Source organism: Peromyscus leucopus, chromosome 4, assembly GCF_004664715.2.
Source record: "Peromyscus leucopus breed LL Stock chromosome 4, UCI_PerLeu_2.1, whole genome shotgun sequence".
NCBI classification, from domain to species: Eukaryota; Metazoa; Chordata; class Mammalia; order Rodentia; family Cricetidae; genus Peromyscus; species Peromyscus leucopus.
Genome location: NC_051066.1, coordinates 88891847 through 89036025, shown reverse-complemented (window position 1 = coordinate 89036025; position 144179 = coordinate 88891847). Strand labels below are relative to the sequence as shown.

General features: G+C 38.9%; 2 protein-coding genes and 1 long non-coding RNA gene across 4 annotated transcripts; 2 read left to right on the top strand and 1 right to left on the bottom strand.

The window, feature by feature from the left end:
* The first annotated feature begins 13647 nt into the window (after positions 1-13647).
* Znf770 (zinc finger protein 770) lies at positions 13648-21787 on the top strand. 2 transcript variants are annotated; one of them, XM_028875767.2, is made up of 3 exons: positions 13648-13753; positions 17120-17237; positions 17622-21787. In XM_028875767.2, the coding sequence occupies exon 3, from the start codon at positions 17663-17665 to the stop codon at positions 19781-19783; it is 2121 nt and encodes a 706-aa protein (XP_028731600.1). In that variant the 5' UTR covers positions 13648-13753; positions 17120-17237; positions 17622-17662; the 3' UTR covers positions 19784-21787. The 2 variants fall into 2 exon arrangements, with proteins under 2 accessions (XP_028731600.1, XP_028731599.1); XM_028875766.2 differs by lacking the exon at positions 17120-17237.
* A 9387-nt stretch (positions 21788-31174) lies between these two features.
* Positions 31175-109828, top strand: Aqr (aquarius intron-binding spliceosomal factor). The gene is made up of 35 exons (XM_028875761.2): positions 31175-31439; positions 35734-35790; positions 37745-37785; positions 41188-41223; positions 45503-45623; positions 48443-48583; positions 50870-50938; positions 52396-52496; positions 53739-53815; positions 59058-59122; positions 60018-60134; positions 61521-61634; positions 64472-64575; positions 65797-65899; positions 68698-68818; positions 71217-71358; positions 75411-75589; positions 78904-79071; positions 79690-79859; positions 82740-82981; positions 86069-86215; positions 86705-86774; positions 87455-87565; positions 89465-89574; positions 91697-91832; positions 92856-93065; positions 95032-95169; positions 95969-96040; positions 97215-97402; positions 97989-98160; positions 100637-100807; positions 102592-102677; positions 104775-104949; positions 106945-107058; positions 109256-109828. The coding sequence occupies exons 1-35, from the start codon at positions 31365-31367 to the stop codon at positions 109565-109567; spliced, it is 4455 nt and encodes a 1484-aa protein (XP_028731594.1). The 5' UTR covers positions 31175-31364; the 3' UTR covers positions 109568-109828.
* Positions 109829-128101: 18273 nt separating this feature from the next.
* On the bottom strand, positions 128102-142110 carry LOC119086169. The gene is made up of 3 exons (XR_005091374.1): positions 142006-142110; positions 141225-141282; positions 128102-128936 (listed from the first exon to the last, which is right to left on the bottom strand). It is a non-coding gene; the product is annotated as an uncharacterized LOC119086169 (long non-coding RNA).
* Between the last annotated feature and the right edge of the window lie 2069 nt (positions 142111-144179).

Here is a 144179-nt window from a genome sequence, read left to right as displayed (position 1 = left end):
CCACTCTAAACCCCAAACTCATCCATCCACCTGAGACTTCAGCAGCTTCCCGAGACAGAGAATCCGCCAGCTCCAATTAGACCAAGAGCTATGATTGGACCAAGAGTGGCCCACTGAGACACAGACACAGCAAGCACATACTGGACCAAGAGCAGGTCCCTCAGACACAGACACCTCTTGCACCTATTGGAGGAACAGATGGGTAGACACCAGTGCAAAAGTACATACAACAACATAAAGAGCAATATAGCACCATCAGAACCTAGCAGTTCTACAACAGTGAGACCTGAACTTCACAATGTAGAAGCAGCAGAAGAAAGTGACCTTAAAAATAACTTTATAAAGATGAAAAAGGCCTTTAAAGAGGAATTGAAAATTTCCCTTAAAGAAATTGAAGAAAAGACAAACAAAAATTGGAAGAAATCAATAAATCCCTTAAAGAAAGCCAAGAAAAAGCAATTAGACAGGTGAAGGAAACAGTTCAAGACCTAGAAATTGAAATAGAAACAATGAAGAAGACACAAAATGAGGGAATGCTGGAAATAGAAAATCTGAGTAAGTGAACAGGAACTACAGATGCAAATCAGTGAAACAAAGAGTTGGTTCTTTGAGAAAATCAATAAGATAGACAAGCCCTTATCCAAAATAACCAAAAGGCAAAAAGAGAATATCCAAAATAACAAAGTAAGAAATGAAAAAGAAAACATAACAACAAACAATGAGCAAATACAGAGAATTATCAGGTCACACTTCAAAAACCTGTACTCCACAAAATTGGAAAATCTAAAAGAAATGGACAATTTTCTGGATAGTTACTACATACCAAAATTAAGTCAAGGTCAGATTAAACAATTTAAATAGACCTATAACCCCTAAGGAAATAGAAACAGTCATTAAAAGTCTCACAACCAAAAAAAAAAAAAAACAGAAGCAGATGGTTTCAGTGCAGAATTGAAATTCAGTCCAGAATTTCAAAGGAGAGCTAACACCAATACTCTTCAAATTGTTCCACACAATAGAAACAGAAGGAACATTACCAACTCTTTTTATGAGGCTACAGTTACTCTGATACCCAAACCACACAAAGATGCAACAAGAAAGAGAATTACAGACCAATCTCCCTCATGAACATTGATGCAAAAACTCTCAATAAAATATTGGCAAACTGAATCCAAGAACACATCAAAAAAATTATTCACCATGACCAAGTAGGCTTCATCCCAGAGATGCAAGGATGGTTCAATGTATGAAAATCTGCCAATGTAATACACCATATAAACAAACTCAAAGAAAATACCATATGATCATCTCATTAGATGCTGAAAGAGCCTTTGACAAAATCCAACACCACTTAATGATAAAGGTCTTGGAGAGATCAGGAATACAAGGAACATACCCAAACATAATAAAGGCAATTTACAGCAAGCCAACAGCCAACATCAAATTAAATAGAGAGAAACTCAAAGCAATTCTACTAAAATCAGGAACAAGACGAAGGTGTCCATTGTCCCCATATCTATTCAATATAGTACTTTCATTTCTAGCTAGAGCAATAAGACAACAAAAGGAGATCAAGGGGATACCATTGGAAAGGAAGAAGTCAAACTTTTGCTATTTGCAGATGATATAATAGTATACATAAGTGACCCAAAAAATTCTACCAGGGAACTCCTAGAGCTGATAAACACCTTCAGTAATGTGGCAGGATACAAGATTAACTGAAAAATATCAGTAGCTCTCCTATATACAAATGATATACAAAGAAAGAAATAAAAGAAACATCGCCCTTTACAATAGCCACTAATAATATAAAATACCTTGGGGTATGTTAGGATCCTGCCCTCACTCTGACACATGTGCAGCTAGGGGACTTGCATTTTACATCATCAATGGGTGCTGACGGCTATGTACACACCTTGAAAATCAGGACACGGACCCCCACCCTCTCTCTTTGCTCTTCCCTCCCCCACCAGGCCTGGCTCTCCTCTTTCCCTTTCCCCCCACCCTTTCCTCCTAATAAAGCTCTAAAAAGTACCACTGGGTTCTGTCATGACTGACTTTTCCATGAGGTAACCAGTGCAGCAAACAGTGCTGTTTAGCAGAACCATCATTTGGTGCCACAACTCAGATAGGAAATTCCACACGCTCTCCATCCAGGGTTGAGCATTCCGAAGCCTATACCAAGGACCTGCAACTGCCCGCAACCACTGCCACCACCGTGTTTGGGACCCTGCTCCACTGCATCTCCCCCCTCCACACATGCTGCCAAGATTGTTGAGTTCCCCTGGTGTTTCCCACGGCTGCAGCCTGAACTATATTCCTCCCGCTGGACCCTGGGCGGGGATGGGGGGGGGTGTCCTCAGGCTGCACTGGCACCAACCCATTCTCTCTCAATGAGGAGGTCAATGCTGTTGGACCCCCAGGGGGTCCACGTGCTACATATGCTCCCAGCTTTTACTCCTCTCTTGACAAAGGTGGGAGTAACTTATGCTGATTCCTAGATCCTTCTCCTACCTCAGGGACGCCTGTGACTAGAGTCTGATCCTGGTTCGGTATTTTAATTTTTTATTTTTCTCTCTCAGCACTGCAGCCATGGGACAAAGGGGCAGATACCAGTAAATTTGGCTGTTTCAACCCCAATATTTCATGGGAACTTCTGCCAGCAAATGGGCAAAAGAAAAGAGTTACAACCCCCAACCTTTCTATCGAAGCTCTGAACCTCGGCCCCACCCCCTTCTCCACTTCTGATTCTTTCTCTGGCACATGCAACCACTTCTGTCTATCTGACTTCTGCTTTCTGCTCTCCAGCATTAGGCGGGCTTTAACTCACCTTAACTCCTCCCACTCATTCTCGAGCTGCCCCGAGAGGCACAGATGGGTTTGAAAGTGGGCTAGGATACATGCAAATAGGTTTACGATCAGTTCACACTCTGCCCCTTGGCAGGTCTTCCTAAAGCTGTCATCAAGGCAACAGACACCAAAAAATTCAAGACATGGAGTAAAATCCATCTCGTCCCCCAGACCTCCCCAACATAGGACTAAAACTTAAGCATCTGGAGAGCAAGGCTCCTGACCCCAAAGGCAGAAATTTCAGCTGTGGCATTTAAGGTGTACCGGGGAGAGATTAAAAAAAAAAAAAAAAAAAAAAAAAAAAACAGGCCTGAAAACCAAATTGCCAAGTGTTGGCACGCATTGTCCGACTGGCTCCTGAAAGCCGTTGGGTCCCTGTTTTAAGTCTAGGGAGAGGGGGAAGGGGAAGGCCACATGGGCTAGTGTGTGCCCTTCCAGGCCATCAACTGAGCCTTTTTCAAAGTGCCACCTAGAAAGACAACTGGTCAGATGACTGGACCCAGGCACCAAGGGGCAGGGAGACAGACAAAGACCTCCAGCAGACCTAGGCTTGGCTACAGGCTCATTCGCAGGGAACCCAGAATGCAGCAGAGTCAATAACCCAGTCCTGGGAGTTTGAGGAACTCACCTCTCCTCTGTTTCCTTATTGTCAGGGTAGGGAGGACCGCCTTACCCTCCCCTCCCAGATTTAATTGTACTTTCAGGGTTACTTAATGGGAAAAGATTTTCCAGCTAAGGTAGGAGCTTTCATTTCATTGCTCCCTCCATGTGCCTCACTCCAGACCTGTCAGCAGTGATTCTCCTCCTCATGCACACAGACAGGGCCCTGATCTCTGCCTTATCCCTAATTCCAAAAGAGTGAGTTCTCACCCCACAAGCTTTTCCCTTCCTGGTTCCCCTTCTAATTAACTGGTCAGCTAATGGTTACAGGATCACCAGAGAACTGAAGTCCCGAGATCATCAAGTAAGAAACTGTAACAGCTAAAAGGTATTTACACCCCCACACCCAAAAGTGTCTGGGCTCTGCAAAAACAGACTTTAATATAACCAACTATTACTGCTAAATGTTCTCTACAATTGATCACCTGTTTCCTAGATGCTAAGCTAGTAAAGGAAACAGGTGCCTTAAATGATCTGTCTCTGATAAAGCTTATCTCAGGTTATGAAAATTAAAAACATGTTCCAATCTCTCTGTCTCTCCCATTAACACTAACCAATATAAGAAGAGTATTAAACACTACAAATGGTCACTAATTTTCTCATGGCTGCTTCTTAACATGTTCAAAAATTTCCCAAGGTCCAGAAACCAGCTTAAATTCATCTGGACAGGTCGGATCTACTTTCTGTCTCACCAGCATCCTGTCAGACACAAAAGTGGCCAGAGTGCCACGCCAAGAGGGATGGACGGCCTCAGGGCAGCAGAACAGCCACCATCCCAGTCTACCTTGGAAGGCCCCCTTCCCTAGCCCCCAAGAGCCAACTGATGCCCACCAAGTGAGCTGGAAGCAGTTTTTCTGGGAAAAACGATGCCCCTATTCGTATTCACTCTTTTTTATAATAAGCAAAAAGTTTGAGTGTTAGGATCCTGCCCTCACTCCAGCACATGAGCAGCTTGGGGTCTTGCATCTTACACCATCAGGGGGTGCTGGCAGCTATGTACACACCTTAAAAAGCCTGATGCGGACCCCCACCCTCTCTTTGTGCTCTCTCTCTCTCTCTCTCTCTCTCTCTCTCTCTCTCTCTCTCTCTCTCTCTCTCTCTCTCTCTGCTCCCTGCTTCCCTCCACCACCAGCCCTGGCTCTCCTCCTCACTTTCCCCTCCTTCCCCTCCTAATAAAGCTCTAAAAAGTACCACCAGGTTCTGTCATTTCCACGCGGTAACCAATGCCACAACCAGTGCCATTTATCAGAGCCATCAGGGTAACTCTAACTAAGTAAGTGAAATACCTGCATGACAAGAGCTTTAAGTCTCTGAAGAAAGAAACTGAAGAAGATATCAGAAAATGGAAAGATCCCACATGCTCTTGGATAGGTAGGATCAACATAGTAAAAATGGCAATCTTATGAAAAGCAATCTACAGATTCAATGCAACCCCCATTAAAATCTCAACACAATTCTTCACAGACCTGGAAAGAACAATACTCAAGTTCATATGAAAAAAAAAAAAAACACCCCAGGATAGCTAAAACAATCCTGTACAATAAAGCAACTTCTGGAGGCATCACCATCCCTGACCTCAAGCTCTACTATAATGCTATAGTCATAAAAGTAGATTGGTATTGGCATAAAAACTGACATGTGGACAAATGGAATTGAACTGAGGACCCTGACATTAATCCACATACCTATGAACACCTGATTTTTGACAAAGAAGCTAAAACTGTACAATGAAAAAAAAAGCATCTTCAACAAATGGTGCTGGCATAACTGGATGTAAACTTGTAGAAGACTGCAAATACATCCATATCCAGCAGCATGCACAAAATTCAAATCCAAGTGGATCAAAGACCTCAACATAGATCCAATTACACTGAGCCTGATAGATGAGAAAGTAGGAAGTAGCTTTGAACACATTGGCACAGGACACCACTTCCTAAATATAATACCAGTAGCACAGACACTGAGAGCAACAATTAATAAATGGGACCTCCTGAAATTGAGAAGCTTTTGTAGAGCAAAGGACACAGTCAATAAGACAAAACGACAGCCTACCAAATGGAAAAAGATCTTCAATAACCCTACATCTGACAGAGGGCTGATCTCTAAAATATATAAAGAATTCAAGAAACTAGACATCAACATACCAAATATTCCAATTACAAATGGGCTACAGTGCTATACAGAGAATTCTCAAAAGAAGAATCTCAAATGGCCAAAAGACATTAAGGAATTGTTTCAACATCCTTAGACATCAGAGAAATGCAAATCAAAATGACTCTGAGATATTATCTTACACCTGCCAGAATGGCTAAGATGAAAAACAATGATAAGAGCTTATGTTAGAGAGCATGTGGAGCAAGGGGAACTCTCCTACACTGCTGGCGGGAGTGCAAACTTGTACAGCCACCTTGGAAATCAGTATGGCGATTTCTCAGAAAATTGGGAATCAATCTATCTCAAAATCCAGCTATACCACTCTTGGGTATATACCAAAGGAATGCTCAATCATACCACAAGGACACATGCTCAACTATGTTTATAGCAGCATTATTCAAATAGCCAGAACATGGAAACAACTTAGATGCCTCTCAACCAAAGAATGGATTAAGAAAATGTGGTACATATATACAATGGAGTACTACTCAGCAGTGAAGAACAATGACACCATGAAATTTGCAGGCAAATGAATGGAACTAGAAAACATCATCCTGAGTGAGGTAACCCAGACTCAGAAAGACAAACATGATATGTGCTCACTCATAAGTGGATACTAGATGTAAAGCAAAGGATAACCAGACTACAACCCACAGCTCCAGAGAAGCTAACTAACAAGGAGGACCCTAAGAGTAACATATGGATCACCCTGGGAAGAGGAAATAGGTAAGATCTCCATGAGTAAACTGTAGGTAGAGGGGGCAATAGAGGGTAGGGGATGGGGTTGAGAACATAAGGGCATGGGATGGTAGAGCTGGAACAGAAATGGAGTGGGAGAGCACTGAAAGAGATATGATGATAGTGGGAGACATCATGGGGATAGGGAGAAACCGGGTGCTAAGGGAGTTCCCAGGAATCCCCAAGGATGACCCCAGCTTAGACTACTAGCAATAGTGGACAGGGTGCCTGAACTGGCTTTCCCCAGTAATCAGATTGGTGAATACCCTAACTGTCATCATAGAGCCTTCATCCAGTAACTGATGGAAGCAGATGCAGAGATCCACAGCCAAATACCAGGCTGAGCTCCAGGAGTCCAGTCGAAGAGAGAGAAGAGGGATTCTATGAGCAATAGGCATCAAGATCATGATGAAGAAACCTACAGAGACAACCAAACCAAACTAGTGGGAACTCATGAACTTTAAACCAACAGATATGGAGCCTCCATGGAACTGGACTAGGCCTTCTGCATAATTGAGATAGTTGTGTAGCTTGATCTGCTTAAGGGCCCCACTGGCAGTAGGATCAGGACCCATCCCTGGTGTGTGACCTGGCTTTTTGGATCCCACTACCTATGAGGGGACACCTTGCATAGCTTTGATGCAGGGAGAGGGGCTTGGACCTGCCTCAGCTGAATGTACCAGGCTCTGCTGACTCCCCGTGGGAGGCCTTACCTCTTCTGAGGAGGGAATGGGGTGGATTGGGGGGAAAGGCTGGGGGTGGGAGGAGAGAAGAGAGGGGCATCTGTGGTTGGTATGTAAAATGAATAAAAAAATTTCTTAAGAATTCACTACTTCACAATAAAAATCCTGAACAAGTTAGGTATTGAAGAAAAATATTTCCACATAATAAACACCACAATTAACATCATGCCAAATGAAGAAAAGCTAGATTCTTTGTCTCTAAGCTCAGAAACAAGATAAAACAAACCACCCTCACCATTTATCCAACCTAGTATTGAAAGTCCTTAACCAGCAGAGTAAGGCAATAGAAATAAGCAAAGAACATCTCGGTGGTGATGGAATCCACCAAATTGTCACTGCTTGAAAATGACATGGACTTTACATACAACAAACTATAAGGACTCCACCAAAAAACCAGTTTGAACAAGTATATCTGGGAAAGTTTCAACATACAGACATCAGTAATGGTTTTACATGCCAATACAAATATCTGAAAAAAGAAATCAGTATTTGCAATAGCTTAAAAAATACTCAGAACTAAATTTAACCATTAGTATTCATCATCTGATGAATTTATGTGATGTATGTACACAAAGACATATTATTCAGCCATTAAAATTTTGGACTAGCATAGTGGGATTTAAGAGCCATTATATTTAATGAAATAAGCCAGAACGAATAGTACTGCATGATCTTACTCATAAGTGGGAATTTTTAAAGCTGATCTCATAGAAATTGAGTATTAAATGCTGGCTATCAGATGCTGAGAAATGTCGGAGGTAGGGAGGGATAAGGACTGTTGATCAACGAGTACTAACTCACAGCTAGATAGGAGAAATAAGGTCACAGTAGGGTGACTTTAGATAATGTACTGTATAATTCAAAACAACTGGAAGAACTTTGAATGCTTTCTTCACAAAGAAATGATAACTGTTTGAAGCAATTAGCATGCTAACCTTGATTTGGACATTATAAGATGGAACACCATAGGGTACCTCATAAATACGTACAAGTAAAAATAGCAAATTAATAAATACCAAATCCAAAATACTAATTGCCAGGGACTGAGGGAAAATGTCTACATTTTTTCTGAATCTTACAGAGACAGTTTTTTTTTTTGTATAATATAATGGTTAGAAGAATTCTGTCACCATAATTCAGAAATTAGGATCCAGAAACAGGCCAGCTCCCACCTTTTACAGGGTTTCTATGAGGAGGAGAGAAGAATAAGTAATTTTTAGATAGAAAGATAGTGGAGATGAGACAGACAGAAACACAGGATAGCATCAGGAGAGCCTGGATCAAAATCCTTTGGCCCCTTCTGTTTCTTCAAAAAGGCTTTTTATAACAATGCCAAGGGGTTCGGTAAAAGACCTCCCTCTTGCTAGATCAAAGCAAGTCAAATGCAGACCCTTCCAAACACCTGATAACCACACCCATGGTCAAGCCCTCCCTTTAGGTAGCCCTGCTGGGTAAAGCAAGCTCAGATCTCACTAGGAAACCTCTGTGGGCTCCCACACTAATCTCTCCTGGTCCCATGAGAAAAAAGCTCAGCAAACACCACAGTTCTTCCTTCCCTCTTTGGTGGCCCTATACCTTGAACTTGTAATTGTTAGTTAGAGAGCCATCCAATGAGGGTTAAAATATTAGCCTTGATCATAAATATTAACAAGTATGGCTAACACCTACAGTTTGGGGCTAGAGGGATGGAGCTACAGGCAAAGAACTTGCTATACCAGTGTGGGGACTGATTGGAGTTCAGATGCCCAGGACCCACACATAAGATCAGTGGGTGTAGTAATCTCAGCACATGGAGGCTGAAACAGGAATCCCTGGAGCAGGGACAGACACAGGGGATCCCAGGAACAAGATGTCTAACTGGCCCAGCTGAAACAGAGAGTTCTAGCTTCAGCAAGAGACCCAACCTCAATATATAAGGTGTAGAGAAATGCAACTTCAGACCTCCACATGCACCACTCACTGCACATGCATGCATCCACATACAAATAAACGTGCACACACACATGCACATTCACAAAAGAAAGCTCAAATTAATGAGCCTACCTTATTTCTATATAACTCTGGATCCTCAGCACTCCTAGATGTGAATCAACATATGGAAGACTGAACAGTGTGGATGGAATGATGCAACTGATTAACTAGATTCAGAAATCCACAATGGAGCTTTAGAGATATCTTGTAACCTATTAGGAGATCGGGGCTAGATGTGAGTTACAAGTGGTCCAATGGCCCTCAGTAAATCACAACTATAATATTCTGTATTTTCTGATTTCAATTATTTCTCTTCTCTCCTCCCTTATTCTTCATCTCATCCCCCAAGCCCAAAGGGCCTCAAAAAATTTATGACAAAACATACAAGAGTTTGCAAAATTTTTCCAAGGACTTGTATGATGGAGAGATTTTACTCACAAAACCCCTCTTAGAAAGGGAGCTGGGCTGGGCAGTGGTGGCTCTTGTCTTTAATTCCAGCACTCAGGAGGCAGAGGCAGATGGGTGTCTGTGAGTGTGAGGCCAGCCTGGTCTACAGAGGAAGTTCTAGGACAGGCTCCAAAGCTACACAGAGAAACCCTGTCTCAAAAACTGAAAAAGAAGAAAGAAAGAAAGAAAGAAAGAAAGAAAGAAAGAAAGAAGAAGGAAGGAAGGAAGGAAGGAAGGAAGGAAGGAAGGAAGGAAGGAAGGAAGGAAGGAAGGAAGGAAAGAAAGAAAGAAAGAAAGAAAGAAAGAAAGAAAGAAAGAAAGAAAGAAAGAAAGAAAGAAAGAAAGAAAATAAAGGGAGCTGCGTTTGTTGGAAATTTTCTTTGATAATTGTTTAAGGATAGAAGCTTCTATTTGAGGAATCCAGGTTTTATCTGGCTTGTCCATGAAGGAGGCAAGCAGATGGTTTTGTTGGTTGCTCCAGAGGGAACAGGAAAAAAAATGAAAGAAGCAAAATGAGGAAAAGAGAAGTGACTTCCTGGCGGCCTGTCACTTTAGCAGCATTGACACTCAAGTTTCCAATTGTGCCTCTGGAAATCTTCAAACCATATGTAAATAATGACAAACAAGAAAGTGTTAGTATTTAAGATCTTTTTGAGCTTTTTACAAACAACCTGAGGAGCAATACTTGTTCTAAATGATTAGCTGAATCAGCCATACTGCTGCTATTCCCCTGTCCTTCCTGGACTTGATACTCAATCAGTTCTGATCTGCTCAGTTTCCCATTTGTCACTCTTTGTTGCACTGATGTCTATGCTTGGCATATTCTCTACCTAACTGCCTGTGGAGGAAGTTCTTAGTCTGTTATATTATAGTACTACCTCCATGTATACCTCTCATTTCTATTGAGTTTTACTAAAAAAAAAAAAAAAAAAAAAAAAAAAAAAAAAAAGTCAAGAAACTTCTTAGTAATGTCATCTTTGAGAACCCATTCAGACGTTGTCAAGTCCTTCCTGTTCTAGTTTTATTTGTATTGTTAATACAAACACTCTGACAAAAAGCAACATAAGGGGGGAGGGATTATTTGAATTACAATTTTAATTTCCAGTCCATCATTTCCAGGAAGTCAAGGCCAGAACTCAAGCAGCTAGTGACACCCATCCACAGTCAAAAGCACAGAGAGAATAAATGCAATCTTGTTTATTTTAAGCTAGTGTTCTCTCTTATACTGCTCAGGGAATGGTCCCACCCACAATGGGCTGGGTCTTCTTACATCAACTCCCTCCCCAAAGACATGTCTGCAAGGCGACCTGATCCAGATAATTCATTAAGACTCCAGTGGGATTATTAGCTGTATCATTTGACAGTTGAAACCCATCAGTGCATTGCCCACAAAACTTCATAGCTTACTTCTGTGCTTGACTTCTGCTCTACTCTTATCAATGTTCAACATTATAGTTACTGTGTATTTTACTCTTTACTTTCTACCTCCACTAGTAGTACATAAAATTAACTCTGACAGATTTCATTTTTACTTATCTGCATATTTCCCCCAATTCCTGAAATAGGCTTGGTATGCAGGAAAAACTTGATAAAATATACATTACATGAATGAATGGCTGACTGGAGTCTCAGCTCAGAATCCATCTCCACCTGAAGCCTTGAGATGTTGTATCTTCCAAATACACTCCACATATGATCTATTATCACATGATACCTGCCTGTCTACTGTTGAAGGCCTGATTGATATGTATATATTCAAAAGTGAATCCTTGATGGTTTTCATGTGATATGTCATTGGATAAAAGATTATGGCCTAATTTTATAAATGAAGAATAATGTTGGGTTTTGTGTGTATGTACATGCTAGTTTCTGTGTGCACACATATGTGGGGGTTAGCTTCAAAAATAGTTTTCTTCAATTGCATCCAGCTTACTATTTTTTTTTTCTTGAGACAGGGTGTCTCTCTGAACCTGAAGCTTACCAATTTGATAAGAGTCGCTATTTAGCAAACCCCCAGGGATACTCCCGTCTCTGCCTCCCTAATGCTGGGATTACAGGTATGCATTGCTGTGCTTGGCTTTTTATTAGGGTCCTGGAGATTCAAATTTGGATTCTCATATACACACTCTACAGACTAAGTCATCCCTCCAGCTCCAGGAAGCTGAAGATAAGGAAGATTAAATAACTTCTAATAACACTAGGAAGCTGCAGAGAAAAGTTACTAAAACTAAAACAAGGTGCATTCCCATTTTTATCTCATGACCTGTATTCATCCTTACTTACCTTCCGTGTTCATTCCTGTCCCAGTTTCTATTTACCCATCTTCTACTCAATACTAAATGCAAATTGAATCTTATTCCATGAACTTTTCCTTGGTGGCTATTATTTATATTAATTTCCTCCCATTCTACATAAATTTCCCAAGATAGTTCTCAGAGTAAATAGAGAAGGCATCACAAAGGGTATATGGCCTTGGAGAATGGTTTATCTAGTTCCTAACCGCCCTTCATACCATATAGTCAGGCTTTCAGTTAACAAATAAGGAGCAGATCCTTCCGTCCATTAACCTACAATTTCAGGTAACATTCTCTCAGGACTTTGCTATTTCTTCTAAAGATTTGTGTGATTAGTGATGGATACACTAGTTTGCATGATTTGAATGGGCTACACTTTCTGAGAACCTGAAAAATGAAGCAAATCTCCAAGAATTGTCTGAACTCACAGCATCCCCACCTTTGGATTAGCATTCAAGACATCTAAAGCTTTTCCCTTTCCTTCTCCATGTATCCTTCTGTTGAAAGGGGCAGCTGTGACCCTTTAAGGTTCCCAGATAAGAAGCAACAGCTTATTTCCTGTAGACATTTTCCCATAATTCCACATCCAGAGCAGCCTTGATTTTTCAAAAATCAGTCCAACTGCTTTTTCCCCCCTCTCTCTCTGGAAAATTTATTCATATTAGAAACTGACACCCCCCACCTCCACCTCCCCAACACACACACACACACACACACACACACACACACACACACACACACACACACGTCCTTGGGAAGTAACCCAAAAGTTCTTTATGGTCAGAAAAGTTTGTAATTTTTCATTTTCTCCTCTCTTAAGGTGAGACAATTATAATTCAAACCTGCAAAAACTGCAATAATCCTTCTTTAATGTCTTTGTTCTTGAAGTCTTTGACACTTTATCATCTTATTCAGTGACAATATGCCACTGCAGTGTGTAATTGTACCCTAACAGTTGGCCCTTATTTGTGTACACAAAATATGCTGAAATATCTATGATTTGGGACAAAACAGTGAACTGAAAGTGCAGGTCTGGTATTAGGCTACTTGAATTCAAATCCCACCTCTGTCATTTATTAGTTATCTGCCACTAAGCTCCTAACGTCTCCAAGTCCCTCTTTCCTCATCTTAAAACAAGATCCTATCATTTCATAAAGCTTTTGTATTTAGTATAAAAATAATAATGGATGTTGAGTACCTTGCATGCATTTTGTAGAAGTGCATCTTATCTAAATTGTCAAATAAGAGTCAAAATGCTGGGCAAAGAGTTTTGTACACTGTAAACGTCCAAAATACATAAAACCAGTGAGATCTGTAAAACTAGCCAATGGCTGACCAATGGGGATCGCCCCCCGCCCCAACCTCCACCCCTTCCACAAAGAATCTGGTTCTGTGTGACACTGTGGCCAGGACCTTTCACCTCATCGTTGTATTGACATAAATACGAATTTCTGAAAACAGTCCTAACCCAGTATGTACCTAATACAGGAAATTTTATCCACAGCCTCGACCTTAAACATTAGTGGGCTTTGAACTCTGACCCTCGATTCCAGTAAGAGCCGAGCCTTGCAGTCAGTCCTGTCTGGGATTTCCCATAACGAAGGGTTGATAACAGTACGATGGGAACTGCAGCCTTTGTGCGTCTTGTTTTCTCTTATAGGCAATAGCAAGACTGGCTGGACAACGCGCTAGGACCCGCGCTCCTCTAAGAAGCTAGCGCCGGCCCAGACATCGCGAGAGACTGTTTCCGGCAGGACCGCTTTCGGAGCACTCCGGAGCGCCGCGCCTGCGCACTCAGCCAGCCGCCGCGCCGACCCCGCGGACGTGCGCGCTCGGCTTCGTCTTCGGAACCTCTGGCTTAGAGATGCGCCGCTGCCGGGCCCTTACCTGCTCCAGGTGCGTGTGGAGGACCTCGGGAGCCTGCGTGCCAGGTGGAATGAACCCCGGGGAGGGTCAGGCCTGCTCAACCCCGCCGAGGTTCCCGGGGAACCGATCAGGGTGCCACGACCTCAGCTCCTTGCTTGTGCTTCGTGGGAGCGGTAAACTCAAAAGAGTGAGCCCTGTGCCCATCCTCCTGGGGTCGAATCACTTATTTCCCATCTTTCACTCTGCTCTTCCCCAGCTCCCCATCTTCTGGCTTCAGTCAGTGGAGCTTTCACCCTTGCCCATGCCAGATGTGGGATATTTACAGCCCCTGAACTCAGTTGGACCTCCCAAATGCTCTTTGCTTGCGGGAGATTAGGCTGAAAACAGTTCAAGTTTAGGGAAAGGTGATGGTCCCAGGCCAAGGGAGTGGGCCATGAGCAGAACAAGGTAGAAGGAGGCTAAGCTTGTTGTAAATGTCAAAGAATTCTCGAGCTGGAAGTTGCATTTTTCTCAGGTGTTTTGTTTCTTACTCATTTACTTTTGTGATACATTGGAGATGTCTTTTAAGTGGTTTTTGCTAAGACCATGGTGCTTTCAACCCTGAGACAACATTGGATTTTATTGACGTCCGTTTTTATAGTTACCTGGCTTAATGTTGTTTGAGCTCCTGTCTTGATATCTGGATCGAGTCATTGAGCACATCCATTAGTTTGTAACATAAAAAATAGCCTTTGTGTATTTTTTTTAATCATGACAAATTCAGTGGAGAGAAAAGAAAAATCAGTTGAAATGGGACTAAACCTCTAAGTGCACAGGGGGATTGTGCTTGGAGTGTGGAAATCCCTGACCTTTTACTTATAAATAGGAAGTGAGATCACCACTTGCCACAAATGATTCTGACAAGGTAGAGTTCTCATGAAGTGCTTTCCCAAAGCAAGTGACAGGAGTATCCAGTCTTAATACTAGTGATGGCTGCTCAGCCACAAACCCTTTTGGGGCACAGGAGCTATAGGTGGCCAGTTCCTGTTCTTTATAATCAGATCGTTGCCTGGTGTAGTTTCAGTGTGGGACTTTTTGTTTTGAGAGGGGTGGTATCGTACAGAAACAGTCACCCAGTGGAAGGAGAAGTATATAAAAAGAATGGAGAAGTCCCTACTCCAGGCCCAAACCCTGTAGCTTGACTGTGGCAATTAATGAGGTTTTGCCTACCTGCTTCATGGAGAGAAGCTGTCTTCCCATACCAGACTTAGCACTTAGTACATACAGTACAGTTCATTTCTTTCCCAGCCATTCACCAGCCCTCCCCCTGGCACATCAGCCCGTGGGCGTCAGGAGCCCTTAGTTAGAAGCTTTCCTCTTGTGCACTGTGTCCATTGAACACTCACTTGCTGTCTTTCTGTTAAGAGTCCACTGGGGGACTGACTCCTTTTGTCCCACTTACCCTGCTGTAGCAAGTGAATAAAGGTTTAATGATTTAAGCTTGGCTCATTGTCCTGATTGACCATCTTGACATTGATTGCTCAACAGGAATTAAATTAATTGCCTGTCAGGAATTAAATAAATAGCTGAGTTCTTTGTGGTTTGCTGGGTTTATGGCAGTTTTAGTTCTCATAGCTGTTAACTTTTTGTTAACATGTTTAGGAATTTTTTTTCAAGTTGTTTACTCTTAGCTTTATTTTTTTCCTTTTTTAGCTGAGTGAAGTAAAAACATCCATAACCCCAACAGCTGTCTGTTGCTAGGTTATATGATGTATTTTATAAATTAGTAGAGTGGCTTATGGTCCAATTGTTTGACTTTCTTATTTAAATGACATTTTCCACTTGACCACTAATATAATAATTTTGCATGCATATTTTAAAATAATACGGCCCGTGGGAAGAAAACAGGACTCTGTTGTTTCTTTAGGACTCCTGCCTGTGGCCCCTGATCTTTGTCACCCTAATAGATTACCTCTCATTGAACATAGTGATTGATGGATTGCAGGTTCCCCTGTCTGGTATTGTGTGAATAGGTGTGTAAGGAACAGCTTTCACATACTTTTTAACTTCTTCCAGCTGAAGTTTCAGAGAACAATTTTTATACTTGCTACACAGTATATGCTATGGGACTTTATGCTCTATTAAACAAATTGAACTGATCATCATCCACCGAGTTGACTTCAGTCCAATGATGAGTATGGACCTGTAGTTTGAAAAGCACTATGGTAAACAACTAGTACAAAATAGTCTCTCAGCTTGTGTTTCTTATTCAGATTGTACAGTGAGTGTGTTTGATTTTGTATTTAAGTTGTCTTCTGAGATGATGAGCAACATATAGGTTGACTGTTTGCCAAGTCAGCAGCCGAAAGAATTCTGCGATTCTTGTTGAGTTGTAAATTCTTATGTATTCGAATGAAAGAACTGATGGATTTTGTTTTGTTTAGTTTTTGTCTTAATTGCTGGCTTAATTACGGCTAATGGAATAGTAATAAAAGGAGAGGAAATTTGTCTTTTCTGGACAGTGATATGTGAGAATTGTGAAATGTTTGTTAAGTTTTAGAATGTCTCTAAGACATCTGTAAAGAGTACATCTTCGACCAGAATGACCTATTTTGAAAATTGTCTGATGAAAGAACGATATTTAACATTCTGTTCTTTATTCATAAATACACATGTAAATATGCAATTTGTCAACTTCATCTTTTGTACTTGTTTTTGTTAGGAAGCCTTCAATAAAGGAGAAGGGAGAAGAGAACTAAATTTAGTATGTTTATCTTAGAAACCGACAGTAGTAAGGAGATAAGAGTCACAACATAGAATCTGGTTAATCTTGAGCTCAGTAATAGCTCATATTTCTATGTTGCATCACAGTTTTCTGACACATGCACATACATTATTGCCGTTCTTGTACAGCAACTTGGTATGGCAGAAGACATTGCTCCCAGTTTAAAGAATCTCGAATTCCCTTTTTCCTGACACACAACTTATATAGTAACAAATTTAGGATTAAAATTCAAGTCTTCTGTGAATATTAATCTTTTTGATCCTGAGAAATAATTGAGAGTAAATATTTATTTATTTTTGATTTATTTTCTTCTGAGACAGGGTCTCATTTTATAGTGCCAGCTATCCTAGAACTCATTATAGAAATCAGAGTGGCCTTAATTATCCTGGAATTCACTATGTAAATCGGGGTAGCTTTAACTTACAGTGCTGGGATTAAAGGTATGTGCCGTCAAGCCCATTGAGAAGAGACAGTTTTAACATTGTGGTTCAACCATCTAAATATAAATAAATGAAACGTTCTATGCTCAGAATATGGCTACAGTATGTGTTATACTACAATGCCAATATGTCTTATTTTTAATATTTTAAATCTACCTTTTAATTAATTTAAAAATATTTATTTATTATTAGGACAGGGCCTCACTAGCTGAGGCTTGCCTGAAATTGCTGGGTATTGGCCTCAAACTCATGATCCTTCCTGTGTCTAACTTGGGATTGCTGGCCTTACAGAAATGTACCACAATACCAGGTACTACTACTACTGATGCTCCTCCTCCTCCTCCTCCTTTTCGTCTTCTTTTTTATGAAAAACCAACTCATTGACACATCTAATAATGAAGGAAGAAAGTTGGAACTAAAAGGGCTATTTAATCTTAAAAATCAAGTCTGGTCCTTTTAAAATATAGCTTATCAAGTAGAAAAGTAGAACTTTAGATAAACTCGAGAATTATATCTGTTTAAAATTAGTCCTGTGATTCTAAAGAATTCATCTAAGATGGTTGTTAAGTTACTTGGAAACACAAGAAAGTCTAATTTCTCCCTTCCTTTTAATCTTCTGCCTATGGACAACTAAATTATTTGCCTTTATACAAATCTTAAAATTAATGCTTTGTTTTTTTCTTTTAATTCGTAGATGTCTGTGGAGCTTAAGAACACCATGGAGCTCGTCAAAGTATGACACTGAAGAATATGATGGCTGAAAACAACTTAAAAATGCTGAAGATTCAGCAACGTGTAGCCAACAAACTACCTAGGAACAGACCATACATTTGTAACATTTGCTTCAAGCACTTTGAAACACCATCAAAATTAGCTAGGCATTATCTCATTCATACCGGTCAAAAGCCATTTGAATGTGACATATGTCATAAAAACTTTAGACAATTAGTTCATCTGGAGAGGCACCAGTTAACTCACAATTTGCCTTTTAGTTGTAATATTTGCCAACGCCACTTTAAAAATCTGAAGACATTTGTGAAGCACCAGCAGCTTCACAATGAATCCTATCACAATGATGTTAAAGTCAGAAGATTGCTTGAGACCAAGCAAGAGAAGCCTGTGTATGGAGTATATAATACTTTCACTGCAGAGGAAAGACGGGCACTACACCCATGCTCTAAGTCTGATCCCACGTACAGCACTACAAAGAGAAGAAAGCATATTCATGCATGTACAATCTGTGGCAAAATGTTTCCATCACAATCAAAACTTGATAGGCATGCACTTATTCATACTGGGCAGAGGCCTTTTAAATGTGTCCTGTGCAGTAAATCTTTCCGACAGTCAACTCACTTAAAAATCCACCAACTCACACATTCAGAAGAAAGACCTTTTCAATGTTGTTTTTGTCAAAAAGGATTTAAGATTCAAAGCAAACTTCTGAAGCATAAACAAATCCACACTAGGAATAAGACTTTTCAGAATCTTTCTTTAAAAGTAAAGAGTCCCGAATCATGTCCCCTACCTAATAAATTAAATGCAAAGCAGGATGCTTTTGAAAATGGTGATATGGGTGAATCTGAGGAGAATAATCCTCTTGATGTCCACTCTATTTATATCGTCCCTTTTCAGTGTTCAGAGTGTGAAGAATGCTTTGAGTCAGAGCAGATTCTCAAAGGACACAAGTGTCTTCCTGCCAGAGGTGGCAGAATTCCAAGCAGGCTCAAAAGAAGCTGTAACTATAAGACCATTGTTAAAAAGCTCTTGGCTAAACTTAAACGTGCTGGGGGTAAAAAATCAGATAACCTTCAATCAGAGAAAAGAACATTTAAAAGCAACTGCTTGAAAAATTGCGAACGTACTCCTGGTGAGCAGAACGTGGAACAAACTCAGAGAACTTTTGTGGGTTCCCTTGGCAGACATGGATCATGTAAGGCAGTTAGCAAAAAGAAGAAGAAAGCACTAACTTTGCCATTTTCTTGGCAAAAGCAATTTCAGAGCCAAAATATGGGTAAAAGTTTGCAAGGTATCTTTACAACAGGAAGCCTATTAACTATGGATGGTTCTGTGAATAATAAAGACTTGTCAATCTATGGTTCATCAGGTGAGGAATACTTTAATAACTGTGACATGCTTCAGTGTGGGTTTTCAGATTCAAGTGAAAATATACATACTGGACATAAAATGTGTCCCTGTGATAAATGTGAGAAAGTGTTTCCTTCTATCTCTAAACTACAAAGACACTATTTAATTCATACTGGACAGAGGCCTTTTGGCTGTAATGTTTGTGGGAAATCTTTCAGACAGTCGGCTCACTTAAAAAGACATAAACTAACTCATATTGAAAAGATTCCCTATAGTTCCTTTTGGCAAGTGGACTTTGGAAATGTGAACAAACTTTTTGTTCATCCAAGTGATGATGTTAGCTATAATGCCTCCCAACAGTGTGAGGGGCTTAGTTTTCACAAGTATGAGGGCTCAGAGTCCAATCAGGTCTCGGGGACTGAAGTCAAGGCGGAATCAGAGGATTTCATTCTCGGTCCCCACTGTAGGAACAGGCAGTCTTACCTCACTAACACACTTTTGGAGTCAGAGCAGAGCCATCACTGTTACAGTTATTTAGACCGTCCTGAAAGAAGTGATGGGCTCCTTTACCAGTGCAGTGTGTGCTGTAAAAATTTCCGGTCTCCATCCAAACTAGAAAGACACTATTTAATCCATGCAGGGCAGAAACCATTCGAGTGCTCAGTCTGTGGCAAAACATTCAGACAAGCACCTCACTGGAAGAGACATCAGCTCACTCACTTTAAAGAACGTCCACAGGAGGAAGTGGGTGTTCTAGCTTCAGTTATGTAACACAAAACAACTGATGCATCTGTGGTCTCTGGTGAGATAATATCCTCTGAGACATTTTGCTGAAGGCCTACATTAGAGAATGGCTTCATAGGCAATTGCTTGTCTTGCATAATAAGGAGTAAGTTAAATAAAATTAGTGTTTTAAAAACAGCCGAATGACTTGAGAAGGCATATGCCATAACTAGGTATCTAACGTCAGTGTATAACTTTAGTTGTATTAAAAGGTATGAATCCATCATCAATTTGGCCTGATTTGTTGAATTACTCCTTAAGACATTGTGTCTTTATATATTTTCCCAAATGAGGCCAGAATTGCCATTCAGCTATAGTAAATCACCCTGCCATAGTTTATTTTACATGGACACTTCCTTGAGTTCTATTGCAAAACATTTTTCTTATAAGTTAAAAGATAAAAGGACAACAGGTAGGGGGAATCACAGCTTTTTCATAGTGATTTTTTTGAGACTGGCAATTTTACCTTCTTAGAAGTGTCCCCTCCCCATCTAGGCTGCTGTTATTTTTCCCTAAGGAATTGAAACATAGGAAGAAGGTAGGTTACACCCGTGAATATTTACCATCCAATACTGTTTACATTTACACGGGTATTTCCCAAGTGCCATGAGCTTTTCTGATATGTCTGCAGTTGTATCTTTTTAGACACTTAAATGCAGTGCACCTGTTTGCTCATTAGTGGTTGGGAGCAGTATCCAGGAACAAAGCTTTGCTTTAACGGCTCTTAACTAAGTCTATTCTGCCAAATTTGATCAAATGGTGATAGCTATGTAGTTTCGGTTTTCGCACCTCTGTGAAAGACACTAATGCTATAGTATTGTTTTAATCTTTGTTGTTACTTCAGTTAGTAAGGATATTGTCCCTGTATAGGAATAAGAGCTGCTAGAGTTCAGGGCATCATTTTTTTTCTAAACAGTATTGTCATGATTTGACAAAACATTTCATTTACTCTTAATCTTTGAGAGAAGTATCTCAGTCACAGATTGTCCTTCACATTTGTGGCAGTTTGTAAAATCATTGACTAACATCTTCTAGCAGTAAAAAGAGTAACTGTTCTGAGGTGAAAAGAAATGGGTGGGTATTTAGCACACTTAAATATAGTGAAAAGCCTGCTGCTGGAAGTGTGGGCAGTTAAGTAAGTGTAAACATTGATCATGGTGTAAGAGCTGTACTTTGTGAGGGGAGGAAAAAGGAAAAACTTTCAACCCACATGAATCTTATGAACTTGGGTTTAATTTACAGAGATAAAATGTGATGGCATGAGTAAAATAGCTGAATGATATACAGATGTGCCTATTTTTAAGTAGAGATGTTCATCTAAAGAGGAGAGCCACATGCTTGAAGGAATAACTTCTCTTCTGTTTCTTTGAGATTTGAGGTGTGTTTTTCCAGCACAAGCAAGATATGGTTTACAGAATTGTCTTTGCACAGAACTCTTGCAGGACATTGTTGCATAAAAGCAACGCATAAATAGTTCATGTTTTCCAAGAGTAAAAGTTCAAGAATTATTTAATGTGTAAAATTATGGATTTGAGCATTTCCCAAATTATTTATATAATTTTATTTGAAGGGAAATGCCTGACATATTTCTTTCCCACCTAAATAGGGAGAGTTGAATGTTGTGCTTATATAACTATGAATCTTTGCCTGAGTAATAATAAGATGCTTTGTTTGTTTTGGTTTGTTTTTGGGTGGGTTTTTTTTTTTTTTGGCTCATGCCTTTTAAAGCTGTTTCATATTGAAAGTTGGAATACTGTAAAAATTTTGTCAAAAGATGTACTGTAGTGCTATTTGAAGTACCTGTAACAAAATATTTACCTTATTATCATTGCAAGCTTCTTATGGGAACTGTAGAAGTGAAAATAAAGTACGAATTCATGTTAAGATAAACATGTTAAATGATGGTTTGCTGCATGCAAGAGCTGTACTTATTGTTGAGTCAATTATTTTGGTTTTCTGGAAAAAATAAAACTTTATAAATATCTTTTAAGAGAACTAGAATTTTTTGTTTGGGTGGTTGGAGGTTTTAGCATGATTATTTACTAAAGGAGTTTAATTAGCTGAGCTAGAGCAATTACTGCTTCATGTTTCATACTGCAACAGTGTCTGTGATTTTATTAATATATGTTATATGTTGATGGGAAGTAGATAATGGTTAATGATCTTGAAAAACTCAAATTTCAGAATAATTTAAAAATAAAGTTTCAAGTTACACAGTTTGCACTTTTTTAAAAGGAAAAAAAAGTCACATAATATTGGAACAAGCTACCAGTGCCACTTCCTACAATGAGCTTACATGCTTGTCTGATCATGTACTTCATTTCCTGAAAAAAAGATTTCTTTTAATCGTGTACATTTGTATGTAGTTACATGCCTGTGAGTACTTGTAAAGATGGAGGCCAGACGAGGGCATCAAATCCCTTGGAACTGGATTTCCAGGTGTTTGTGAGCTGCTCTGTGTGGGTGCAGTGAACTGAACTTGGGTCCTCTACAAAAGCAGTATATGGTCTTAACTGCTCAGCCTTCTCTCTGGCCTCATGTGCATCATTTATCTGTGATACCTCCTTATCACTTCTGAAAGAATATGTTAATTCCATTGCTTGTCATATGACCTACTTACTTAATCTGCTTATCTACCTTTCTCTTTGACTTTTCTCTACAGATTTGTCCTAATAGAATTGCCTTCTCCAGTACTGTACCATAACTCTTTCTGCATCTGTCTGTATTGTCTATCTAGTATTTAGAAACATTCACACTATTCAAAGAAATAGTTGAGTCAAGCTTTATTCCCTTCTATTTCCTTAACAGTTGTAGGAGAAAAGCCCCTAAAATTGATGTAGGAAGATATAGATTCCAATTATGCATTATATAAAACAACCTATTAGAATGAAAGATCTTTTAGGGCAGATCAACAGCAGGCTTTAGGCTTGGAAGTCAAGGGACTTTACAAGAATCCTTTGTTAGAAATAATACTTGGAAGATCTGTTTTATGATGTTGAGTGGTGTTTGCCCTTTAGAAGCTTCAGGAAGAGAGAACAGTTAATCCCTATCTTGTGATTTCTTGTCAATTAGAAGAGCTTAGAATTTCAGTACTAGGTGGAATTCTGTTAACACTAGAGAAAACAAGGAAACAATTGGAAAGAACAGTGGAGCAATGGTATTAAGTGGGATACAGAGCACAGCATGTCATATCTTGCAGCTAAACTGACAAGTTTCTGTTGGTTCTCAAAGTTCAGCTAAGTTCCTCTGGTAGCCTTTTTGATTTACTCAACCATCCCATTCTCTGGGCTGCCACTGCTTTTTGCTTATAACTCATATTAACTCTGTTACAGCTTAATAAATGCCTGAAATCATCACCTTCCAAAGTGGAAAGGTTCATTGTGGCCCTGAGTCTTGGAGGTTTTATTCATGCAGTTCACATGGTTGGATGGCTATCTTTAGGCCTGTGACAAGATGATACATCATGGCAGGAAGTATGTGGTTGAGTAAGCTTCTCACCCTATGGCAGTTGCAAAGTAAAGAGAGCGAGCACAAGAGACGGTGTTCTACAATCCTTTTCAAAGGCCCAACTAAAACCGTAAATGTCCCTGAAATATGCTTTCTCATAGGGATCACCAGCCTGCAAATAATGACACAGAGACTTATTAATTATGAAAGATTGGCCTTAGCTTAGGCTTGTCCCACTAGCTCTTATATCTTAAATTAACTCATTTATTTTAATCTGCATTCTGTTGTGTGGCTCATTACCTCATCTCTCCATACTGCCCATTCTGCTTCCTCCATGCCTGGCTAGTAAGTCCTCCCTTCTTTCCAGAGTCTTCTCTGTCCCAAGAAGTTCTGCCTAACCTCTTCCCACTTAGCTATTTGCCATTCAGCTCTTCATCAAACCAATCACAAGGTGCCTTGGCAAAGACACATCTTCACAGTGTAAACAAATATTCTGCAATATGTCACACTAGACCTTACCTCTTGAAGGTTCCCATCACCTAATAGCATCAAGCTGAGGACATGCTGTTAACACTTAAGCCTTATGGGCATGTTCCAGGTCTAGACTATTGTCACTGTTAGTAGTCACCACAGTCATCAAGCTTCATGTGATTTGGTTTTGTTAGAAGTATTGCTGGCTGAACTGTACAACAGGATTTCTAATTCATTATATTTGAACCCACAATACATTTACACAGGTTAGCTGTTGCTGTTTTGAGACAACTTTTTTTTTTAAATACAGAGGTGAGTTGCTTGCTTCTGGAAGGAAAAATGGAATGCATCTCTTTAATGCTTAATATAGTATCCAAAAAAAAAAAACAACAAAATAAAAAACCCCACATTCTCAAGTACAACTTGAGTGCAGAAGAAAGAAGTTAGTGAAGAGTTTAGTACAAGCATTTAATATTCTCCAGATATTTTGATTTTTCTTTTTACTGAAAAGACATCTGTAATATACAATGCAAGCAGCACAGAGATTTTGGAACCAATTCAATTTCAAAAGAAAAAGAAAAATGTCTGCATATATTGTATTTTTATATGATCATGCAAAATGTCAAGGAGTATGTTTATGGGGGGAGGAGTTGACTTGTGGAGTTCATTTTGGGAAGCCAGGGGTGGAGATTGAAGAAAAGGGGCCTGGGAGGACACTGGCTCCCTTGTGGTCTCAACTCCCTTTCCTGGGGTTAATAAATGGTTTGGCAGTCTTTGGACACAGATGAGGGGGAGATTGTTCATTAACTGGCAGGAACAGGGAAGGCAAAGTGACAGAATGGAGGCAGTTGCCCACCTACGTCTATACTGCTGCCACAGCCCTTGGGACATACTCTGACTTGGCATGTGGTGAGGCTGTGTATGTATTGCTTCAACCAGCTCTAAAGGAAACAGTGTTTGATCTGGTCAAACAATCTAGAGATACTTTTTTTTTTTAAAGTCTGTAACCTCATTTAGATCCTTTCATAGGATGTATTTGCCTTAGATTATGTTGAGATCAAAGCCAAATCAAATGCATTCTAAACTCCACTCACAAATGTCTCTATCCTTATTCCTCTTTCTCATCATCTTCCTCAGAATGCTCCTCCACCTTCTTCCTTACCCCCATCTAGAAACTTCAGTTGTCCCTTTTTTCATAATGTGTAGTTTTTTACTTCTCCACTGATTCTTTTATCTCTAAATAACAGATTTTTTTTAAACCCATATTTTCCCATGGTAAGATGGTTTTTGCCGAAATTAACAGGTTACCTGCTTCAAACAACTTTAACAATAAGACTTCCTGGCTTCCATGACTTGAAAAGACAACTGTTGAACTGTCCAATCACGTTCTTGGATCTATTCTGCTTCCTTCTTCTACCTGCTCTGCCTTTCATAGTAACATGCTACTTTCCTTATGGTTTTTGGATGCTTTGTAAAGTACCCCAGCTTCTGTCATGGTAGGGAGAGTAGAGTAGGATATGAGCGAGAGATCCTACTCACAAGAGCAGAGTACAACTTACTCAGAATCTCAGTAAACCTCACTTCTGCCATCTCCCTCCCAGGAATGTTCATGAACCAACAGTAGACACAGACAGACAGGGGAGGTAGGACTGACTCCATCTGTACTAATATTACATCTATGAAGATGGTATGGAAACTGGTGGAATTTGAGGGTGTAGTTGAAGAAAAAAATGAAAGGACAACGCTGTGGAATAATAATACTCTTGTACACTGTAAAAATTTGTCACTCAAATTGGTTTAATAAAACACTGATTGGCCGGCAGCCAGGCAGGAAGTATAGTTGGGGCAACCAAACTAGGATAATGATGGGAAGAGGAAGGGCAGAGTCAGAGGAGATGCCAGCCAGCCAGCCAGCCACCGAGGAAGCAGGACATGTAGGAAATATGACAACAAGTCATGAGCCATATGGCAAAGCATAGATAAGAAATATGAGCTAATTTAATGTAAGACTTAGGTTGTAGTGGGTAGCCATTCCAGCTTTGATCTGGAAGTTCCAACCCCCATTGAGGCTTTGGTAACTGTCACGCCTACAAGGCAGCCAAGAGAGGACCCCCTGAAGACCCGATCCGGAGGAGGGAGCTCTCTTGGTTCCTGGACCCTGGACGCTGGAGGTAGACCAAGCAGAGTTCTCCAGAGAACACCACCAGATTGCGCTACACCTTTCCCAGACCCTATAACCAACCAATCCCTTCACTTGTAAGTTACCCCACAAAATAAACCCCCCTTTTAACTACATGGAGTGGCCTTAATAATTTCACCAATATTAGGTAATAACAAGCCTGAGCTATCAACTGAGCATTTATTATTTATATTAAGTCTCCAAGTCGGTTATTTGGGATGCAGCTGCCAGTTATTTGGGAGCAAGCAGTCGGGACAGGAAACTCTGCCTACAAGACAACACCTTGGACCTAGCTTAAAAACAGGATTGGGGGTAGGGAGGTAGTTCATTGGCTAAAAGGATTTACTGAGCAAGCACAAGGATCTGAGTTTGGATCCCCAGAACCCACAAAAGCCAGACATACACCTGCACTGAGGGTGAGTGTGGAGAGAGGTAGATCCTGGGGGCTAACTCACTGTCCAGCCAATGTAGCTCTAATGGCAAACTCCAGGTTCAGTGAGAGACACTGTTTCTAAAAGTAAGGTAGAACACAATAGTAAAAAGCACCTGCTATTAACCACTGTACTTCAGATGCACCTGTATGGGCACAGCACACACCCTCACATGCACAGGACACATACCACACATGCGAACATGTAAGAGCAAAAGACAGGTTATATAAAGACTTTGTTCTTTTGGCTACTGTCATACTTCACCATTCTTACTTTATGGTTAGAATTGGTGTAATATACTGCATCCCTACTGCCTCCTTTGCCTCTTCACTCATTCACTTCTTAGTCTTATATTGTCTGGTATCTCTGCTTCCCACTAAATCCTTGGGGTCTGCCTTCGCAATAGCTCTTGAATGGGTGTTGTTGGTTACAGTGACATCTCTCCTGCACCAATTCTGGGGCAGGCTGAATCTAGTTGCAGCTCATCAGTCGGGCTTGATCTTTCCAAACCTGTTAGCATATTCCATCTCTCATTTGAGTCGCCCAAGTTGGCTCTAGTGTAAGCACTGAACTCAGGAGGTGGTCAGAATGGATTCTTGTACTTAATTCAGATTTCAGGAGGAAACAGAACACAGCGCTTCTCTGCTTTGGTGCCATAAACTGGTTATCAAGTCAAAACAGAATTGGAAGAGTCAAAGCTGAAAAGTCATATGGAACCAGAGCCCTCACAAATGCCCATCTGATGCCTACGTTGTCACTAGTCCTTTTATTCATTCATAGAGACATTCTTGACTTTAAAGCCAGATTTCATTTTTCTACAACAATAAAATATCCCAACTAATGTTAATCACTAAGTCTTTTAATTGCCCAATTCCTGGTCTTTGTGGAATTCTTGTCCTGTTGCTTGTCTTAATCACTTAACACCAATGACACCCTTGCCTTTGCAGACCTTCTTTTTTGGCTCCAGGGTTTCTTTGCTTTTTTATTTAAGAACACATTATAGGAACTGTGTAAAACAAAGGAAAAACATTTATGACACATATTTTATACTATCCTAGTCTTTCTGTCACAGTTTAGACAAGTGAAGTTTGTTGTATTTATCTAATTTGTTCTATTACCAATAAAGACTCAGGAGTCAAATATCAGGTTAAAAAACTGATAGATCAAAGAAGCTGCATTGGAGTGACCAGCTGACCTTCTCTCCACACTTCCCAGATTGAAGAGGGGCTTCAATCAAAAAAATCAAACAAAAAGCCTGCAAATCTCCAAGTCACTTCCTACTCCTTCCTGTGCCTTTCTATTCATATCCTGGCTACTCTGTAGTCTTTATGACTAATTCTTGTTAACTAGTCACTGGCTCCACCCCCTGATTCAAGTTAACTTTATTAACACAGTGTCAGGGGGTCACAGTGCAATCAAATATCCCACAGCAGAGATTAGTCCAGGAGAGCTATAAAGATGTCTCTGTAGTTAAAAGCATTTTCTGCTCTTCTAGAAGACTTGAGTTTGAGTCCTAGTACCATGTCAGATATTTCTCAACCACCTGTAACTCCAACTCTAGGGGATCTGGCCCCTTCCAGCTTTGACAGGCACTTGCACACACATTCCTATATTCATACACATATAATTGTATTTTTAAAAGAGGGAGGCAGGAAGGGAGATTATGTTACTACATTTTGTTACAGATTGGTTGGGCATTAAAATTACAGCCATTCACACAGATCTCTAGAAAGCGACATAGGACCAGGGCTCATTGGTTTAGTATCCTTCTGGCCACCTGATCATGAGATAAACTGTGAATTTAACAAGTAGCTAAATTGGATAATGTCACCTGCTTTTTTCCCTGCTACCTTGTTGTTCGAATTTCTAAAGGTCTTTTAATAATAATAATAAAAAAGACAAAACACCAGAGCCTGGGGTTGGGGAGAATGCTGAAAGATCAGAAAGACAAAGGAACAAGCCACTTCCACATTTTACCTCTAGGACTTCTCAGCCTGAAAGCCTCTAGTTTCTGTCTCCTCACACCTAATATGCCTTCCTCTGCCTAGCCATCACTTGCTGGGATTAAAGGCCTGTATGCTTCCCAAGCAAAGGCATGAGATCTCAAGTGCTGGGATTAAAGGTGTGTGCCACCACTGTCTAGCCTCTATGTTTAATCTAGTGGCTTGTTCTGTCCTCTGATCTTCAGGCAAAGATTGTTTTTCTATATAATGAAGTCATTTTTCCCTTTAAAACTCACTCTACCTCTGTATTCCCTATGTGATTTGTGGTTCTACACGTCTTTCAGCTACTTTGAATAGATTTATGCTTATACTGTCTCTGCACTGTCTTCCTCACTTGTTATTTTCATAACACTGTTCCTGATAGAGCTCATTCTTGACCCTTTTCAACCTTAGGTTTTCGGTACTTACTTCTACCAGACATTCCCACCTCCATGTTACCTACTCCGATCTCTCTAAAACATCACTCAAAAGGCTTCTTGCCAAAATAATGTCCAACCTGTGGTTCCACACTGTCTTTACAACAGTCTTCTCCCTAGATTTTAATACATTCAATAACTCAAGTCTCATTCCTTATTCCTAATATCCTTCCATCATGATCTACTTCCAGGGATTTATGTGGTAACTACAGTGAAGGATAGAAATAACAGTTTCAGGTTATCAAGATTCATCATCAAAGCCATTAGAAAACCCAACCTACTGTTTTATAGATGCTACATTTGGAAATAAGATATCAGTGGTTATTATATATTCAGAATACTTTGCATTTAAAATTGTAATCCTGCCAATTTTCAGTTACACCTCTATAAATAAACAGTAAAAGATGGAGGGATAAATCTACATATATGTACTTAATCTCCAGACCTACAGCAACTTTTTAAACTATTCATTTTGGGCAGGGCACTATATATCTAAATTAAAAGAGAGAGAGAATGAATTACTAGCCTCCAGACTATATTTCTCCAGAGAGAACTTGATAGAGATAACAGTTTAAACTGTGTATGACTTTTTAAATAGTAGGTGTGTGCAAACCTGAGAATTATAAAATTAATGATTAAATAAAAAGTAGGTAAAAGTTTAGAACAGGTATTTCCCTAGTGAGTATATGTGCATGAAGCACACAGAAAGATGTTCAACGTCATTAGTTGTTGGAGAAACATGAATTATAACCATAATGTGTGTGATATACCACATATCTACTAAAATCACCAAAAAACTTTAAAACTATCCATGTTAAATGTTGGTGGGGAAAAGAAGAGAACAAGTCTCAAATGTTAGTGAGGTACAGCTACTTTGGAAAGGTGAACAAACACACACTTATCATATGACCTAGCCATTTAGTGTGTTACTTCAGAGGGGATATATTTCCCCATAATGGCTTAGAAACACTTTTAGAGGATTTGTTTATAGTAATCAAAAACTAGCAACAATGTCAATGCCTATCAACAGATAACTAAATTAATGAACTGTGATATGTCTGAAAGAAGTTGACTATTATTTAGCAATAAAATTGAATCAGTGACTGATATGAGCAACAACACAGATGCATCTCAAAATAATTTTGAGTGAACAAAGAAAAGGACATCTTCTAAAATTTACGTAAAATAGTCTCCTTTAATAGCATTTTCTAATGAACAGTGACTCAGAGGATCAATGGTGATAGAAGGCTGAGTGAGAAGAAGTGATGTAAGGTTGAATGCACAGAACACATAGTAACTTCTAAGGGCATTGGATAATTTCATTGTCATGACTTTGGTGATACTTTAATAGATATACAACCATTTTAAAATGTATCAAGTTTTACACTCTGTATTTATTGTATGACAATCAATACTTCTAGACAGCTTTTAAAAATCACAGATGCCTAGAATCTCAAGAGTATGTTTTTTATACTACATCTTTCTTTAGCATTCAAAGAAATGCTAAGTCCTATTCTTTTTTTAATTTTTATTTTACAATACTATTCAGTTCTACATAATAGCCACTGATTCCCTTGTTCTCTCCCTTCCTGCCCCCCTCCCCTTCCCCCCAGCCCACCCCCATTCCCATCCTCCTCCAGATCAATATCTCCCCCGAGGACTGAGATCGACATGATAGACTCAGTCCAGGCAGGTCCAGTCCCCTCTTCCCAGATTGAGCCAAGCGTCCCTGCATAGGTCCCAGGTTTCAAACAGCTAACTCATGCAATGAGCACAGGACCTGGTACCACTACCTAGATGCCTCCCAAACAGATCAAGCCAATCAACTATCTCACCTATTCAGAGGGCCTGATCCAGTTGGGGCCCCTCAGCCTTTGGATCATAGTTCATGTGTTTCCATTCGTTTGGTTATTTGTCCCTGTGCTTTATCCAACCTTGGTTTCAACAATTCTTGCTCATATAAACCCTCCTCTTTCTCGCTAATTAGACTCCCGGCGCTCCACCCGGGGCCTAGCCGTGGATGTCTGCATCCAGATTCCTCAGTCCTTGGATGGGGTTTCTGGCACAACTATTAGGGTGTTTGGCCATCCCATCACCAGAGTAGGTCAGTCCCGGCTGTCTCTCGACCATTGCCAGCAGTCTTTTGTGGGGGTATCTTTGTGGATTTCTGTGGGCCTCTTTAGCACTTTGTTTCTTCCTTTTCTCATGTGGTCTTCATTTACCAGAGAACAAGGCTAATTCCTACTCTTACAACTCGCACCTTTACTAATTACATCCAACACCATTTGCCAACCCCATCCCTATGACCTCAATCCTGCACGCTAGATGTTATCTCTCCTCCTTCCACTAGGCGGCGATAAAGCGCCAGGTAAAAGCTTGTAGGCTTTCTAGCTCAGGCTGAACGCTTGCCCTAACTTCCGGGCCCACTAGTTCTGCTTCCGGGGGAACGCCGGCATCCCTTTACCGGTTCCCAGAGGAACTGTGGGAGGCAAGTCTCTTCGGGCCGGGTGCTTCTTGCACCTCGGGGCTAGACAGCGCAGCGGCTACTTGAAAGCTTCCAGCAGTCGCCGCTGCGAGCGCGGGCCTCAGATCTGCACCGGAGCCCGGGAGGCAACTGCTGCGATGGCGGCCCCTGCGCAGCCCAAGAAAATCGTGGCCCCCACGGTGTCCCAGATCAACGCCGAGTTCGTCACCCAGGTGAGCCCCGGCGTGTCCGCCGTGCAAGGCGGGGAGGAAAGATGCCCCGTTAGGATTGTCTTTGGTATCTTGTGTACGTGCAAATTACTAGTTAAACATTGGAAATGCCGCCGAGAGAGAGAGAGAGAGAGAGAGAGAGAGAGAGAGAGAGAGAGAGAGAGAGAGAGAGAGACCGAGAGACCGAGAGAGACCGCTCCGCGTTGACAGAAAAGAGACCACAAAACCTGTCTTTTGAATAGAATTTTGTTGATCTGACACGACTCTCCGTCTCCAGGTAGATCCGTCTATGAGCGTTAGTTCTCTGTCATTGTGGAGTTCTCATTTGGGAGACAGCAAAGCCAATCCTGGGCCTTCAACTCGTTTTTCACACTCACGTTAGTTCTTTAGAAATTATTAGGAGCGTAAGTGCGGAAAATTTTAAGCCCACCCGCGTCTCTCCCGTCTGAGCACATTTGTCAAGACAGAAGCTATTTGCATTCACTTAGCCCTTGCATGTCGACTTGCTAATTTGTCTGTATTAATGAGCCTCTCTCACCCTAAGTTGCCTGGTCCTTCACTTTAAGGCTTTCCGATCTGTCTTATTTCCTCCTGTTCTGCAGTCCGACCTCCAGGTTGCTTCAGAGTGCACAGTGTGGGTGTAAAGCTTTACACATCACTCCCTAAAAATCCTCATAAACAGTTCTGATTGTTCCTGGGATAATGACTGACATCTTTGAAAGTGCTGCGTGATCTGGCCTGTGCTTTTACCTAAAGTGTCCTCGCTCTCTCCTCTCCGGTTGGATCTTTGGTGCTTTCACCTCTATCAGCTTGAGTTACTTAAATGCGCCATGGTAACTTTCATCTGACTTTTTGGACATTGTTCCCACTATTGGGAATCCCAACTTTACCCGTTTTCCTTTGTTCATTCTCATCCCTTTACATCGCATTAGAAGTCGGGCTCTCCCCGACTTCCTCAACTGCATTCAAGTTAAATGCAGATAAGGAGACAGCTTGAGAAAGAATGAAAACAGTCCAGGCCGTATCAAGTGCTGACGCCTTAAAGTTTGAATGTAAGGAGAGGTAGAGTGGCTGGAATATATGAACTGAGAGGGAAAGGGACCAGGATCGATAGTACATTACTTTAATTCCCTGCACGTAGGTGATGAAGACAAGGAATAGGAGTTCAAAACCAGCCTAAACTACACGGTAAGTTGAGGCCAGCACAGGGTACATGTGATGCTGGGACTATGTCCCAAACATCAACAACCAGAACAAAATAAATAAAAAGGAAAATTACCGGTATGAGATGATTATAAAGCAATATGTAGGGACGAGATCATATGCAATTTGAGAGGACAAATAAGTTTGGATTTTATTCTAAATACAGTGGCTTTGCATTTGCAACCTGGTGAATGATATTGTTAGACTATCACCTAACTAAAATATGGAAGTTAGGTGGGAATAAGGGAGCAAAAGTGGTAGTAGGGATAGTGATAGTGTTAATATACAGTGAGAGATCGGAGAGCCTCAGCTATTAAAGATAAAAGTAGACCGGTTATGTTCTCAAGTTGAGACTATGACTTGGTGATAAATTGTGGAGGAAAGATACTAATTAAGAATACTGTGAATGGCTGGGTGGATGTTTTGTCATATACTAAGATGGAAAAGGCTGGTTGCTCTGGCATATCAAAAGTGCAATTTTGACTATGTTAATTATGATATGCCTAATAGACAGGTGAATATATTGATGGAAAAGGCTGGTTGCTCTGGCATATCAAAAGTGCAATTTTGACTATGTTAATTATGATATGCCTAATAGACAGGTGAATATATTGAAAAGGCCCTTGAATGTGAAGATAAAGCATATTGGTATTAACCCAAAACGATATTTGAAACTGTAGGTTGGAATGGGGTGTCTGGAGAAAATCATTTATATGCATATTTAGTCTATCATGTGTTATATTGTGAAAGTTGAGCTAGAAACCAGTTCGTATTATTTTCTGTGCACTCCTGAACACCGGCATTGTATTAAACACATATAGGATGTCTAGTATGTATTTGTTGAATGAGTAGACAAGTGAATCCATGAACAAATGAACTATGTCATTAAGATGTAGCAAGGAGAATAGAGATTCTCATCAGTATTGGGTGGTAATGATAGCAAGAATTAATGCGTGGGGCTTGCCGTATGCTATTTTTCTAAGGTGCAAAGAGAGGTTGTCCTTGTATTCACTGAGTCCATGGTCTTTGGAAGGAGACTTTAAGAAACTTCAAGTTTAATATGTGAAGTGCAAGAGTAGAATGTGAAGGAAGTGATTTGAAGACGTAATTTAAATTGCTTGAATTTGTCTAAGGAATTTGCCAAAGGAATGAGCTCAAAGTTTGGAAATCAGTCGTGGGTAAGTGGTGTGTTGGGGTTAGATGCATCACCTCTTCTTCGAGTTAATTTCTGAGCATCTGCCACCTGCCCAGACAAGGGTCATGTCTTACGTATTGAACAAATGATGAAGACGGTAAAGTATAGCAGCGTTCAGACTCTGGGACCACACTTTTTTATGCTACTCTCCTTACTTTCCCCTTTGTCTTCCAATGAAGTTCATTCTGAGCAGTGTGTGCTGTCCTAGGTGTACTAAGTGGAGATGGAGAGTTTGCATTTTACATCAGGCAGGACAGTAAGGGGTGGGCAGGCTATGCTTGAAGGTGGTGGAGCTGAGACTGTCACTCAACTTCTGAGGAAAAGGTGAGACTCAAAGAAAAGAGACATGATGAATTCGTAGTAAGTGTTGCTAGATCTTCACTCAAGTTCTTACTCACAGGAAGCAGTTCAAGTCAGAAGACAGAACTGCAGAACTTTTTTTTTTTTATCTGTAAGATCTGAGTCTATCCAAAAGATTATATTCAGTTCTCTTATATAGGATTTGAGAAGATGTGTAGTTGATTCCCTTAAGTGGGAAGAGGAAATAAGGACATCATGGGGTAACATGGGGAGAAGTGAGAGGTTTGCTGTTGGGTTAAAGTGTGTTTGATAATTTGGAAAAAGTGCTTAGTTAAAGTAAGCAGGAAATGTAGTGTTTTTACATATTAGAGGTCTCTTAAAGTGTGTTGATTGTTAGGATTGAGTTGTAAATGCCAAGAACACATAGGTATCATCTTCTGTTTTAATTCAATGAGGATACTACAGAAAGGTAAGAGTATACTGAAGTTACTTACAAACTGAAAAGGAGGACAAGGTAGTTGTCAAGTAGTGTTGAAAATCTTCATGGAAGAGTAGCATTTCAGCCTTGATTTCATTTGTCCATTTATCTTTTCATCTGTATATTTGTCTGTCTATATACTAAACATTTAAGTACCACCAGTATGCCAGACAATGCAGTTACCTACTCATAAATCTATTGAATCTTTGTGCTTGCTAGAGTTTCCAGGTTTTTTTTCTTTTTTAAGAGATTTTATTTTGGTTTAAAAAAATCAGTAAGAACTGTTCAGTTTTTTAATTTTTATTTTTAATTATGTGCTGGGGGGAGTGGTGTGAGTGTGTGTGTGTGTGTGTGTGTGTGTGTGTTGTGTATGTGTAGTTCCCTGTGGAGAACAGAAGAGGCCCCAGAACGGGAGTTAAAGGGAGTTGTAAGCCACTTAGCATGGTGTTGGGAATAGAACCCAGGTCTTCTGGAAGACCAAGTGCTCTTAATTGCTGAACCATTTCTCCACCCCTAGTCCACAATTCTTGACAGGTATATAATCCACTTCCATTTCTGGAAAGATTATGTATGTGTATTCAAATTTCTATGTGAAGTGGTAACCTGCTAAAATATACACCAAGTCCTATATCCTCTGTAATAACTAGCCTTTATACTACAGTTTTTTAAAGATCTTGTCTACTTATGTCTGGGTGTATAGTAATCATTTAAAGGTTTATTTCTTTAATACCAACATTCCTAAAGATTCTGAAACTCGTTTATAATACTTAACCAGCTGTTGACTTAGGTAGCTCACTAAATCTCTTGAGTTCTGGATTTCCTTATGAATGAACCAAAAACATTTTTACTTTAATTATAAACAAACCTTTTGTCAGGGGTTTCAGAAATGGGATGTTTTGGTATTCTGAATATCTAGTTACCATGTAAAGCATCACTAGTATTTATTGGATTGGGGCCAAGGATGATAGCTAAATTGCACACCTATATGGTACCTTTAAAATTGCCCAGCTCTCTAATCCTAGATCTGTTTTGTTAAGAAACAGCTTTGCATTGAGTGACCTGTCTAAGTGGTACAGTAGTGTGAACCTGGAATTTAATGTTTATTCTGTTTTTTTCTACAGTTAGCATGTAAATACTGGGCTCCTCACATCAAGAAGAAATCACCTTTTGATATAAAAGTAAGTAGTTTTGCTTTACAACATACTTACAAACAGTTGTACTCTTGGTATCTCTTTTTAGGGATTAGTTCAACAAAAGCTTTCAATACATTTTTTAAACTTGAAAATACTGTTTTTCATCATCAAACTTATAATTGCTTATGTTAGAAGTTTTGGAATCTTTAAAAGTTACACTTAAGAACATAAAAATCATTACCTAGAGATGACCAGTGTTATCGTTTTATTTCCTTTAATGCTTTCTAAAAATGTGTGTGTATAATGATTTCCCCACTGTGGATTCTTCGATTACTTTAAATATTTTATTATTACAGATGACCATGCAACAAATATTTTTGTAAATATATGGAAAATTTATACAAAAGTTTTGGCTCTTCATTAAAAATAGAATCTTTTGTCTTCTGATTGATTTTAGGTTGCTAGACTGAGGTGAAAGATTCATAAGGGTGGAAAGAATGGAAACTTTTGTCTAGAATAGGTGACTAAAGACAGGACTATTCAGTGGACTTACGGTTTCATCAAAGCAATTGTCAAAAAAAATGAATAACAGACTTTCTAAATGGAGGCTCTTCTTGGAAGTGTCTTAAAATGCTAAGCCTCGATGTGGATATATGTTGACATTTTAGAGCACTAAATATGAAGACTCAGACCTTAATCTCTGACAGTGTGAATTAGTTGTAGTGCTTTAGGTGCCTTTGTTAAAGCCACACTTAAAATACTTATTGAATTATTTGAACTTCAATATTTTATATGTAAATGTATTTTTGTTTTGCTAGTAGTCATGTTTTATTCATCAGGAGGATATTCATGGAAACAGTACATGTGATTTAATTTCAATCATCAGCAGAGTAGCCTGATCTCACTACATGGTGTATGTATATTTTTACTTTTGTGTGTTAGGGTCAGGAGTCCTTAGAGTAGTTTTCCATTAATAACAAATACCATGCTGTTACTACCAGATTGATTGACTTGGACCTAGTTATAAAGCTTTTCTTGAGAGCCAAATTAATATTTCAATCATTTTACCTTATGTTAGATAGTTTTAGATGAAATTATATATACCCATTCAGAATAATTTTACAATTTGTTTGTATTTAAAACTAATAATTTAATTTGAATTTCTGTCTAGATCAAACTCATTACCTCTTCTCCTCTGCCCATAATCACTTGACATACATGCTTTGAGCATTTAAGAAGCATTAACAGTATACACAGTAGACAGTAATACCACTACTCTTAACATCTGTACTATGTTTCTATAGTAACTGTTACTAAAAGTGCACCATACTTCAGGGTTGCAGTAGACATTTACATGCCCTGTCTTATTCATGGCAACCTTGTGTAGCAGTCTGTATTTGGGGTCCATTTCTTAGATGAAGAAACTGATGTTAGACAGGTCAGACACTTGTTGTAGAGTCACAGCCTCCAGCAGTGATGGTTTGAGGCAGTCTTCCAACTCCAGAGCCTGACTTCTATGTACCCTGGCTCAAATGAATAGAAATCGTGATGTTATCATATTCATCTGGATAGTAGGATGTAGCAGTTAACCATTTATTTCTGTAATACCCTTACACTTTTAACTTTTAATTTCCAGCTGGCTTTTGGGAAGCTGTTATGACTTTTAGAGTCTAGTAGCATTTAAAATCATTTTAATTAAGTTTTGAAAATATGGCTTTATGAGGTTTGTTTGTCTAGAAATGTTATAAACACATCCTGTTTAAAGAATATTGTGAAGCTGTATATTTATATGGATGGATTTTATTATTTCTACTACTTTACTTTCTGTTATTTTATATTTGAAACATATAATGTCATTGCTAAAAAGTCTTGTTATTTAAATATTTGATCTTTCTTAAATCAAATTATTTTATAATAAATAATTGACGCAGTAATTAAAAATTGTCAGTTTAGATTGAAAAGCAAGGTGATTGACACATTTTTATACTTTTGACAACAGGTAATTGAAGAAATATATGAAAAAGAGATCGTCAAATCAAGGTAGGAGCAAGAAATTGTGGTAACTTGGGATTATGTAGACCACGTGGGACATGTCTGAGTGTCCGGTTCTGCTCTTAGGTTGCAAAGAATCTTTTATTTTCTGTAGTGCTCACTGGGGTGTTGATGGCAAGACTGTTTCTGTGCTGATATTGATGAGTTGTGTATTATCGCTATGTTTTCTAGTTTCAGGGTCAGATCAGAGGGTTTAAACCCCATACAGTTTATTTGGTTCTTGAAGGACCAAGATAGAGATAAATAGATGATAGATAGATAGATAGATAGATAGATAGATAGATAGATAGATAGATAGATGATAGATTTATTTCAAGTTCACTAATAATTTTTTTACTATTTCTGATAAATCTTCTAAAACACTCTTAAAAATTATAAACTAAGATATAAATTCAAAATAATTATTATATCTATATACAGTGCATAAAACCAAGGCATAATTAGTCATTTTTGGATTATATACATAAAGAGGTTTCTTTACGAAAACCTTCTTTCCTCTTCCTATTCACCAGTGTCTTCAACTTTGTATAGAGTTTTTATCTTCCCTTCCTCACCTCACACAGAAGGGTTTAGACCCTTTATTCTCTCATGGGATGCTTTAAAAGAATTATCCATGTAGATTGGTCGTCTTTCCACATATTTACTTGTACATATATATGCCCAGTCAATATTTTTAAAAGATACTTGTCTGAATGTTGTAATTTTATAATTATTTTTTAGATAAAGTCTTGTAGAGCTCAAGGCTGGCCTTGAACTTGTGATCCTGCTGTCTTAGCCTCCTGAGTACTGGGATTACACTTCTGTGCCACCATGCAAGCTCAAATTTTATAGAATCTTTTGTTTGTATTTTTTATGTGTGTAAGTCTTTTTTTTTTTTTTTTTTTTTTTGGTTTTTCGAGACAGGGTTTCTCTGTGTAGCTTTGCGCCTTTCCTGGAACTCACTTGGTAGCCCAGGCTGGCCTCGAACTCACAAAGATCCGCCTGCCTCTGCCTCCCGAGTGCTGGGATTAAAGGCGTGCGCCACCAACGCCCGGCGTGTGTAAGTCTTAAAGAAGTAAATTTCACTAAATAATTTGAAGGCAAAAATAAGGCAGTGTCAAAATAGGGCAGTTTAATGGTTTTGTAATGGTTCGTTTGTGAGCCCGCTAACAAGTTTTTATAACATAAATTGCAAAACACATTAATATCTTTAAATGAATAGGGTTTTAGACTAGTGCCTGAGGAAATTATTTTGCTGAGCAATGTGTCATCTTCAGTATCTATGGAATGGCTTGATGTAATATAGTTATTAATTGGTTATAAAACACTACCAAAATAGAATGTTTATAATCATAAGATACTTTTAGTATCATGGTACTCATAAGTTATTCATATCTTAATATTCTTATGTAATAAAAATAGATACTATTAGGATCTCAAAATTAAATCTTAAAAGCCTTTTTGCCTAGTCACATGGTTAGTATGACTTATTACATAATTCATTCTTTTTTTTTTTTTTTGCTATTTCTTGTAGTGTCAGTTTTGGAAAGCTTCTCTTACTATATTTTTATTCAACTTTCTTTTAAAACAGGAGTCATTCCTGTTTAAGTAGTTGCTGTGTGCTGGCTTTACTCTAAGCACTTTATATACAGTAGTACATTTACTCCCACCCCAAAGGTCTTTGTGATACTGTTACTGCATATGGTTGAGGAACTTGCTTAGGCATTTCCTAGTAGTTGAGGCACTGGCTTATTTCCTTGGCTCTTATCCAATACTTTGTTCTTTAATAGGAATAGCATCCATTTTCTTCTAGGGTCTATTATCCTTTGGCATTGTTCCTAATTCTGTTATGAATCCACCAGGTAGATTTTATGGTGGATAAATAAAAGTGACATATCAAATACTTTATTTTGCCACTTTTTGTTTATCTTTATTTGAAATGTAGAAACTATTTTATGAAACGTGACACTGAAAGGATATAGTATACCCTTATAGATTATAATACTTCCACAAAGAAAACTTGAATTTTGTCAGCACTCCAGAAGCCATTGTTTATTTCTTCCTCCAACATCTTAATTCATAAGTGAAAAATAAATGAAATGAAAAAATAAATACTATTTTTTGAACTTTAAATAAACAGACTTGGGCCAGCCTGATGTCTCACTAGGTAAAAACACTTGCCACACAGATCTGGAGGCCTAAGCTAAGTTGTCTCTGACCTCCACATACATGTTATATGTGCCCACACATACATATCACATTTTCATAATGACAGAGCTCTTTTTAGCATTTGGAAATATATTTTTCTCTTTATATAGTTTTCAATGTGGTTGTGAGGGTGCTGTACAACTCCAAACCCCGTATTTTCATACAACTAAATCCTGGAAGGATGTATGGTAATAAAGCAATTTCCATGTCCGCCTAATGTTTCTTTATCAGCTGCTTGTGATTGCTGAAAGCATCAATTGGCCTAGTTTGTTATACACAAATTGTCCAACTTTGGATGGATTTATGAAATATATGTCTTGTTTTGAGCACAGTGTCATACTTAATGCATGTTGTCAGTCAATATTGGTAACTTAGAAAAATATACAAACTATCTCCAGGTGTTTATGTTTGTGATTATGATTTGTAGCTTTTCATATCTCCAAAACTCTTCCGATCTGGGGTCTGTTGCCTGGGGTGGTTTTTCTGTCTTGTGCATACACCTTTAGTTAAGCTGCCACTCCAGAGTATGTCACTCAAGGTGCCACATCCGCCCTGTAGCCTTGCTGAACTGTAGGAGCTAATGTTTGTCGCTGTTCCTCCAGCTTTTTGCTGTTGCACAATAAAGCCATTCATTTCAACCTTGCTAAAGTTCTGTGACAGTGTGTACTTGGTGAAACTGTTTAAGAGATCAGAAGGCCGTGGAATAGAGTTTTGACAGGGTAAGGGTCTCCTAGGGAGTTATAAATTAAATTTTCAAATCTGGAAACTGCCACCTAGTGGCAGTGTTATGGTCTGGCTACTTTATTTCCAATATCAGAAAATAATTAAAACAAAATTAACCATTTGAACTGCCTTTAGAGCAATACTTTGTTAGTAAAGCTTCATTTATTTATGTAAGGCCATATACTTCTGTTATGAAAAAAGAGTATAATAAAGAGAGATGTCTAGTATTCCCCACAGTCAAGACTCAAGAGTGTGAGATACCTGATTTCTGCATTTGGTACTTTGGTAGGTGTATCTGTGAGATGAGAGCATTAGAGCTTTTGAAGTTAACCCAGGCAGTCTTTCAGACATTGTGATCTGATGATATAAAATCTGATATGTCATTTAACTTGATTACAAAAGATTCCAAGTCAATTGAGAATTAGGATCTCTGAAATGTGTATTTTCTATTTCAAAGTTAGTGTTTTTTTATGTTTTTAGGTTTGCCATCCGAAAAATAATGCTGCTGGAATTTAGGTGAGTGAAAAGGCAATTACATGGATGGGTGATGACGATGGCCAAGTGAGTCAAGTGTCACATTTGCAGTAAAGAAAATATTTGTATAGGCCTTGGGAATAGCTCCTGGATACAGATTGCATTTAGCATGTACAAGGCCATGGTTTAATTCCCAATAGCAAATAAAATCTAGATTCATGACTATATTTTTGTGATGGTCTTATTTGATATTTCCTTTGTTTTGAAAGATAACCCTATTATTATACAGGATAACTTTTATTTTGAGATGTTTTTCACTAGTTATAAGTGGTCTGCCGGAATAAATCAGGATGTACTCTATAACCATTTTTCTTCCTTTCTAGCTGAGATTTTGTGACTAAAATGCCATTGTTCCAACCTAGCTAATGATACGTAAATGTCTCAAACACTAGAAAATGTAGTATTTTTCCAGATTGCTAAACATTACACATGTTCAGCATGTGCCACACCTCTGATCTATATCCTAGCCCAAGAACAGGTTTGTTTTTTTATTTGGTTTGTTTGTTTTGTTGAGAAAAGCTCTCTCTGGGTGGTGGTGTCAAATTCCTTTAATCCCTGCCCTCTGGAGACAGAGGCTGCTGCATCTCTGTGAGTCAAGGACAGCCTGGTCTACAGAGTGAGTTCCAAAACAGTCAAAGCTACAGAGAGAACCCCTGTCTTGGGGAGGGGGAGGGGAGAGATCAAGATCTTTATGCAGCTTTGGCTGGCCTGGAACTCACTATATAGACCAAGCTTACCTGGAACTCAGATTCACCTGCCTCTGTTCCTGAGTGCTGGGATTAAAAGCTTATACCACCATGCCCTGCTTATATACAACTTACAATTATGAAGGTATAAGAGAGTATGTTACATCTAGGTTTGGCTAGCACGTAAAAATAAAAACAGAAGTACTATTCAGCATAGACTAAGCATGTCTTAAGCTAAACAGTGCCAAATGTTTTGTATACACATCACTCATAGTCACCGTGAAATAGAGGCATTATCCTCTTAATTACTGGAACAAACAGAAGTCACAGGTGCTTTCAAGATGGTACAATTAAGTTATTGGTAGAGTTGAGATAGCTGTGTCTGATGCCAAGCTCAAAGCTTTTTTACTTTCCTATACTTCCTTGAATTCTGGTCTTTATCAGAGGTAAGAGCCTCTGTATTTATACCTTATTCTCTATTATTCTGGCCTCTCACAGTGCCAAGCCTCAGCTGCTCTCCATGATCACTTTATACCTTCAAAACTAGTACCACCTGGGTGACTTTTACACTACCAAGTTGGCTTGCCAGCCCAGGGTACAACTTGGCTACCTCTGGACTACAGCTTCTGTATGCTGAACCTGAGCAAACACTTCCGAGATTTCATCTCAGTGATACTAATCTTTTCTTAGTCATAGCTGATTGTTTGGCTCCAGCTAACCAGCATCGATCATCCCAATAAAGCAAACCGTTTATTTCAGCGGTACTGGTCTTTTGTTAATCACAGCTGATTGTTCAGCCCAGCTGACCAGAACCACAGTTTTTTAATTCAAAATATCAAATGCCCCCAATAGAGTCTTTGCTGCTCTCTGAAACTTCACAAGCCAGTCCATGAACTTAATAGCCTTCAGCATTATCCTTTATTCTTCCAAATTTTCACAACAGCTCAGCAAGCTTTGAATACTCAATAACTTTCCTAGCCAAAGTTCCAGTGTCCTACAATCCTCTCCAAAACATGGTCAGGTCTGTCATAAAAAAAATCCACTCCTGGTATCAGTTTATGTATTAGTTAGGATTAATATTGCTGTGATGAAAAACCATGGCCAAAAGCAACTTGGGTTGGAAATGGCTTATTTTGCTTACACTTCCATATCACTATTCATCATTGAAGTCAGGGCAGGTAATTAGAAGGGGCAAGAACCTGGAGGCAAGCACTGAAGCAGAAGTCATGGAGGAGTGCTGCTTACTGGCTTGCTCCTCAGTGATTGCTCAGCCTGCTTTCTTACAGCACCCAGGGCCACCAACCAACTCAGGGATGACACCACCCACAGTGAGCTGAGCCCTCCCACACCAGTCATCAGTCAAGAAAATGTACCACAGTCTTGTCTATAGGCCAGTTTAGTGGGGCATTTTCTCAGTTGAGATTCCCTCTTCCCAAATGACTGTTATTTATGTGAGGTTGTCACAGAACTACATAGGACACCTATGTGCACTAATGTAATTATGTAAGTGGTCTTTTGTAACAGGGAAACTGGAGTTTATGGTTAGTTAGCTAGTATATCCTAAGAACTCTAACACAATTCAGTTTTATTCTCACAGTAATCTTAGAAAGATGTTTCTGGATTGTCTAGGAGAAAACTGAATCAGGAAATGAGTCTTTTCCAGCCTTCAAATAAGTACATACTTTCTACCACACCATGTCACTTTTTATGAAAACTGTTAGCTTTTCATTACCATGACAAAATACCTGAAGTAGTTAGAAAAGCTTTGTTTTGGCAGGTGGTTTTGGAGTGATCAGTCAATGGTAATTTGAGCCTGTTGCTTTAGGCCTGTGACATCACCATGCATCACGGTAGGAACGGTGTTCACCTCATGGCAGCCAGAAGCAAAGAAAAAGACAGGAAGGGCCCGGACCCAAGAATTCCTTTCAGGTGCATATACCCAGTGACTTACATTCTACTAGTCTCCATTTCCTGAAGGTTCTCCTACTTTCCAGTAGCACAGCAAGCTAGCGATCAAGCTTAGTTAGCATCATCCTTTGGGTGACACTCAGAACCAAATTATAGCAAAGACAGATAAAAAGTAAGAAGATATTGCTATGCAATTAAGATGAATAGTCTTCTCGTGTTCAGAAACGAAAAGGTTTTCATGAATGCATTAAGGATAGTGAACCATGTTTAATTACTGAAAAGTGGTTTGATGATGTTGTCATTGTGATAGAATCTAGTATCATGTGGGAGATAAGCTGCTGGGATTCCTGTAAGGGGCCGTCCTGACTAGGATTAGCCTCTGGAATGTCTTGAGCAGGTGTTGGCTGGTGTGGTTAGACCCATCTTAACTATGGACAGGACCACTGCCTGGGCAGGGCAAGGTGGGTATGATGGAGAAAGCAAGCCAAACAGTAGCATCCATTACTCTGCTTCCTGATTGGTGACAATGGATTTCAGATATTTTATCTGTAGAAATTTATTGGAAAATAGTAAACATGGAAAATAAGAAAGTAAGAAATATGGGGTCTAGAATGAATGAAGATTTTTAAATCTGTCAGACCAAAAGTTCAAGTTCTTCTTAGCAAGAAAGAAGACAAATCAACTGTTGAGTTTTCAGTTGTAGTAATAGAGAAGGTATGAAATGAGACACTCCATTATCACACATAGAAAAAAAAAATGCCAACATAACCTAGAATTCTACATCCAGCTAAACTTCGATTAAATGAATGTCAGTTAAAGAGTGATTGGCACCAATATAGCTGACAGAAATTCTAAGACAAGATTTAAGAAAAAGACTTTTCACATAAGGGATGAAATGAGTCCTTCCCCACGTACTGGATAGCACACTTGGATTCTGTTGCCCAGCACTTATGTAGAATCTCATCTAGCTTCCTGGTTTAGAGTTAATACTCATGAAGTGATTTCATTTTTACTTGTGTGAGGCTTTGGGTTAGGGGATATTCAGAATTGATTGATTTTGTGTGTCAGTGGATTAGTGCCTTCTCTTGTTGCCATGACAAAGTACTTGCCATGCCATTTAAGGAAGGAAAGGCTTGGTTTGACTCACAGTTGAAGGTATAGTTGTCCATCATGGTAGAGGAGGAACCCAAGGTGACTGGTCACACCACTGCCTCTGCTGTCAGAAAAGAGAAATGAGGCTGGTGTTGAGCTCACTTTGTACTTTTTCCTTTTTCGTTCAGTACAAGATGTCTACATTCAGGGTTGCTCTTCCTTCCTCATTTAAATATCTCTGTGAACTTTTCACAGACACACCCAGAGGTATGTCTCCTAGGTGATTCTAAATCCAGTCAGGTTACCAATGAAGATTTAACTGTAACCATCCTTTGATATCGTCTTGTTGGAAGTGCAGCTCTGTCATTCTCTGGAGCCACAGTTTCTACATGTAAGGTTACAGCAGGAAGCAGCGACGCAAAGTACAGGGACATTTGTGAAAGATAGGCAAGTTGTAAATAATGGTTTTTAGTATTTTTCACAAAACTAGAAATGCTGTTTTTCAGGTACTTTATGCAATACAATGCCTGCTGATAACTAATGAAATATTCTGTGCATCTTTTAACTCTTTGCAGCCAATATCTTGAAAATTATCTCTGGATGAATTATTCTCCAGAAGTTTCCAGCAAGGCCTATTTAATGTCCATCTGCTGTATGGTGAATGAGAAGTTCAGAGAAAATGTCCCAGCCTGGGAGGTAAAAAAAAAAAAACCAATAACTAAATTTCTTCACAGCTCTCCCTCTGGCCACACTTAAGCCATTACAGAGCAGCAGAATCTTTTACTGATAGAGGTGTCCCTTTGGGATGGGAGCTTACCCAGTAGGAAAGTACTGTAAGACGAAGAATGGATGTGGGAATGTTATGTTAGTTTTCTTCTAGCTGATTTTCTAGGACTTAAATAATATGAAGGTAGAGTTATTTTTCTATGTTGGGATTGAAACAGGGAATGGCATGAATTATAATGACTTAGACTTGGAGTTGGCAAAGTGCCAGTGTTGGTAACTCTAGGAGATAATGTGAAAGTTGACAGGTGTTTATACTCCACTTCCAGTTTAATATACCCACCCCCTTCTAATTTGGGACTTCTTTTGTCATTTGGAAATTACTAAGGAACTAAAGGGTTTTTTTATGGCTCAACATGATCTTACTCAGAATGTAGATTTTCTTTTTTAATGAAGAAAAAGCATGGTAGTTGTCATCTATTTTGATAAAGTGGTTTCCAAAGTGAGAAATTGTTTAAGATCAAGTTTAGAATTGTTAAGATTTAAACATGGGCCGGACGGTGGTGGTGCACGCCTTTAATCCCAGCACTCGGGAGGCAGAGCCAGGCGGATCTCTGTGAGTTCGAGGCCAGCCTGGGCTACCAAGTGAGCTCCAGGAAAGGCGCAAGCTACGCAGAGAAACCCTGTCTCGAAAAACCAAAAAAAAAAAGATTAAAACATGGATATTTCTCTCAAATATTAAGTGACTACCATCTCAGGGCACATTGAGCTCAGGTTAAACTGTGGATCCTGAGATTTGCCAGAGAAAAGCCAGTTCCATCATTTTGAGCCAAATTTGAAACAAGCTTCATTTAAATATTAAATACTGACCAAGATGAACTTTGATCAAGACCATTTGCTGGAACTTCCAGCTCAGTGGCCCCCTAGATACATGATGCAGAGCTATTTGAAGACAAACCCAACAGCCACCATACTTTCCCATGAGGCTTTGCTGTTATTTTTTAAGAAGTACAACTCCCAGAATCCCAGGAAGTTACCTGGTGCTTGGACAGATAGGGTTTACTGGTTAACTTAGGGTGTTACAAGACATCCTTGGGATCTCAGGAAATTGCTTCAAGTGATTATAGAAAGGAAGAGAGAATTTTTTTTAAGGTAGATAATAATTTCATCAATTGATATAGAGATCACTTTAGATTAGAGTTTGAAGTAGAGGAATAACAGTGGCAGGAATTCCCCGATTTTGCACAGGGAATGCATTTTAAGACCCCAGTAAATATCACTAACCTCAGACGATAGTGCTTATAAACACACACACACACACACACACACACACACACACACACACACACACTTCCTTATGGAGTAATTAGGATAAAGTTCCATAAATTGGGCAGTGTAAGAGATCAGCAGTGACTAATAAAATGAGTTATTCTGTACTGGACTTAAGTTGTCAGGATCACTTTTTTGTACTGAATGAAATCAGTCTGCTCACTGAGAAGGTAAAGTGTCTAGTGGGCACACAGCTCGTGTAGATTGGGTACTAGGGTGTGATCAGTATCAGGGCCAAATGGAGCACTATTTCATCACATTCCTCAGAACAATGTATTGATGAAAACAAATGAATTGTTTCTTCTAGAATTTTCCCTTTAATAGTTTTAGACTGTAGATGGTACAGATAACTGAAATTGCAGAAAGCAAAATTATGAATAAAGTGCATAAACTATCATAGATGATGGTACCATTTACTTTAAAAGATAAGAATTGAGGAAACTGGAAGGTTTTTTAGTTGAAGTATTGCAGTTTAAATTACCTTTGTGATCCAGTAGTAAAACAGACAAATCTAAGGATCAGGAGGTGGGGCGACCAGGACTGGAGATGGATCTTTGGAATCATGAGCATAGGGTAGGGTGAGTTGCAAAACAGTGGACCAGAACCTTAGCTACAAACTTCTGTCTAAGTAACGAAGAAGTTAATTACAATAACAGGCAGCTCAGGAGCTAGGATGTAGTTCAGTGGTAGAGCACTTTCTTAGCATGCAAAGCTCTGGAAGAGAATAAAACAGGATAAGGGTCCTTTGGGCTTAACTGCCATTTGTATGATGGAATGTTGTTGGTAGAGTTTGGTGTAGAGAAATAAATGGAAACAACTAGAATAGCCACCCATCTCCTTCCCTTGTCTGTGGTAATGCATACATAGCAGGGCCTTGAATTTTACGAGTCAAGAGCTGATATAGAGCAAGAGAAGCTGTCTTGAGATTAATTATAGCATTAAAACTATGGGTTTTGCCAAAGATATAGTTGTTTTGTTTAAACCAAAGGAAATAAAATATTCCAAAGTCTTAATAAGAAAATAAACCTTTATCTAAGTACAAATCAAAATGAACATAAGAACAGGTAAGAGAATTAAAACCATTATTCTGTTAGCTTTAGGTCTCTCATAGTCCTGTCAAAAATTATATTGGACTTGCTGTCATTAATGAGAAGTGTGTGTTGCTTCTCTTATCACATACAAATACTCATGTAATTGTTTGATTTTGTTAATCCATTCCTAAAACCACCACCAGTACTTCTTTAAGAAAGAAAGATGCAAGCAAGAACTCACAGTGAATTATTTGTTTGGTTTTTTGTTTGTTTGTTTGTTTGTTTTTTGAGACAGGGTTTCTCTATGTAGCTCGGGCTGTCCTGGAACTACTCTGTAGACCAGGCTGATCCACCTGTCTCTGCCTTCAAAGTGCTGGGATTAAAGCTGTGTGCCACCCCACCCCAGCTTAAAATGAATGTTTATTCTTTCAGACCTTTAAGAAGAAGCCAGACCACTTCCCGTTCTTTTTTAAATGCATCTTGAAAGCCGCATTAGCTGAGACTGATGGCGAGTTCTCCCTCCATGAGCAGACCGTCCTCCTGCTTTTCCTGGATCATTGCTTCAATAGCTTGGTCAGTCTACTTTCAGTCCAAATCTCCAGATTTCCTTATTCTTTCAGAGTGAGTTTAGATGAGTACCTGCAGGCTGTCACTTCGTGCATCGTAGTAGCAGGTAGTGATGATGCTGGGAGTTTCATGTCAGCATCCCTCAGACCATTTTATAAAACTTGTTTCATTTTTGTAGTTCAGGACTTGATTCCTCCTCTCCTATTGATAATGAAAGGTAAGAGCATGAATATCAGGAGGAGCCAAGAGTCTGGTTAATAAGTAATTTGAACAGTGAAGTCTGCCACAATCTCCATGCTAAAATGTAACATCATTATTTTTAGTCATGCCTCCTGCTCAGGCTAGCTAGTCAACAGGAGAGCCTTGTTTTAAGTTGGCAGATGAAGGCCATTATGTTTCTGGAAATGTCTTATTTTGTTGTGATATATTTTCATCCTTCGTGAAATTATCTTATAAAAAATGAAGTATTTCCAGTAACTAATATTTCACTTCAGCTTCCTTGCTCACTATGAGGATCGGAAAGTGTGTGCATACTTGTTTAAAGACAGATGCTTTGAATTAATCAAGCCCTTAGACCTATGCAAGAAAATCCTGTCCGTTCTTACCCTGCAGACCAAATGCTGTTGGATGGGCGGTTATCAGGTGCCTATGATCTACCTGATGGCTTAGGTCTTGTGAAAACACACAAAAAGTTTATGCTTCCAGAAGATACTGCTATTATCTCATTAACATTTATAAAACTAAACAAAAAATTACATAATTCCTTATCAGCCATTGAACCAGGACAGGGTTTAATTAGTATTAATAGTTTGGTGCTAGGTTTAACCAAATTAAAACCTAGTTTATTTATTGAAATAGTTTTATCTTTTATTTTTTCCAGTCTTCTTGAACCAGTTAGGCCATAGCTGCCACATAGCTTTGAATACCCTGGTCCCTGGAAGAAATTTATTCCTGCAGACCCCTAGTTGTTGTTGTTGTTATTATTATTATTATTATTTTGTTCTGGGAATTGAACATGAGGTCTCATGCTAGGTCTCATATGTCCCTGAGCCAGATCTCTAGGTCTGGTCATAATATTTTTGTCAAACTGTAAAATACATAACTTTTTTATTAAGATGTTATTTTTCAGTGTAGCCCACACTAGCCTTGAACTCATACTTCTGCCTCAGCCTCCTTAGTGCTGGAATATTACAGGTGTTTGACACCTTACCCAGGTCATAACCTTTATTATGCTTGTTTCTGTTTAAAGACATACTACTTAGTATATAATTTTGATTATCTGTAAGCTCTCCATCATCAGTACTGTTATTAAATGCAATTTATCTAACACAAATATTTTCTGTGTAAGACTCATGCATGGGCTGGAGAGATGGCTGAATGGTGCTCTTCCAGAGGACCTGAGTTCTGGGTCCCAGTGCTACATGGAGGGCTACTTGAATTATTTGTAACTTCAGCTCCAGGGAATCTTATGTCCTCTTCTGGCGTTCTCAAGTGTGCGCGCGCACACACACACACACACACACACACACACACACACACAAAATCTAAAAGAAGATAGGGCAGTGTATTGAGTGTATTATACTTATGAACTTCAGATAGTACTTCAGCCTTGTTTTAGGGGTTCATATTAAAAGGATGAAATCACCAACAAGACACGATAATAAAGACATAACAGCACATCTCAAAAAGGACACTTGCTGGTGTATTATAGCTGGAACTGGAGCAGAGAGATAACAGCCTCAGGGGAGACAGGTGCCTGGGGCAACTTAAAGCTTCTGCTGTTTGTGCTCTTTGTGATTACTGCAGCGAGTATTAATCTGGGGGTTACAAATACATTTTTGTGATAAGTGGATTTTTGAGTATGAAATCTGTATATAGTAAAAACTGCCATTTTAAATGGGAATTTTTTTTAAAGATTGATTGATTGTGTGTGTGTGTGTGTGTGTGTGTGCGCGCGCGCGCGCGCCGTGTATATACGGGTATCAACAGAGGCCAGAAGAGGATGTCAGATACTGTGGAGCTGGAGTTACACATTGTTGTGATCCTCTCAAGATGCATGCTGGGCACCAAACCCTGGTCCTCTCTGAAAGCATCAAGTGCTCTTAACCATTGTAACCATTGAGCCATCTCTGGTCCCTTGTTGAACTTCTGAATACTAAAGTATCACCAATTCTAAAGTATTGATGACATGTTTTTCTCTCAGGACTTTAAAAGGAAATAAACTATGTATATAAGAACTTAGATAAAAATGCTAGAGTATATATAAACTTGTCTTCTTCATGCTTTCAACAGGAAGTAGACTTGATAAGGAGTCAAGTACAGCAGCTTATCTCCCTCCCTATGTGGATGGGCTTGCAGCCTGTAAGTACCTATTTCAGAATGTTCTCCATGTATCTGTTACATGTGATAGATGTCGTTTCAGACTGAGTGGTTTTAGTATGGGCACAAAAAGTGTGTGAGCTAAAATCTGTTTCCTTAGAAGCTAACTCTGTATTAACTTATGAATATAGCTTTTACAGTTTTAAGGATTGTTGCATGCATCCTAATGTATGGTCACTTAATTTTAATATTGTAAGGTAAAATGAGGGGCTATTTATTGAACTAGAAGAGAAAGATGATAATTTAGCAAAATGTGATTATTATCCTTATGCATGTATTTGGATGAGGCTAAATATAAACTTGAATTTTATTTGTTTTCCAGGCTTAGGATATGTGTACAGCTATAGAGGTCTGGATCATGTTTAATATTAGCCACCTCTGCTTGTCCATTAACTTTTTATTGAATGATGTGTATGTAGTAGATTAACATATCTCCTGTACCAACTAAAAACTACCAAATTTAAGTGTAATGCTTTATGCAGAATTCTGTTTCCTGCTCGTGTTTCTGTACACACCCAGATATGCAGACCAGTCATCTGTACCAGATGACTGAGTGAGACACATAAAAACAATACTAAATTAAAAAGTGATAAATAGTACCAGTTGGTAGAGTGAGACCCATATAAACAAAACTAAGTAAAAAGATGATAAATACCACAAGAGAAAGTGTGCTGATGTGAGCCCTTCTGTTTGTTTGATGAGATGGGATCCTGTTGTAGTCTAGGCTGGCGTGGACCTTGCATTCCTTTTATTGGTGCTGAGTATATGGGGACACACCTTGCTCAACCAGCTACTCCTTATTTCCCTTTGTCAGGGCCTGCTCTGTCCCTAGCACGGAGGTGGTGGTGCTGGGGTGTCAAACCCAGACGTTTGTCATGCTAAGCAAAGCATGTATCACCAAGCTACGTGCCCAGCCTTGACAGTTATTTTTATGTTTGTTGTTGGAGACTTAGATTTTTTTACTTCAATGATAATGCTTATAAGCATTTGTGCTTATATTATTTTCAGCCTTGCATTCTTAATTTTAGAAATAAATTGTTGAACTTATAATAATGATTATTAAAGGTAGTTTCTTCTATCTGATTTTTATTAAAAATGTATAATTGAGCCGGGCGATGGTGGCGCACACCTGTAATCCCAGCACTTGGGAGGCAGAGGCAGGCGGATCTCTGTGAGTTCGAGGCCAGCCTGGGCTACAGAGTGAGTTCCAGGAAAGGCACAAAGCTACACAGAGAAACCCTGTCTTGAAAAACAAAAAAACAAACAACAAAAAAAATGTAGAATTGAATAATAACTGAAATACAATTCATTCCTTAGTTTTCACACTTTGTCTTATTATTTGCATATCATCATATATCGAGAGACTAGCTAATGGTCAATTTAAATATCATCATAAATATTACTGTTACTGATTATTGTATATCATATTTCTCTTTCAGGCACGATTGGAATTAGAATTGAAAAAGACACCGAAGTTAAGAAAATTCTGGAACTTGATTAAAAAGAATGACGAGAAGATGGACCCAGAAGCAAGAGAGCAGTATGTGGACAAACTTTCCTCCACACTAGACTTTCGGGTCACATCGCTGTAATTTATTGCTTGCTTCCTTTTATATAGTGCTGAATTCAAATAAATTAGAGTATTTTTACAGAGATCTGCAATGTGTGTACATGTGTGTACTTGGAGGCCAGAGACTGGTATTAGGTGTTTTTCTCTATTGCTGTCTGCCCTATTCTTTTCAGTAAGGTCTCACTGAAGGTGCAGCCACCTCCCTGGATCCTCATGTCTCTGCCTCTCAACACTGGTATTACAGATGCACAGCCCCATGCCAGGCTTTTTCCATGGGTGCCAGGGACCCAAGCTCAGGTCTTCAAGGTTGTTATAAAAGCACTACTTTACCCATTGATCCATCTCCCCATTCCCAAGGAGACTGTGATCACTCCCCTTACTTTGCATTTCTGGCAGGGCTTACATAAGCATTTGCAGCTATCCAATACCTGATGTGTTTGTTAATTGATGGTTAATTCAGGAAGCAGTAGGAACTTGATTTTTAAACTAATGTCTTTAGCCATTGTAATACTCTCACTGTATTTGCTACTGTAAGTATATTAAGGTATAAAGCTGCTCCTGTCAGTTTATCTACAATAGATTTTTTTTTTAAAGTCTCACTATGTATCGCACTCTGGCTGGCCTGAAACTCACTATGTAGACCAGGCTGGCCTTGAATTCACAGAGATCCTCCTGCTTCTGCTTCCTGAGTAGAGAGATTAAAGGCATATGCCATCATGCCTGGTTAAACATGAGATTTTTAAAAAATGTATGTGTGTGTGTGAGTTTTACATCTATAAGTGCACCACATGCATTCATTGCCATTGGAGGCTAGAAGAGTGCATCAGATCTCGAATTAGAGTTACAGATGGCTGTGAATTACCGTGTAGGTGCCAGGAACTGAGCCCCAGTCCTATGGAAGAGCAGCAAGTGTTCATAACGGCTAAGCCATCTCTCCAGCCCCTAAACATTAGACTTTTTAGACAGTGTAGATAGAATTTTGAAACATTCTATGCAGTCCTGACCCCTGAATTTAAGTGAAAACTTAAAGTAACTCAAGGAGGTGCTGCTTAGTGGGCCAATCAGGCCAGTCATGAGGCTGTTCCTTTCTTCCTGTGTAGTTACAAAAGGATACTATGTGCACAATATCAGAGAGACAGCACTTGAACAGCTCCAGATTTAAATTTGCTTTTTAATAACTCAGAAATAATTGAGTTACTGTTTGATTTTTAGGGCCTACAAAGAAAGAAGGTTTCTTTCCCAGCTCATCCAGAAATTTATTTCCGTGCTGAAGTCCATCCCACTTTCTGGTAATTGGCTGCCTTTACTCAGCTCACTGTATATTATTATGTGGTTGCCCTCCTGGAATTTACTCACTTTCTGCTCTCACACTGCTCTCAGAGTGATTTAGAATTGTAATAGCGAATGTATGTCTTTTCCATTTCTGTATATTGCCAGCCTGAGTGTTGCGATTACCTTGGAGGGTTATTGAAGCACCAACATGGTTATTGAAATGTTCATTTGGTTAGGAAACATTTTGTATTCGCTTACCAGGTCCAAGTTCTCTGCAGGATGCTGGGGACAATCGTGAATAAGGTGTTTATAGACCTCATTTGCTTTTTTATAATACAGTGCTGAGTAGTGTTTTCAAAGGATAAGATTTCAGCTGGGGGGATAAGAAGTGTTTTGGAGATAATACGCTACAAAATAAGATGGGTCAAGTCTGTCTTCATCTGTATTTCTTTGATCTTTTTAAGTTAGCATACAACGTCATGGGTCTCATCATGGAATTTTCATGTATACTTTATTCTCATTCATTTCCCTCCCTCACTGCCTTCCTTCATTCCTCTTGTCTCCATATTTCGGATTTATCTTTCTCCCCAAAACTATCTTCCCTTCAAATTTCATGTCACATCTATTCAGTTGGCCCTACTCCTCCAAAGATCTTTTCTCAAGGTTGACTTAAACACGCATAAGACACATGCTCATGTGCATGCACACATGCACGCATATACATACATATATGTATGCATACAAGTTTATACCTAGGTTCTGCATATGAGAGAAAACGTGGTGTTTGCTTTTCTTGTCTTTCTGCATCTGGTTTACTCCATGTAACAACCCCTAGTTTCATCCATTTTCTTGCAGATGTTGTGGTTTCCTTTTTCTTTAAGGCAAAATACAGTTCTTTTGTGTGTATTTACTACACACAAATGATACCCATCTACTGATGGGTATCATTGGTTGCATTTCTTAGCTGTTGTGAACAGTGCAGCAGTAATATCCATTTGTAAGTGTCTTGGTGGTAGGCCTTACAAGTCCTTTGGATATGTACCCAGGAATGGTATGGCTGGTTATAGTAGTTCTGTTTGTAGTCTTCAGAAACCTCTGCACTGACTTCCATAGTGGCTGTAGCAGTTTACGTAACCTCTAAGGATATATAAAAGTTCATCTTTCCCTACATCCTTGCCAGCACTTTTTTGTCATTTGTTTTCCTTTTTTCTTTTGAAACATTCATTCATTCATTCGTTCATTCACTCATTTAGTGCCATGTCCAGCATGACTCTAGGGACTAACCTCACTCAGGTGGCAAGGGAACAAAAAAAAAGACAAGCATATGGACACACAGAAAAACTGATAGAGAAGTCATAGCACCTGGAAGCTCAGTGTGTTATTATATACACAGTTGAACAGGGAAGCAGCATTTGTGGTATATAATTGCATCAAGGAGGCAGGTTTAGCTAATCTCAGTAGGAGCAATCTCAGTAGGGATTCAGTCTTTAGGCTGTAGACACCCAGGAGATAAAGACCTGAGGAAAGCTTGGCCATCCCTCTGAGCCTCTCACCAGAAGACTTTGCCACTCCCATGAAGCTGAGTCATGGGAGTCCTTGACACAGCCATGCCCATGTCAACAATACACATTGCCTCGGGGGCTTCATTTTGTACGTTTACTTCGGTGTGCACACTGCATGCTTGTGGAAATCAGAAGACAGCTTTGTGGAGTCAGTTCTCACCTACAATGTAGGTTTTGGGATTGAACTCAGACCGCTAGACTCAATGGCATGTGCCTTTCCCCAGTGAGCCATCTCTTTGGTCTTGGTCTTGATTTCTAGATGCTAGCATTCTGATTTGATGGAGGTGGAACCCCACAGCAGTTTTTTCAGTTTGCATTCCCTCCCGGACATACCCACAGGGCAGTCCCTCAGTTTGGAGTTCCTTCTTTCCAGGTAGCTCTAGGTTGAGTAAAGCTGAAGATAAACCTAAGCCGCATAGTGTGTAGGTATCTCTTTTATTGTGTCATTTGGATGAATTATTCTCTTTATGGAAGCACTGTGGGGCTTTTGTTTGTTTCTGCATTAGAATTGGATCTGTGACTTGGCATTTGCTAGGCAAGCAGTGTCACTGAGCTCCCTGCCCCCTGCCCTTCCCCAGCCTTGTAGTGGCCAACTTTTTCCTCTTCTAGCTAGTTTTGTTTGTTTGTTTGTTTATTTGTTTGTTTGTTCAGCCTACTCTCTCAGATTTCAGAATAGCTTCGAACTTGTTCTCAGCCTCCATGGGGGAGGGGGGGTTGGAAGGGGGTTGGCTTCCATCTCTGGCCAGTTCTGTTTGAGTTCTAAGTGTCTCTTGTGTTTGAATGTTCAGTTCTTCCCAACATTTGAATTTTCTACAATTTTACTGAATAAATTGTTTGTGCCTTTGGATTTTATCTTAGCTCCTACCTTGTGGATTCATAGATTTGATCTCTCAACTGTATCTATCCAAGTTCTTAGAACTTTTGGTCATGTTAATTAATTTTCTTTCTTCACATATATGTTACTGATTGTTGTGGTCAGGGTCAGGTGTTTCCAGGTTCTGAACCTCTTATTCAAGAAATTGAAATAAGTGCTCATACAGATTTGCAAAAGGAGCAAGGAAATGTCATTAAAGCAAAGATCAGTGTATACTGCAGGGGCCAGTGGACCACAGGAGTGAAGATTACCAAGAGCCCAAGTTTATTGTTTGTGCATTTCTTTTATGGGATCAAGAGATGGAGGAGTTTAATTACTAAAGGGCATAGGGAAAGTGGTTCTCTGTTTGTTAAATTAGGTCTTATAATTGTTTCTCTACTGCACATGTCTCTTCCGGTAGCAAATCTAATTTTAATCATATGTACACCGAAATATGCTTAGGCATAAAGGGGAAATAAGGGATTCTCTTTAAAAGTTAACTTGAGGACACAGCTTGGATTTACTGTACACACACTCAAAACTAGTTCAGACTGCATTGGTTTCCATGTTCCATATCCAACTCTAACTGGGAATATGTCTGAATAGAAACTATTCAAGTTTGAGGGTTGTTTTGGGCAACATACACTTATTCTTTTGTTTGGAACAGGGTGTACCTGTATGTAACTCAATGAAGGGAGAGTCCTAGAGATGCCAAATTGGTAGATGTGTCGTTCAGAGAAGGGTTTATGTGCATAATACATGCAAGTGTCGGTCTGGGCTGCCAAGTGCATTATTAGGAGAGGCTTTTACTGAATGCACCTCTGTCTGCCAGAGCAGAGATTATGTACCAATATTTGTGTTCTAATTTTAACCTGACCATTGCCAATTTTTTTCAAGCTATAAAGGTAGAAAATACAGAGCTTGGTTTGTTTTGGTTTGGTTTGGTTTGGTTTTTTTTTTTTTGGTTTTTCAAGACAGGGTTTCTCTGCGTAGCTTTGCGCCTTTTCTAGAGCTCACTTGGTAGCCCAGGCTGGCCTCGAACTCACAGAGATACGCCTGGCTCTGCCTCCCGAGTGCTGGGATTAAAGGCGTGCACCACCAACACCCGGATTTTTAGTTTTAGGCAAACTTGAACAGCAACCAAGTGCTAGTTTTAAAGGATTTAATTTAAACATAGTTCTCTTAAATTTTTTAGTTTATCAATCATAGGGCCTGTACATTCTAGGCAATTAGGAGTTTTGCCTGGTAGGTTTATTGGTTGCCTTGAAGTTTTTCATTGTTGTTTTTGTTTTGGGGGGTTTTGTTTTTTGTTTGTTGGTTGGTTGGTTGGTTAGATCTTGCTGTACAGAGCATAGTGGCCTGAAACTCACAAGCTATGCTCCTCCTGGTGTATCATCCAGAGTGTTAAGACTGTATGAACTGACCTACCAGGCTTTATCCCTAAGAGCCCTATAGCCTAGGATAAGGTCAAAAAACCAGGTTCCAATTCTCCATCTTCATCAGTTTATTACTTGGAAAATGAATATCTAGAGTAGATGTTTAATGTCTCTTCCAAATATTCAAATCTATTGATTTGACATCTGGGTAATAGGTAGATACTAACTGGAGAAGTTCTGGGGAAAAAACTACAGTTAACATTTTAATACAGTAGGTAGAAACTTCTATGAATTTCTATAATATTTAACCTTCCATTTTCCTGCATATTACAAATGGATAAATGCATTTTTAAGCATTTATGGGTTGGTATTTATAAGGGTCGTGCTTGGTTGGTCACTGCTTAGTCTTAGCTAGGCACTGGTTAAAAACTATCTGTGAGTCAGTAGAAACAATGTTGACCCATGGTTTTAGAGGGCAAGTAGTAGACTATTTCCTGGTATTAAGAAAAAACAAAAAACTTACAGCCAGAAAGTGTTTTATTTCACAAGGCTGTTATTATTTAAAAATGAAATATTTAAAAAATAGTACATTATGTTCATGAATACCATCAATCAGTGTTATGATTTAAAAAAAATGTATTTTTCTTTGTGTCATTGACATTTACATGTCAAAGTTAATACACTTTCTAAACCAATATAATCTCCTTTTAAAATTACAAAAAGTCATACATGAACAGTAGAAAAATACTTTCTTTGGTGTATATATTTACTACTTCAAAGTTAGCTATATGCATCATATTTGTGTATATATATATTATATATTGTATATACACTATACAATATATGTATATTACACGTATATGTATTCAGTATATTACGCATACACATATATGATGTGTGTATGTGTGTGTTTATTCATGAGAATTCTTATGAGTTTGATATATACTGAGGAAAGTGAAACAAACACTATAAAACTGGCTTCTTTTAAAAAGAAAACTACTTTTGATTTTTAAAAACATTATAGTTATTAAGACTGGAGAGCTGGCTCATGAGTTAGAACACGTGCTGCTCTTGCAAAGGACCCAGGCTCAGCCCCCATCGTGTACATGACAGCTCACTTTATATAACTCTAGTTCTTCTGTCCTCTGCAGACCATGGGCACATCCATACATGTAGGCAAACACATAAAATTAATTTAAAGCTGTAAATAATTTACACATCATTATTTGTACATCAGATTATTAATACACACTTCTGACCCAATCTAGTTTCCTTCATTTTCTCATATTAGACCTAAATAATGATGGCCTGCCTTTAAAAAAAAATGTGAAAATCTTATTCTGAATCATAGTTCAGTTGCATAGAATAAGACAAGTGATTTTGTTTAAATTGTTTAATAGCTTCCAGTTTTAAGAAATAGCACACAAAATGGCTTGGTAAAATTCTAACATGTTTCTCTCATTTTTAGAGCCTGTCACTATGGACAAAGTTCATTACTGTGAAAGATTCATCGAACTTATGATTGATCTAGAGGTAAGAAATACATACATAGTGACTTGCTATTCATTCTTTATGAGTCTATGATCAAGCTACAACTATATCTGAAATACTTAAAATGGCCCTTGGTTTGTTCCTACTTCAAGGTTTCATGTAGACAAGAAAGTCACAGGGTTTGATTCCTTGAGGTTTTGTGCTAAGTGTCTTATTGGCATGGGTTGCTTTGCCTTTTAAAATTAAGATTTTTAAAGATTTCCTACTGTTAGGCACGGGATTCTTATGGAAAGTTCAGATACACAGTTGATGTAGTTCAGAGTAATACTTTTCCTTTTCCTCTGTAATGTAGGAAATTGAAAGAAAATCTGTCCCTTCATTTGAAATGAGTGTTAAAACTATTAGACTAACAATCATTCTTGAGAATCTTATTCATATGCTAACTTTACCAATGACTAATTTATATCCTCCTTTATATGTCAGATCTTAGTAACTTTGTCTATGCAGTGATGGATAAGTAGTTGTAAAACTGCCCATCTCAGTTTCTTATCACTGTCTTTCTTACTGTCATAAGGGAAGTGGAACAGGAAATGGAAAAGAGCTTTAACTACATGCAGTGCATACTGGAATTTTATGTAGATTTGGTTTAAAAACTTCAGACAAATGATCTGTGAGATTCTTCCTGTGTCAGCTCTTGTTTTTAATCTTCCAAGTTGTACTGCCATCATTTTGAAAAGGACAAGCATTGCCACTGAGTGTTGTTTTAGGTTGGTTATCAGCATGGATGAGAACCTTGTTTTATACACTTGCTGTCTTCGAGCATGCAGGAGGTTTTTTGTGATGTCCACTTTGTATGAAATAGTAGTAGATTTTATCTCTAGAGAATATCTGCAGAGAATACATGCAAAATGAATGCTCTGGTGTTTGTTTTTCCCAGGCTCTGCTCCCCACGAGGCGCTGGTTTAATACCATCCTGGATGACTCCCACCTTTTGGTTCACTGTTACCTTTCCAGTCTTGTTCACAGAGAAGAGGATGGCCATCTGTTTTCCCAAGTGAGCCCTGGTGGATCTGACACTTTTAATGTTGTAATCTCTTAAGTTGATCTTCACTTTACCATGCAGCTGGAAGAACCAGGGAGTGAGCCAAAGCAAAATTCTAAAATATTGACTTGAATGTTGTATACATAGTTGAATGCACCTATACAACTCTAGTAATTATTTAACTTGTATATTAACTATATGTTCTTTTATTATTGAGCTAAGTTATGACTTTGGAAATGTAGTTTCATGTGTTCACATACTTTAATTTTATGGGATATAATAGGTAATAAGCATTAACTGCAAATTAATTGTAGTGATGTAGTACCATGGCTCGCTCTTGCCTATGACAACAGTGACAGGCAATCGATAGCACAGAAGAGTACTACACCTGTTGTGGTTCATTGAGTGGGAAGACAAATGTATTTCAGCTTACGCTTTGGGTGGGGAGACAGCTTGCTGGTACTTTGGCTTTCCTGTAATGTCAAACCGAAGAAAATATCTAACAAATTTGTAATAATGTTTTTTTGATGAGAGTAAATTGGAGATTCAGATTTTATGTGTTACATACTCTGTATCTCATGTCTTACTAAGCACTTCTATTTTTTTTTCATTAAAAAAAAAGTCTTTTTTCTAGTGATTTCCCATATATATTAAATTCTTAGTAATTGACTATAATGTGTCACAGGTTAGAACTAAAAATAATAAATATTTTAGTGAATGCAGCCAGAATGTTCCTTGGATCTGCTTCCATGTGCAGAAAGCAAGGCCTCTTCATCATGAGCTGAGCTAAAAAGGTTTGATAACCATGGAGATTCATAAGAGGGATGAGTAATAGACTGATGTAGTTCACTCTACTGTGGTTGTGATGAAAAGCAACTTGGAGTAGAAAGTGTGTTTGTCTTAAACTTCCAAGTCGCAGTCCATCCTTGAAGTCCGGGCAAGAGTGTAAGCAGGAAACGGAAGCAGAACTATGGAGGCCTGCTGCCTGGTGGATTGCTTTTTGGCTCATGCTTAGGTAGCTTTGTTAAACAGCCCAGAACCATCTGCTGAGGACTGGTGTCACCCACAGTTGGCTGGGCCTACATCTATCATCAGTCAAGGCAGTCCTTCACAGACCTGGCCACAGCATAATCTAATATGCAAAATTCCTCTGTTTTATTGGAATTGCGTTGAATTTCTTCTCTGTAGGAGCGGACTATGTATATGAAGTAGGCTTAACAATTTATTCGTAAAACACATATTTTCACATAAGTTAAATATGAGTTAAATATGTTTGGTATGTTCTCGGGTATTTGTTGTATAATGCTACATTCTGAAATTTTCAACCCCTGAAAAATGTACAGGTTTTTAAAAATTATTTTTCATAAATAATTTATTAATTTAAATGACTCCTTCCAGCTTTTAGACATGCTTAAGTTCTACACTGGCTTTGAAATTAACGACCAGACTGGAAATGCTCTGACAGAGAATGAGATGACCACAATTCACTATGACAGAATTACATCTCTACAGGTAAAGAAAATGCAGTATACCTTTTCTCATGCTCCTTCCTGTTGAGTCATTCTATAACTTAGGTTTATAATATGTAGATAAAAATGTATTAATATTTAACTTTCAAATTAACAAATTTTTAACTTTCTCATTCTTGATGAATTTGTTAAATAAATGACTTTCATAGTCTATCTGAACCTGTAAGTCAATCTACATGCTGGCATTTGATACTCTAAAATCTGAGTCAGCCTGTGTGTAGAGGGTAAGAGGTCCTTGTATTCACAGATAAGCACTAGGAGAACTAGGAATATGGAGAAGGTAAATACCTGCACTTCACCCAGAAGGCTGATGATATTGTTAGTGGCCTGGTGATCTTTGCTATCTGTAAAGCCGAGCCTCACCAAAATACTCCAGAATGATTGATTATTCCAGACTCTCCCTCCCAAGACCTTACCTTTAGCTCCTAGTTAATAGAACCTCTCCTGAGGGGAGGCATATCATGTACTTTATGGTCTGCTAATCTCTACGCTATCTCCATCAGAGTCCACATCAGATCCTAAGCCCTTAAACTATGGAACCCATCTGCAAGGTCACATGTACTTTGCAAAGGGGTTTCTATGTTGTTATGTATTAAGCTTATTGTTCATCTAGAATTGGAATGATTTTTGTCTGGAAACTTTTTTCCAAATTCTACTATGTTTAAATATGCTTACAATAAACCTCCTGGGATTAGACTCTAGAAGTTTGATCCAAATTCACTAAGTCAGGCTGAGCCAGCTTTTCATTCTCATCTCTTCGAGGTTTGTTTCCCTGCCTGCCATGATGCTTGCAAGGGCACACACATACACCTGCACCCATGATAAGGTCAATTATACATATTTTTATTTTTAGGTATTTTCATATATTTTATTTATATACTCATGCATTATACATATTTTATAATAAATATATGTCATAGGAGCGAGACTAATATAGCACAAATAGGCCCAAAAGTCCCTTTGTTTTCTATCACTCTATTTATTCATTTATTTACCAATTACTTATTATTTCTGAGAAACAGTCTTGTTATGTAGTCCAGTCTGGCCTGAACTTATAATCTTTTTGCCTTTGCTTCTTGTGCCGGGATTACAACCACACCAATGTGGAAGTTACTTATCTTGTTGCTATGGTAAAACACCAGTGTATAGCAACTTAGAGAGGGAAGGGTTTATTTTAGCTTTTAGTTCCAAAGGTGACTTCATCGGGGCAGGGAAGGCATGGTTTCAGGAGTGTGAGGCAGGTACCTCATTGTATCTACAGTGAGAAAGCAGAGGTGAAAGCTGGTGCCCCACCATTTTCTCCTTTTTGTGCAGTCCAAGATCCCAAGCCATGGGATGGTACTGCACACAGTTATAACAGTTAAAGTAATCTGGATAATCTCTCATAGGCACTTGTTTCTAAACCCCATCAGGCTGACATTCTAGATTAATCACCACACCTGGCTTGTCAGTTTAAAGAAACTAAATTATTTTACAGAGTGTCTCTAAAGAGTAACAGCATCATGCTTATTTCAAACTCTTTCATAATCAGTCCTGATCTCTCACTGGTTGTCGTCCTTTCCCAAATGCTACGTGGGTGAACATGGAGCACTAAAGTGCCACATCTTTTTGGAGGAAGAGTGAGCTCAGACATCTCTTTCTGCCTTCTGCAGAGCAGTGGTGCTTTGTCCTCTTGCCTCTGCCCTTGACATGACCATGGCCACTGTGCATGTGGCCTGTTCTTTTAGCATAGGTAGGTGTGGTGATAGGCCCCAAAGAACTTGGCTGTTCACATTGGCTCCAGCCTTATTCTTGATGTGTTCTTCTTAGAGCTGACTCATGCTTTTCTTGGTTTAGGTCCCTTACTCTCAGGCTTAGTTTTAGGGTCTCTTTGCAGTTGTCTATAGCAATTTCATGGCATGCTTACCTCTACCTTTGGTGACCTTCTGTGCCATCCACCATGGTACAAGAATTCTGGTTCTTTTCTGTAACACAGAGGCATGATAGAAGACAAGGCCTGTTACCTCAGTCTGTTAGATCACTGTTCAGCTGTCTCATCGTTTACTCCAGATTGGTGGGGATGCCCCTTGCCAGGTCTTATCTTCCCAGAGATCAGTCAATTAAAAGCATGCTGTATTTTCAGCTTCTCCATTGGGTTAAGCTCCAGTACAGTATCCCTTGGAGCTCTCTTTTAGTAGTGTTTGGCTAGTTCTTGGTAATTAAATGCTGGGATTTTCTGCCAAGGGAGCTAATATGCATGTCATTTTCATGTCAACTGTGTTGGGGTCACAGAAAGCTGGGGCGTAGCTCTGGTAGAGTGCTTTCTTAGCAGGCGCAAGGCTTGGGTTCACTCCCCAGCAGTGGTGGGGAGGGAGCACTAACCACAGATGCTGTTGCTTTGCTAGAACAATGGATGCTTTTCCCATTGCATAACACACTTCCTGTTTAATGAGGCAGGGATCACATAGAAGATAAACAGAAGAAGAAGTAGTGAAAATTTATTCATTTATTTACTTATTGAAATCACAAATCAAATTGGTTTAATAAATATCTAGAAACATAAACACTAAAGTTTACACATTTGTCTTGACAGCGCATGGAACAATTTCTAAAATATTTCACATATTAAGACAAAAAGCAAGCCTCAACAAATATAAGAAAATGAAATAATAGCATGTATTGTATCTAACTATAATGGGATGAAGCTAGATATGAACAGCAAGAGAAATGAAAGTACACAAACGCATGGAGACTGAAGGCCATGCTCTGCCCTGTGTGGCCTGAGAGTCACGGGTGTTGTACTGATGCACAGCATTAACCGTTGATGGTTTGCTTTTCCAGAGAGCTGCTTTTGCACATTTCCCCGAACTCTATGACTTCTCTCTTTCCAATGTGGCAGAAGTAGATGCCCGGGATTCCTTGGTCAAGTTTTTTGGCCCTCTCAGGTAAGACTGCATGAAAAGAAGAGCATTCTCCCTCAGTATCTTGCTGTTGGGATTTTCTTTCCTTTTAATCCTTTTGTGGCACATTAGACTGCGTGGTGGCCCTCTGTTAACCTCACAACTGGTGCTCCTCTCTAGCCATTAGGAATTCTTGAGTCACTTAAACATAACTGACCATCTTTTCCTTGGGAAGGGATGAAAATATTTTTAATAACTTAGGCCATTGTTCTTTGAACGGGACATTAAACTGGCCAAATCTCACTAGCCATAAACATAATATAACAGAAACCGTAAAGCTTCATGTTTAATGTTAGAGGTGTGACCTTAGGAAAATTTTGTCAGTTTAAGATATATAACATCAACAATACTATCTAGTACATATCTACTACTGTATTTTTTGGAAAATAATAGTTACTAACTTATTTACCTCTATATTTACTATGTGCTTAAAATAGTCATAGATCTTCTAATTATCTACAGGCATGCTACTAGTGGTACCCATTGTACTGCTTCTTGATTACTTTGCTGTTGAATTTTCAGTGCATTATGGAGCAAGTATAAAAAGCTATTGAGTGTTCTAGACCATTTATTTGACCTGGAAAAAACAAAAGAATTGAAAATAGATTAGCAGTTCCAGGGTTTAGAATGGAAAAGAGGGGCTTGATATAAAATGAAGTGAGAAAAAATTTTTTTGGTTCCTAAAAGAAAAATACTATTAATAAAAGACTAAATAAGCATAATTTATCATTCTTTCAAATTAAAAAAATATGTACTTTGAATTTTGTCACATGCTTTTTTAAGTGGTTCTTTAAGAGTCCAGTGTTGGTGACTTCTTCAGTAGGAATGTTTTCCATTTCATCGAGGTCATTCTTGGTGAAACTGTCTTTAGATAGTCCTGCATGTAGGAGTGAGGAGGCAGGACGTCTCCAGCTGTTGGCCACAGCCGAGTCTGCGGTCTTCACCACTGCTTTCATACCCTCGGTGTTCTGGTCAGTGAGCAAACAAACAAACAAATAAAAAAGTCTGTCCTTGCAGATTGCTTCCGTAGATTTCAGGTCCCAGGAAAATACTTCAGAAGTTTCAAGCCCTGTTTTTAGTTTTTATTGTTGTTGTTTGTTTGTTTTGCTGCCTATGCCCTAGGGTTATATTTACTTTTTAAGATAAGAATAGGAAAACATGTTTCAAAAGTAAGTTGATCTGAATAAAATATTCTCCATTCTGCAGTTCAAACACCCTCCACCAGGTGGCATCATACCTCTGCCTCTTGCCAACGCTCCCTAAAAATGAAGACACAACTTTCGAAAAAGAATTTCTTCTAGAATTGCTGGTAAATATTAGTGTTCTCAGTATTTCTCCTGTGTCTTTTACTACCTTTTTGAATCACTCATAGAGATGTAAACAATATTGACTTCTACTGTACAGACTCAATAATTTACTTTGACCTCGCTCTATTTATTTATTTATTTGTTTGTTTGTTTAAGTTGGGCTTGGTTTTCATTTCTTTAATTTCTTTTAGCACATCTTTCATCCTTTTAAGCTCCTTTATGGCAGGAATTCATTATATCACAGATCAGCTTCTGTGTTGCAGTGGACTCATGCTCTGGGGGTCCAGAATTAACGGAGACCACGGTTAGCACAGTGCAGGTGAATAACTGTGGTCATGTGGTTATTGTAAAGGTGATTATTCAAACAGAATATGTCCAATATTAAGTCATAACCTTGATACTATAAATTGAGTAATTTAGAAATGCAATAAATTATCCCTAAGTGGCTTAAGAAGTCTAAGCATTTTCAGTCAGTTTTGGTAGTGAGGCTTTAATTTTTAAACTGGTATTTTTTCTAGTTTTGTGTTGCTTTATGAAACATAGTTTTTGTTGGAGTGGGGCTTTTTGCTGTTACTGCTGTTGTCCTTTGGGTTTTTTGAGTTGGGTTTGTTTTACATTATAAATAATGTACAATTCCTCAGTGGTTAAAGTCAAGGAGTGAAGAACTTGTCCACTTGGGCTTCTCCTGTTGCCCAGAAGTAAACACTAAACTCTGTACCTACACCCTTCTAAAGTTTTCAGAAAAAAAATTTATATATATATGATATAATTATCTGAATATTAGTAGAGTACAATTAATTGCTATAATTTAAGAACCCTCTAGGTCAAAATTCAAGTAAGGCATGTAGCTCGGTGATAGAATGCTTGCACATGTAATATATTCAATACCATATGTTGATCCCCAACACCAAAGGAGCAAATATTCAAGTAATTCCAGAACGTTAAAAAAAGTTTTAATATTGCTTTCATTTCTCCGTGTTTGGGGGTTTAATCTGCTGTGTAATGTAAGAACACCTTCTCCCTTCAGATGACTATTTCACCATGTGGCCAGCTACTGGCTCTTTAAGTTGTTGGCAGTTTTCACCTTTACAGATATTGCTGCAGAGTGTGTGTGTGTGTGTGTGTGTGTGTGTGTGTGTGTGTGTGTGTGTGTGTTTGTACACGCGTATGTGAACATTCACCAGAACCAGGAACTGGTTATTAGATGTGTGTGTTGATCTACATTGAAAAAGAGGCTGAGCCGGGTGGTGGTGGCGCACGCCTTTAATCCCAGCACTCGGGAGGCAGAGCCAGGCGAATCTCTGTGAGTTCGAGGCCAGCCTGGGCTACCAAGTGAGTTCCAGGAAAGGCGCAAAGCTACACAGAGAAACCCTGTCTCGAAAAACCAAAAAAAAAAAAAAAAGAAAAGAAAAGAAAAGAAAAAGAGGCTGCCTGGTTATCCTCCAAAATGTGTAGATTGCCATCTTCGGGTGAGCGTGTCCACTACCTTCTTACCATCCTTGGTCTGGCCAGTTTTCCAGGATTTAAAATGGTTGTTTAGGGTTTTGTTTGTGGTTTTTTTTTTTTTTTTTTGGTTTTTTTTTCTTTCTTTACTATTATAAGATTGGGTAGCTTTTCATCTGTTTCAGACATCTGTGCCTAAGCAATAAACAAACAAACAAACGAATGAATGAATGAATAAACATGCACCTGTTGATTTTTCTTATGCATATTGAACCATACTAGGTGTGCCGTTCTGTGATTTATTTTCCAAGCTTATATTTTTAATACATGATGTAGAACATAATCCTTCACTGTTGGAAAGATGATGATACACTAAATTTGACAGAGACAAGAAACTATCTGTAACAGGTGTTTAAAGCTCAGTGACAGGTGTTTGAGTGTCATTTGGGGACAAAGCCTTGGGGAGCATTTTAAATTAGTTCCAGTATGGAAAGTCCTTTTTTGCTTGTGTGTTTACTCTGTGAAGTGTGTGTCTTAGATTGCTGTCTCTGCCTGTCCTCCTACAAGTCACTTGTCACTGTCTGTAACTGCAAATGCTTCCTAAAAATTCCCTGAGCTCTCTTCTGACAGTGTAAAATCTCTTTTGAATCAGGCTGTTGGTACCAATACTAAAAGTTTTTATGAACAAAAGAAATACAGACCTTTCCTGGGGACCTTTCCCAGAAACAGCAGTGTCATTTTGGTGGTGTTAGTTAGAAAACAGACTTGTTTATGTGTGAGATGCACAACTGTAGTGTTAGGCATATGTAGAGATCACTCCTGAAGGGAAGTACAGCTCACTCCCTCTCATTGTCCAGTGGAGAAGGTTCAGACCAGGGGATTAATAAGCTTCCTCAGATTATATGAGATTCTTAGGCGAAATGTGAAAATTAAACCCAGGACTCAGAATTTTTCTTTGGGGTGTTTGTTTGGTTTTTGCTTAGATGCTACAGTTCTTAACTCTTGGCATGTACGAGGGAGTTTGATATAATTTACAATATTCCATCTCATTTTCATAGAAACTTGATAGACAGTGACACTTCACCTGTTTTATTGAGAAGGAAACAAAGATTAAGAGGCTGATAGTAACTTACTTATAAATGGAGGAGCTGGGATTTGGCTCTAGTACATTTGATTGATACCTCTTTATTCTGTGATTTATGAGAGAAAACAGGAAAGGAAAAAAATGAAGTCTCATTAAAGTGTCTCAGTGACTGAAAGGCCAGGAATGTCTCACTCCATGCATAATGCCTCTCGGTTGCTCTGAGTAAACTGTGGTATCACTCATGTTCTGCACAAACCTGTTTCCTTCCTTTAGGTATCTCGCCATGAACGTCGTATCTCTCAAATTCAGCAATTGAATCAGATGCCTCTGTATCCAACTGAGAAAATTATATGGGATGAAAACATCGTCCCAACTGAGTACTATTCTGGGGAAGGTAGGTAAAGGAATACAGAGCTCAGATGTGATGTGAACTTACCTTCATCATATATAGCTGAAATGCACACCAATACTTTTCTGTGTTCTGAAGTTAATATTAGAAGCTAGAAAAGAGTGAGAATTTTAAATGCTTAGTATAAGGATTTATATTAAATTTAACTATACCCTAGGATATGTCGCCCTGTATAAAATATGATTATTAAACCACAAGGATTTTTTTTTTCAAGACAGACTTTTCTCTGTGTAGCTTTGCACCTTTCCTGGAACTCACTATGTAGCCCAGGCTGGCCTCGAACTCACAGAGATCCTCCTGGCTCTGCCTCCCGAGTGCTGGGATTAAAGGCGTGTGCCACCACCGCCCAGCCACAAGGCTGATTTTTAGGAAGCTTAAGAATGCAGAAAGTACAGCTTTCATTGTATCACTGTGATAGGCTGTTTAATAAACATGCCTTCCAAAGGTTCTGTTAGAGCCTTTTTAAAGTTCTTTGTGAAGCCAGGTAATGACTACCATAAAATACATAGCAGCAGTTGGTAACAAATGCTTGGTGTTTTTAACTTTTATTTTTGTTCTTATTATTTTGAGCCAAGGTGTCATGCTGTACAGACTAACCTGAAATGTGCCTCGTGTGGCCTAGGCTGGCCTTGAACTCCTGCCACTACTTTCCAAGTGCATGTACTAGCTATTGAGCCTGTAGTTTTGATTCAGAACTACCTGTTAGTACCCTGAAGATGAGAACTTGGCCCAAATGTACAGTGGCATTATACTAGCGACAACTCTAAAGTAGTCACAGTTTTTTTGATAGTGACTATTGCAGATTTCCTCCTGAAATCCACCCTCAGAAAGGGTGAGCAATTGGAAATCATTATGCTAAACAGAGCTGGGTGGTGGTAGCGTACACCTTTAATCTCAGCACTCAAGGAGGAAGAGGCAGGTGATCCATGTGAGTTTGAGGACAGCCTGTCTACAGAGTGAGTTCTAAGACAGCCAGAGCCAGAGAAACCCTATCTGGAAAAACCAAAAACCAAAAACAAAGCCAGAATCAGAAAGACAAGCATGGCTTGTCTTTCCTATATACAGAACATAGAAATTAAATTATATGTAGGAGGTTTTTTTGTGTGTGTGTATGTGTGTGTATGTGTGTGTGTGTAGAACAAGACACTAGAGCAGGGATCATGAGACAGGAGGAAGAGATCTTTAGGAAAATGGGAAGTAGAGTATATTAATTATGAAAGCTTGACGTATAGCTTATGCTTGTTCCTAACTAGCTATTACAACTTAAATTAACCCCTTTACATTAATCAATCATGTGGTGTTACCTCTCTCCCATCTTTCACCTCCTGTTTCCTCTCCATGTCTCCTGGCATCTCTTGCACACTTAGATTCTCCTCCTTTTCCTTTCTCTCTCCAGAAATCCCACCTTCTTAATAAACCATTCACAGCAATACATCTTCACACAGTGTACAAATATCCCAAAACAGGAATCCGTGTAATATAGCAGAGGCTGGACTACCTAAGGAACTAGGAGGACAGAGGGAGGAGACCAGATGTCACATATATACAGGAGGATACCATGAGGAACCCATTCCTTTCTATGTAACCTTTTTTAATTCAGTGAAGCTTGCAAGGTGCTAACAGGTTTTTGTTTTTGTTTTTAATGAAAATGAGACACCTTTCCTTCAGCCTATGCCTGAGAGATACTAAGTCAGATTGCAAGTCAGTGTCTCCTAATAAAAATGATATGAGTATTTTGCATATCATTTCTTGTCTTTCAGTTCTTTTATTACTGTTGCTATAATCATGACTGCAAATATTAATTACAAAAACATGATTTGTCAGTTAAATGTATTGTGACTTTAAGGATTCCTTTGATAATGCTGTAGAGTACTTGCTCTTTAAATAATGGTAAGACTTCATTCACTAATAGAGAAGGGCTGGAATAACATGTAGATAGTGCCTTGGCTCTTAAAGTCGAGCCAGAGGAATGTTTGGAGTTCTCTTTAGGCAAAGTGACATCATCATAATTAAGTTTGCTTAGTAAGCTTTGTCACAGGGTGAGTTTATGCTAACGTTACACACTTCAGAATTTGGATGGCATGAATATGAGAGGAAGCGTTTTTTAAGCTAGTAGAGTCTGTACTAGTGTTAAGTATCTTTAGAAACATTTAAGAAGCACTGTTGGCATATGAAATGCTGATGTGGCTTACTTTTATGAATAGTTGTATCTGTACCCTCAGTTAGTCTGGCTTTAGTGTCTCTGCAGACAGAAATGTGAAGATGGGCTTGTGTTTCACAGGCATCAATAGCTGTTTCTCTAGTAGCTGGTGTGGTTTTTGTACATAGACCAAATTGTTGATTCAAAGAATAATGCCGTCATCGATGCTGTTTTCTTTTTCAGGCTGTCTTGCTCTTCCCAAGTTGAATTTGCAGTTTCTAACTCTACATGACTACCTCCTGAGGAACTTTAATCTCTTCCGCTTAGAATCAACTTATGAAATTAGACAAGACATCGAGGATAGTGTCAGCAGAATGAAGCCGTGGTCAGTAAACTGATGCCATTTGTAATGTGGAAATGTGGGTACAGTAAACTGATATGCTGTGTTAGGAAAATCAGTGTGTTTAGCAATATGAAGATACCTGTCAAAGATGCCCACTATTTCAGAATTTTTATAGTGTAAATTTACTTCTGAAGTGTTAAAATGTAAACTATGTTTCTGAATACCTGGAGGTGTGGCTGGGGAACTGGGGAGAAGGGAGAAGAGGTCATTTTAGTCAGGGAAAGGGAGAAATGTAGAAGAGATTAGCTTAGATATTTAGTAACAGGGTAAAGAGGGGAGGATGTGTGCTGGCCAGCAGTCCTGTATAGGGCAGAGTAGATGCTGTTTGTTAGTCTTAGAGTTTACAATAAAGGAATGCTTCTCTACCATACTAGCTTCTATGACTAGCTAAAAGTGTGAGTCGGTGCCCAAAGGAACTGTCTAGGGCTGAGGATGTTGCAGAACATTCTATGAGTAGCACATTGGCAGGATTCACTTACAGGTCTAGTTATTTGGGGATTTCTTTTGTTTCTCTCCACCGTTGGCTTTATCTGGAGAGCTTCTTTAAGAAAAGCCTTTTGTTCTAGCTATGGTAGACTGTTTTGCATTATGAGATCTGTGAAGGTTGGTTGTGGAATGTCACCCTTGAGTGAGTTGGGATAAATTCATTCACTGTTTATAAGTAGATAGTTACAAATCACATACATTAAAAGTACATAATTGCTTATCAATAAAATTGATCTGTGAAGTAAATCTTCATTACCTTTCAGGCATAGTAGGTACACACACAGTGATGCTGACTTAGAATGAAAAGCCTAAGGGTTTCTGGAGTATGACCCTCCTTAGGTATATCCCAGCCTTCTCCCTTTTCCTCTCCACAGAGAGCGACCACAGGCACTGTGATTATGATCTATTTTTTTTACTTCCTTATTTTATTTTATACACAGTTCTAGTTTTTTAATTATTATGTGAGAAGTTATTCTGGATGAGACTATAAAACCTAACACAAAGTATTTTTGACTTAATAATCAGTTGAGTCAGTAAGTAGGCTAGGGTTATGAAATTGTATATCCACTGGCTGCTCATCCCTGCCCACAGCTTTGCTGAAAATACTGCCCATTGTTCGGACCCTGTGGGAACACTTGATCTAGAAATTCCTTTACAATTTATGGTTACCTTGCATTTATATGCCTAGATTCAGAGCCTAATTTTGGCCATTTTGCAAAATGAGGATATATTAACTAGCACTTAAGTAAATAGATTTCACTTGTACATTTAATTTAAATGTCAAATGCACACACAAAGAAAATAAACAATTACTCATGGTTTTTATTCTCTATTAATAGAGGGTTTTTTAAAATTACTCTTTTTTTGATATAAGAAAAAATGATAATTTTGGAGTTAGTTTGTTCACATTTGAAATAATAAATCCTTGTAAAATTTTAGCACTGGTGCCCATGAAGAAATTGCCACAGGGGCTGGTCACACTGTGAGGCTGGAAGAAATGAGGTCTAGGAGCTATTGTACATTACGTGTTTGCACATGGCTAAAGCCACTGGGTATCAGTAAAAGCTGATGTACTTCCAAGTGGCAGAAGTCTGCCCTTTTTAATGCTTCTTGTTTCAGTTCTGTAAGAAATAAGACGAAGTGGTTGCCTGAAATCCACGGAGTTTGACTGCTGATGGATAAAAGAATTCAGGAATGTTATGATTGTTCTAAAGTTGGATTGTGATGGTAGATGCATATCGTATACATTTACTTAAAGTCCTGAATTGTACATTTACAGTGAGTGAGTTCCAGAGGACAATGTTAACCACAGTGGGGTGAAAGTGGTAGGGACCCTTTTACAAGGATTTAAGTACACTGTCATGCCTTTGAGAAGCTGTCCCAGTGCTAACCATTGTAGAACTTTTATTCTTAGTTTTTCTTTGATATTATAAAGTTGAGCCGGGCGGTGGTGGCGTAGCCAGGTGGTGGTGGCGCATGCCTTTAATCCCAGCACTCAGGAGGCAGAGGCAGGCAGATCTCTGTGAGTTCGAGGCCAGCCTGGACTACCAAGCAAGTTCCAGGAAAGGCGCAAAGCTACACAGAGAAACCCTGTCTCGAAAAACCAAAAAATAAATAAATAAATAAATAAATAAATAAATAAATAAATAAATAAATAAAGTTGTATATTTCTTAGTTATAGCACATAATCTTCATAGTAGGTGTAATTTAATTTAAATTTGTTGGAATGTCACTTTTGGAATTAACTTAAAATTTAAGTTTTAAAGTGCTGCCTTAGTTTATGTTCCAAATGCACCATTTAATGTAGAAATTAAAGTTAATTTTTAATGAACATTAAAATAACATAGGTAGGAATGAGTATTTGGGGATTGCTGCTGGTTGTTAGCAATCAACTTCCCCTCTGATCTTTTTCTTTTTTTAAGTGATTAGATTGATATTTTAAGTATATCCCAGTGAAGATTCTTGCATGTTTTTAAGTTTTTTTAAATAATAGTTTGTTCTAAAAAGTATTTTAAACATTATATAAGAATGTAAAGAACAAAAGATAAAATGTTAATAATTGAAATTATTTGAAGAGAGGAAAGGATCAAATAAACCTAAGTAGAACTGTCCTGTAGAAATGAAGGAGAACAAAAAAGCCTTGGAAGAGAAGCTAAGAGGAGTTCTCCCAGGGAAGGAGGTTCTAGTAGGTAAATGAAAAGACAGAGTAGCTGAAGCAGATTCCATCCAGGACTGTGAAACTAGAGGCATTGCATTTCCTGATTTCAAATTATATTATAAACCTCTGGGATCAAAATAGTGCACATTAGACATTAAAAAAAAGTGGGGGCACATATGGTGGTGGTGGCCCACATCTTTAATCCCAGCCCTTGAGAGACAGAGGCAGGCAGATCTCAGAGGTCAAGACCAGCTTGATCTATAGAGCAAGATCCAGGGCAGCCAGAGCTGTTATACAGAGACACCTGTCTCAAAAAAACAAAAGAAAACAAGCAGCAAACAAACAAGGGGGGGGTCATATACAAATAGGTAACAGTAGAAAGCCCAGGAATAAAGCCTTGCATATATGACACTTGTCCTGAGAATATACAGTCAAGTAGGAAGTGTGTCTTAAATAGAGGAAAACTAGATCTGCATGCAAAAGCCAAAAGAAATGAATTCAACATGAAATCAAACAGATTACACTTAAGTCTTGAGACCATGAAATTTCTGGAAGAAAACAGAAAAGATTTCCATAACATTGCTCTTAACCTTTTTGCTTTTGCTTTTGTTTTTTGTCTTGGGTTATAACACCAAAAACAGAAATATAGCAGTAGTGAGTAAAAGTGCACCAAACTAACAAATCTCTGTACAAAAAAAGGAAACGAGAAGGAGATATATGACATGTGAGGAAATGCTTGGAACTTATATCTAATTATGAGTTAATATCAGAAGTATAAGGAACATAGACAACACATACATAAAACATTTAAATTAAAAGAAATGGCAGATATCCTAAATGGACATGTTTGCAATAAAGATGTAAAGGTAGCCAGCAGCTACAAACAAGCGGTGCTCAGGCCTCTAATCATCAGGAAATGGAGTTCCAGCCACCAGAAAATAATTCATCCTTGTTAAGAAGGAAGATAGGTGTTGGGAAGGTTATTAAGAAAATGAAAGCTTATGCATTATTGTTAGAACTATAATGGTAGAGCCATTATAGAATACAGTATGGACATTCCCCAGTAACCCTACTTGTGGATATGTGTTTAGTAGAAAATAAAGTCACTTTCTTGAAGAGACACGTGTTCTTCGTGCTCATTGCAGCACTGTTGTCAACAGCCAAGGTAGGGAAACAACCTGTGTCTCTGTAGAGATGAAAGAGTAAAGAACATGTGTGGTCACATATACAGTATAGAATACTATTCAGTCTCTAAGAGAAAGGGCCCTTACCATGGGACCAGCACTGACTAGCACTTAACCATGAGCTATCATGTATTCTTCTAAGTTTTTCCTGTGTAGAGTTGTGACGTTCCTGTTTGTGTAATAATCCACTGCTTTGGATTTTTCAGGCAGTCTGAGTATGGTGGTGTGGTATTCGGTGGTTGGGCACGAATGGCTCAGCCCATTGTGGCTTTTACTGTAGTCGAGGTTGCCAAACCCAACATTGGTGAAAACTGGCCGACCCGAGTTCGTGCAGATGTCACCATCAATCTGAATGTCAGAGACCACATCAAGGATGAATGGGAAGGTAATTTGGCATTTCACGAAGTGAGGGCTACCTTTTTCCTCTTTGGTTTGTAGTTTCTCATCCTTTAATAGTTCCTCGTGATGTGGTGACCCTCCAACCATAAAATTACTTCATAACTGTAATTTGCTACTGTTATGAATTGTAATGTAAATATCTGATATGCAGGATATATAATATGTGACCCCCTAGAAGGGTCATGACCCACATGTTGAGAACCACTGATTTAGAGCATTGCAGCCTACTCTTACTAAATGTTGTCCTTTTAGAATTCTATTCGGTTCTTAAAATTTGATATAAACATTGTACTTGCCTTTGAAATAGTAAAAATACTAAGGATCATACAAGAGTATTTTAAGTATCTCAATGTTTTAGTAACAAAATCTTAACTATCAAAGTGTTCTAAAGATTACAGTTTGTAAAGCAAGCTGAGAGGAAATTGTAAATTTAGTACAGTGTTTTCTGGATTTGTGGAATCAGTATAAAAGCATTAATATATCCTAAAGGACACTCCGATTTAACTGACACACATTTGTAGTGTAAGTAGAGAAAGTAATACTTTGAAAAGGTGAGAGCAGCCAGGGTCGAAGAGAGATGGTGGACCTCATGGAAAACGCAGATTGCCAGAGGACTCCGGTGAGGAGACGTGTAGTGAAGCAGCTCAGAAGGAAACTGCTTGTTCTGCCAGAAGAAGGAAGGTGGATAGAGAATCAGTGAAACTAGATTTACTAGAGGTTGTGTGATAATTGACAGGAGAGCAAACCAGTTATTTTCCTTATTATTATTATTTTTTAACTACGTAAGGTTTTAGCAATGAGAGTTGTGTATCATAATTAGCTTTTGGGGAAGCTATATTCAAAAATATTAAGTGAAAAACAGTTAAAACTTTGATAACACCTGTGTAAGAAGCAACAGGCAGTAACCACTTTTGTATCGTGTGTGTGTGTGTGTGTGTGTGTGTGTGTGTGTGTGTGTGTGTGTATCCACCACCTCCCCACCCCACCACCGCTCCCCTCCTGTGCCCGCCCGCCTGCCCTCAGCTGTTTGAGGGCTCCCACCTCCCACTTGCTGCCCTGTGGTAAGAAATAGCAGCCAGGAGGTTTAATCTCCTGCTACCTTCTTCAAATGCCAGAAGGAAAGGGATAGTGCCATAATGGATCAGTTTTCAGAAATTATAGCTCCCAGCATAGCAGTCACCATGGGGAGCATATGTTAGACTTATAAAGGAATTCTGAAGGAACCCAGCAATGAAGTTGGCCAAATGTTTGACAAACGGCTGCTTTAGTGTCATTTGTTACAGATTGTTTTGAGTCCTGTATCTTTCTGTGAGTTCCAGTCTGTTCCATTATATGTCTAGAACATTGTGCACCTTTATGATTACTGTGCCTTGAGAATTCATTAGTTGCTGGAGAGGGTCTTGCATTTATTACCCATTGAAACTTAAGGAGTTATCTAACACTATTTTACACATTGGACAATAAAATGAAGTGACTTATTGGCACTTCCAGAAGTAAATAATAATAGTTGGAGATTTTTAAAGACCTGTTACAGGAGAGATGACAGGTCTGCCTTGTAAAGTTAGGGGAGAGAAGATGCTCTCCTAACAAAGCCCTCCCTCCATTGCTCTGGGGACTGCTACTTCGAGTACCTAAAGGAGTTTTTTTTAATGTATTTCTTAATTGCTTTCTCTCACTTTTGCCCCAGCCCCAGCCCCTTTCCTTTTTCCTTTTCCCCCTCACACCCTCATTTACCATAGGCCTCTGGTAGAATGAGAAATACAATGGTTGGATTTTGATGGACAAACCAGAGTGCTGTGGAGTATTTGGGGATGAGTGATTCATACTCTGGCACATAGTGGAAAAAGAAGTGCTCTTTCAAAAGGCAGTGCCCACGTTCTGCCCTTGTATTGATCAAAATGGGAGCAGAAAATGAGGAGGACTATGATGAATGCTGTCTTATAAACAGAATAGCTTTGAAATGTTTTGATTAAAAAATTAGAAAGCTCTCCTCCCTCAAGATTTGGAGCTTGGGTCCTTCATTATTACCCCATATGGAAACTGAATATTGGGGTTTGTCTCTAAAAACACAGGTAGAGTGGTGGTTACAAATGCTTGAGAAGGACAGCAAGCTCATCGTAGTATGGACTTCAAGTGTAGACTTAAGGCGTCTCCTGCTGTCATGGGCAGATTTTCAGAGCTAGTCAGCCATCGCTATTGACATCACAAAGTGACTTCTGCTTTGATGGCAGCTTCTGGGGCCTCTTCTTTGTCTCTAGAGCTTAGATGTTTGAGTCGTACAGACTCAAGGTTATACAGCAGCCTAACAGTTACAGCAGAACACTGTTCCTTGTAGTTCTCATTGCCTCTTCTGCCCCTTTGCATCTAATTTTGCCCTTACAGATTGGAGTTATTTTTCAACCTTACTTACATTCAAACACTACAGAAAGGGAAAAAAGCCATGATGGTTCCAATCCTGTTAGCCATAACTTCACATTGGTGGTTTAATCTAGCTGTACATCTTTTTTCAAAGATTCTAAGTAGACAGACTGTCAATTTTCATTTCTGTCTTACAATGCCTGAAAAGAATAGATCTGAAAAGAAACAAAGACAAAGTGATACAGCATTCCATGTTGTGAGGTGTCCCACCTTAATGCTCCATTTCTTCCTGTGTCAGTGTTATTGGTGGAGCTGGGAAGCCAGTGGGGAAGCTTTGCACTTTGACACCAGTCTCTTGGCTCTTGACATTCGCTTAGAAAGATTCCCTGTTGGCTGACTGGAACTATATGTTGAGCTGTCCTCTGTGAGTGGTTTCTGTGGATAAAAGCACTCCTGTGCTTTGATGAGTCATTCTTGAGTTAACCTGTTCTGGGGCAGTGCCCTTAGGCTGCTTGGAATGACACTGATTGATAGCTGAAACTGATGGTAGAAATTTGGTGACTGTGATACAGATGAATTATATGCCAGCCATATTTTTGGTTACTTAATAAGAATTAAAAATAAGAATGGTGATGACCATCCAATTTTGGATCTGTAACATGACTTGGAAATCTTACTCAGTAATTAATTCATGACACAGAAGTTTCTAATTTTAATATAAAATGATCTTCCTTTTAATTACTGCTGTGAAATATTTAATATTAAAAACTGTAGGAAACACATAATTATGTTATAATCCAAAATACATTATTGGTCACTTCTTTTATTTTTAATGTTTTTTTTTTTTTAATCTCCTCTCCTTAAAAAAGGATAAGAATTTGTCAATGAAAGACCCAAAACAATGTAATTCTAATACACAAAAATGCCTTTATGTTTTACTAGGTCTTCGCAAACACGATGTATGCTTCTTAATTACTGTGCGTCCCACAAAACCTTATGGTACTAAGTTTGACAGGAGGCGACCTTTTATTGAGCAAGTTGGCTTGGTGTATGTCAGAGGCTGTGAAATCCAGGGCATGCTGGATGACAAAGGGCGAGTCATCGAAGATGGTATGGTGTTTGAGAGAATATGTGTCTAGAATGATCCATTTCTGTGCTGGCTTTCTTGGTAAACAAAATTTTAGATGTTTTATGTAGTAAACATGAAAGGTTGTGTGTGAGGTACTTACTTCACAATATAGTAGGTCATGTCTGTGGTGATGGGGCACTAGCATGTGCTATGGTATGCCCTAGGTTCAGTCCCCAGCATGAAAAACAACAGGCTAACAAAAAAACTGTGTTAAATGTATTGAATTTTCCATTATATTTTATAACCGTGCACAACTATTATGTGCAAATGAGTTGCCTTTTTTAAAGTTTCTTTCTTTTATAATGGAAAGTATATGATTTTTAATACTTGCTAAGCAGGCCAGGTATGATAGCACACAACTGTGATCCTTCTGGCCTCTACACAACATGAACTGTAAGAAATGATAGGAATTTTAAAAAAGAAGAATATACTTCTAACTTGGAATCTGAATTGTCTAAGTAGAGGGCAGTTTATTCGTGGGGGGTACTGGAGGTAAGTTTAGTGGTTTATCATTTCTATAAAAGAAATACTTTTAACTTACTTTGATAGTTAGTTTAAAGATACATATTTCATTTAACAAATTCTTTAAAAATATCTAGGACCTGAACCCAGACCCAATCTTAGAGGAGAGTCAAGGACATTTCGAGTGTTTTTGGATCCAAACCAGTATCAACAGGATATGACCAATACTATACAAAATGGAGCTGAAGATGTATATGACACTTTCAATGTCATAATGAGGAGGAAACCAAAGGAGAATAACTTTAAGGTAAGGTCGAGTCTGTAGCTAAACGTCCTTCTATCCTAATGTAATCCTAAAATAGAAACGCATGCATGCTGGGTAAAGGGGTTTAAAGACAATATGGACTCTTTAATTTTGTCAGCAGTCTTAAATTTATAGCATATTGATTAAATATGACATTTAAGGAAATCAATTTGCTAAGTCTGTTTTGGCTTTTGAAAAAATTGGAAATTAAAAATAAATCCAGGTTTTGCTCTGAAGGTCAGCTTTTTTTTTTGCTTTTTCACGTTAGGTGCTCAGTTTATGCCCAGAATGAGGAGGAAGACTATTTGTTCATTTACTGGGTCTTCTTTTTTAAGTCAAAAGTAGATATAGTTCCAGATGTCTTTAGAAAACAGATGTGGGACATCACTGTTGAATGATGCTGATACAATGTTTTGACACGATTCATTCATTGAGGACAGGGAGACACAGGGGCTTCTAGTTTTTGCTTTCGTAATTTAGAAGGAGAATTTTAGTAAAGAAAGATCTGAAAATACTTGTTCTGTGCTCACGGGTAAGTCACTAGTGGGGACTATGAGCGACAGTTGTTTTAACATTGGTAACTTCCAGTTTTTGCAGGGTGCCTTTCCTTCCTCTCTGCCTCGAGCAGCATTGCTTACACAGTCCTGTCACTCCCTTGCGTTTCCATACTGTTGCTGTGTATAAGAAAATAAAGCTCTCAAACACAGACATTTCTTCTCCATTTCTTCTTTTACTGAAGAAAGATGCAGTGGGGGAATCCCTGACTTCCTTTCCTCTCACTCCACAAGCAGTTTGTCAGTACCGAGTGGCTGGCCTCCTCTGCTGATGCCGTATGCAGACACCCTCATTTCACATCCCTGCTTCTGTTCCCCCGCGCTCCTCCATACATTACTCTCTCCATAGCCTCTGTGCGCTTCTTTCAAAATGTGAGTTATTCTTGGGTGCCCCTGTCCTACATTCTTTAATGGTTCTCATCACATTGAAGAGTTGTAATAACCCAAGACAATGTTGTTAGGTCATCATTTGCCCATAGCTTCCCCTGTCATGTCCTCCATCCCCTTACTTCACTGTAGCCACATTGGTCACACACCCTGTTCTTCACATAACCCAAGACTTTGCACAGCATCACTTTAGATGATTTTCCTAGGGTGTATTTACAGTCTGCTCTTCAATTCACATAGCAGCCCAGTTTAAGTTTAGTCACTTAAGTGAGGTCTGCTTCCAAGTTGTGCAGGACCCAGGACAGTCTCACATTTCCTTTCCAACAAGTGACTCACAGTCACATGACTGAGATCTACAAAATATTTCTTTATTTGCCATTCTCTTCAGTGTCTCTTGTGTGTCTGATGTCATGGTTAGTTACATGGGAGTTGTAGAGAAGAATAAACATGGTTGATACTTTACCAGTCAAGAAATAAGAAATATAAGTAATTACCATGAAAAGTTAGCAGGTGCCCGGTGTAATTTTTTTAAAAAGGGAATTAAAGGAGGCATTCAGGTCCTGATGTAAAGAGGAGACCAGTGACCCTGCCTGTGTGGTATGTTGCTGTTTCCTGGTGAACTTAGCTAGGATCCCTCACTTGTTTCTTTGCTTCATTTGCTTTCCAGTTAGTGCAGCGTGTTCTAATCTGGGTCTTCCGCTTCTTGCCTGGACCATTGGAATGGTCTCTTCATAATTCTGTTTATGTGTATTTCCTAAGTCTCTTGAACACTGATACTTTATATTCTGCTGCTTAAAACGTTTCTGTAACTTTCCATTAATGATGAAATAAATTAGAAATTATTTGTTGCACTAAATTAAAATGGCACTTTTCTCCTTGAAGCTTTTCCTAATATCATGTCCATCTCCCCACCATCCATGTCTCATCTTCTGTAGTACATTCCCTTTGTATTTTGTAGGATTCTTTACTAATTACTGTAGATTGTCACATGCTGCTACTTCTTGTTATGGTCCATGTCTTCCTTCCTCTCTACTAGATTTAGAATTTCCTTAGGTGGCAGAGCTCTCACCTTATTCATCAGTGTTCGTAAATCTGTTCATTGATCTGTCTGTCCATCACTCACCCATCCCATATTTAAACTGTGCTAGGTCCCTGAGTATAAAAAAAAAAAAGTTGATTTGGTTACTGTGTTCTTTTTAATTAGGCCTTGCCTCCTAATTTCCATATTAGGATGTTATTTTATCAGAATGATTTTTTGAATGGTCTAAAAAATGTTCTTGCTCTGTTGATTCCTTTTGACAATATATATACTAACTACCATAATAACCTTTTATTGTAGTTCCATTTCTTTTTGTTTTGTTTTTTTTTTTATTGTTTATTTGGTTGGTTTTTTTCAAGATGAGCCTCTGCCTCCCAAGTGCTGGTGGCTTGCACCACCACTGCCAAGCTTAGTCCCAGTTCTTTAAATCTTCAATTTATGTGACATTTTTATCATTGTGTTTGCTCTTTTATTTATTTCTCCCATGCTGATTTTATAAGTTGTGCTGCATTTCGCTGAAGAGCGATGTACTATCAAGAAAGAAAAACTCAAGTTTATAAAGCCCTGTTCTGTAATTTTTTTTTAATTGGGTTGACATAAATCTTATTTTCAGCATGCTCACTAGGAATCAAGTGGCAAACTCATTTATGTCATTCTGTCTAAACGAATTCTTAGTGGATAAACTGTTCTTGCTAACTTAGTTCTTTTGTTTAACTCAGTGTATGGTATCAGCTGAAAATATAGCTGTTGTTCAGTCTTGCCAAGCACCTGTCAGCAGAAAATAGCTTCTTGCCTTGAAACACATGGGCATTCCGGATTGGTGCCGTCAGCTCTGCATTCCAGTGAAGTGCAAATGTTCGAGATGTCAACTGACACGATGCTTTTCTGTCCTTTTACTGGCAGGCTGTGTTGGAGACTATTCGGAATCTGATGAATACCGACTGCGTGGTACCGGACTGGCTGCATGACATCATTTTAGGTTATGGGGACCCAAGTAGTGCCCATTATTCAAAAATGCCCAATCAGATTGCTACCCTGGATTTCAATGATACCTTTCTCTCCATTGAACATTTAAAAGCCAGCTTTCCTGGTCATAATGTCAAAGTGACTGTGAATGACCCAGCCCTACAAATACCCCCTTTCAGGTAATGTCAGAATGGATGTGCTCTTGGCAACCATTCTGTAGTCCATCTGTGCTAGCATCAGCACTGTTGGCTAAGTGAGTTTTGAGCATTGTGTCTTGATTTCATTTTGGCCGTCCTTACATTTGCTGTAATAATCACTGGGATAAGACTATTATATTTGAATCTATTCCTGACTCTTAGTACAGAGCTATTTTAAGACTACATTAAAAGTAGCTTCATGTCTCAAAAGAGATCAGTAAGTGTCTGTGATTTGGAAAGAACTATATAAATATAGTAGCTGACTAAAGAACTATGCCTGTACATCTCACACATAGTCTAGTGTGTTTCTTATCCACTACCATACAGGCATGTGATGTTGAACTTCATTTTGATTCTAGGAAGCTAAAGTTTTCTTTTAACTCTGCCTGCCATTTACAGATACTAAATACAGGCTGAGTATCCTTTATTTAAAATGTTTGGGACAGGAAATAGTTTAGGTTTGGGGCTTTTTAGATTTTGAAATTATTTCCATAGACATCACCAGTTGGACATTTCTAATCTGAAAGTCCAAAAGCCAAAATGTTCAAAAATTCAAAACTTTTTGAGGATTGTCAGAGTACCCCAAGTGTTTAAGACTTTGGATCATTTTCAATTTCATGTTTTCAAATCAGGCATATTCAATATGTATTCAAAACAGAGTTAGTATGTTAATGTCAAATAGCTCTTGAGTGGGAATAGATGATGTGCTTGGAGCCATTGGCTGCTGCTAGAGTTTGTTCATAAACATCAGAGACTATGCATAGAGTTCAGATCTTGCTTCTTTAGCTGGAAACCAGAGCACACAACTTCCACATGCCTATTAAATATAAATACAATAATTCAGCATACTTACAACATATCTTTCATAATACCCATACCTTGTCTTCTTCCTTTTGTCCTTAACTTCTGTTAACTACAAAGATATTACACTCGTCCCCCAATATTTTTTAGCTATTTATTCTCATGATTCTTGCTATATATCATAGATTCTGTTAGGAACAATCTGTGTCCCTCCTGATTTCTGCATCTCTAGGTCCTTCAGTCCTGATGGTGCTATATTTCCTGCTTCTCTCTTGAACTGTCAGATGCCATTTGCTAGCTAGAGCCATTCACTCCTTCACTGGAGAAGTGAGTGTTTCTTCTTACTTTAAGGTGACTTCTTTTCCACTTTAGTTCTTGGCAACCTTTGGCTCTGTCTGTACTTTAAGAATGGGAAAGAAGATTGGGAAAAGTACACATAGAGGATCACTTTTTTGGTTTAATTTTTAGAAATTCATTGAAAACATTGGCTTCTAACTCCAAACTAAGAACCTCTGGCCTAAAGCATGGTGTTCCAGAGATGCTGCAAGACTCCAGTCTGTCTGTCCTTCCCTTTTTCTGTTGTAGTCTGTACTCTGGCAGTGTTTGGCTGTTTTTATTTGGCCTCCACTTGTACTTCTTTTTTTCTGGGAAGTCTTTCCTTTCTAGCTGTGAGTCTCTGAGAGTCTCTGTACTTTAAAACCAGTCTCCTTAAGTCTTTGAATACATGAACACCAATGAAGCACTTTATAGTGCATATCACAAATATTTAATGTTTCTGTGATTCGTCTATTAAGTGAATGACTTTTTCCCCAAACAGAAGACTTAACACCCATTTTAATAATTACAAATCTGTCTTTATTTCAAAATTTATGTAGAAATAAATCACAAATCTTTCTTATACATCTTTTTATTCTCCATACAATCTCATGCACGAGATAGTAGTTATTTTTTTTAATTGACAATACATTTTTTTCATATAATGTATTCTGATCACAGTTCTCTCATCTCTTCCCTGCCACCAGATGTTTCCTGTCTGACTGCCTGGTCCCAAATAAACACACAGAGGCTTATATGAATTGTAAATGTTCAGCCAATAGCTCAGGCTTGGTACTAGCTAACTCTTACACTTAAATTAACCCATATTTTTATTTATGTTTTGCCACATGGCTCATGACTTGTTATCTCATTTTCTATATGTCCTGCTTGCCCAGCATCTGGCTTGCATCTCCCCCAACTCTCCTGACTCTGTCCTTCTTCCTCCCATCATTCTCTCTGCATCAGGCTGTCTTGCACAATCTCTTCTTGCCTTGCTATCGGCCAGTCAGTTTTTTATTAACAGTGAGCATAATCCACAGCATTTCCCCCTTTTTGTCTAATTACAAAGGAAGGTTTTAACCTTAATATAGTAAAACTATATACAACAAAAGCAGTTAAGTAAGAATTATGGTAACAATATCCGATCTATTTGCATTTGGCAAAATTAGAGAAAATAATTATCTGTCTTATCTTAATGAGTCTAAAATTTTGTATCTAATTTACTTTCTATTATAACTAAGGAAAACTATAATTATAACTATTTAGTCTTCAACTCCATCAAAGACTCCAGAAGGATGAAATGTTACCTAATGACAAGGACATCAGGCTACCTGAACAGTCACCCAAAGTTCCTCTATAATACTGGGGCATCCAACTCTGGCCTACACACCTAGCTTATCTGACAGACTTTCCTGTGAAGCCAGGAATTTTGAAGGACTGTCCTACCTTGTCTTGGCAAAGTTCAGCAGAACTTCCCCACCTCCCTACCCTTCCAACTCCATGTCTTCTTTCTTTCTCTTTAGAAAACAAACAGGCTAAGGTAGAGGGGTTAGGGGTGGAGGTAGGGGTGGATTAAACAAAAACAAAGAAAAATCATGAAAAAACACATGTATAGACACACACACCATAAAAACACAAAACCGGAACCATAATATATGAGCAAAAGACCAGTAAGATTTTTTTTTTAAGCCCAAATAAAACATTATGAGAAAAAAAAAAATCTCCAGAAATACCATTGAATTCATTTTGTGGGAGCCATCTACTGCTGGGTTTGGGGACTACTCTAAAGTGAGTTTGTGTAGCCAGTGGGACTCCATTGGAGAAAACTAATATTTCCTATTCAGGTGGTTGATAGCTTCTGGATTAAGGATGGGGGGGGGGGGTCGTGTCCATTTCCATCTCAGCTTGGATCATTTCTTATCTTAAAAATGAATGGGGGTTTTGCTCTTGTAGAATAACTTTCCCAGTAAGAAGTGGAAAAGGGAAGAAGAGGAAAGATGCCGATGGGGAGGAAGACGACACCGAAGAAGCAAAGACCTTAATTGTAGAACCTCATGTTATTCCTAACAGAGGCCCTTATCCTTACAACCAACCCAAACGGTAATTTGACTGCCCACCCTAGTTACAAGCTTGTTTTTAAATTCTCTTAGTCTTTTAAAGCATTTGGGATACTTTTGTTTCAAACCTTAGGATTTTTTCCCTTTGGTTCTGTCAATTGTCTGAGTCGCTGAGAAATTTTGGCTAATTCTGTGGTTGCATTTCCAAAGCAAATGTTTTCTGGCACTGTGAAAAGTCAGCATTGCACAACTACTGGCTTGTGAACGTAGAGCTGTGTAGTAGTGGTCTTCGTGGGTGTCTCGTGGGACTGCAGGGGCAGTGCATTTGGGAACTAGAACTTCTGCTGGCCAGATGAGGCCTAGAATAAGCTAAGTATATTGGAAATAACTGCTCTGTCCGTAAGAATTATTCTCTGAATGTCAGCGAATAAGAACAAGTAGATGTTTTAACCCTCTCTGTTCATGGCTATCTGAGTCTTCACTAAATATCATTGCATTTCTAACCAACTTGTATTTGCTCATCTATTTGCAGTAATACAATTCAGTTCACTCATACACAGATAGAGGCCATCCGGGCTGGGATGCAGCCTGGACTGACTATGGTAAGCAAAACTGATTGACTTTTGAGTGTTTTTAAGTAACTGCAGCATTGTATGCATGAGATGTTGCTGCTCATCTCAGTATTCATAGATACATGTGTTAGAATATGGCATCTCCGTTATATCACCTACCTTCCTTTTGCTGTTAACCACAGAAGTATTTGCAACAGATTTTTGGTCAGCTAAGCCTATAATGTTTACTTTCTGGCCCTTTATAGAGAAAGATCTGCATTGGTTAAATTTCCAGTACGTGCAACTTTTTCTCTTAGCTCTCAGTTGTTGCCTTTTAGTCTAAATCTGATATAGTCTAAGAGTATGCATTTATGTGATATTTCTTTTTCATCATTTCACTTTTGCTTGTTTGGTTTTTTGGTTTTGTTTTGTTTGTTTGAAGTGAGTTTTTTCTGAACAGAATTTTTGGGATTTAAAAGTGTTAGCCATCAATCAAACACTTCTTTCTGCATATATTTTTCTCTCTTTGGAGGTCAGTGACATGAAATTTATGCTTTTTGGAGTTCTTCCATAGATGTATGAGTTTCTGAGGTTGGGTTCCTCTATCCTGCCTATTATGTTGTTGAGTCCACCCAGTGAAGTTCCTTTTTCTTTTTTTCTACATTTTTTAATTTCTGTTTTCTAATAATGTAGTAACTTAGTGTTTGATATGTGTTCATCATTTTTTTTAGGTTGTGGGCCCACCTGGTACAGGAAAAACAGATGTTGCAGTCCAGATCATATCCAACATATACCACAATTTTCCAGAACAGAGAACTTTAATTGTTACTCATTCGAATCAGGTAATTGACTGTCTGTGTATCTGTATCTGTCTGTCTGTGTATGTATATATGCACATGTTCATACTCAGGACTTTTTATTTTGAGATTGAAAGCATTGACTAACCCTATTGGTAGTATGTATTTCTCTTTATTTAATAGAATGTGTTTCTCAGTGCAGAGATCAGCCTGAGTATAAATGCCTGTGAAGGCATTTATGTGTGTGAATCTATTCCATAAAGGATTCTTGTGTGCTGTGTTAATGCTTCTGAGGGTGTCAGAACAGTGAGGAATAAGTATTCTTCATTAGCTCTGGCATAAATGTGACCAGCAGCTCCCAGAGCACCCCCCCTTGGTGAAATGACTTTCCCCTAAACCTGGAGGAACTTACTCTCAGCGTCTGCCAGTGCCTGCAGTTGATGCATCCTTGGAAATTTTGAATTGTCAGTCATTCTGTTGTTTGCTTAATTTGCATTTTTATTTATTTTTAGTAATAAATCTGGCATGCTTTAACAATTGTTTTGGAATTTATAAATAGTGGGTAGTTTGTACAATGTGCCAAGTTTTTGTTAACGTATTCATTTAGGAAGAAGGAGTTAATTAGTTCTCCACCTGAATAAATGCAATAAAACAAAGTTCTAGGACTTTTTTTCTTCCTACTTAATAAAGTTTAGTGTATAATCATGTGTTTAGTAAGCTCTTAAGGTGCACAAACAGTAAGTCATACCTTATCTCACAGCATTTCTGACTAAGTTCTGTCTCATGCCTTGTTGGGACTTGTTACAGTGCATGCTATTTAGGATGGGCTTGTGTAGCAGTCCTAGAGAAGGTCTGTTGCAGAGATACCAAAGAAGCCCTTGTTACTAAGGCTGTGTTGTTCTTTGAAATGCAGATTCCCTGGTGTCTTGTCAAAGAGCTGATTTTCTAAGCACTTCTCCAGTACCTTTCTATCTCAGAAGGAAATCTTGAAGTTTTTCTGAATTTACGGCATATAATTTTTCTGTCTCAATTCTTAGTACAGATAACAAATAATACTATGCAGTCCAATTGTTTGAGTTCTGAGTTTTGAATAGTATGAAAAGCTAGATAGTGGGAATTTGAAATTTAAAAAAAAAAAGTAATGACTTCCATCCTTAAATCTGCTAGAATTTTGGCAGCAAAGGATACATGTAGCATTATGGAGCCCGAATATGTATGTTAGCTTGAGGGGCAGGGTTGGACTAGTGATAGGTGAGGGTGGGTGCTGACCAGTGGCTAATACTCTAAATGATGTCTATGTTTAGTGTATCTTCCCAAATTATCAGACTTCTACCTTTCTGCAAAATTTTTTGCCTTTCTACAAAACTTTTCCCTAACCCACAGAGGTTGGAGAATAAGTATTAATATTTGAGAGAATCCTTAATATAAACATTTCAGAGGTAGAGAGAAGTGAGTTCTAAATGGTTTCCATTGGAGCAGTTTATGGCAGCAAGTGCCCTCTGATCATTGCATAGAGAGAATTGGGCTTTGGACCTGAGAGGTGAATGATGCACTTTCTCTTTCTCTGGCCCCCTTGGTGAAGCTACCCTCACATACACACATATATATATAGAGAGAGATACTCTGCCATCTCACTGCCCTTTTTCAGCAATGCTGCATTCTCTTTTATAAATTAGACATAGAGATTTTAGATGTAGGTGGTTTTTATAATTTCCAGGCACTCATTTAGCCAAGTCTATATAATGCAAATATAAGAATCAGTATTAAATATAATCTTGTCACAGTTTATAAATGGCCTATATTAAACCTACTTTCTTCAATTTTAATTTTGATTCTTATATAACTGGACATTACTGTATGGTTTTAGAAACTAGTTTTTGTTCTATTTCAAAGACCTTAATAAGTCTTTTAAACTCACTGTCATCCATTTGCCTTGCTGACCAGGCTCTAAACCAGTTGTTTGAAAAAATCATGGCTTTAGACATAGATGAACGCCACCTCCTGCGTCTGGGTCATGGAGAAGAAGAGCTAGAGACAGAGAAAGATTTTAGCAGGTAAGAGAATGGGGTGAATGTTTAAACATGCACAAAAGAATTTTTAACCTTTTCCTCCTTATTAGAAAAAAATACCAAGAAAAGAGATGTGTAACCAAACTTAATTCAGAAGGTTCTGGTGTCACCTCATTAATCTGTATGTTGACCTGAAAGTGCAGGCACCGTGCACTTTAGATCCACTATTTAGTATTACTTATTATAAGAGGAATAAAGTTGTGTAAATCTAACTTTTTCTACAGTAATAGCTTGTTTCTTCAAATTATAACTCATTTCACTTATATAGAAATTCAGATAAAAAGCTCAATTAATAGGTGTACATATGTAATGTATCTTTTGTTTGATGAATATGACCATTGACCTAAAGTGGTAACAGATATCAGAAGAATGTTATATTACTGTGTTGTATCTATTCAGATTCACTTATTACAGAGTTCACCAAATACTTAGCTTAAAAGTTAGTGTGTTACACAGAAAGAAAAGCACGGTATAGGCCGATGAGGCCCTAGATTCTTGATAGATATTTGTGAAATCTTTCCATAGGTGTCTCCTCATGTCAAGGCCATTTTTAAAACTAGAGTAGGAGGAGTTCAGACGGTGTGTAAGATGATTCCCACCTGCAGATGAAGCCTGACGGCCTGAGTTAGATCCCTGGGTTCCACATGATGGTAGAAGGAGAACCAACTCCATAGAGTTGCCCTTTGCCTTGCATATGTGTGCATGCACACAAAAATAGTAATAGTACTAAGTTTAAACATCAAAATGAGTTTAACACTAAAGCTCGTTGTTCAGAGGTCAGTGAATATTAAGAGAATGCTTAAAATTGCAGTCCAATGGATTTATAATTTTAAACCATTCCTTTTTTTTTCTTTTTTCTTTTTCTTTTCTTTTCTTTTTTTTTTTTTTTTTTTTTTTTTTTTTTGCTGTGACCAAAAATTTTAAACTATAGATAAGCAAACAAACAAAAAAAAAGTTACATATCATATCCACATATCCGTGTAAGTTTTTTTTCAGCTTTTCATTCTTAAGATCACACATCCTGTTTTTCTTGGTGTAATAATGGGAGCCTATGACCCCATGACTGGGGAGGCATAGAAAGAGGAGACTAGCCGGGCAGTGGTGGTACTCGCCTTTAATCCCAGCACTCAGGAGGCAGAGCCAGGCGGATCTCTGTGAGTTCAAGGCCAGCCTGGGCTACAGAGCGAGCTCCAGGACAGGAACCAAAACAACACAGAGAAACCCTGTCTCAAAAAACAAACAAACAAAAAAAAAAAAAAAAAAAAAAACACGAGAAAGAGGAGACGAGATTTCTGCCTACCCGGGCTAAAACACAGTTGAGGGAGGAAGGAGAGAGAAGAAGAAAGGAAAGGGAAATATAAATATAGACAAGTTCCTGTTTCTTGCTGCTTCAGGTAAGCCTCTGCACTGGAAGACCTAGGAATTCAGAAACAGACTCTTCCTTTGTCAAGCCTACCACATGATCCATAGCACTGATCAGACTGCTAACTCATGTTCAGACACGGAAGTTTTGTGAAAAGAGTGTGTATAGACTTGGCCTAACTCTGTTTCCACTAGGTTTTATTCCCATATATCTTTGGACAAGGTACTCCCAAACTTCTGTTCTCACTCAACTAGATTTGAGTGCCAGACTATACGCTAGAAAATACAGATAATCTAGAATACATTTTTAAATTACTTTTCAAAGTCTCTGAAGCATTCTGCTTTTAGGATAGTTGAGCTGTTCAAAGTCCCCAGTCTGTCCACTCTGTCCTAGCCTATTGGTCTGCTCCAGAATGCACTATAACATATGTGGAAGTTTTGTAGAGGTACAAAAAATGATAGCTTGCTTGATTGATTTGTTTCTCCACCCAGACTGTTAACGTGTTTGCATATAAGTACTGGGCCTTCGGCTATACTTTAAATAACCCCCTTCTGGTGTGGACCAAGATAAACCACTCATAGTTTAATTTATCCACCATTCATAATTAAATATGTTAAATTGGCCTTTCATTTGTTTCTTTCTCTCTGATCATTTGTAGTTTCTGTAATGGTTTCTTGAATTCTGTTGACCGATTTCATCAGTCTTCATTACAGTTTTGCCTTCTTACCTGTCTGATAATTCTAGGTATGGAAGAGTTAATTATGTCCTGGCTCGAAGGATAGAGCTTTTAGAAGAAGTCAAACGATTACAGAAGAGTCTGGGGGTTCCGGGAGATGCTTCATATACCTGTGAAACTGCAGGCTATTTCTTCTTATACCAGGTAGGACCTAAGGGCTGGACTTGGTAGTTATTGTCTCAAGTAGAAAGTGCTCTGAGTTCTAGAGACTTCTTTTGAAATGTTGTTGTTGTTGTTTTAGTACTTTAAAATATATGGCATTTCCAAAACTATTAGGAACACTCTGTGTTTTTATTATTACTTCTTTTTTTTTTTTTTTTTTTTTTTAAGCATTTGCTTGTTTATTTTGTGTGTGCAGAGGACAGTTTTGTGGAGTTGGTTCTCTCCTCTCACATTGTGGACTCCAGAGATCAAGCTCAGATTGTAGGCTTAGTAACAACCGTCATCTCACCTGTGTTTCCAAATTTTATGGTTCAGTTTTCTTTATAAGCAACTCTGAATTAAAGCTGATATTGCTACATTTGAACTCATTTTCCCTCTTTTTTGCTATTCTCATTTTCTCTCTACCTCACTAAATAATGTAACTAAATATTCTGCCTACCCAGTTCATAGCAAAGTATAAAAGTACAAAAGACATAATCTCATTATGTCTTTTATTAGCTAGCAAGGGAAAGCATATTGTTCTTTTTAATACCCAGAAATAAAGTATCTCTTAGACTAATTGATTTCAATTTAAGGCTGTGATTTTGTTAAGATTAATTTTCTGAGCAGGAAAACCATTGAGAAATAGGAAACCACATAAATGAATAAACAGTAAGTCATTTCCATTACTAATAATTCCAAGTGAATTAAGACATAATCAAATAGTGCCGGTTTTATGTTACTTGTTCTCATTGTAGTATGCTGTTTGTGTATTTTAGAAACGTTATAACATTGAAATTTTTTATAAATGTGAGAGAATGGTCTTAATCTCACTAGTGGCTGCACAAAACACTTGAGTGCATTCAAAATGAGATTTTATGGGTTTTGTGAAACAAACAAGACATACACTGTCTTGCAAAGTAGTCTACTTTAGATTCAGACTGTTGAGTTCGTTTTCACTGGATTCATTTTCTTTACTTAATGCATAATCTAGCCGGCAAAGTACAATGCGGGTTTTTCCTACAGGTGATGTCACGTTGGGAAGAATACATCAGTAGAGTTAAAAACACAGGGAGCAGCTCACCAGACGCTGCAGAAGTCGCCACATTCTTCCCATTCCATGAGTACTTTGCCAATGCTCCTCAGCCCATCTTTAAAGGCAGATCTTATGAAGAAGACATGGAAGTTGCTGAAGGGTGCTTCAGGCATATTAAGAAAATTTTCACTCAGCTTGAAGTAAGGTTTCTCAACTTGTTTTAATGCTCTTCTAAAAGTTTGTGGTTTATCTCTTTAATGAGGTAAATTAAGTAATCAGATATTGCAAACCAAATTGTTAATTTAAGCAAAAGTTTTTTAAATATTTACTGTGTGTGTATGTGTGTGTGAGAGAGAGATTGCTATGTAGGCCCTGGCTGGCATGGAACTTTCTACATAAATATACCAGGTTAGCCTAAACTCACAGAAATTTTCCTGCCTCTGCCTTCCAAGTCCTGACATGCACCGTCACACTGAGCCAGGTAGAGTTTTAGTTAAGAAATAAGCAAGAGTTAAATGAGTTATATCCCTTTTATTCTACTAGTATTTAAAAAAGTAGTGTTTCCATTAGAATTTAGTTTTCTTTTTCATCTCAAATTCACTATGTAGCTGAAGATTACCTAAGTTTCTGATTCTCCTCTATCTCTTTAGTAGTGGAGTTGCAGATGTGCACCACCACACCTAATTCATACAGCGAACAGACTTTGTACACAGTTGGCCAGCGCTCTGCCAGCCGAGCTACTGATACCACAGCCCTCCATTAGGAAACTTAACAGTAGTAGTCCTTCGAATGGGAATTTGAGACACGCCATTTATTAGTTCCTCATGCCTCTTGATCAGCAGACACAAAATAAAGTGCCTGTATTAGCCAGGATGCTTTATCCTGATGTAAAAGTGAAGTAAGGACCATCATTACACACAGGAAACAGAGAAGACTGGGACCTGGGAGCCAGCTGTATCCCCTTTTGGGGGGAGCTCTATGACAAACACTCCTTGCAGTGGTCTTTTAAGCAGTCATCTTCAAGCTTGTTTCCTTAGTAAGAACATCTAGAAGGTGTCACTCCAAGTACAAAGAAGAGGGACTTTGTGTCTTCTGTCTTCTAAATATGCTTCCACCCGTTTCCTATTATCTGGCACATAGTTGGTATTTAGTAAATATTGATACTTGTGAATAGGTAGATGGAGATGTAGGATAATAACTATTTACGCCTGAAAATTAGAGTGCTGTTACATAAACACAACATCATAGGATAAAAATATATTCACTACATAGTAGCAGCTGCCTTCTTGAGGGAGTGCAGAGAAGGGTATACAGAGCACCTCACCTGAATCAGTAATGCTGAAATTATTTGAGAAACTATTAAAAAAAATTGAATTTGAAGTGTGTAATGTTGAAGTCTGGTGAAACCTGGTCCTGTTGTACCTGTCTATCCTCTTCCACAGCTGAGCTTCAGACTGATCCTTGCTGATTGAATGACCCTGCATTCTATGTCAGCTGCCTTTTAGCTAGATTCAGCCATATCCTGAGAGAGGTGGTAGGAGTTGAGAAGAGACAGTCCAGATTTCTGGCCTCAGTTCCCTCTGTTTGGGTTTGACCTCCAGTTATTCCAGTTTCTGTTAGACTGGCCCACTACAGTTCCAACTGGTGGTGTAGCCCAAGCCACTGGGCTCTGACAACACCGCTTCTCCTTTTATCCTTCCTAATCCAGGAGTGACAGTGACTTCCCTGCTGCTGCCAGTCTCTAGGTTAATTCACCCCCTGGGTGGCTTCTTAGTCTTTTGTCACCTGTGTAACCAGCTGTTTGCTATTTGGTGGGAATATATGAGATAGTTTTTCTTTTCGTAGAGGGACTTTGAATAATACAGGTACACTGGTAATTGATATTTTACCAGTGCTCTTTTTTATAATGTAAATAGTTTATATGCAAAAAGGTCCAAGTTATAGATTGAATATCAACTCTTACTTGAACTCAAACAGCGTCCAAATAACAAAAGGAATTATAACTCATTAGGCTTATTATTTTATTTTGGTTTATTAGGCTTGGTTTATAATATATTTATGTATTATATTAGTAACATCTCAAGAACTGTCTGATTAGGTGGGTTGTGGTTGTATACACATGAACTATTGTCCTAAAATTGTCTCTTGCTGGTGCTCACTCCATAGGAATTCAGAGCCTCAGAACTGCTTCGCAGTGGGCTGGACAGATCTAAATACCTTTTGGTGAAGGAAGCCAAAATCATTGCTATGACCTGTACTCATGCTGCCTTGAAACGACATGACTTGGTGAAGTTGGGTTTCAAGGTAAAGACTTCCATCCTAGCTCATCTTCTCATTGGGTCTTTGCTCCCTCACTCTTTTCTTTTTGTGATGATCTAGACTCCTTTCTTTGGGGATTTGTTCACTTATAAAAGGTCTCATTTGTATTGTTTTAAAGCTCTTTTTTAAAAATATGTGGTAATATAACATTTATATGATTAATGAAGCTAAATCTAACATAATATTTGAGTAATTTGTCTACCAATTAGCATCAATCATTTGACTGTCTAACCAGGTTATCATAGTTAAGCTTTCAGTTTTACTGAGTATCACTTATTTTTTAAAATATATATATATATTTAAACAGATTTGAAAGCTATGAAAGTAGTATTTCAAAAATCCTTTTCACCAGAGACATTTATCTACAAACATTATTCACATAGTAAACATGCATCCAGTCCCCATTGTCTGTTCAGAGTAGAATGATTTCATTTATACTGTCAGGTGAGATATTAAAATAACTTACTGTATGATAAATATGAAGAGGATGTGGTGTTTATGACACAGTTAAAGTAGAACATAACAACTGAGTAATAAATTTGAATTTTCAGAGTTTTTGTCACTGTTAGCAGTACTAACCAAAACTCTCACTTGAATATGCATCTGCAAACCTTCACACTCTGAGGTTAAGGATGATTGAAGAATAGTCAGGCTGTGAACTTGATTGCATAGTTTATACATTGCTATTTTAATATGTAATTACTAAGGCTTTTGACCATTGTTAGACTTATGGTGGTAACTGCTTAGATTTTCAGCTACCATTTGACAAGATTTTCTTTTTCAGTATGACAACATTTTAATGGAAGAGGCTGCTCAGATTCTGGAGATAGAAACTTTTATACCTCTTCTTCTACAGGTAAGAAATAAAGGTCCAAGACAGATTTTTAGGAATTCATGGGCATTGGAAAGCTGTACTTAGGACACTGATTGTCATGGTTCCATGCTCTCCCTGATTTCACTTTATTTGTTGTTCTATTTTCATCCTGTAAACTCTCCCTTTAATCTACTCCTGGCTTTTTATTCCCTTTAATGAGACTTTTTAAACATCCATGGTGTAAGCCAGGCATGGTGGCTCACATCTTTAACCCCAGCACTTGGGAGATAGAGGCAGACAGATCTCTGAGTTTGAGGCCATCCTGGCCTACATAGTGAATTCCAAGAGAGTAAAAAAACCAATAAAAATAAAAAATATCCATGGTGTATGTATGTGTAACAACATAGTTTTTAAAAGACGAATTTTAATCAAGAAAATTATATTATTATGTAATTTGGAGGGAATATTAGTTACTTGTCTTTTCTTTTGTTAGAATTGTTTCTATGGTTGTTTCTGGTGTTTTCTGGATACATTGCTTTTCTTAATTGTATGCCTAAATTTAAAACCAACTAGTATTATTTTAAAAATGTTTCTTGTTATACATTATTCTTTATTATTGAAGTGTTAAAACAAAATGTGTAATTACCAACATAAGACTATAGAGACTGCTTAATTTACAGATAAATTTAGTTATCAAAATTGCTTTTATAAGCTATCATATAAAACTTAATGTTTATTATATCCAATGGAGGACATATTTCCAGGAACAGGAGGACATGTAGAGTAAGAAATTGATGTTAGTAGTATACAAAGCTATTAATAATATGGTTTTTACTCTTAATGTTTTCAAAACTTCTTGGCTTACTTTTGATACTGGGTGTTCACTTTGACATCTTTCTACTTCTGTTTCTGGGCATGTTTCTCCTTATTTCTGTTTTGCTTAATGCTGACCTTAACCTTCAAAATGTCTTCTTATTACCCTGTTGAAGACCTTCTCTTCACCCACTCTTGCTTACTGTCCATCAAGAGCACCAGTCACCCTTGCCAACTAACCCATCTTGTGAATTTGCTGGGCCCCTTTATGGAGCTGATGGGGCTTGAGAATTTGTAAATTAATGAAGTGATCTGATGAACAAGTCTTGCGTTTGGTAAGCTAGAAACCTGTCAGTGATGTATTAATTACAATATTTTGTATTTCTTCAATTTTCCTTTCTAGAATCCTCAAGATGGATTCAGCCGATTGAAACGATGGATTATGATTGGTGATCACCACCAGTTACCTCCAGTCATTAAGAACATGGCCTTTCAGAAGTATTCAAATATGGAGCAATCTCTTTTCACTCGCTTTGTCCGGGTTGGGGTTCCTACTGTGGACCTCGATGCTCAAGGGAGAGCCAGGGCAAGGTGAAGATTCACTTCTAGTTAAGGATATAGGTTCCCTGAAACATCTTTTTCATAAAGTTTAGCCTCCTCTAAGATCTAGGAACCTGCCCTCTACCAATCTGAAACCATGTTTATTTCCCCTTATATAAGGTATATATTGATCAAATGAGTTGTTTTGTTCATTAAATTGATACTAAGGACAGAAAGGCTTCATTCCATCCTGTCTCCAAATACATGGCCTTAATGTGATTATCAAATCTAAAGCAAAAGTAAACAAGAGTAAAACACTGCTTCTTAACTTCATAAGTAGTGCCAGCCACCTCACAGGTCCTCCCTGTGTCCCCACATCCAGGCCTTCCAGGCTTTATAGTTGATGACACAGCAACAGTGTTTACACAGGAGCACAGGAGAGCTGTCATTTTTGTAACATCTTCATTCCCTTGACTCCTGCTTATTTGGAACAAGTAGCCTAAAGTAGCTAAAATATTGTTGCTAAAAGATGAGCAAACTTGGCAACTAAAAAATGTGGCTCCTTAAAATGTCCTTTTGGATACTGAAGGGTCCCACCTTGCTAATCTTTTGTGTTTGGGGCTTTGTCTTGGGACAGCTTGTGTAACCTCTACAACTGGCGCTACAAGAACTTAGGCAACTTGCCCCATGTGCAGCTTCTGCCAGAGTTCAGCACAGCCAATGCTGGCCTGCTCTATGACTTCCAGCTCATCAATGTGGAAGACTTTCAGGGAGTGGGAGAATCGGAACCTAACCCTTACTTCTATCAGGTAATACAGCATGGCATTGGGGTTTACGTCGCATTTGCCTGGCTGAAGTGCCATGGGATTTAGCAATACTGTACCATGTGGCCAGCTATTGAGACAAAAAAAGGTTGCAGCCTCACCTTACCACACAAAAGCAGTCAGTTTCAGATGGATCAAAGATACACAAAGAATAACTAAAAACTCAGTGGAAAGTACTAAAAGCAAATATTGACAAGTATATAGTGATGTTGTAAGAAAGGGCCTCCTTGTTAAAAAATCAAAAATAATACAGAAAAAAACCTTAATTGATTTGAGAAAAAATAAGTATGTAAATTAAAACAATATATTGAAAATTCTGACTAAAATTTGTATAGAGAACTCAGTTGCTTTAAAAAAAAAATACTCTGGGAGCTGGAGAGATGGCTCAGCAGTTAGGAGAACCTGCTGATCTTGGAGAGGACCAAGTTTTGCTTCCCAGCATCCATAGGGCAGGTTAACAGTGGTCCATAACTCCAGTTCCAGGGGCTTAGGTGCCTTCTTCTGACACACACACACACACACAACATACATGCAAGCAAAATACATACATAAAATAAACCTTTAAAAATAAATTTAAAATGTTACACCAGCAGAAAATGCAATGAAGAGAAACACTTTACCTAGAAATAAATGAGTAAATACCTAACAGTAATAAATCACTAAGTCAGACAGTACTTGATTTTGCAATTATAGTGGGAAAATAATTTGGTGCATAAATTGTCATATGTATTAGAAATACTGTTCTTGCTCTAAGTAATTCTTAACAAGAATTTGGATGAGTTTATAAAGACTTAACATAGTGAAAATATTTCACTACACAGAAGGAATACTAAAGTCACTTTCTCATATACTTAAAGCTTAGGAACAAATGTGACCTTTAAATGATAACACATTTAGAGCCATATTCAAAGTAGAAACATGTTTCCTGATATCCACCTTTGAAGGAGTTCAGGAGCTGATTGGTGTCTCCTGATAGCTTCATTGCAAAGTGGTTCTGAGTCCTTGCCTGAGCTACCTAATGGTATTGATCTAAAATGTTATCCAAGATACTCATCTGTTTCCTTACTTGTTAATTTTATCTCTGTGTGAGTTTTCAGTGTATCAAGAAATAAGGGTATTCTCAAATGATGATTGCTATTAGTTAACTGTATTTCTGAAGTATTAAAAACTTTATCCCCCCAAATATGATCAATGTGCATTTAAACAATACATTTTTAAAAATTAGCATGTGAGAGAATAAATGGAAAAATGAATGAAAGTCCCTAAGTTGAAGCAACCTTGACTTATGTGGCCCAGCTTCTAAAATGTTCATCAAAATATACTTGTTTTTCTGTTAAGCTTCACATCTGACTCAAGCAGAGTGCTGAATTAAGCACATTGCTCACATAAATAAAGAATTGGCTTCTACTTACTGAGAACTCAGTGTACTAATCTTGCCAAAAATACCTGAATCAAAACTGGATTTTATTCAGCCTTAGCATATATTACATAAGGTCATTTCCTTGGTCTCTGGTTTGTTCTTTTATCTACATTGGAGCTGATCCTTAGATAAATGTGTTTTGCTACCAATATAGAAAATGGAGATTTACAGAGTCATGTGGCTTCTTTTGTCTCCTGTCTTCCAAAGAACTAGAGAATTTAAATGAAAGAGATAATTGAGACTGTCTGTCACCAGGAACCTGGATATAAATGGTGTCTCTGAAGTTCATCCAGTAATTTTCCTCTTGCCTTTGCCTGGAATCCAGCTTCTGTCTTATCTTTGTGTATGCTTTCCATGATGTGCTTATTTTCTTGTTTCACTTGAACGTGGTCTCTACTGAACTGAATTAAGTAGCTGTGGATCAGATTTCTCACTTGGAGGTTCAGTAAAGCCCTTGCTTTTGAGCTCCATATCACCCGTCTTTAACCAGAATTTCCAGCTGTGAAGCCAGACTACCAGTTGAAAGCACATGTTCTCACCTGAATGAGTCCAGTTCAGGTGGCAAAAGGAAGACAGTGGAAACAAACTCACAGGAAACATCAGGAAGTGGGAGTGGCTCGGGAAGTGCTGTACACAGTACAATCAGTTGTAATACTGCCACATGTACATCCAGTTAGACTGGACATTGTATGGGTTCCTTGACTAATTTGCCCCTTTATGCTAATCTTTGTTGTCACAGCTGCAGGTATATAAGTACGTTGTATAGACTATATATCATGATTATTGTGGCCCCAGGAATATTAACCTATATGTCCTGTGTTACAAATATATTACAGACATCAGGGTTTTACCAATATTAACCTAGAATTAGGCTATCCTTCAACTTCTCAAAAATATTTACTTATCTATCTAGGTTATTAACTTTTCACTTAGGATGTGCTCAAAATAAGTAGGCAATCGATAGGTAGGCCTCTTTTGAAGCTCTTAAAAAGTAGAAACATAGGGGAATTAATGTACAATGTGGCTGTGCTTGCATTACAGAACCTTGGAGAAGCAGAGTATGTAGTAGCACTCTTCATGTACATGTGCTTGCTTGGTTACCCTGCAGACAAGATCAGTATTCTAACAACATACAATGGACAAAAGCACCTGATTCGGGACATCATCAATAGACGATGTGGGAATAATCCATTGATCGGAAGGCCAAACAAGGTAGTTTTATGAATGTAATTTGTTTTCACATTCATCTTTTTGACAAGCTTTGAATTTATTATAAGTTGTTTATATTACTCCACTTTGTCTCACAGACAAGCTTTCTAGAAGGTCAGGATGACAACAGAATTTCCATGTATAGTGTCTACACATGAGAAGACTTGCTTCAAAATGTCAATTCTAATAAAAGTCATTTTAAATAAGACAGACTAATATAAAATGGACAAGTGAACAGGACATATTTCATACAGGACCCCCAAATAGCCACTAAAGCATCCCTGCCCGTAATTAGTTGTCTTTACCATCATTAACTATCAGGAAGACATAAATGAAAACACGGTAAGGGATCAGAGAATGCAGAGTGGCTTGCCAAGGATTCATGAAGCTCTGGGTTCCATCCTCAGCACCACATAAACTCAGCACTGTGGTACATGACTGTAATCCCAACTGGTGAGGTAGAGGCAAGAGGATCAGAACTTCAAGGCCATCCCCAGTTATAGATCAAATTTGTAGCTTGGGCTGCATAAGTCTGAATAAAATTAAATTAAATTTTTAAAAATACAATATGGTACTTGTACACATCAACAGAATGGTTAAAATTGTAAAAGCTGATAGTGTCAGGCAATAGAGCAGCTGGAACTTGAGGACTGGGACATTGCTGATGAGTGTATAAATTGATTCAGAAACTTTGGAAAGTACTTTGACAGTTTAAAGAGTTAAGGATACACTTAACATAGCCCTACAGTTCCCTTTCTGCAATGAAAACATGTCCACAAAGAAAAAAATTGAATATCCAATGTAGCTTTATTCTAAATATCCCCAGAGTTAAAGCAACTCTGTTGTTCATTAACAAGCACATTCATTAATGAGAGCCTGGCTGCTCAGCAGCAGGACAGAGTGAGCATGTTAGGTACCACACAGAGAAGCTACAGAAGCCTTATGCTATTGACAAACTGGGTGTAACATTTCATGATTCCATTCCTGTGCTTATTCAGAGCTGGCAGAAAATAAGGGAAATAGATCAGAGACTGCCTGGAGCTGCGAAGTTGCCCGCTTGTTTACAGTGGGGCCCAAGGTGGTGGGCATTATGGTGGTGGCGGCGGCTGTGTGGGAGTGTATGTTTTCAAAACTCACTGTACCTCTGTGAAATCCACTCCGAAAGAAGTGTTTTATAAACTTCCTAAAATCAGAAGGACCATGAATGGTAATTCACGTAGGGGATTCAGTAAGCTTTGTTGAATTCATAGAGCAGGGATGAAGACCTAAGAGTTACAGTTGGTGGCTAGAATCTTGATGAACCCCCTCCCTATTCATATGTGTGTTTTCCAAATGAATAAAAAGACTATGGAGATTTTTTTTTTTTAACTTTAACAAGAATGCCATGAACAAATACTAGGGACACACATTGAATAATAAGTGAGTATACTTAGCTACATATTTTGAGGATTTGGGATGCCACTTAATAAGCTGAACATAGCCTGCCTTCTGAAGCTTGGCAGTCTAATGGTGGAAGGCTGAAGATTCCAAGAACAGTTCTTTAATTGTTAGTCATAGTAGACAGGTGCTGCAGACAAGAGTGTGAATAATGGGAAGACATGGTCCAGGGTGCTTACCATGCTTTGGTGGCACTCACTGACTTGTTCTTGAAGTTCCAAGTGAGAACTATATGATTAGGTGTCTTCTGAGATAACTTAAAGGTAAGCTGCCTATTTTTAGCATTTTGTGTAGACAATGCCTTGCTGTATTTTTGAAAAGATACCACATTCCCCACCTTTTCTTCCTAGGTGACAACTGTTGATAGATTCCAAGGTCAACAGAATGATTACATCCTCCTTTCTCTAGTGCGGACCAGGGCTGTGGGCCATTTGAGGTGCGTGAGATTCAAACTCCAAACTCTTACCCAAGGTTACTGTCTGTTTCAGTTCTGAGCTTCAATGAGAAAGTAGTTCTAAATTTGTCCAATTAATTGTTATAATTAATCATTATGGCAGCTTGTAGGGCTTTCTTCAGAATAACATCAGGCCCCTTATGTAGTTTATCGGTGCTGTTACTGCTGACTGTTGACCTCATAACGCTGTAGCAATTGTCCCTTCTTCATCGTTCATTTGCATGCAGAGAATTTTTACCGTAGGGTCTTAGTCTTGGAACTCCTAGGAACAGCATCAGGAACCAAAGAAGCTAAGGTGGAAGGGAGCCTCTTCAGGAGCATTTTTTTTTTTCAGTGCATAAGGCTTTTTCTGGTTTTTCTCTCCATACCATCTTTCAGCTTCATGAGAGGATAAAGGAGCCATTTGTTCTCCCAGGATTAAGAATGATCCAAACAAACAATAACCTATTTTTATCATTTTGTGATGTATTTATGTATTAGAGATTTATGGGAGTAATATCTTCTTATTACAAAGCAGCCATTTGGTTTTATATAAATCTTCATCTCATGTGACTTACTAGCAAAACTCAGGAGAGCTGGAGTTCATTGTCTTAATTTATTCGATGAGTATAAAGAGAAGGTTCTCCACACTCTCATAAATTGTCATTAAGTCCAGATCTCTTTCAGTCTTAGGTCAGAGTGTATTAGGCTGCTAATCTTTATGGAAGAGTAAGCAAAGACAATGTTTTAAGAAACTATTACAAAGTGATAGCGTTAAAGTTAGCTTATTTTTGCTTATTGAAGTATCACGCATAGAGTTAGGTCTTTTCTGAAAACAGTTTTTTTTTTTTTTCCTAACTGACATAACTACTATCTGAATGGCCATCTTTGTTGACCAAAGACCTCTTAGCTTCAAGTGTGACAATGTAAACGCTGTGTCCTTCTTTTCTTCTGTGGGTGCCTGTCTTGCACTTAGATACATGCAGACAAAAGACCTATACATGTACAATAAAAATAAACCTGTTTTTAAAAATTCAGTAACTTGAATTCCATAGGGATCTCTGCCTAATTTTCTGAAAACTAAAAATGATTATGAATGGAGAATTTAAAAAGAAGGTGGTCTCAGTCTTGCCCCACATCTCCAGATTTTCTGATTAAAAACACCTTTATTATCTGTTATTTGGCTGTGTACTAGCTTCTGGATATATAGGAATAAATTTAGCTTTCATGATCTCCACTATTGAGGAGTTTGGGGACCAGTGTGGGACACATTCAAATAATTGGGAAGATTCCTTTGCTTGAATATGCCCCAAATTTCAATTCCATTCTCATGTGCTGTGGAGATGACCTTATAAAAGCCTCTTAGCCACTACAATACCAAAGACTACAGTAAATATTCTCACAGAAGGACCTGGACAGTGTATTTGCATGTATCCAGAGTAGAGCCTCCTGGATGTGACAAGGAAACCGAGCACAGTAATAGAGTGATTCCTCAAAAGTAGTTTAAGCTGCTTCCTTCCTCCAACACTCCATTTTTTCCTAGACAACATTGCTTACATTTTCCTTTCTATTTCTGTGAAAGAACGCCTACTAAGGAGTTCTAGCACTTACCAGTGTTGAGATCTCTGAGTAACTCTATGTTAGGAATGTGAAGAGAAGCAAAAAGAATTACTACTCTAAGGTAAAACTGGTAAATTTTCTAGGAAGGAAAATTTTATCTTGTAGAGCCTGGGAATTCACTAGGCAGAAAAGTGAAAGAAGGTGGTTGTCATAGTGATAGTGATGCAGTAATTGATGACTGTCACCTGACTCCTCTAGGATTCTGGTAGGGCTACTTGGATCTTTTCAACCAGTACCTTGGTTATTTTGTCTCTCATACATGCACAAACACATTAACTAGCAAGATGTTATCAATGAAGCATTTGATTACTGGGTTTACTGATCACATACATTGATTTGCTTTATGCCTATTAAGTCCTTAAGGTTTTTATTGCAAAGCTTATACTGAGACTATTTAGTGGATTATGTAAAACAAGGAAAAGGGGGATGCATGCATACATTGTTAATTTCAAACAATGCTAATTACTTTGTTTCCTAAAGGGATGTCCGTCGCTTGGTGGTAGCCATGTCAAGGGCCAGGCTTGGCCTTTATATCTTCGCTAGAGTATCCCTATTCCAGAATTGTTTTGAGCTGACTCCTGCTTTCAGTCAGCTCACTGCTCGTCCGCTGCATTTGCATATCATTCCAACAGAGCCTTTCCCAACCTCCAGAAAGGTAGGCCTTTAGTCACTGTGTAGAGCAATATGCCCCAAGTGGGACAGAGGGTTCACTATAGTTGACCACTTTAGTGAAAATCCCCAGTCACTGATATGAAATACTCCTTACACCACAGAACTGAATTATATAAAAATAATATCTGCTAACACTGAAACTTACTACGTATCGGGAGTTAACTCCATACGTTCATTGTCTCATTTGATCTCAGTAGCACATCTGCTCAGGAGGCTTTCCTATTATGCTAATTGTACGTGTACAGAAGCTGAATGTAAGAGAAGTTAAATAGTTTGCCAAACATCAGGTGGGTGGAGGAGCCAGAATTTGAAAACAGTCTGACTCAAGCATTCATGTTCTGAGCACCTCACGACACCTCCTCTCGTCATCAGTTGTCACTCACCAGAGTAATCTAGTTAAGTTCTTACAAAGTTTGCATTCTGGGATGGTGGGGCAGGAAAACACGTACAGCTTAACCATCTCCTCTCCTCCATCCCCCTTTCCCACTGTTCTTCCTCTGTAGGATGAAGTGTAATGCAGTTAGTTCATCCCTACTTACATTCTTGCACACAAAGGCACAGATCCCTGCTTGTACTCTTATTGCTACTTTATTTTCTTAGAGCATGCTACAGACGTGGGGGTTTTTGTTTTTCATGTAATGAAATGTGCCAGAGGTCCATTAAATTTTAAATAAAATTGTCTTAAATATACTCAGTAAACTTCTTATTTTTCACTTCTCTAAAACAAACAAAATAAGTTTAGTGTGTTTGTTTTTTTGGTAATGTTAACCACTTCTCTTTAAAGACTTTTTCTGTTTGCTTGCTTATTTGTTTGGTTTTTAAGAAATGCTGCTCTGAGAAAATTGGAGGGAAGGGTTGAGGGGTAGTTTGGGGGGTAGTGTCACAAAAGCCCTGAGTACCGCCTGGATAGCCGCCCTGCATTTCTACACTTGGCTCCTTTATAGACTCACTATTGTGTGCTTGCTACTGTAAGGTGGGATCCTTTTTTCCTGGAAAACTTGTTTTTACATTCACAGATTTCCACATTGATCCCCACAGTAAGCAACAATAAGACTTGGCGTGTGATCAATGATTACAAATAGGAAAGTTAGCAGTCTTCTAAGGTGCTGAAGGAGACAGGCAGATCTGTTAGTGCAGTTGCTTTACTGCTAGAGCGATCTTTCTCAGAAACTGCTTCATGAAAGTCCCCTCATCTCACTGCAGACTTGCAGAAGCTAGCTTTCGGGCTGCTGCAGGGAAGGAAGGGGTCTGTGCTGTGACAGTGTCTCAGTAGAACCTGACAGATGCTGCAGAGCTTCTAAACAGGGATTTGACTATCACTTCCATGGCTGACAGGCTACATATAGTAATAATAAATGTTCACATCTTTTACTTCAGAAAAAAAAGAGGAAAAGTAGTTCTAATTTTCATTCTGAAACAATTGTAGATTCTCTCTGGATTCTAGACCGTTGGAAATTGTTGCTGATAGACCAGTGGTGCTCAACCTGTCATGACCCTTTGGGATCACATGTCAGATATCCTGCATATCAAATATTTATATTATGATTCATAACAGAAGCAAAATTACAGTTATGAAGTGGCAATGAAAGTAATTTTATGGTTGGGGGTCACCACAACATGAGGAACTGTATTAAAAGGTTGCAGCATAAGGAAGGTTGAGAATCACTGTTTTAAACCATGTTGATTTATTTCCTCTATTCATGAGGTTTTTATCTTAATGATTCTTTGATATTAATTCACATCCTGAAATTCTTATTTTACTTACCAGCCCAAAGTTGTATTAAAACTTAATGACTCCCAGCTCTGTTGTCTCATTTTTCTGAATTTTCATGACATACTTTCTGGACTCTGACTTTGGAATTTCATGTCCTCCATACCTTCATGGTATTTATAGATTCAAAAACGGGCTTTTGTAGAAATGATAGGTTCTGGGTTTTTTTTTCACTAGATACTTCACTCTCTTTTTGCTTCCTTATAGAATGGAGAGAGACCACCTCATGAAATACAGGTAATAAAGAATATGCCCCAGATGGCGAACTTTGTGTACAATATGTACATGCATTTGATACAGACTACCCATCATTATCATCAGGTGAGTTTGCTCAGGGTTGACACTTCCTTTCTTTGTGGAGTGAGTCTTAAAACTAATTTGTTACGGAGAGTCTACAGTCAGACATTGTTATTCGTTTAGCATTCATATTTTAATACCATTCTGTAGATATAAACTGGCATCAAGTAACTTGCTCAAAATGTGCTATTTGATGCATTCTGTATTTATCGTGTTTGAATGTACTCCTAAAACTATCAGCTAAATCTGGATCATGAACATAGCCCTTGTCCCCACTTTTCTCATGTCACTTTGTCCTTCCTGCCCTTCTCTAAGGGGTTTGATTTCTGCCGTCACGGACTACGCTCTGCTTTCTAGATAGTCACCCCAGTGCAGATCGACTATGCACTCTTACTTTCTCAGTCTGCTGTTTCTCAGCTTTTTTTTTTAACCCTTCATGTTGTTGTATGCTAGGAATGGTCCCTCCCTTTCGCCTGGTTGTTTCCATTGTGGGATAATACAAAGTAACTGTTGTGAAAGACTTCGTACTTCTACCTCCAAGGAGAGTCGCTGGCTGATCCTTTACATGCATGCTTAACTCTTTAAAGTGGCAGCCTGTTTTTGAAAGTAGTTTTTCAAATAGAACTTGCTGTTTTGTCCAGGAGCATGTGAGTGTGTTCACTCTACATCCTCACCCACACTTGATTCAGTAAACCTTTTTATTTTTAGCAGGGAAGGTAGGAATACAGTGAGCTCAGTATGGCTTAAGATTTTTTTGGAGGGCGGGGGAGTGTTGTCTTTTAGAATTCATTTTCTTCATTTGTGCATCATTTTGTATTATTATTAGCCCCCTAAATATCCTCTTTCAGGATGAATCTGTTCACATGTATTATTGTAATGAGCTTTCAGAGGTTTCCTTTCTTCCAGCTACAGGTCCCTTATCAAACATGTTTCTATAAATTCTTTTCTTTTTAAAACAGCTTTTAGTAGAGTTTTGAATTTTGATATCTAATACATAAAATTACTTTACTATAATTCATTCTTGTATGTCCTAAAAATACATACTTTAGCCCAGTTGACAAAGACTACCCTCTACCAGTTACGGTTCAGGGTGTGGTATTTACAAGTAGGCTAGATTTTGAGTTCATTTCCGTCAAGGTTCCATGCAGTATTGTGTTTATTCATCCATGTGTGGATATTCTGTAGTTTTACTGCCATTTCCTCAGTAGACTATTTTATTCTCTTTTGAACTACTACTTGTGACCTTAGTCAAAATAATAATAATAAACCCAAAATAATGGAGTGTCTACATGAGTGTTCTTTCTGGATTCCACTTGATTCCACTGTTCAGTGTATCTGTCCATCCGGTCACCATCACCATACTACCCAGATTACAGTACTTTAGAATAAGCAGATCTTAAAATTAGACAAAATGAATATTTTAGTTCCATTCTTTTTCAAAAATGACCTATTTTACCTAGATTCAGCCAGTCAATTTCTAGCCCTATAAAAGCCCACTGTAATTGAAATAATGTCTCCAGGAGAGAAATTATTCAGGGTGAATTTGGGGAAATTAGTACCTTACCAGTTTCAAGTCTGTCTCTTTTATGAACATTATATACCTGCATCTCTTAGCTCTGCCCTGAGTGTCCAATGCTATTGAGTGGTACTTTTAAAATGTTTTCAAATTTCTGACTAGCTAAACAAAATCTAGGAGGAAAGAATCTATGGTGTTCACTCCAGGCTGCCAAGGCATTGAGAAAAAGCTAGGCATAGACAGCTGTTCTGCTCTCCCAGATGAACAAGATGGAAGCATGAGCTCTGCCCTTCCTCCCCCCCACCCCCCCACCCCCCGACACACACACACCATGTCCTGGTCTTAGAAATTGGTTTTCCTCATAGACTCCTTCAGTGAAGGTGGACCTCAAGTTGATGTGGCAGTTCATTCTAACCAACCACTGTGCCTTCTTAGAAGCATTATCAAAAATTCCTTTGATTAAAACTCTCATAACTCTTCATGTTGGTTTTTACTTCTATGTGACACATAGATGTATTTTTACCATTAGCAGAATCAAGGTCATTGTTCAAAAGTGTCAAATTGTCGTATCAAATGGCTAGTAGTGTTTAAAAAACTGTAGCAGAAGCAGTGTGTTAAGAAAATGATGTAATATGAGAGCTTGCTCAGCTTTATAAGCTAGTGTTCTTGACAGTCACATTCACATGGTATTTTTTCTTTAATTAGACTTTCTTACAACTACCACCTGCAATGGTGGAAGAAGGTGAGGAAGCTCAGAGTCAAGAAACAGAAATGGAAGCAGAAGAAGAAACCATGGCTGCTCAAGCTAACCTCATCCCCAGTCCATCAGAAGCCAGCTTGAGTCAAGAGTCCCCAGCCTCTCAGCCTGCGTGCTCCAGTCAGACTGAGGCAGCCTCCATTGAGATGGAAGATGTCTCTGCCCAGGGTGATACTGCTTTTGCAGCCGAGCCTGCCTCTGCAGCAGCAGAAGCTGCCACCCTAGCAGATGCTGCTTCCGTCCCTGCAGAAACCAAATAGCCTAACCGAAGCCTTTCCCGGGACATTCCATTTATAAAGTCTGCACAAAGTTACCTTTTGTATTTCACACTTGCTATATGACTTAATGACACCAACTAATGTTCTGTCCTTATTTTTATTTACTGGTTTCCTTGTTTTGTATATTTTTTATTTGTAAATAATATAAACAAATCCAGTTTTCATTTGTTCATTCATAAGAGAAAATAATGATTGCTGAATGTATCTGTAATAATACTTGCATTAAAATAGTTTTCTATGGAATATGTAAGGCATACTTGCCCTTTTTCTTTTCAGGTTCTTGTGTAGCTCAGCCTTGAACTTCCTATACAGCTAAAGACCAAGAACTCCTGATCCCTCTGCTCCTGCCTCCCTAGTTCTGGGATTGCTTGCATTCTCCTAAACTTTCTTTTATGCCCTGCTTGGGATTAAACCCAAGGCCTTGTAGGTGCTACACAAGCATCCTGTCAGCTAAACCTCAGCCCAACCCATACCTCACAAGTTTAGTAAAGGCCTCTAGAAAAAAAAGACACAAAATCCTAGAGTTACCCTTCAGCAGCTGTGAACAGGATCCCAGTTGGGTAGCAGGTTGTTTCTCCACGCACACTGTCAAGCACTCAAGCCTGCAGCCTTTTCTCCCATTTTTCTTCCTGTAAGGACATAAATAGCCATGGGGTAAAGGTCTTTGTAGTCCATCAAGAACATGCACATATTTTCTTCTCAGAGCCTGAAAATGGTTTAAAGTCACCAAGGTATGTGTGGCCCATGGGCAACATGTAGCTAAAGACAGCTGTTATACAACCCAATCCAACATCATAAACTGACTTAAAACTTTTCAAGTGCTTTGCAATTCTTCAAAAATTACATAGTTCGGCTGGGCGGTGGTGGTGCACGCCTTTAATCCCAGCACTCGGGAGGCAGAGCCAGGCGGATCTCTGTGAGTTCGAGGCCAGCCTGGTCTCCAAAGCGAGTTCCAGGAAAGGCGCAAAGCTACACAGAGAAACCCTGTCTCGAAAAAAAAAAAAAATTACATAGTTCTTTTTAAGATTTACTTATTTTCATTTTGTGTGTACTTGGGTGTTTTGCTTGCATGTATATCTGTGTACCACATGCATGGAAGTCAGAAGAGAATATCAGATTCCCTGGAACTGGAGTTAAAGATGGTTGTTAGCCTCCCTGTGGGTGCTGGGAATTGAACCTTGGTCACCAGTACTCTTAACCCCTGAACCATCTCTCCAGCCCAATTGTGTTGTTCTTAACATAAACTTGGGCATAATGTCAAAAAGCTGGACATGCCTGATTGTCCAGTGGAGTCTTGTTTATTGGTAGGGCCATGTTAGCTCCAAGGAATTAGATCCTTAGACACAGGGCAGGTTCTCCACAACACAGTGGCGTCAGATACGGCTAGTGTGACAGAAGCAGGGTTCATCATTCAGCTGAGCAGGAGTATTGGCAGGACCTGAGTCTGGGCAGAAGAGTGAGAGAACCTAACTCCTGTGTGCAGTGAGGAAGCCTCCTAGTATAGCAGCCCTGTGTTCTGTGCCCTGTGAACTTCCCTGGTCAAATGTGAGGAGGCAGATGTCTTGGGACCTAGTTACAGAAGTGTGGTCAGCCAGCCAGCAGCATTGGTGGTATACTGAAATTGATTAGAGATACAGAAGTTCCAGCTGTCTATTTAAATCTGTATTTCAACCAGGTCCCCTGGTGACTATGCACTTTGTGGCTTGAGAGGCTCTCTGCGAAAATTACTGGGCTGTCCTTGTGAATGAGGCTGTGGTGGTGGAATTAACAATGAATGGGACTAATGTTTTCTGACAAGTGACCTCTTCTGATAAGGACCCTGGGCATGGTGGCAGGAGTGGAAGGCAGCCTGCATGTGTGTACATGGGATGCCGGCATTGACTGCTAGTTCTCTTTTTCTCCATCTTGATCTGCTAGGAGTTGCCGAGGGAACTTTACATGCATCTCCCCTTTAGTGCCTATAGATTTGACTGTATCCAAGGAACCTTTAAAAGAACCACACTGAAGTCCCTCTGATCCTGGCAGTGCAAGGAAATGATTGACTCATAAAGAAGTAAGACCCAGAAAGTCAAGTCAATTATATTTTAAGTGACAAGTGTTTGTTCAGGTACCAGGCTATATAGGATCCACACTGACTGTCAGCTTACAGTGTGCTACAGCACAGAACACTTGTGTAAATGTTGGGTGAGGAGAGGAGATGGATGTGAGGAGAGGATGAAGGGATAGAAATACCTAGCAAAAAAAAAAAAAAAAAACCTGGCCTATTTTATCAGAATAAGGATCAAGCCAGATAGTCCGTTACATAATTTCTCTGATGCAAGACTTTGTAAACAGGTGTTGTGGGCATATGTATGGGGAACAGCACTCATGGAATTATTTTCATTTTGAATATACAATAGCAGGCCATGCAGGAAGGAAAGCAGCTTTGCTGTATTATGGTGTTTCCTGGAAAAGATTTTTTTTTTTCCCCTCCACCTGTTAGTAGATATGAATTAAAATGCCAGCAACCAAAACAAGCCCAAGTCTGGTCGTGAATCAGTGTCTGCGTAGATAACTGTAGTTTGTTTGTTTTTCTGTTGGCTCTTTCTATCACAATAAAAACTAAATTATGGACACTGGCCAAGTATTTAGTCAAAGGAATTAAAAGATGGTAGTGACACTGGGGTTTCAATTTTCAATTGTTCATTCACTCTGAAGGCCAATGAGATGCAGTTGAAACAGAACCGGTGAATTTTTACAGCACTTGGAAGAGAGAGATGTGCTCGCTGCCCCTCGTCTCTGTCTTTTTAGTAATAGGGAAACAGAATGAAGAACCTTGGATGGCTAACTTGAGGGAGGGGTAGAGTCTAAATTCAAAGTCCTAGGGATGTGCCTTGTTTATGTTCTATAAAGAGAACACATGAGTGATTGCTGCATGAACTCTGCATGAACTCTGGAGTTTCCCATTTAGTTTGGAGTTATGACAGACAGGTACTAAGCCATGTGACCAGTGTTCCCCCAGGTCTCTAAACTGTTTCTTGTATTTGAATATGTCATAGCTTGGAAGTCTATTTTTAAAAAGAGGCCAGAAAGGTGTGTGCCCAGAGAGTGAGCATGAAATGAAGCAGTCAACGTAGTAAGGCTTTTTCCCTCACCAAATGCTAAGTCATGAAAGTTCTTTATAACAGCAGAGAATAAAGATCTCCATTGATGTAGACAAATGGCTAGAAAGGTCTAAACATTACCAGGACTTTTAAGTCAATGTGGTGGTAAAAGTTAAGATGTTTTGCTGGATACTGAAACTATATAAATGGCTCATTTGTGATCTATAAAATCAGTTGTTTATGATTAGTGCAAGCATAGGTAGTGTAAAGCAGACTTGGAACTCAATGAGAACAGACCCAGATTTTAATCTAGTTATTTATTAGGTGTTGGCTTGACCTTAGGCAAATATAACCTCTCTGAGCCCTGATTTTCTTTATCTGCAAAACCATGAAAAAAAAATTCAGACATTTCTGTTAGTTTTTGTGTACTGAATATAAAAATATCTGGTCACCTACATTCTTGGTAAAGCCACTTGCTCTCCAAGTCCTCCCAAAGCATTGCAACAGTGTGGGATATTGCCAGTTAAGCTAGCTGAATTCTTGTCCATGGAGCAAAGCACAAAGGATGGATGATAACGCAGGCACATGAAGGCAGTTGACCTTTGGGGCTCAGCAGAGATAAGTCTATTGACTCGATACTAGTGTGTGAGTCCATGGTAACATGCAGGATAGACTGTTCTGAAGTTAAAATTCTAGCGGCACAGTGTGACCGGAAGGAAGTCGATAGGTCCTACCATGCTTCTGATATATGGAATGCTTCTGTTGCAGATAATTGCTGTAGATTCTGAATCTGGTATTGTCCCACCCTAAGAGCAGATTATTTTGTTCGTTTGCTTTGATTTGTGCCTTCCACATGCCATTTTTTTCTTATCTTGTAGTCATTCAGACAGTATTTTTAGAGATGTTTCTTCAATTAAGAGCATACAAAAGGTTTTTTAAAAAAATACTGACCATTTTGCACAAGCCAGAAGAGCATTTAAAGATAAGCAGTGTCTTGCTTCCTGGCAAAGTGCTTGGCGGTTAGCCTTGGTAATTATGAAGCAATCATGTTAATAGATGTTTAAGGATAATGGAACTGAGCTGTGCTGAGCTGAGGATGGAAATGAAAACATGTGAGACTTTTCTCTTCATCCACTGGTGCTTGTTAGCATCCCAAAAGGTTTTAATTAGATGGGATCTAGGAGCTGTGGATGCTCTAGTTTTCCTTCCTGGGAACAAACCCTAGCTTAGTCCCCCAGAACATTCGTCAGGTGACGCCTTGCTGCTTACTGGTGGTGTGTCACCTTTACTCACTCACCTCTACTATTGGGCTTATGCTTATTTAGATACCAGGTTACATTTTTGCCCATATATGCAATGATATCTGATCCCACTATTTCTTGATATATATTACAGAAAATGCTACCGTTACAAAATACGATGAACAGCATGTTCCATAGTCAAACACACCGGCATCAAAATTAATTATTCTTCTTTTACAGAATCACAATGCATTAGTAGCTAATTACAGGTTCAGAAAAGACCTGCTGTAAAGAATCATATTTAACTTCTTCTAACCTAGCATTTCTCAAGCTTGAGATTAGACCAAAGGACTTTTGCTTTTGTTTTTTAATAAGCCATCTTATGTAGCTATTTCCTCAATCTATGGCTTGGGAGCCATTATCTCTACATCAGTAAGAACTTGTACTCTCCCAGTAGATAATAAAGCCCAAATATATTTTTCAGTGAGGAAGCCTGAGGTGAAATGGTTTGTAAACACTGTTATAATCCAGTCATAATAATAATATAATCCATGTGGCATTACTAGCAACATCCTGAATATGCAAATTTAATGAGAACGTACCATGGTAGTCTTTCACGTGAGTCTTTCAAGAGAAGGTTACTGAGCAGTTTGTTTACACTTCAATTTGGAACTCCAAATTTTCGCACCAACTCTTTCTTCCTAGTTCCTATCATACAGTAAGAGCTCATGTTTCCAACATACTCCTGTTCTTCATTTCTTTTTCCTTAAAGTGTTTAAATTCAAAAAGGAAAGGAATTACTCAGCTAGTCGGGGTTAGCCAGAGGACAATTGAGGGAGTTGAATGTAATGTCCTTCCATGAGGATTTTTAACTCATAGCATGACGTGTTGAAGTCTCATGGTTGATAACTGCTCCCGTGATCCTGCCTTCCTCTCAGTCTGACTTTATGCCACACGTGTTCCACACATCCTTTGTTGTGCGGTCTAAGCTCAGATGGTAGAGGTTTCCCTCTGGGAGATGCCTGTGTGTGTCGGGCAACAAGGCCGGATGCAACTCCAGTTTGTAAATAAGAACACCAAGGTCTTGGGTGATTTGTTTAGGACACTACAGTGAATTGAACTGAGAACCAGGCAAATACCCACTCCCCTTGCACGCGCTTGCTTGAGACAGTTCAAAGTAGAAAAGGCAGCACTCAAGCTGTGTACCTAAGTAGGCAAGCCTACTAAAGATTTGCTGTTGTGGTTAGCTACCAGAAGAGCCTGGGTAACAGGCCAGAAGGAAATAAGACATCTGTAGAAAAGATGGTCTGATATTAATAGCGTTAATACTAAAGGATGAAAGCCAAATTAATGTTTGTTTTGGTTTGAAAAAGACATGAGAAGCACATAATGGGCAGAAACCCTACTAAGCAGTCCTCTGTGCTTCCAACGTGCTAATTAATTATCTAAAAGTCATGTTCTATTTAAGCAGTGGCAGAGCAGGTTAAAAACAATGTGAGTACTAGTAAGGAGGCAGATAGCACTTACCTAGATCTATGGTTTAAACTACTCTTGTCCACTAACTGGCTCAGCCACCAATCAACATTCTGTCTCGAACTCAGCACCTGTGCATGCGAGCTATCCTTGGGCCTTAAAGTTCTCAAGAGCCTAAGTCTCTTTGTAAAACAATTCACAGCAGAAAGCTCTTTCTCAGCTACAGAAATAAATTCTGAGGCTGCTGTTGCCAATCCATCTCCCACCCAGCTTCTTGACTCTCAATTTCAGAAGAGATTGGCTCTTTCTAGATAGTTCCTGGAGGGTAACTGTAGAAGGCACTGGATAAAGACCGCTGTGACCACAATTTCCTGAACAAATGACTTACTCATGTGTAGCTCCACATTTTTGTGTCTTAAAATCAAATCGAGTTTAGGAGACCTCTCTGTTCCTACCACTGTGAACAGGAATGTGGCTTTATTCCTGGCGAGTGGCCCACATTTGTAGCAAGCAAATATCTGCTGTCTCATCTGCTATCTGAGGTTATGAGCATATTGTATCTTAGTATCTTGTCTCTGTGTCTCCATCCCATCTCCTGACGTCTCAGCTGTGCTCCTGCTGCCCTGTGCTGGATCCCAGCTTCCGACAGCTCCTCTTGCCTATTTTGGAGTATACAGATGTTAGCTGTTTTCTGGTTTTGCTGAAACTGGTATTTATGTTTTCATCTTCTGGTTTCTCTTGAGTTTTTTGGATTGTTTCCTGAAGGAAAATGATCAAATACTAACTTTGAGTGATGAAAATAGGTGACCAAAATGAACTTGTTTAAAAAGAATTCAGAGGCTGCAGAGATGGCTCAACAGTTAAGAATGTTTCCTGTTCTTACAGAAGATCACATGCAGCTCACAACTTCCTGGAACTCCAGCTCTGGGGCATCTGATACCCCCTTCTGGCCTCCAGGGGCTCCTGCATACACATGAACTCATACAGGTATGCTCACATATATAAAAATAATACATTTTTAAAAAATTCAAAAGAAAATTCTAGGAATTTCCCTTTACGTTTTCAATATAATGATTTTCATATGTCACTATGCAAGAAAAATGGAACATATGAAACTCCTATATATCATTCCCAGCAATTGAGGCAAAGCATTTATGGGTAACCCTTTGAGATATGCACCTGTGTGTGTGTGTGTGTGTGTGTGTGTGTGTGTGTGTGTGTGTGTGTGTGTGTGTGTGTACACCTGCATGTGTGTCATGGTATATTAGTTTAAGATGTGTTACATTCATTTATTTTAATATTCTGTGGAATATTTGTTTAATAATGCAAAGATGTATTGCATTCTTTTATGTTACATTTGTTTAACTCTGTAAAGCTGTGTTACTTTGCTTACCTAAAACAGCTGATTGGTTTAATAAAGAGCTAAACAGCCAATAGCTAGGCAGGAGAAAGGATAGGTGAGGCTAGCATGTAGAGAGAACAAATAGGGGAGAAATCTAGGGAAAAGGAGAGGAGGATGCCAGGGGCCAGCCACCCAGCCACACATCTAGCCAGGGAGTAAGAAGGGAAGAAAGACATATAGAATAAAGAAAGGTAAAAATCCCAGAGGCAAAGCATAGAAGAGGAGAAACAGGTTAATTTAAGTTACGTTAGAAAAGCTGGCTAGAAACAAGCCAAGCTAAGGCCAAGCATTCATAAATAAGACTCTGTGTATTTATTTGGGAGCTGGGTGGGGGGCCACCAAAGAGTAATAAAAACCAACAATATGTGTGTGTGTGTGTGTGTGTGTGTGTGTGTGTGTGTGTGTTCATGGGGGGTGTCTTAGTTAGAGTTTCTATTGTTGTGAAGAGACACCATAACCATGGCAACTCTTATAAAGTAAAACATTTAATTGGGGTGGCTCACTCAGAGTTTCAGAGGTTTAGTCCATTTTCACCAAGGCAGGGAGCATGGCAACTTGCAGGCAGACATAGTGGTGGAGAAGTAGCTGAAAGTCCTATATCTTGCAGGCATCAGGAAGTCAACTGAGACATTGGATGGTATTCTGAGCACAGGAAATCTCAAAGCACACTCTCACAGTGACATACTTCCTCCAGCAAGGCCATACCCACTCCTACAAAGTCACACCTCCTAATAGTGCCACTCTTATGAAATTATGAGGGCCAATTACGTCCAAACTATCACAGAAAGTATTCATGTGTGTGCCTGTAGAAGTTGGTGGTTTGAGTGAGGATGGCCCCATAACCTCATATATTTGAATGCCTAGAACCCAGTTTGTGGAACAATTTGAAAAGTTTAGGGGGTTGAGTTCCTGTTAGAGGAGGTGTCAGTGGTGGTGAGCTTTGAGGTTCCAAAAGCCCATATCATTCCCAGTAATTTCCCTCTGGCACATGATTGTTGTCCCAACATTTAAGTTCTCAACTACTGTTCCAGTGCCATGCCTTCCTGTCTGCTCCCATGTTCCCCCAAAGATCATAGACCAACCTGAAACTGTAAGCCCCAAATAAACTCTTCTATAAGTTGCCTTGGTCATGGCATTTCTTCACAGTGACAGGAAAGTAACTAAGACTAGGGGTCAGAGATTGGTATTTGATATCTTCGTCTACCACCCCCCAGTTTTTTTCTTGAAAAAGAGTCCTTTACTGAACGTGGGGGGGGTCCCCAGTTCAATTACATTAGATGACCAACTAGCTCTCAGGCATCCTCCTGTCTCCACTTCCCAGTGCTAGGATTACAGGCACATGCCACCACTCCTGGCTTTTGATACTATGGATCAAACTCGGTTCCTCATGCTTGTGCAGGAAGTGTGCAGGAAGCATTTGACCACCTGAGCCGTCTTCCCAGCCCCCATATATGGTTTTGTTTTGTTTTTTGTTTTGTTGTTGGGTTGCTTGGTTTGGTTTTGGTTTTTCAAGACAGGGTTTCTCTGTGTATCCTTGACTGCCCTGGAACTTGCACTATAGATCAGGATGAACTCAAACTCACAGAGATCTGCCTGTCTCTGCCTTCTGAGTGCTGGGATTAAAGGCGTGCACCACTACCACCCAGCATGTATTTTTAACAGGCCAACTCCCTTTGACCCCAAAGTCAACTGTGCACAAGCCAAGTTCAAATGGTTACTTTTGTGTTGTGTGGAATTCCCTTCAAACATCTACATTTTAGGAAGTGTGTTACTCAATTTATAGGTGTCTTGTCATTTTGTTACTCATTTCTGCCTTTATTTCATAACAGAGGGCCTGTTCTGAATAGTGACAATTCTTTGAAATATATAATGATTTTTATGTTACTTGAAGATTATGTGTTCCATGGTATTTTTGTGTAGCTGTGTTCAAACCTCTTATGTCTTTTATTATAATTCATCTACTTGTTCTCTTGGTAGGAGAGGGGTAGTGTGTGTGTGTGTGTGTGTGTGTGTGTGTGTGTGTGTGTGCGCATGTATGTTTGGGTGTACATGCAAGTGATTAGAAGTCAACATCAAGATATCTTCCATTACTCTTCCTCATGTTCATAAGATTTATTTAGTGTGTGTGTGTTAGGGGGGAGAGGGGTGATTGTATGACACATAGTGCCCACATAGGCCAGAAGAGAGTTTTCAGAACCCCCAACTGGAGTTACAGGCAGTTGTGAGCCACCTAATGTGGCCAAACTCAGATCTTCTGGAAAAGTAACAAGTGCTCTTAAGCACTGGAGCATCTCTTCAGCCCTTCTCTGTCTTCATTTTGGAGACAGGGTTTCTTATTGAATCTGGAGCTCACCAATTAGGCCAAACTGGCTGCTAAGCAAGCTGCCAGGATTCTTCTGTCTCAATCTCTAATGCTGGGATTACAGGGATGTGCTGCCAACCCCAGCTTTAAAAAAAAAAAAAATCATAGGTTTGGTGTGGGAGTCCAGCTCCCATTTTTTTTTTTGAAGGATTCTTAGGAGGAGAGAAGGATAAGAAATATTAGGTAAAAAGAGAGACCTAGATGATGAGAAGAAAGACAGAAACACAGAATAGCTTCAGGAGGGCCTGCATCAATACCCAACAGCCTCAAAGGTTTATTCAAAAGGCTTTTTATAATATGCTAAGGGGAAAGGCAAGAGACCTTCCCCTTGCAAGATCAAAGCATATTGTACAGCCAAGTATTAGATCCTTTCAAACACCTGGTAAACATGCCTGTAGCCAAATCATCCATTATGCTTCCTGCTGGGTAAAGCAAGCTAAGATTCTCTGACCCTAAGTAAGTTCTCATTAGGAAACCTCTGTGGGCTCCTATTGGTGTGTGTGTGTGTGTGTGTGTGTGTGTGTGTGTGTGTGTGTGTGTCCCCGCTTCTTAATAATCTAAATCTCAAATGAAAGTACAGAGCTTAACTCCAGCCAGCTCTAAATCAACTTTTCCACTAAGAGCTTGCAAGTTGCTGGAATGACCACAGAAATACTCCTGCTCCCTTTGGCTGCCACACCTCGAAGTAAAGGAGTAGAGGATGATAAAGATAGAATAGCCTTTTTTCAATGGGTCTAAGATGATACTCTACTCTAAATTACTTTATAATTTAAAATTTACTTTATACTTTAAACCTTCACCATATTTCTAGACCTAAAGCCTATGTTCTCCAAATTTCACCAAAACTTTTTTACAACTTTAGAGAGAGAGAAACATAGACAGAGACAGATAGAGATACTTGCTGCAGACTAACTTTACATTTACAGTTTTACTCCCGAAGAATAGACTACCACTGCCTCAACTTAATTCATTAATTCATTACTGGGATGCCCCCCTGCTTTGCGGTGCCCCTCTCTTTTATCCTTTGTACCTAAGTCCCACGTTCTGGTGCTGTCTGTGGGAGTCCAGCTCCCACCTTTTTGAAGGGTCTTATGAGGAAGAGAGAGATATAAGAAATATAGGTAGAAAGAGATACCAAATGATGAGAAGAAGGACAGAAACACAGGAAAGCTTCGGGAGAGCCTGGACCAATACCCGATGGCTTCGAAGGTTTATTCAAAAGGCTTTTTATAACACCCCAAGGGAGAGGCAAGAGACCTCCCCCATGCTAGATCAGAGCATACTGCACAGCCAAGTGTAGACCCTTCCAAACACCTGGTAACCATGCCTGTGGCCAAATCATCCATTATGCAGCCCTGCTGGGTAAAGCAAGATCGGATTCTCTGACCCTGAGTAAGTTCTCACTGGGAAACCTCTGTGGGCTCTCAAATTTTGGGACATCTGAACTTAATTCCTCATGCTGCACAAGTGTTTTACCAATTGATCCATTCCTCTGTCCCCAAAATATATATTTTAAAATCCCAGTATGATTATAGATTTATTAATCAATTATTTTTGTCCTACCAGATTCTGTGTTGAGCATTTTAAAGCTGTTATTGAAAGTGTAGAACTATAAAATTATTATGTCTTCCTAACGGATAGCCTTCCTTTGCTATTTAGTACCCTCTCCTTAATTTAAATAATTCTTGCCTTAAAGCTGTATAATTATAAATCTATACCATATTTGGTTTTCCCTACACTCTTGGTTACCTTTCTCCTGCCCTTCTATCATGGCTTCTTCTACTGTGTGCAGCATACTGTTGGCTTGGAGTGTGATTTTTTTCCCCTTCCTAAGCTAATAAATGGTGCATTTCTGGCAGAAGGCAGAAGATTCCCAAGTGGCCAGGAAAGTGGGGTGTGTCATTCACAGAAAAGCAGCATGAACATGAGTATTTGAGTCCATTCTTCTCACTCCCCAGAACCCACAGTAATGAGGAGAGTGGATTGTGAGAAACAAGGGAATCCCTCCACTCTCACAGCACAGCAAACAAGTTCGCTCTCTATCCCAGAGGGAGGCATTTACTCATCCCTCAAGGTTTTCTGCTGCAAATGCAACCCTCTTGAGAAATGCCTGGGTGAAGAGCAGCCTTCTGTTACACACCACACACACACACACACACACACACACACACACACACACACACACACACACAAGCAGAGTGGGGATGCAAGCACACAAAGGTCCTCTGTGATCATGAGTGCACCTATTTCTCTTCATAATTTTGTCATTTTTTGCTATTCCCTATTTTGAGGGTATATTATAACATATATGTACAGATTTTTGAATTATAATTCCTTCCCAATTAGAAAGACTTTTATGATCAGGAAATGGACTTAACTCTTGCAATGTTTCTTGCCTCAAACTGTATTTTGCTATATGCTAATACGACTAAACCAGTTCAGTTTTCCTTTGCTTAGATTCTTCCTGGCATAGCTTTTCTCATCTCTTTGGACCATTCTGTGTTCTTATATTTAAGATGTTTCTTCTGCAAGCAGTCCTTGTAATCAGACAATGTTTATATTTCAAATACATTAGGTAATTTAACTGTAAATAATTTACTATATTTAGATGTTTTGAATATTTCAGTGTTCCCTGGTTGTTCTCTTTCATTGTTCCCATTGCATATATAAAGTACTTTTTCATTTTCTCCATTTCCTTACCTCACTTCTAACATATTCTAGTTATCCCCAAGATTACTAGAGGCATTCTTGACATACTCTGGCCTCTGAAGAATTAACCCCATTCCACTTCCCAGTTAATGCTAAATCCTTACAATACTGATCACATTGGTGGCCTCACCTCCGTTACTATTCATATAAATGTTATCTCTACAAACATTTTTGTAGAAGCCGTCCATCTTGCAATTAAAATGTGGCTATTAGTATTGTTTTCTGAGTTAACATCCATTTACCTACTGTGTGCTTACATGTATTGGGCCTGCTCCTTGCTCTTCTTCCTGTACTTTCTGATTGAGATCATTTTCTTTCTCTATGAGGAATTAAATCCCCTCATTATTTCCTTCAGAACAAGTGTACGCTTGACACTGTCCAGCTTTGTTTTTCTGGAGATGTCTTTATTTCACTTTTGACTTTATTGAAAAGTGTCTTCATTATGTCTAAAATTCTCTATGGTTGGCTATTATCTTTAAGTGCTGAAAAACATCCTTCAATACCTTATCCCTTATTTCTGTCTCTCTTTGGAAAAGTTGGCTTACAGTCTTCCATGGATCCTTAAAGATGCAGTCTATTTTACGGGCTGCGCCATGCTTTACCCGCGTCTCTTACACACTCCAGGACCCTTCCTCAGCTCTGTTCCACATGGTGTTAAACCATCTACTGAGTTCTCATTTTAGCTCTACTACTTCCGTCTCCATGATTACCATTCTGGGTTTTGTTTGTTTGCATCCTTGCATTTTGTTTCTTTCAAACTCTAATCCTTGGATGGAACTCCTGTCATCTATTTCCTTCGGTTATTTTGGCATTTCTAGTTTCTGGATGGCCTGTCCATGCTTGCATTCTGTCCTTTCTATTTTGTTCAGTCTGTAGAAACTGACTGACATTATATTCAAAATGTTGCACAGGGTTGACCCTTTTCTCCTGCCAGCTGCCCAAGGCTGAGCACCCCTGTGCAGCTGACTCACTGTCCTGGAGAAGGCCATTTTAGTCCTGGGGGTACCCCCTTCCTGAGCTGCAGCTCCCTCAAGGTTTCAGATTAATGCCTGGAATATTTGGGGGTACCAGACCCCCTTGGAAAGTCCTGGACTCAGTTATCTCCATCACATTATGAAACTGCCAGAGGCTTGCTTTCCCCTTTCCTCATTCTCTCCTGAGCTTCCAGCCTGTGTGTCATATAATTTAATCAATAATAACTAGAAGAAAACATCTTGATGTTGGGCTCATATATCCAAATCTTAGTTTCACAACTCCTCATAACTGGGACACCTTCAAACAACTTTGAGGGCCAATGAGATGGCTCAGAGGATAAAGAGACTTGCTGCTAAGCCTGACCATGTGGACTTAATCCCTAAGACCCATATGGTGGAAGGAGAGAATCAACTCCCAAAAGTTCTCTAATCTCCACACTCAAAAAATAAAAAGTAACAAATCATTGGTTTAAAAATAAATAAATAAAATCTGGGTGGGGGCTTGAGAGATGGCTCAGAGATTAAGAGTACTGTTCTTCCAGAGAACCCAAGTCAATAAGCTCAAAGCCACCTCTAACTCCAGCTCCAGGGACTCTAACATATAAATCACTGAAAAAACAATCCTCAGCTTTTATCATTGTAACCCAAACAGTCTCTAAAAGCTTCTGGTGTTAGCTGTCCTACACTAGGATTTGCCAACAGCTGTTACAGGTAAAGGAACATTCCGAGATGAGACTTTTGTTGGTGTTTAAGACAGGGTCTCACTATATAGCCTCTGAACACCCAGATAGAATTTACTGTGTACACCAGCCTGGCCTTGAACTCAGGATTATACTGCCTTGGCATCCTGAGTGCTGGGATTTCAGGGAAAAGAGCTATGCTCTGCTTCCTGCTTCATTTATTATAACTGCTTGGCTCCTCTACAAGAAGTCCAGAGGTGCCCACAAGCAGATCTTTCTCCCTGGTGTCTGGCTGACCCTGACAGGCACTGGGAGACGGTGAAAATGCAATCCCAGGGTGGCCCTGAGGTCCACCTTTAAGTTATTCTTGCTGTTTGGCAGCCCAGCACAGGCAGGATCTAAAGCTCATGACTTTAGGGACCATGCTTAAGAGAAAGAATTTAACAGTATTAATATAAAATTAGAGGCTGTGTAAGAGAGGAGACTTTACATTTCACCTTCAATGGCTTGTCTAGCTCTTTCCTCTGGCTTGGGTTTGTGTAATCATTTTGGTTATTGTCTCTTTGCTATTCCTTTATTTTAACGAGCAACTGTGCTCTGGATCTGGTTCTTCCACAAAAAAATGTAAAGTCTCACCACTTAGTTGTGTTCTGACCCAGCTGGCTGAACTCTAGCCTAAAATGGATAGCAGGAAAGAACCTCCAAATGTTTCCCAAAAGAGCATCCAGAAGCCAGAAGCAGAAGATTCAGAAGTCACTGAAACTTGAAACCAACTTTTAGTTAAATGTGAAATGTCTCCTGCCCACTTGGTATTTAAAATGTCCTCTATAATAGATGTCAGGCTTTCAAGTGCTTTACCTCATTTAATATTTTCAGTTACCCTAGGATGTTGGTATTTTTCAAAGCTCAACTTCTCTAAACATTGTTTTTTGAAGTCACAAAATAAGACAGAGAACTAGTATTTGTGGGTTGACACCAAAATCCATCACCCTCTAAGGCGCTGCCATCCAACATCCTAATTTCATCCTACTGCTAAAACATGACCTGAGCCCTGACCTAGAATGGGCTTCTGTTGGCTGTGATGACCTTAGGAAGGTGACTCCATGACACTGAGAGCTCAGTCCTGTCTTTGCATTGGATGGGGTGAGATGATCAACTCTTTGGGTCATCTTGGCTCATGAGAGTCAATGGTTCCATTGAACTCACTCCTTTACGTTTTAATCACTGTAGTTATAAATGAATTTACATCATTCTTATTTAAACTTTTTTTTAAGTGCTTGTGAATCTAGAATCAGAAAAAAAAAAAACTGTTGGCATTTATTCCTGATTTACACTACAATCTATTTAATTTAGAATACAATAGGCCCTGAGCTCATGTTTGTGGCTGACCATTGTGTGATTTATGAACAGAGGGGCCGGTATTCTTCTGGAAGCAGAAACAAACCAAACAGGCACTATTTCATCCTAATGGGAGGTGCAGTCACACCACTGCTTCTTGTCCACTCTGCTTATATAATTCACAAGAGCACTCGGCACAGTTTAACAGACTTTTTCTCCGAGAGGGCCTGGGTGTGCAGCACCCTGCCAACTTCCCCATTAGTTATGGAGAAAAGCCATTTGTATTCTGAAATTGCATATCAGCCAGGCAATCACCACACAGAAATAGCCCCCATGAAAAGAAAGCAGTGCTATATTTGAAGCCTTAATCATGTGTATTTATAGGCCTGGGTTTAGTTCTATTTGAAAATTTTCACATTATACAGTAGCATTACGATTACCAACACACTCAGAGTGAAGGGATGAGACGTTTGATCCACTTACCTTTCTGAGTAACTTAGACCTAGTCATGAAGAATCTTTCTACTCACCCTTTACTGAATGTATTTCAAAAGTCACTTTAGTCACCTCCTAATATTATTTAGGGGGCTGGAGCACTATGGCAGCTTTCTCAATTCATAAAAAAAATATGAAAACTTATCACTAGAGATTCTGCCTATGTGCCTAAGGCATTGTCTTCATTTGTTTCTCTATTGCTATGATAAAACACTGACCCAAAGGAACTTGGAGAGGAAAGGGTTTGTTTGGCTTATAGGTCCATCATGAAGGGAAGCTGAGGCAGGAACTGAACCAGAGAGCACAGAGGAATGCTACTCACTGATTTACTTCCAGGCTCACATTCAGCTCTGTCTCATACAGCTCCAGCCCACCGGCCTAGAAGTGGCACTGCCTACTACGTCTTGGGCCCTCCTCCATCAATTAGCAATCAAGAAAACATCCCAACAGACATGCCCACAGCTCAATCTGATTGGAAGCAATTTCTCAACTGAGATTCCTTCTTCCTAGGTCTAGTTTACATCAAGTTGACAAAAGCTAATCAGTGCAAGCATGCTTTCGACACTGGCATCTCTGATAGCTACTGTTCCCCATCTCCTAATCACCTGTGCTGGTGATGGAAGGCCCCAGGGAGCAAGCACCTGAAGGAGGTAAATAAAGAATATGGTAAGAAGGGGAAGCAGCATAGAGGTCCTGATTCAAGACCTGTTCCAGGGTGTTCAAGGGAATGAAGGGGATAGGAGCCAGAGAGAGAACTGGACAAAAGCATAAACTGAGAGGTATTCTTTTTTTCTGACAATATCCCGTAGTCTAGTCTTTCTCTGAGTGTTTTGAGTCACTTACCAAACTTGTGACATCTTCAGCATTTCCCAAAGGTCAGCTAACTCAATATGTTTCCCTTCCCAGCACTACCCTCTACTTTGAAGGGAGTCAGCCTTCAAATCACAAATCTGACCATATCATTCTCCTCTATAGCATGCTCAGTAACTTTCATTCCTAGAGAACAGTGTCAAGAAGGGGGAAGACACAGAACAGGTACATTTTGAGTGAGGAAAGACCACAGATGGTGATGACGATGAATGTTATGATGATGTTGGTAGTAGATGAAGTGATGTTGGTGTTGGTGGTGTCAGGGATGACATTTACTGATCTCTTCTGCAGTTTTGCATACTGTGGCCTGTGTTTCATGCAATTGAATGAAACAATTGGTTTCTCAAGACTCACAAGACTCTCATCACCCTGTGATAGCCTCTCTTATACAAATGATAAAAATTTAAGTGTAAAGAAACATGTCAGGGTTTGCACAACCAATAAAGGGTAGGACCAGCCTTGTAACAGGATCATTGAGCACAAAGCCCACACTGAGATTGGTTCACACATTGTGATTGTTCCCAGAAAGGTGTAGACTGGACGTGGTGACTAGTGTGTACAACTGTGTGTGAGAAACCACATGTCAGCTCCGGGAGTATGCAAAGGGGACAGCTGTGACAACACATGATATAGAGGCCATGTTTATCTGTCACAGACATGTTTTGTGGGCCATTTGGCTTACTCTGGCCTCTTACATGAGTGAACATGCTCATTTGTCTTCTGGGAATAAAATTTCAGAGAACAGAGGATGCTGGCAAAACCTCACATGTCACCACCAGGTGAACCATAGTTGCCCTTTGCCATCCCTGGTGACAGCAACACTGATGGCCAATGTTTGTTAAGTAAATCAGCATACCCAGCCCACAGTGCACTGAATCTGTGACTGCTTTATTAGTAAAACAAACAATGGGTTCACCTACATGAGTTCTGAAGAGAGAGAAAACCCAGTTTCTCCTTCTTGTTTTTTTTTTCCCTGACTAGAGAGTTGGCATCAGAAAAGGATGAATGACTGCCCAGCGCTGCTGACTCACCACTCAGCTGTGACTGCCACCAGCCAAGAGGGGGGCATGACTGGCATCTGCACAGTAGCTGTCTCCTAATAAAATGGTAGCTGCTGGGTTCTGACTGCTCAAAGGTCTCTCCTGCTTCTGGTTTGTCACCCAGGCTCTTTTGGGGGTTCCATTCTGCTAGTCATCCCCAGTACTCAGGGTATATATACCCTGAGCATAGAGGTTTTCAGGTTCTCATTGCCCACCCCAGACTCACCCCAGTCCCCGCTTTGTCTTCAATGCCTTTTTTTTTTCCCTCCTGAAGCTGTGTTTAACCATTCCCGAATGGGATGACCTGTCATTTCTCATCTCTTCTCCCTTCCAAATGAAATGTTTTCTTCTTTCCTATGTGTTACAAAGAAGGGGTTCAATGGCATTTTAGAGTAAGAAGGACAGAGTCTGAACCCCAGCAGCCTTGACTTGAACCAGAACTTTTGCAGGGGGTTGTTGTTAAAACAATCTCTCCATGTGTAGCCCTGGCTGGCCTGGAACTTACCCAGACCCATCTGATGTGTGCTGGCTTTAAAGACATGCACTACCATGACCAGCTTCAGCACAGACCTTTAAGGACCTTTCAGTCCTGAGCCGCTATGATTAACTCCTCCTGGAGCCCTTGGAGGATAACTTATACCACTAACATTTGATTACCAAGAGAAAAGCATGCTGGACCCACATGAAAAAGATACTCAAATGTGGAGAGGATTGATAGAAAGCTCAAAAGCTAAGGTCATCTGCTTGGTGTGGTGACCTGCTTCCCAAGGAATTTTCACCTACATTTCCCTTTGGTTTGTCTTGGTTGGTTGGTTTTGTTTTTTAGGAAAAACAAACAAACAAACAAACAAACAAACAAACAAACAAACAAAAATATTTAGTGGTAAAGTTTAGCACATTCCAGCACCAAGAATGGTATAAAGTCAAAGCAGCAGGGACATCTGGGTGACCCACAGTGTCTCACGGTGAAGAGGATGAGGAGGGCGACCCATAAAACAGAAGAGCCCCCTGGCCTCAGACAGGGCAAAGCCCAGAATGGCATAGGAGAAGAGCTGCTGCCTGAGAGAAGGGTTCCTGACATAGCCGATAATCAAGTTACCAAACACTGTTCAGATGCCAGCCCCTGATCCAGTCACACCAACTGTGGAAGGTCCAGCAACGATAAACTAAGCTGATGTGTCAATGTCCCAGGAGACAACACTGGTCTGGAACTCCCATGTGGCAGCCTGGAGAGGGGAGAGAGCTGCTGGAGGAAGGCTGTTGAGATGGGGTGTCTGGTCTTCTCAGTAGGGAGGCAGACACAGGCCTGATTAGACCCCTGGTACAGGAGCAGATCAGAGCTGGCGGATGACAGTGCCTTGGTGCCTGGCATCTTTTCAGTCTCCCAGCTCTAGCCCTTCTCACCTGTCTTTCTGTTCTGCAAGTTTTAGAGTCTTAACAAGGCCTCAGCTAACATCTCACCAGGGGCTGTTAACCTATCACATTCCTGTTCTGAAGTAGCTGCTGGATATTGTCCTGCAGCTTTGGGTATTGCTCAGGATTGATAGTTGGTACCTAATGTCTTGGACTATTTTCTGTTGCTATAACTGAATGACACTGCAGAATGCAATCAATTTACAATCTTGGGGCTGGGAATTCAGAGGCATCTGGTGAGGGTCTTCTTGCTGGTTGGGATCCTGTAGATTCTGGAGGTAGAAAGAGGCATCATATACAAGAGACAGTTACAAACTGGATTTTATAGTAATCTCAATCTTATAACAACTCATTTACCCCTTAATTGACTAATTCATCATCCCACAAAGAGATGAACCCATACAAGAAGAGAACACTCATTAATCACCTTTGAAAAGCCACACTTGAGGCTGGCTGGGAATGTAACTCAATGGTAGACCCCTTGCCTGGTATGTATAATGCTGTGGCTTCAATTCTTAATACACCTGATGCTTGATGCTTCACAGTAGAGATACAAGCTCAATATGAGTTTCAGTGGCAACTGTATCACCTACTGATACAAATGCTCACACACATTCAACTCTTGAAGATGGGAAAATGATGCTTGAGTACCCTAGCTTCTTTTGGGTGGTTGGTTTGTTTTCATTAGTTGATTAATTAATTCACTCTCATATCTGGAAAAAAAGAGATGCCATTTCTAGAATATAATCACCTTTAAAAGCGGGGGGAGAGAAAAACTTCTGTTTCCTTCATAGCATTCCACTGTTTGGCACTGTCTGTGAAAACCCACACAGCTTTGGAAGGAAATCAATTAAAAAGAAGTTGTGTAAGGAAACAGCAAGGTACTGCATAGAAGTTTCATCAAACAGAGGGAATTTTACAAGGAAATGGTTAAAGTCTTTTCATTTCTTTGTCTCAGGAGAATGGAATGAAGTATATGAATGGAATGAAGTATTCCCGGCTGCAAAGAAAGAAAAGAACCAGGCGCCTGTTGGGGACAGGAAGCTGCTAGCCAGTAAAATGTGGTGTTTGAAGATAGTGTTTAAATAAATACATACCAAGAGAGCAAATCTTGAAAACATGATGCCTAGAGAAAAAAGGCAGCCATATCTAGGCACAAAAGGCAGTGATGATTTGTACCATGATGGTGAAGCCAATACAGGTACTGTCACCCACCCAACAAATGCTGTGTTACTGATAGTTTTATAATGAAGCAGAATGGAAAGCTGGTCCCAAATTTTTCTTGACTCCTTTTAAAGTTGAAATGTGGGTTCTCATTCTCAGAAAAATTACTTCTCTATTATCTTTAAATTTCCCCCAGAATTAAGAAATGCTTTTAGGCCTAGTTGAAGGTGGGTACAGAACTTCCTTCTCTGCTATAGTCTAAATAATGGTATGCCTCCAAAGTTACTATGCTGAAACTTAACATCCAGTGAATTAGTTTAGAGGAGGGCCAACGGGAGGTAATTAGGTCATGAGGGTCCCACCCTCATGTTTAATGTTTTTTTGTTTTGTTTTTAAAAAGACTCAGAATGAACATCCTAGGCTAGAGGATGTAGAAAAAGACACCATTTATAGAGCAGAGACTGATACCTCTCTAAACACTGAGTCTACTAGGGTCAAGTTTGATCTTGCATTTCTCCAGTACTGTGAGAATTAAGTTACCTCCAAATCATTCCATCAATTTTGTTATATTGCCTAACTAGATGTAGACCATCTGTCTTACATTTCTGGTACTGTGATAAAAAACCATGACCAAAAGCAAAATGCAGAGAAATCAGTTTATTTGACTAATAGGTTATAGAACATTATAAAAGGAAGCCAAGGCAAGAACTAACACAAAGATGATAAAGGAACATTGCTTACTGGCTTGCTATCCTTGTTTTCCTCAGCCTGCTTTCTTATGCAACCCAGGATCACCTGCACAGGGCTGGCATTGCCACAATGGACTGGGCCCTCATGTATGTGTAGCCCATACTCTGCAGGTTCTCATTTCCTCTTTATTTCCAACACTTGTGTATTGCTGTCTCTTGAAGACACTGCCATCGACTACATTTAAGAGTGTGTCTTAGCCGGGCGTTGGTGGCGCACGCCTTTAATCCCAGCACTCGGGAGGCAGAGCCAGGTGGATCTCTGTGAGTTCGAGGCCAGCCTGGGCTACCAAGTGAGCTCCAGGAAAGGCGCAAAGCTACACAGAGAAACCCTGTCTCGAAAAACAAAACAAAACAAAACAAAAAAAAAAAAAAAAAAAGAGTGTGTCTTGCTCTATGTGGTAGATTGCCTGGTACTTCACCAAAACAAGTTGAAAGTCATCCTGTACATTGTCTGCTAGAACTAAAAGTCTTTACTTCCTCTAGAGACTTCGTCTACAGAAGCTTTTACCTTGCTTCTGGACAATAAACATTAGAAAAGTAAAACATCTATTTTTTTTTCATTATGTTGAGATTTCCATTATAACACCCTTGCTTTAAAAACCATTGTCCCGAATCTATTAGTGGATAGGCCAAGTTATATAAAAGAGACATCTAAAGGCATATAACAATTATCAGTTGATGTCCTAATCCTGTACCTGCATAATGCTAACTGAGCAACATACTGCCCAGTTAAGCATTGAAAAAGAAAGCAAACACTGACGTGAAAACCAACATGTCCTCTGGGAGGCTGACAGATGGCTGTGCCATCTTCTATTCCTGTTCATCCTTTATCTTCTGCCTTATATTTTTCTCTTGTGTTTAGGATCCATGTTGAATTCTTCTCAAAATGTTATATTTACCTTGTTTATTGCATTTTTAGAATGCTTTGGTCCTAAATAATTAAAATCAGAAGAGCCAACACAAAAAGAATGCAGTTTAATTTGTGAGATGAGTTAAATGCCTTTGAAGACAAGGAAAACCCGAGTTAAAATCAGCTACTATTTATACTTAGTGATCTTGTGCACACGTGATGTTTAGAAGCTCTTTATCTACTTTGGGAATTTCCTGACTGTTGTAAATTTAAACTTCCCATGATATCATCACACTGAATTTCTCACTTGCACATGCATATTTAAAGAAGGGAAAATGGCACCCAAACTGTGAAAGTCACATCACTTAGGTGAGAGGTGTGCTTTTGTGGATGACATGTGTTAATCGGGAAGTGAGGCTGCAATATCCTTACTGTAATAGAGGTTTCCCACACATGACAGAGGGGGAAGCACACTGAAATATATATAGGAATGCTTATTAGAAAACATGTATATGTCTGTCTGAGGGTTACTATTTCTGTGATGAAATATCATGACCAAAAACAACTTGGGGAGGAAAGGGTTTATTTGGCTTACCCTTCTATATTATAGACCATCATTGAAGAAGCCAGGACAGGAACTCAGAGTAGGAATCTGAAGGCAGGAGCTATTGCAGAGGCCGTGGAAAGAGGCTCCTTATGCTTGTTCAGCCTGCTTTCTTATAGAGCCCAGGACCACTAGCCCAGGGATGGTACCACCCACCATGGTTTGGGCCCTCCCACATGAATCATTAATTAAGAAAATGTCCTACAGTCTTGCCTACAGTCCAATCTTATGGAGGCATTTTCTTAGTTGAGATTCCCTTCTCTCAGATGACTTTAGCTTGTGTCAAGTTGACATAAACTATCCAGCACAATGTCTTTGAATTTTATGAGAAAAATGTATTTTCTAAGTCTCAGATGTAGCTTTTCTCTAATACACAGTACATTTTCAATGGTTTATTTCTTTTTACATGTGTATTGTAAAATCAGGTGTATTATGCTGTGGGATGGTCTGTATGTCAAATTACTCTGATTGGTCAATAAATAAAACACTGACTGGCCAGTGGCTAGGCAGGAAGTATAGGCGGGACTAACAGAGAGGAGAAAAGAAAGAACAGAAAGGCAGAAGGAGTCACTACCAGCCACATGATAAGCAGCATGTGAAGACACTGGTAAGCCACAGCCATGTGGCAAGGTATAGATTTATAGAAATGGATTAATTTAAGCTATAAGAACAGTTAGCAAGAAGCCTGACATGGCCATTACAGTTTATAAGCAATATAAGTCTCTGTGTTTACTTGGTTGGGTCTGAGCAGCTGTGGGACTGGCAGGTGACAGAGATTTGTCCTGACTGTGGTACAGGCAGGAAAACTGTAGTTACAGTATTGCCTGAATGTATATCTGTGTGCCACATGCATGCAGTCTTGAAAGAGATCAGAAGAGCATATCATCTGGAACTGTAGATACAGACAACTGGAGTGGGCTGCTGTGTGGGTGCTGGGAGTGGAGTCAGGGTCCCTTGCAAGAGCAACAAATATTCTTAACTGTAAACCTATCTCTTTAGCCCCAAAGTTTATTTTATTCTTCATTATGTGGCACATGTGGCTATGCACATGTGAGTGCAGGTGCCCAAGGAGAGCAGAAACTGCTGAGCAGCAGAGGTGGGTCCTCTAGAAGAATAGAAAGTCCTCTCTACCTGACCTATCTCTTCAACCCCACAACATACATTCTATAGGGTGGCTTCCCCCAATATCTTTTATTGGGTCAATAGTTGGTTCTATAGTTGGAAACCTCGTGATACAAGAAATCCCATGTTCATTGATGATTGAGAGGAAAAGTGGCACACTAATTGGCATGTTATTAGACATCCAGATGATTATACCTGTGAAAGAAGCAGAAATTATTCCCAAAACCAACTATTTACTATTTTTTTGTGTGTGTTTATTTCAAATACACTTTTTGAGTCAGGCGGTGGTAACACACGCCTTTAATCCCAGCACTTGGGAGGCAGAGCCAAGTGGATCTCTGTGAGTTCGAGGGCAGCCTGGTCTACAGAGTGAGATCCAGGACAGGCACCAAAGATACACAGAGAAACCCCGTCTCGAAAACAACAACAACAACAACAACAAAAATATGCTTTTTGGATAACCTAAGACATCCTTCTCTAAAGAAAAAGCAAATTTGAGAAAAAAATTGGTTTAAGTTTTAAAATGCCTTACTTATAATTGAACTATATTGTTCAAAACAGTCAAAGAAGTTGTGCTAAGTGGCCAAAAAAAAAAAAAAAAAAAAAAAAAAGTAACCATTTCATAGTATCCTAACACACAAAGATTGAATGTCTCAAAGAACCACTGAAAGGTAAAAGTGAGTAGCAGAGCTTGTGTTGTGAGTATGTCTGAGGTCCTGGGCTTAATTACAAATACCAAAAAGTTTTCTAACAAAGTAGAAGAAAATAGAAATGAAGAACACATTGTAAAATTCAGGAGACTCAGAAAATAAACCTAACTTCTGCTCAGCTTGTTTGGTATGAGCAAGCACAGTGTTTATATATAATTGATATCCAAACATGGATTTAATTTTTATAATTTTTAAAAATTTGTTTTTATTATTTTTAATTATGTGTATGGTGAGTGTGTCTGAGGATTGCATCTGCAGAGGGTAGAGGCATTGGATTCCCTTGGAGCTAGAGTTTGCAGGTAATGGTAAACTGCCCATCACGAGTGCTGGGAATCGAATTTGTGTCTTCTGAAAGAGCATTACATGCTTTTAATCTATAAGTCATCGCTCCATCCCATAATGATTATAATTTTTAGTAAACTTAGTTTCCCTGTCAAAAGGAGGGGATAATTTGAATGCAAAAAAATTCAGTCTGCAGAGATTAACAATCTGCCTAGTGTGCACATGAACTGTAACATGTTTTTAAAAATCTTCTCTTCACACCAATGACCATGATGCTAATAGGCAGATAGAGTTAAAAATTCTGGAAAGTATCCATGCTGAATGATACATTTACAAAACATGAGATTTGACTTCCTATCTTGAAATTCATTTCTTCCCCTGTAGTTAAAACAGGCTGATTACTTAGCTACTGAATTCACTGTCCATGCATTGATTTTTAATACTAACTTCAGAAATTGATTCAATGAAGAGGACAAGAAAAAATAAAATTTTGCTAAAATAATGTCTAGTCAACTTAAAGCACCAACATTAAGTTAAAAATTATAACTGTAGTAGAGTGTAGGCGGTGGCTTTTATTATTTCAGTTTTTAGCACTAAATGCCCAAAATATCTACCAAAATTAGCATACCAGAAATAAGATCATATGGTAAAACAACTTAGCTTCAAATCTTACTATTTTATACCTAAATGTGGGAGATCTTTATCACAGTAGTAAATAGAAGAAAAATGGGTCATGAAATTTCCTACAAAGAGCCAAATGACTATTAGAAACAAGAGAAATGATTTACCCACATCCACCATTTCTTGTTTACAAAGGTGCATGTGGTGGTTTGAATGAGAATGACTCTCATAGACTCATATGTTTGGATAGTTGGTCTCTAGTTGGTGGAGGAGTTGTATCATTGGGGTGGGATGTGAGGTCTCAAAAGACATGTGCCATTCCAGTGTTTCTTTCTGTACTTCATGATTATGTCTAAAAACATGAGCTCTGAGTTACTGCTCCAGTGCCATGCCTGCCTGCCTGCTGCCATGCTCCTTGCCGTAGTAGTTAAAGACTCTATCTCTCTGGAACTCTAAGCCCCTGTAAACTCTTTCTCTTTTAAGTTGTCTTGGTCATGGTGTTGAACCATTCATTCCATCCCACATTTTCAAAACCTTCTAATAAAGATGTAACTCATAGCTTTATCCCTAACCAAATGTTCTCCACTAAGTAGAGATATACTGACATAGATTCCATTCTGCTTAAATAATGTTTTTAAAATGCAGTTCTTTGCATTTTCTCTTTTCTTCTTTAATTTGTTTCTTCAATATCTTAAATATTTTATTATAACCTCTAGGAGTCCACCAAGTCCTACCCTACACTGAGCCCTTCTAACATGTATGGAACAGTAAGTTTCCAGCAAGCTAGATTTCCCACATTCTCCTCCAGGGTCTAGCCTGGTGAGTCTTCTTTACCTCTCTCATCTACAAACCCTTACCAACCCACAAGATCTAGCCCAGATCCCAAATCCAAAGACTATTCTAGTCTAGCTACATACACTTCAACCAATTTCTAGGCTTCTCAGAACCCACCCTACCTATTCACCAAGCCACAGGCACCTTCCATGTTGCATCCAACCTTTCTACCCAGTAAAATCGACCTCCATACTCAAGGCTTGGATCAAGAGGCACACCCTATGCATCAGACCAGTTCCCTTTTCCACATGACTTGACTCCATCCAAGCCATTTACATCCTCTAGGCCCCTCTTTGCTGCCTGAATCTCCTCTATCAATAGAGGCTTCAAACTAACAAAAAAAGTCCACATGCCAGATCTCATCATAAAACTACAAACAGCATGAAAAGTCAAACCAGCATCCTTTCTTCAAAACTTACCAGTTTTGTAGAAATGTTTGTCAGTGAGAATTACCTATATGAACCACAGGGCACAGAGTTTAAAAGAACAATATAAAGTTTGTCAAAGAATTCAAGGAACTTAAGGAGGACACAAAGAAATAACTCAATGAAATTAATGAGAAATAATTTGAGGAGACTAAGTAGCTGAATGACGCCCAAGAAAACACAAACAAAAGGCTAATGGAAATAAAGAAGACGAGAATGGAGATCAACAAGAAGATAGAAATATCAGTGAGTACTCAAGCTGGAATGAAAATAGAATTGAAAAATCCAAAAACTCAAGTAGAAAACCCAAAGAAAAACCCTACAAGTACAAAGAATCAAGTAGAACTCAAAGATAATATAGACAATCTAGACCAAATAAGCAAAAAATACGAAAATTTTAAAGAAAACACAGTAAAGAAATATAAAATTAATGTGAGACTCCACAAAAAAGCCAAACCTTTGAATTATAGGCATAGATGAAGAAGAAGAATCCCAAGTCAATAACATAGACCAACTCTTCAACAAAATCATAGAAGAAAAGTCATCCAAACTACAAAAGACATAGGCATACAGAAACAAAGAACACACAGAACACCAAATTGACAAGACTGGAAAAGAAAACCCCATGGCATCTCATGGTTAAAACATTAAATATAGATAACAAAGAAAGATGGTTAAAACATTAAGTATATGTAACAAAGAAAGATGTGAGAGAAAAAATGCAAGTCACATATAAAGAAAAACCCAAAATAACAGCTGATTTGGAAGTGGACATAAAGCCAGAGAAGCCCGGACCAATGCATTCTGCATCTTAAAAGATCTAGACAGCATAATCTAATATACCCACCAAAATATCTGCCATAATGAAAAGAGATAGAAATTTTTCTCTGATATAAAGAGCTTAGAAAAATTTATATCCAACAAACGAAATGTAAAGAAAATACAGGAAGCAATATTTGAGCTGAAGCAAGGAATAACACAGTAGAGGGATTCTGGAAAGAAATACAAAGCCATAATTAAGTACTATTGCACACACAAACAACCACCAAAACCCAACAACACAATATTCTCAATTAACACACATTTTGAGATAATAACTTTAAATATTAATGGCCTTAAGTTCCCTAATCATTAGATACAGGCTGGCTGAATGGATCAAGGAAAAAAATATCTATTGTCTTCAAGAAATACATTTTAGAATAAAATGATAGACAAAAGTAAACCAATCAAATGGGACCAGGAAGCAAGCTGGCATTACTCTCCTAATGTGTGACATAAAAGACTTTAAACTAAAACTAATAAGAGATATCAGGAGAATTCTAATTTTAATTGAGGGAACAGTTGACCCAGAAGACAATTTTATCCTAAGCATATATGCACAAAACTCTAGTATAACCTGTTTCATAAAAATTGTACTACTGGACCTAAAGACACAGATTAACATCAATCCATTAATAGTAGGTGATTTAAATTTCCCTTATCGCTAATAGACCAGTCATTAGGATAAAAAGCAAAGAGAGAAATATCAGACTTAACTGACATCACACATCAAATGGACTTAACAGATGACTACAGAATATCCCACCCAAGCGCCAAAGAAAACGCATTCTACGCAGCAGCACACAGAAGCTTTTCCAGAAGAGATCATATCCTGGGACACAAAAGAAATGTTTACAAATTCAAAAAGATTGAACTGACTTATTGTATCCTATCTGACCATAATACAGTAAAACTTGTATTTTGACAGCAAACAAATCTATAATAAATAGACAAACTCATGGAGATTGAACAACTCACCTCATTACTGAATGATGAATGAGTCAAAGAATAAATCAAGAAAGAAATAAAAATAAATCCTGGAACTCAATGAAAAGGAAACAACACAATAAAAATCTCTGGAACACACTGAAAAATATCCTATGAGGGATATTTATGGCTCTAAGAGCCTACTTAAAAAATCAGAAAGAGTACAAGTCATGGCTTAATGATGCAACTAAAATAATTTAGAAAAACAAGAACAAACCAAATCCAAACCCATTCAATTGCAATAATAATAATAATAATAATAATAATAACAATAACAACCAGAGTATAACTAAATAAAATAGGAGCAAAAAAAATACAAACACTCAATGAATATAAGAGCTGGTTCTTTGAGAAGGACTGACAGGTCCTTGGCACAACTAACCAAAAGAAAGAAAGAAAGAGAAGACCCAAATTTAAAGAACCAGAAACAAACTGGGAAGCATTACAACAGACACCATAGAGATTCAGAAGAGTATAAGGGAATCGTGGTGATATTGTGTCCCCCAATGTATTGTGCACCCTGATAAACTTATCTGGGGTCAGAGAACAGAACAGCCACTAGATAGACATAGAGGCTAGAAAATGGTGGCACACACACCTTTAATTCTAGCATTTCAGAGGCAGAGATCTGTCCAGATCTCTGTGAGTTCAAAGCCACACTGGAAACAGCCAGGCATGGTGACACACGCCTTTAATCCCAGAAAGTGATGGCAGGAAGCAGAAAGGTATATAAGGTGTAAGGACCAGGAACTTCGGGGTTTTTTTTGTTTTTTTTTTGTTTGTTTGTTTGTTTGTTTGTTTTTAAGCTTATAGGCTTTTGAGTAGCAGGTCAGCTGAGATCCATTCGGATGAGGACACAGCGGCTTCCAGTTTGAGGAAACAGGATTGGCTAAGAAGTTGGCAAGGTGAAGTTGGATGTAACTTGTTCTGTTTCTCTGATCTTTCAGCATTCACCCCAATATCTGGCTCCATGTTTATTTTTATTAATAAGACCTTTTAAGATTTTGCTATAGGGAATGCTTTAAACCTGTACCCTATTAAGCTCGAGAACCTAAAAAAATAATGAATTTCTATATTCAGCCAAATCACTAAAATTAAATCAAGAATAAGTCAACAACCTAAACAGACCTGTAACAAATGAGGAGACTGAAATACTAAGAAAAAGCCTTCACAGCAGAATTCTACCAGACTTTCAAAGAAGATCTACAGCCAGTGCTTCTAAAACTATTAAAAAAAATAGATAAAGAACAGGTACTCCCAAACTCCCCTTTTATATAACCAGTATTACTCTAATACCAAACCAGGTAAAGAGAGAGGAAAAAAATAGAAAACTACAGGCCAATATCTCTGATGAACATGGACTCAAAAATGCTTAATAAAATACTTGTAAACAGAATACAGACACACCTCAAAAAGATAATCTACTATGATCAAGTTGGCTTTACCCCTGAAATGCAGGGATGGTACAACATACACAAGTCAATAAATGTTATAGACCACATACATGGACTTAAAGAACACATGCCTTATTGGTAACCAACAGGTCTCTAATTGAATTTAAGACCCACTCAACAAAAGGGAAATCATGTCTGGTCCTGGAAATCTAGCAGCTACCCATGGCTAGAGAAGTCACTTACAATCACCACTTTACTAAATCAATATAACAATCTAAACATCTGTCCTACTCACAGACAAGTGTAGTCTTCACCATTATCAAGGAAACTGCTTTACAACATATAAAGACCACTACAAAAATCCACAACCAATCAAAATGCAAAGTTGTGGAGCCTAGTCCCAGTGGATACATCTATAAAACATTCTCTCACCTGCAAGGTTCAGGAACATTGCAGAAGAAGGGGTGGAAAGATGGTAAGAAGCAGAGGATCAGGGAGTGTGCTGTGTGTCTCCTAGTCATGTCAGAAGCTACATTCATAAAACCTCACCAGCACGTCTGTCTAAACATGAGTTGAACAAAGACAATAACAGCAGACATACTGAAGTGGATGGGGGAAAGCCCATGAATCCTGAACGCTACACAAAGAACCACAAGGAATGCTGAGAGCAGGAGAAATAGTCTTCCCCACTGGAAAAGAGTATCAATTGGTTATCCAATACCAAGTAGTCAGCTCTGAAAACATACATACAGCTAACAGTATAAACTGAGCAGTTTATATTTAGGAACATATATGTGTATACATATATGCATGTAACAGCAGTTTATGATAATAAGGCCATGGTTTTGAAAGAGAGAAAGAAGGGAAATATAGAAAGATTTGGAGGTCTGAAAGGAAAAGGGGAAATGATGTAATTATACTATAATCTCAAAAGTGAAAGTCCATAAATTAGACTAAGAAACCCTAAAAACCAAATGATTTTTAAGGTGGTTCTCTGTGATGGTTAACCTTCACTGGCAACTTGACAGGATTTAGAATCACCCTGAAAACCTATATTCTGCTATGTATATGAAAATGTTTCCAGAAATGTTTAATTAAGCAAGGTGGACCTATTCGGAATGTGGACAGCACTATCCCAGGGGGGAGGTTGCTATTTGTACTAGCCTTTTGTACTGGCCATGCAGTTTAACAATTTAAAAATCTTGCCTGGCACAAATATGTGATAGAGAGAATATTTTCTTTAATTTTGCCAAATACAAATAGACTAGATATTGTAACTGTAATTCTTGCTCAATAACTGCTTTTGTTATATGTAATTTTACTATGTTAAAGCTAAAACCTTTCTTTTTGATTAGACAGAAAATGGGAAGTGCTGTAGAATGTCATTCTGTATGCTGTGAATATGTATTGTCTGATTGGTTGATAAATAAAACGCTGATTGGCCAGTAGCCAGGCAGGAAGTATAGGTGGGGCAAGCAGACAAGGAGAATTCTGGGAAGAGGAAGAGCAGAGTCAGGAGTCACCAGCTAGACACAGAGGAAGCAAGATGTCAAGGCAGAACTGAGAAAAGGTACCAAGCCATGTGACTAAGCACAAACAAGAATTATGGGTTAATTTAAGTGTAAGAGCTAGTCAGTAATAAGCATGGGCTAATGGCCGAGCAGTTATAATTAATATAAGCCTCAGTGTGTTTACTTGGGGGATGCAAGTGGGAGGTCAAGACACAGGAAAACTTCCAACTATAGTCCTCTAACCTTCACTTGCCTGCCGTGACACACACCCACACCCCACCAAATTTATATAAATAAACATGTTTTTTGAAAGCCATCCTAATGAGAAAGCAAATGAAGCTCATTTAGCTGAGGAGAGCAAAGGACTGTCCAGTATCACAGTCAAAGGCAAGTAGAGGACTATAGAAACTTTATAATGGAGCAAAGGAAGGCATCACATGTGCTCTATGTGGAGGCTGTTGGCACAAGTTGGCTTAGGCTGGGCTTACCAGACACAGGAGATCTGATTTGATTGATTTGGAAGCATGTGGTCTTCTATGGCTGGTTCTGAGTTGGAAGCAGGAATTGAAGAAAAGGTATGTAATCTGACAGTCATTGGCTAATTCTCTGCTATTCTGAGATTACTGCTGGAAACCAAATTTTTTTTTTTCTAAAATAAATAAACTGAAGAACTGGGTCAGAGTTTTTATACTCATAGATGCTCTGGCTACTGTATACGTATATATTCAGTCTTTAAAGAGTCAAACATTTGAATTGGTAGTAACCTGCATCAGACATGAGGCTGGCTGAAAACTGCGTGGATTCACTGCAATGTTAGCCTATGAACTGTGATCCCTTCAGTCATACATACATGGGAGACAAAGAACAAACTGATGTGAATAAAGAAATAAATGGAAGGGAAACTCCCAGGAATCTACAAGCATGACTCCAGTTAACACTCCTAGCAATAGCCAGTATGTAGCCTGAACTGGCCATCTCCTATGAATAGGCAAGACTTAGAGGGGATGGATTGGGACACCAACCCAGCCATATAACCTTCAACCTAAAGTCTGCCTGCCTATGGATACGTTGGGGTAAGGGTGATTGAAGGAGTGACCAACCAATGATTGGTCCAGCCTGAGACCCATGCTATGTAGAGTAAGCCCACTCCTGACACTACCTGGAGCACCAGGACCAGAGGCTGGATGGCCCAGAGACCTAGGACAGAATCAAATATGACTGGAAAAAATATCAATGTAATGATGCTTAATGATATTCTGCTATACTCACAGATTTGTGCCTAGCCCTATTGTCATCGAAGAGGCTTCATCCAGCAACTGATAGAAATTGATACAGAGACCCTCAGCCAAACATGAGACCAAGCTTGGAAAATCCTGCTGAAGAGAGGGAAGAAGGATTGTAGGAACCAGAGGGGTCAAGGACATCTCATACACACACACACACACACACACACAAAAAACAAAAAAAACAAAAAAAACAAAAAAAAACCAGAAACCCAAACAAACCCATAGAATCAACTAGCCTGGGCTCATAGGAGCTCACAAGGCCCAAACCAACAACCAGGGAGCCTGCATGGGACTAACCTAGGTACTCTCTATATATGTGAGAGTTGTGTAGCTTGACCTACTTGTGGGACTCCTAAGAGTAGGAGCAGGGTCTGTCTCTAACTCTTTTGCTGGCTTTTAGGACCCTATTCATCATATTGAGGTGCCTTGCCCAGCCTTAATACAAAAGGAGATGCTTAGTCTTGCTGCAACTTGATATGGCATGTTTTGTTGATATCCACAGGAGACCTGCCCTTTCCTAAACAGAAATGGAGGAGTGGATGGGGCAGGGGGCAGAGGAGAGGTGGGGGCAGGGATTGGGAGGAGAGGAGGGAGGGGAAACTGCAGTTGGGATGTAAAATAAATAAATTTAAAATAAAAAAAAAAGAAGTAAATGAAATGACCCAAGGCTTCCTTCAACACTAAACTTCTCAAGACCTCTTTGTAACCACACACAAATGAGCCTTGAATCCAGAAAACTTCCTCTTACCAAGTGTTAAGAGTCTTCAAAATCTATGTTTGGCTTATCACTTGAGTGAGAACATTATTCTCTGCCTTATTACATACTTTGCTCTCTTTAGCCCACGCCTCAGTTGGTACCTGAGAAACCTCACTGTTGTACCGGCTTTTGGCAGCAAGGAACTACCTCCTTCACTTGAGGTGTGGGAGGAGTACATGCAGACAGATCATCACTCTATATCAGCTGCTGGTGTGGAGGTGGACTCCCACTGCTGAAGCTGATTTGGCTGGGCATCTCCTTTGTGTGAATAAAGCATTGATCCATCCACTGCCTGTGTGAGTCTTGTCTCTCTTGGTGATCTTGAACCACAGAGTGGGTTGACATCCTGACACTGCTATTTCTAGAAAAGTAGTACTCCCCCTCTGCAGGTGGCAACAAATGCTTCTCCCTTGACAGCCATCATCAAGGAAATCTCACTTCAGAAAGAGGAGACTTTGATATAAGAATAGGAGCCAAGCAGAGGTTGTAAAACCAAGTTTCTAGAATACTATCAGACACAGAGTAGGTAAATGACTGAATGGAGGAAATGAGGTGGTGGGATGAGGAGTGCACCATCCCATCCAGAAACTTAGGAAGATAAGAACCACTATTGGATCTGGGTTATACGTTTTCAAGACTCAAGACCAGAACCTATGCACTATTACTAGGATAAAAGATATGAGGTTTTATTTCTTGTTGGTCCATTATAAACCCTTCTCCATATGGGAGCTGGAGAGATGATTTATCAGGTAAGGATTCTTACAGCTAACCTGATGGCCTAAGTTTGATCTTAGAAATCTGTGTAAAGGTGGAAGTTGTCTTCTGACTTACACACGTGTGCAGTGGTACACAAGCACTTGTGCACACACACAAATACAAAAACACACCAAATAAAAAAGTTTTAAAATTAATTATTCACATTTAGAAATGAAATTTCTACAATCAGGAAGGAAATTGTCATCATGACTAGAAATTAAATAGGTCTGTGCCTACCTAGCAGACAACACCATAAGCCACAACCTCATTAAGATTGGTGTTCACTTTCCTTCAGGAGACTTCTGTCTTAGTTATTTTTCTATTGCAGTGACAAAACACCACAACATGACAACTTATAAAGGAAAATGTTTAATTTGAGGCTCACAGTTCTAGAGGGTTAGAGTCCATGACCATTATGGCAGGAAGCATCAACAGAAGGCAGGTGGGCATGGCACTGGAGCAGTAGCAGAGAGCTTACATTTGACCCACAAGCAAGAGGCAGAGAGCTAACTGGAAATGGCATGGGCCTTTAAACCTCAAAGCCCAGCCCCAGTGACATACTTCCTCCAACAAAGCCACACCTCTTTATCCTTCCCAAATAGCTCTACCAACAGGGGACCAAGCATATTCATATTCAAACATAT

What these genes read in the sequence shown, in the direction of transcription:
- Znf770 (XM_028875766.2), top strand. Translation starts at nt 17,663, where the DNA reads ATGACACTGAAGAATATGATGGCTGAAAACAACTTAAAAATGCTGAAG.
- Aqr (XM_028875761.2), top strand. Translation starts at nt 31,365, where the DNA reads ATGGCGGCCCCTGCGCAGCCCAAGAAAATCGTGGCCCCCACGGTGTCC. An exon ending in TTATACCTCTTCTTCTACAG is followed by an intron (nt 96,041 to 97,214) that starts GTAAGAAATAAA and finishes TTTCCTTTCTAG; the next exon opens with AATCCTCAAGATGGATTCAG. An exon ending in CTAACCCTTACTTCTATCAG is followed by an intron (nt 98,161 to 100,636) that starts GTAATACAGCAT and finishes CTTGCATTACAG; the next exon opens with AACCTTGGAGAAGCAGAGTA.